The 144,179-nt window shown below is 43.5% G+C and overlaps 3 protein-coding genes across 3 annotated transcripts; 2 read left to right on the top strand and 1 right to left on the bottom strand.

The window, feature by feature from the left end:
* Positions 1 to 14,249: 14,249 nt before the first annotated feature.
* Positions 14,250 to 49,015, top strand: LOC310867496 (leucine-rich repeat-containing protein 34-like; the record flags this gene model as incomplete). The annotated part of the gene is made up of 10 exons (XM_083777611.1): positions 14,250 to 14,305; positions 19,037 to 19,152; positions 40,392 to 40,453; positions 41,842 to 41,928; positions 42,344 to 42,469; positions 42,648 to 42,743; positions 43,895 to 44,049; positions 46,588 to 46,743; positions 47,768 to 47,894; positions 48,821 to 49,015. 10 exons carry the CDS (start codon positions 14,250 to 14,252, stop codon positions 49,013 to 49,015), a joined length of 1,176 nt encoding a protein of 391 aa, XP_083633737.1.
* Positions 49,016 to 69,598: 20,583 nt separating this feature from the next.
* LOC310867497 (protein NLRC3-like) lies at positions 69,599 to 76,423 on the top strand (the record flags this gene model as incomplete). Its single annotated transcript, XM_083777612.1, has 7 exons — positions 69,599 to 69,700; positions 70,550 to 70,663; positions 71,842 to 71,895; positions 72,012 to 73,872; positions 74,869 to 75,042; positions 75,936 to 76,109; positions 76,261 to 76,423. The coding sequence occupies exons 2-7, from the start codon at positions 70,609 to 70,611 to the stop codon at positions 76,421 to 76,423; spliced, it is 2,481 nt and encodes an 826-aa protein (XP_083633738.1). The 5' UTR covers positions 69,599 to 69,700; positions 70,550 to 70,608.
* A 17,905-nt stretch (positions 76,424 to 94,328) lies between these two features.
* LOC310868272 (polypeptide N-acetylgalactosaminyltransferase 11-like) lies at positions 94,329 to 129,980 on the bottom strand. Its single transcript, XM_083778625.1, has 12 exons — positions 129,870 to 129,980; positions 116,446 to 116,723; positions 115,442 to 115,565; positions 114,502 to 114,668; positions 113,166 to 113,294; positions 108,165 to 108,408; positions 106,371 to 106,488; positions 102,637 to 102,789; positions 99,525 to 99,737; positions 98,492 to 98,596; positions 98,015 to 98,152; positions 94,329 to 95,754 (listed from the first exon to the last, which is right to left on the bottom strand). Exons 2-12 carry the CDS (start codon positions 116,687 to 116,689, stop codon positions 95,623 to 95,625), a joined length of 1,767 nt encoding a protein of 588 aa, XP_083634751.1. The 5' UTR covers positions 116,690 to 116,723; positions 129,870 to 129,980; the 3' UTR covers positions 94,329 to 95,622.
* Between the last annotated feature and the right edge of the window lie 14,199 nt (positions 129,981 to 144,179).

The following is a 144,179-nucleotide window of genomic DNA, read 5'->3' on the forward strand; positions in this document are numbered from 1 at the left end:
GAGTCTACACAATTAGAAAACGTAGAAAACATGTTATTTTGATCAACATGGCCTGTTGTCTCTCGTAATGGTACCATTGGCCAACATCAATACAGTTCTTTAGTTTGGGTCTGGAAGGCTAAATGTCATCAAATGGTGGTTCCGTGGCTCAAATGCAGAATAAATAATGGACCTTGATATGAAAAATCTTAAAAACCACTGATTTAAGGTATATTTAGAACGGATAAAAAATATGAGATTAATTTGCGATTAATCACAGTTAACTATGGAGTGGACAATCATGCGATTAATCAGATTAAATATTTTAATCGATTGACAGCCCTAATATATATATATATATTCAGGTCCAATTCCTCATGGGGGCCCTCGATCATGGCCCCCCGGGCCCCACAGACTCTACGTCACTGCAGGGCTGTGAGAGTGTCGAGCGGCCAAGGCAACAAATGAATAGAGACCAGTCCAGGGCACCTTCAATAAGGCTTTATTTCTCAATCACTTTGACAGTCATAGGCAATACAACCTGTCATATCTCGGGTTAAACACAACTGACTGCTTTTTATAGGGCAGTCCATTACCTGGTTAGCCCATACCATTCCCCATGGGTAACAATCACCATATTCCCCATTCTTAGAAGCACACAATGCCATTTTATATAAACTTACTCCCTGTATATGCACCCTCAATACCTATTCACAGTTAGTAGTTAGCATAGAATATATACACAACACATACAGGATTACATTCATTATAGTCCATCCCAATCCCCCCTGCTATCCATTTCCCACTTGGTCCCTCCCGGAACTATAAGAGGGGTGCCTATACCCAGAGGGAACTCATTTGCCCGAACACCACCCTGAGAGGAGGATGAGAGTAAACAGAGGTAAGTTTAGACATCAGAGATTTACATTCCTTCTTCACAAGTCTTCTCATTATACTGGTCAATTAGAAAGTATGCTGTCCTCTTTATTCCTAAACTAATGTGAATTATATCTGTTCATTTGTAGGTGTATGAGGAGATCCGCCACTTCAGAGAATCACCGACAACTCAGTGTCCCCCCTTAACTTCAATAAATGCATTTGTTACAATTTGTGTCCTTATTTACATTATACCATACATGTAGAATTGTGTTAGCATCTGCATTAGGTATAGTAACGGCGTCCGCCGTTACATTTCCTCCCCCCTCTCCCAAGAGTACAGTACCTCAGCCCTCATGTACCCGTGAGAGACAGTCGGCCACCAGGTTGGCCTTCCCTGGTCGATACTGAACTGTGAAGTCATAGGGTTGCAAGGCCAGGTACCACCCAGTGAGACGTGTGTTCGAGTCCCTCATCCTGTTCAGCCACTGTAGAGCCCTATGATCAGTCTCAAGGAGAAAGTGCCGGCCCAGCAAATAGTATTTCAGTGATTCAATGGCCCACTTCATGGCCAGGCACTCCTTCTCCACTGTCGAGTACCTTGTCTCTCGGTCCTCTAGCTTGCGGCTCAGGAACAGCAGTGGACGGCTCTCTCCCTCCACTTCTTGCAGAAGCACTGCCCCAAGGCCGACACCCGAGGCATCTGTCTGTAGTGTGAACGGTCGGGCAAAGTCAGGAGTGTGGAGAACAGTCTCACTTGTAATGGCATTCTTTAGATCTTTGAACGCTCGCTCACACTCATCCGTCCATCTCACCTTGTTTGGGGCTGAGTCTTTAGTGAGGTCAGAGAGAATAGCTGCCCTCTCTGAACAATGGGGTATGAATTTCCGATACCACCCTACCAGCCCAAGGAACCCCCGAACCTTCTTCTTAGTGGTGGGGGTGGGGTATGAATGGATGGCATCCACTTTCCCCACTCGAGGTTTGATTACCCCCTGTCCAACAATATGGCCCAGATACTCCACCTGTTTCTGTGCCAATGCACACTTGCGTGGATTGATGGTGAGCCCCGCCCTTTTAATCAGGTGGAGGACCTCTTGCAGATGAGCCACATGTTCCTTCCACGTCTGGGAAAAAATGACACAATCATCCAAGTATGCTGCTGCAAACTCCGGCACGCCCCTCAGTACTTGGTCCATGAGACGTTGAAATGTTGCTGGTGCCCCCTGTAGGCCAAACGGCATCACTTTGAATTGAAACATACCATATGGTGTCGTAAATGCTGTCAGCTCCTTGGTCTCAGGTGCCAGGGCAAGTTGCCAATACCCCTTGCTTAAGTCAAGTGTGGAGATAAATGCGGCGTCCCCCACCCTCTCCAGCAACTCATCAATCCTGGGCATGGGATAGGCTTCCATCTTAGACACTGAATTGAGGTACCTGAAATCAATACAAAATCTCAGTGAGCCATCCTTTTTTGGCACCAACACAATAGGGCTACACCACTCACTGTTCGATGTTTCAATTATGCCCATTTGCAGCATCAGTTCAATCTCCTCCTTAAGTTTGGGCACTATACGTTCCGGGATCCTGTAGCACTTCCGGCGGGGTGTAGCATCCATTTTTAGGTATACCTTGTGCTGTGCCAGTGTTGTAAAACCAGGCTTTTCTTGGAACAGCTGAGGGTCCAGCATTGCTCTCATCTCCTCCTGCTGGTCAGGCTGGAGATGAGAGAGGTCCACTGCACTGGGCTTCGTGACCTCGGTGGGGAACGACTGCTCTCTCTGCTCCTCATCCTCATGAGCACAGACCAACAACTGTTGCTGGGCTGGTTGCTGGCTTGGTATTAATTGCTCCTGAAAAACCTTCAGTAGGTTAACATGAAAATGCTGATATTTTTTCAATTTGTCAGGCATGTACAGTTCATAGGTTACCTGTCCCAGGCGCTTGGTGATTTGGTACGGCCCCTGCCATTTGGCCAACAGCTTACAGTCACTAGTTGGAAGGAGCAGCAACACCCGTTGACCTGGCAACAATGTCCTGTCCCTGGCCTTCTTGTCATACCAGGTCTTTTGGGCGGTTTGGGCTGTCCTCATGTGCTCTTGTGCTAGAGCAGTCATCTGTTCAAGTCTCTCTCTCATTTTGATCACATAGGCAACCACACTCTCCTGATCTGTAGTCGGCTTCTCCCAATGCTCTCTCAGGAGGTCCAGTGGCCCCCTCACCTGGCGACCATAGAGAAGCTCAAATGGTGAGAAGCCTGTTGACGCCTGTGGCACCTCACGATATGCAAACAGCAAATAGGGCAGCCATTGGTCCCAATCAGAGCCTGTATTGTCCACAAACTTCCGCAGCATGCCCTTTAGCGTCTGATTAAATCTCTCCACTAACCCGTCCGTCTCGGGGTGGTAAGGGGTGGTCTTGATGCCCTTCACTCCTAGCAACTGATAAACCTGCTGCAATAGTTTTGACAGGAAGTTTGTAGCACAATCTGTAAGGACCTCTCTAGGCACCCCTACTCTTGAAAAAAGTTGCAAAAGACAATTGGCAATCTGTCTGGCTTTGATAGATCTGAGGGGAAATGCTTCTGGATAACGGGTGGCGTAATCACAAATAACTAAGATATATCTGTGGCCTGAGGAACTTTTTTCAAGGGGCCCCACAATATCCATGCCTATTCTGTGAAAAGGGGTGTCAATAATAGGTAATGGTTGAAGCTGTGCACGGGCTACTCCTCTAGCTGATGATAGCTGACATGTTTCACATGAAGCACAAAAGCCTTTCAACTGGGTGTACATGCCTGGCCAAACAAACCTACTGGCAATTCTATCCATGGATTTCTGAAATGCTAAGTGTCCTGCCCAGGGTATAGAGTGACCTAGCTCCATCACTCTATGTGTAAGGCTCTGTGGCAAAGCTAAGGCCTCCACCTGATCCTGTAGCTGGTAGAGAATGCCATTCTTAATCACATAGCTAGCCTCTGCTAAACAGTCTGCCTTGCCCTGTTTCTCACCCTCAACCTCTGACACTTTATCAAACCACGCGGTTAGTGTAGGGTCAGCTTGCTGCAGTGCTGCTATGTCTGATGGAATGTCAAAATTCAGTGGCTGACTGGGCTTTGCCGTTTCCTCACACTGTATCCTGGCCGTAGCCAAAACCTTTTCCCTCCTTCTCTGAGCTCTGGACTTTGGTTGCTTGACCGGGCCTGCTTTCAACTCAGCATGATAATATGGTAACTCTTCTAGAGTATTTATTTTCTTCTGAGCTCTGGTTATGACCACGTTACATGCTGTACCTGTAGGGTGGGGTTCTAGCTGCTGCTGCTGCTCAGCCTCCTCTGTGCCCTCATTGATAACCTGGTTTCTCTCTTTTGACTGCTGTATCAAGTCTAGCAGTGTGGGGACATCGTTGCCAAGCACAACTGGATACGGTAATGTGGGCACTAATGTGACTGGCATGAGATAAGTCTGTCCACCTACAGTAAGATACACCTCAGCTGTGGGGTACACTTTCTGATCCCCATGAACACAACAAATGTTTGACGTGGTGTCACTCCACAGCTCTCTAGGGACTATGCTGGACAACACAACAGACTGACAGCTGCCTGTGTCTAGAAGGGCCTCCTCTCTCTGACCGTTGACTAGCACTGGTGCAGTGTGCATTTTGTCTTGAGCTGAGACTGAGTGGGTGGGTCTGGGTACTGAACATAACAAAGACGGTTTATTCTGTCTGTTAGCAGGGCATGAGTACTGTGTATGGCCCATCTCATTACAGTGATAACATCGTATGTCTGGTCTAGAACTGGGAAAAGACTTAGTGGTGTTAGGTTTACTGTAAGAGCTTTGCCTGGCACTGGATTGAACTCTAGCCTGAGCTTGACCACCCCCCTTTGACTTACTGCCTCCAGTGTAGTAGTTGTCACGGCCATATGTGGGTCCTCTGCTCCCAGATCTGGCCGACAGAAAAATCTCAGCCAGTCGGGAGGCCTCTCCCGCTGACTTCGGGTCACGTTCTCGGATCCAAACCTCCATTTCTGGATCCACCATCCTCAAGAACTGCTCTAGGATCAGTAATTCTGAAATATCCTTCACAGTGGAGGCATCTGGTTTGACCCATTTCGTAAACAAGTCCTTCAACCGCACATAAAGTTCCCGTGGGGTTTCTTCCTGATGAATGTCCAGTGACCGGAACCTTCTTCTGTAGGTGTCCACTGTGATCTCATATTTAGCTAGAATCCCTTCCTTGATTTTGTTGTAGTCTTCAGAATCTGCAAAGTCCATGAGAACATAAGCACTGCGTGCCTTACCCGTGAGCAAAGGGACTAATTGAATAGCCCACTCCTCTTTTGGCCAATGACAAACAGTGGCCATCCTTTCAAAGGTTGTCAGGTAGTGTTCAATATCATCATCCTGGGTGAGTGGTATTAACCTAGGGTCTCTGTGTCGTATATGTGGTGGTGCTGGATCGTTTCGTCGTCTGATGCTCACCCCCATATTCCTCCCACTCTCCTGGTGTTGGCTGGTTCCCGGGTTCTCCCCCTCCTCCTCCTCATCATCACCAGCATCACCACGGTAGTCCCCATCATCCTCACCATCCTCTTCTCTGTCCGCCATGTCTCTCATGTCATTCATCTGTGCTTGCATGTGTAACACCTGCTGGTGGATCTTTTTCCATCTCTCGTCTTGGCGTTCAGCCTCTCTTTCCATCCGCTTGTCTCTAGTAGTCTGGGTGACAGCCATTGACTTCACCAGGTCACTCAACTCGTCCAGTTTGTCAGGCTTACTGGCTGCTCCGTCCTCCTGCTGGTCATTTGCTGTACTTGGCTCCCCATCATCTGGTTCCTCTTGCTGTTCTTGTTTCTTGTCCTTCTCCTTTCCTCTGGTCTTGCTGGCCATAGTTATGTGCTATTAAAGCACCCGCCACTCGAGAGAGGCTGGGACCACCACTGCTACCACTTGTGAGAGTGTCGAGCGGCCAAGGCAACAAATGAATAGAGACCAGTCCAGGGCACCTTCAATAAGGCTTTATTTCTCAATCACTTTGACAGTCATAGGCAATACAACCTGTCATATCTCGGGTTAAACACAACTGACTGCTTTTTATAGGGCAGTCCATTACCTGGTTAGCCCATACCATTCCCCATGGGTAACAATCACCATATTCCCCATTCTTAGAAGCACACAATGCCATTTTATATAAACTTACTCCCTGTATATGCACCCTCAATACCTATTCACAGTTAGTAGTTAGCATAGAATATATACACAACACATACAGGATTACATTCATTATAGTCCATCCCAATCCCCCCTGCTATCCATTTCCCACTTGGTCCCTCCCGGAACTATAAGAGGGGTGCCTATACCCAGAGGGAACTCATTTGCCCGAACACCACCCTGAGAGGAGGATGAGAGTAAACAGAGGTAAGTTTAGACATCAGAGATTTACATTCCTTCTTCACAAGTCTTCTCATTATACTGGTCAATTAGAAAGTATGCTGTCCTCTTTATTCCTAAACTAATGTGAATTATATCTGTTCATTTGTAGGTGTATGAGGAGATCCGCCACTTCAGAGAATCACCGACAACTCAGTGTCCCCCCTTAACTTCAATAAATGCATTTGTTACAATTTGTGTCCTTATTTACATTATACCATACATGTAGAATTGTGTTAGCATCTGCATTAGGTATAGTAACGGCGTCCGCCGTTACAAGGGCCTACATTTGCGTTCACACGTTTGCTTCGTCAACCACAACCGCAGCAAAGGGAACTTGAGAGGAAAGCGCAGTGAGGAAGTGAAGCGAGACCCCCGGTATTTGCGTATAATATAGAATCAGAGTTTGTTTGATCCGCACCAGAATTCGAATGAAACTTCACACCTGCCAAACGAAGTGCACTTTCCGATGATGAGCAGCTGGATTCATTTTAATCGCAGTAAAACATCCTGGTGTGAATGTGACCTATACTGTATAAGTGCCATCAACAGAATCACTTCCCTCCACAATATCCATTCACATTTATCCCATTTTGGGGGCGAGAACTCCTTACCTTACCCTTTAGCTATTGAAAAATAGCAGAGCTACAAGCTCATAGCGCGCCACCGAGTGGCGCGCTACGAGCTTGTAGGTCTGCTATTTTTTGAAAAATCGAAGAACGACTGACATTTTTCAGAAAACTGTCGGGATGTACATAGAAGACATTTTGTTAGAATCTGATCTCAGGTCAAAATGGGTTATATATGGGGGGGGGGGGGGGGGGAGTAAAAGCTAATTCAATAAGTAACATCTCATCAAGTAACACCTCTCAGCTTTCAACGCCATCATCACGATTCACGACATAAAGAGACTCCTCCGTTGCATCACAACACACACACACACACACACACACACACACACACACACACACACACACACACACACACACACACACACACACACACACCATCAAAGACAGTAACCATGGCAACAATCAAAGGACTCATCCTCAGCCCACTTCAGCCGGGGGTTTGGAGGAACACAGACTTTTCATTATGTTCTCCAGGATAAATGAGGGCCTGTGTGTGTTACTAACAGCCAGCCCCCCGAAAAGTCACTGGAGTGTCGTGGCCGGCCGCACACTTTCCCCTGAACGCGGCACGTTTCAAATGACATGCCTGTTCTCCCTTGGGCTGGCTGGTGGTGGAAAGTAACCGAGTACATTCATCCGTTTCGTTGGAAAGTAACTGAGTACATTCATCTCATTTCATTCTGCGTTTCCTAATGGAAGTATAGGTCCATAAGATCGTCTTGATAACACCAGAGGGAGTACAACCATCCATGTACAACCCATATTCGGCCCAAACAAGGGACTGAATTATTTTCCGCTCCTATGCCACCAAAATGTGGAACGCCCTACCGACAGTCATTAAGACATGTGAATCCCTTGACTCCTTCAAAACCGCTCTCAAAGGGCACCTATACGGACGGCTGCAATTCGAAACTGGCCCCCGTAAAATCTGAACCACCCCCCCCCCCCTTTTTCCCCCTCACTGTATAATGTTTCTTTTCCCTTTTTGCCTCCTTTATGATGAAATCCTGTTCTGTTCTTTGACTATAATAGATCAAGTGTCTATTTGTACGTCTCTAAATGTTTTGATGAATTGAACAATGTGGACCCTGTTGTAAACAAGTGTAATGCTTGATCGGGTCGTCCACTCACAGTTAACAGTCTTTGTATTGAGTTTGTGCTTGAAATGTACTGTACATTCTGCTAATAAATATTTCAATCAATCAATCAAAAGCAGACCAGTAGGCTCCCAGGATACATGCAGTAGGTCCATAAGATGGTCTTGATAAAGTAACTTACTGGACGGTAACATTCAAAGTGGGTGATTCATCGAATTGCCTATTGCCTCTTGAGGTGTGTACTTTAATGCTTGACTATTCCTTTTATCTTTTTTTTTATTTTTTTATTTTCATTATTATTATATCACTATTATTAGTATTTTTGTTAGGTGTTTCAGTGCAGTTGCTTCTGGTCTTGATGTATAGTGTTTGAGTGGTAGAGAGAGCATCTATGTTTTGTTGATATTGAAAGTGTATTAATTGTTCTGTCAACATGTTTAATGTATTGTTTTGTCTATGTACTGTATTCATTGTGTTGTCCCCTCTAAAACGAGATGATGAATCTCAAGGGGCTACCCTCTAAAGGAAATAAAATGTCAATATAGTAATATCTTTGCCTCTTTCTTAATGTTTGACTTTTCCGCCAATGTTTGGCAATGTCCTTTGCAACAGGAGTATACAGTTCAACATTGCAGTATTGATATACTTTTTTTTACTTAAGTAACAAATGTGAGTATACTTTCTCTCCCCCACCACTGCTGCGCAGCGCGTTTCAAATGACTGCCTGTTCCCCTGGCCGGCCGGGTCTATGGGGCTCTTTGTAAAGAGTCAATGGGTGTAGGAGAGGAACAGGACAGAATGCAGGCACCGGGCCCAAAGTCCTGTCCTGACTCTACACCTGAATGTCCTCCTTCAATGCCACAGGGTAAAAGACAGCGTTTAATACGAGAAAACTCTGTTCACGTCATGGGGGCTTCCTTCAGTCCAAATGTTCAGATCTCCTACACATTCTGACCTGAGATCAGATTCTAAAAAAAATGTCTTCTACACATCCTGACCTACAAAAATAGCAGACCTGCTACAAGCTCGTAGATCTTGAGCTTGTGGATCTGCTATTTTTTCAATAGCTAAAGCATATTTGCGCCGCCCTCGTTGAAAACAATGTATTTCCAACTCCAGCTTTGTCTCAGTTCAGGCTGCATGATGAACAGCGCTCGGTTTCTGCCCCCTCAATGTCCTAACTCTTCTATTAGATGGCTCTGGGTTTCTGCCCCCTCAATGTCCTAACTCTTCTATTAGATGGCTCTGGGTTTCTGCCCCCTCAATGTCCTAACTCTTCTATTAGATGGCTCTGGGTTTCTGCCCCCTCAATGTCCTAACTCTTCTATTCGATGGCTCTGGGTTTCTGCCCCCTCAATGTCCTAACTCTTCTATTAGATGGCTCTGGGTTTCTGCCCCCTCAATGTCCTAACTCTTCTATTAGATGGCTCTGGGTTTCTGCCCCCTCAATGTCCTAACTCTTCTATTCGATGGCTCTGGGTTTCTGCCCCCTCAATGTCCTAACTCTTCTATTAGATGGCTCTGGGTTTCTGCCCCCTCAATGTCCTAACTCTTCTATTAGATGGCTCTGGGTTTCTGCCCCCTCAATGTCCTAACTCTTCTATTAGATGGCTCTGGGTTTCTGCCCCCTCAATGTCCTAACTCTTCTATTCGATGGCTCTGGGTTTCTGCCCCCTCAATGTCCTAACTCTTCTATTAGATGGCTCTGGGTCTCTGCCCCCTCAATGTCCTAACTCTTCTATTAGATGGCTCTGGGTTTCTGCCCCCTCAATGTCCTAACTCTTCTATTAGATGGCTCTGGGTTTCTGCCCCCTCAATGTCCTAACTCTTCTATTAGATGGCTCTGGGTTTCTGCCCCCTCAATGTCCTAACTCTTCTATTAGATGGCTCTGGGTTTCTGCCCCCTCAATGTCCTAACTCTTCTATTCGATGGCTCTGCAATGGTGGAAATAGTAGTACTCACATTTGTTACCAAGTACAAGAGTATCAATACTGCAATGTATAGAACTACTCCATTACAAAAGTCCGATAATCAAAATCGACTTGAGCAAAGGTTCGGTACTAAATGTACTTAACCCATTCTGACCTGAGATCAGATTCATACGAGGTTTCCGCAGGACACACACTGGTCTGATGAACCCATTCTGACCTGAGATCAGATTCTAAAAAAATGTCAGTCCTTCTTCGATTTTTCAAAAATAGCAGACCTACAAGCTCGTAGCGCGCCACTCGTAGCGCGCCACTCGGTGGCGCGCTATGAGCTTGTAGGTCTGCAATTTTTCAATAGCTAAAGCATGACATGATGCTAACACCAAAATGGGTTCCCGTTCAGAATTTACTTAAAAGTACCAAAAGTAAGTGGATTGGCTATTTTCAAATGGCCAAAACGTAGATCGTCAGGACTGAAGACCTGAAGTGTTTACTGTATGTTTAAGTAATAATAATCAAAATCTACAAAAGTAATATAGTAACTAAGGTTTTCAAATTATTGTAGTGGAGTAAAAGTACAACGTCTGCCTGTGTGTGGACTGTGGAGTATAGACGTAATGATAACGATAATTGGAAATACCCAAAGTAGGCCTATACAAACACCTGTAGTCCTGTACTTATATAACCTGTACTTATACGGTAAGTAAAATGTACTTAGTTACTTTCCACCACTGGGCAGAGTACAGCATCTTGCAATGGGTCTGGTCCACAAAGATTCGATACACCACCAAGATACCCATGTACCTGTCTAAATACTTCCTTAATGTAAACGAAGTCCACACCCACAACACCAGAGGGAGTGCAACGAACCATGTACAACCCAGATTCGGCACAAACAAGGGACTAAATTATTTTCGCTCCTATGCCACCAAAATGTGGAACGCCCTACCGACAGTCATTAAGACATGGGAATCCCTTGACTCCTTCAAAACCGCTCTCAAAGGGCACCTATACGGACGGCTGCAATTCGAAACTGGCCTCTGTAAAATCTGAATCCCCCCCCCCCTTTTCCCCTCACTGTATATGTTTCTTTTCCCTTTTTGCTTCCTATATGATGAATTCCTGTTCTGTACTTTAGCTACATAGAAATGTCTATTTGTATGTCTCTAAATGTTTGTATGTCTCTAATGTTTTGATGAATTGAACAATGTGGACCCTCTTGTAAACAAGTGAAATGCTTAATTGGGGTCGTCCACTCACAGTTAACAGTCTTTGTATTGAGTTTGTGCTTGAAATGTACTGTAAATTCTGCAAACTGTTAATAAATATTTCAATCAATCAATCAATCAATAGGCACCGGGCCAAGGTTCTGGACTATAGGCACCGGGCCAACCGGGGCCAAGGTTCTGGATGTTCTCCTTACAGAACCCCCAGAGAGAGAGAGAGTAGAGAGAGAGAGGAGCATGCGGGGGAAAAAATCACCTCAAGCATAACCGACCGGCTTAGCAGCATGCCGCGTCGACATATATAAATACACTCAGACAATTTATTATAGCTTTAAGAAGCGGCTCCGCGAGACTCAGGGAATTCTTCAGATTATGACAAAGCAACCTGAGCCGTGATTAATTGGTCTATTTATGGCACGAGGCAAAATGTGCAACCAATTTGGCCTGTTCTGTTCCCTCCGTCCGTTCGCACTCAGCACCACCTCCACTGAAACAAACCTGTTTCACCTCCGATGGGAAATACAAACACCTCCCTTCTGCTGTGCGGGGGACAGGACAGGGGGAAGGATTAATGTGACCACATGCAGAGATTTCTACCCACTCACATCATTTTTCAGGCCTCTGTCTCATGCGCACGGACACACACACACACACACACTTGAAGCCTCATCTCCAGTGGCGTGCACAGACATTTAGAGGGGCAGGTGCTCAAGTGAAAAAAAGGGCACCTTGTGCAGCGCATTTTGGGGAGGGAACCCATTTTGGTGCTTTAGCTATTGAAAAATAGCAGATCTACGCTACGAGCTTGTAGGTCTGCTATTTTTCTTTAATCGAAGAACCACTGACATAGAAACATAGCTTTAGATTGTGGCGGGCCTAAATAATATAGTAGAAGCGTTTTTTTTATCAAGTTTTGATCAATGTCACCGTGGTCCAACCACACTACAAATTAAGAAAAAATAAGAACACTTTTTTTTTAAGAGCAAAATTGCCAAAAGGGCAGGGGGTGCTCTAGCACCCCCTAGTGTCTATCTGTGCACGCCACTGCACACACACACTTGAAGCCTCATCTCATATGTACAGGTGTGCTAAATTCAAATAGAAGTCCACAGGTTTCCACAGTGATTAGGCTAAAGTGAGTGCTTGCTGTGCATTCATGGAGACACTTATTGGAGCCAGAAGGAGCATGTTATAGACATGGGCAACAGTTTAAACAACGTCTGGTCTGCCTGCGGTATCCTATACAGTGCAGCTGGCATGGGCATTCAGCGCATGGGGGCAGCGGTGCATGGCCTGAGGGTCAGATGAGCGCTTCTTGTTGCCGGTTCAATTCCCCGGACGGACGGACGGGCAGGAAGGAACGATCTGCGCCGGGAAGTGGTTGGTCAATCACTCACCCAACAACACCGGTGAAGTGCCCTTGGGCAAGGCACTGACTGAACCCCCAAATGCTCCAGTGGAGCTGCTTAGCGGCCAACAGTATAAGACTGTGGTTGTACTGGTCAGCTATACCAGGTTTTAATGTGTGTGTGTGTGTGTGTGTGTGTGTGTGTGTGTGTGTGTGTGTGTGTGTGTGTGTGTGTGTGTGTGTGCGTGTGTGTGTGTGTGTTTCTACGTGCAGGGCGTTGCTGAAAGTGAGCACTTGTGCTCAGCCACTACCCTGGGTAAATAAAGGGGGAAAACATGGAAAAAGGAGTGTCCTACATAATACTGTACACAGTCACACAAGACTAATATTTACCACTGCTAGGTTAACCCATTCTGACCTGAGATCAGATTCATACGAGGTTTCCACTGGACACACACTGGTCTGATGAACCCATTCTGACCTGAGATCAGATTCTAAAAATGTCAGTCGTTCTTAGATTTTTCAAAAATAGCAGACCTAAAAGCTCGTATCGCGCCACTCGGTGGCGCGCTATGAGCTTGTAGATCTGCTATTTTTCAATAGCTAAAGCATAACATGATGCCAACACCAAAATGGGTGCCCATTCAGAATGGGTTAACACGTCAAATAACCAACCTGGAGGCTCATGGGAATTCATATTTGCATGGATGTATTTCTGTGAAATTCTCACAAAACCTGACGACTGATAATCAACAGGAACGGATTTTAAAATAGAGACATATTATAGGAGACCTGCAGGCGAGCATTTTCGTGAATGTTGAAACAAAAAAACTGCAGCACTATCTTAAACTCCCAACCGCTCGACGATGGCTCCCCCTGGTGGTCGTCAGCCTGTCTGGCTTGGCCCAAAAAGAGCTGAAATAATGACATTCTTTACCTTTGCGATTATTAAATATAATAATACACATACTGTACACCTTTCCATGCTTGAAGGACTGATCTGGGATCTTGTGCTCTCGCCCTCTCTCTAGAGTCTAGCCCATTCTGGGCCGAGAACCCCTTTTGGTGTTTGGCATCATGTTATGCTTTAGCTATTGAAAAAAACAGCAGATCTACAAGCTCGTAGCGCGCCACCGAGTGGCGCGCTACGAGCTTGCAGGTCTGCTATTTTTGAAAAATCGAAGAACGACTGACATAGAAACATAGCTTTTTCAGAAAAAAGACATTTTTTAGAATCTGATCTCAGGTCAGAATGGCTTAGAGACAGAATGAACAGGAAGGTTCATGTGATGAGCTTATATAGTTCCAGTTATGAATGTATACTAAGCTACAATGTTTGCATTCACAGGCATGATGTCATCATCGGGGGCATCTGTGCCTGAAGAATGCAGAGCACCCTCTGGCTGCATAATGGCCTTGAGGTCTGGGTTGGCTCTTCTTAGCCCATTCTGAACGGGCACCCATTTTGGTGTTGGCATCATGTCGTGCTTTAGCTATTTAAAAATAGCAGATCTACAAGCTCATACCGCGCCACCGAGTGGCGCGATACGAGCTTGTAGGTCTGCTATTTTTTGAAAAATCGAAGAACGACTGACATTTTTTTAGAATTTGATCTCAGGTCAGAATTTGGTTAATCAGACCAGTGTGTGTCCAGTGGAAACCTCGTATGAATCTGATCTCAGGTCAGAATGTGTTATTGAGAAAAAGATTAGCAGAGTGGCATGGACAGAATGCTGACCCTGGGGGCACATCACCACCATGTGACTCTGAGTCCATATGATGTCCAGTGAGACTGACTAACGATATCAATAGACTGTGTGTGTGTGCGTGTGTGTGTGTGCGCGTGTGTGTGTGTGCGTGTGTGTGTGTGTGTGTGCGTGTGTGTGTGTGCGTGTGTGTGCGTGCGTGTGTGTGTGTGTGTGTGTGCGTGTGTGTGTGTGTGTGTGTGTGTGTGTGTGTGTGTGTGTGTGTGTGTGTGTGGCGGCTGTGGCCTATAGGACAACACTGAGCATGCAAACTAGAAACTATTCTATTCCATGATGTAATGACCATTTTAGTGTGAATGTAGGTCGATGCCATGCAGGTTAAAGGAGAATTCCATACTAAAAGGCTTTCTTACCTTTCTTTGTAGTTGTTACGTCCCCATCAAAGAGGTCCAGGTGTTATTTTGTGCAAAAGCTCCTTATTTGCTATTTCCCCTACCATAAGCCCTAAATGAATTGCATTGAATTGAATGGGATGTATGGGGTGTTGTGCTAATTTGCTTATTTCCATCGAAATAAGTAGTAAAGTGTGCCGCTTGGGTTATTATTTACATTATGAAGAGAGGATATATACAAAATAAATATAATTTTGAGCGATGGAAATAAGCAAATTAGCACAACACCCCAAACATCCCATTCAATTCAATGCAATTCATTTAGGGCTTATGGTAGGGGAAATAGCCAATAAGGAACTTTTGCACAAAATAACACCTGGACCTCTTTGGTGGGGACGTAACAACTACAAAGAAAGGTAAGAAAGCCATTTAGTATGGAATTCTCCTTTAACCCTTGGACTACCAGTCCAAATTTTTTTGTTTGGGTAACAAATTGGCATATTTTTAATTCATCGTTTTAACATACAAGAAAGATCTGGTGGATTGAAGAGATGTTTTTCTTTTTTCATTCATTGCAAATGTATTCTCTCGATTCGCCACCAGATGGCGGGAAAGCATCATTATGCTGATTTTGGCTAAAATAGACGGATCTTCCTAAGTCACTTCCGGTTCAACGATCAACAACAACCTGTAGTATTTTGACCCTAGTCAATAGCTTGGCTGGTCCGGATTGCTAAGCTAATGCTATATTTTTCATAACTAAGTCAAATTAACCTCAAATCAACCCCAAAACATCGCAAAATATCACATTTTTTACAGCGACGCACATAGAGACGGCGCGCGTGCACGATAGCGCACGATCACGCGGATTTCGGCCATTTTTTGGTAAATTACATCCAACAAAGAATTAGAAAGTAGAAAAAAACGGCAGGTTACTTACAACACATTTTTTGTTGTTTTTCTTCTTTGTAATTATTTGTTTGGTCCAAAATATTGTGTGTGTTGTCATGATTTGTCACGACAAGAGTTGGCTTCGTACGACGCTTAAAAGGTCTTTAAATAAATTAAATAAGAACTGCCTATGGGGAAATGCATTGCATTTTCATTTCCTGGACCGTTCGTTGTTCTGAAAGGGGGAGGGACTGCGACACTCTATTGAGGGCTTATATTTAGGGGAAATAGACAATAATGTACTTTTACACAAAATAACATCTGGACCTCTTTGGTGTGCCTAACCTCCCACGGGGGCAGCACACCTAAACCTAACCTTAACCCATGTCTAACCAATGACTAGTCTAACCCTAACCTCCCACGGGGCAGCACACCTAAACCTAACCTTAACCCATGTCTAACCAATGACTAGTCTAAACCTAACCTCCCACGGGGCAGTACACCTAAACCTAACCTTAACCCATGTCTAACCAATGACTAGTCTAAACCTAACCTCCCACGGGGCAGCACACCTAAACCTAACCTTAACCCATGTCTAACCAATGACTAGTCTAAACCTAACCTCCCACGGGGCAGCACCCCTAAACCTAACCTTAACCCATGTCTAACCAATGACTAGTCTAAACCTAACCTCCCACAGGGCAGCACACCTAAACCTAACCTTAACCCATGTCTAACAAATGACTAGTCTAAACCTAACCTCCCACGGGGCAGCACACCTAAACCTAACCTTAACCCATGTCTAACCAATGACTAGTCTAACCCTAACCTCCCACGGGGCAGCACACCTAAACCTAACCTTAACCCATGTCTAACCAATGACTAGTCTAAACCTAACCTCCCACGGGGCAGCACACCTAAACCTAACCTTAACCCATGTCTAACCAATGACTAGTCTAAACCTAACCTCCCACGGGGCAGCACACCTAAACCTAACCTTAACCCATGTCTAACCAATGACTAGTCTAAACCTAACCTCCCACGGGGCAGCACCCCTAAACCTAACCTTAACCCATGTCTAACCAATGACTAGTCTAAACCTAACCTCCCACAGGGCAGCACACCTAAACCTAACCTTAACCCATGTCTAACAAATGACTAGTCTAAACCTAACCTCCCACGGGGCAGCACACCTAAACCTAACCTTAACCCATGTCTAACCAATGACTAGTCTAAACCTAACCTCCCACGGGGCAGCACACCTAAACCTAACCTTAACCCATGTCTAACCAATGACTAGTCTAAACCTAACCTCCCACGGGACAGCACACGTAAACCTAACCTTAACCCATGTCTAACCAATGACTAGTCTAAACCTAACCTCCCACGGGGCAGCACACCTAAACCTAACCTTAACCCATGTCTAACCAATGACTAGTCTAACAATAACCTCCCACGGGGCAGCACACCTAAACCTAACCTTAACCCATGTCTAACCAATGACTAGTCTAAACCTAACCTCCCACGGGGCAGCACACCTAAACCTAACCTTAACCCATGTCTAACCAATGACTAGTCTAACAATAACCTCCCACGGGGCAGCACACCTAAACCTAACCTTAACCCATGTCTAACCAATGACTAGTCTAAACCTAACCTCCCACGGGGGCAGCACACCTAAACTTAACCTTAAACCATGTCTAACCAATGACTATAGTCTAAACCTAACCTCCTAAACTAAACTAAGTATGCACCCCCATAAACCTAACCTTAACCCATGTCTAACCAATGACTAGTCTAAACTAAGTATGCACCCCTCTAAACCTAACCTTAACCCATGTCTAACCAATGACTAGTCTAAACTAAGTATGCACCCCCCTAAACCAAACCCATGTCTAACCAATGACTAGTCTAAACTAAGTATGCACCCCCTATACAAATAAGGTAGGAAATCCTTCTAGCATGGAATTCTCCTTTAACAGTGACAACAGTGACACCTTTTGGCCGGAAATAAACTTGTTGACACTGGGACGTTTGTTTCTAGTTGCCATAACGACAGACACTCAGACAGTACAGTACACCATCTAATGTCGACTCTATATGCCAGTGAGTGAAAGAGCGTCTCACTTCATTCCGACGCCATGTGTAGTGAATCCATTTCAGCGCACTACTCCGCTGCGTGTGCACAGCTCAGGACACCCATAAATCCATATGTTCTAGAGGTTTTGCAAGAGACGACGAGGGACAATAACGGGTACGTTTTATTCAAATGACATTTTTTACCACTGGTGGAAAAAGTACTCACATGTTATTGTTAACCCATTCTGACCTGAGATCAGATTCTAAAAAATGTCTTCTACATCCTGAGAGTTTTCTGTAAAAGCTATGTCTCTGTCAGTCGTTCTTCGATTTAAAAAAAAATAGCAGACCTACAAGCTCGTAGCGCGCCACTCGGTGGCGCGCTATGAGCTTGTAGATCTGCTATTTTTCAATAGCTAAAGCACAACATAATGCTAACACCAAAAGGGGTTCCTGCCCAAAAAGGGTAAAAGTATCAATACTGCAATGTAGAAGTACTCTTGTTACAAGTAAATGTCCGGAATTGACTTGAGTAAATTGGTACAAAAGTATTGACATAAAAATGTAGGCCTACTTAAAGGAGAATTCCATACTAAAAGGCTTTCTTACCTTTCTTTGTAGTTGTTACGTCCCCACCAAAGAGGTCCAGGTGTTTTTTTTGTGCAAAAGCTCCTGATTGGCAATTTACCCTACCATAAGCCCTAAATTAATTGCATTGAATTGAATGGGAATTGAATGGGGCTATGGGGTGTTGTGCTAATTCGCTTATTTCCATCGCTCAAAATTATAATTTCTTTGTATACATCCTCTCTTCATAATGTAAATAATATCCCAAGCGGCACACTTTACTACTTCTTTCGATGGAAATAAGTGAACTAGCATAACACCCCATAGCCCCATTCAATTCCCATTCAATCCAATGCAATTCATTGAGGGCTTATGGTAGGGAAAATAGCCAATAAGGAGTTTTTGCACAAAAAAACACCTGGACCTCTTTGGTGTGGACGTAATGACTACAAAGAAAGGTAAGAAAGATAAGAAAGCATTCTAGCATGGAATTCTCCTTTAAAGTACGAAAAGTAGAAGTTCTAGAAGAATGTCCCGAATGTCCCGCAAAACATACCGCATTGTGAGCTTGTAGATCGGCTATTTTCAAATGACCGAAATGTGAAGTGGGTAATGTAGGCTATATATGTTATGTAATAATAATTTAATAATAATAAGAATCTACAAAGTAACTAGTAACTAACGTTTTCAAATAAATGTAGTAAAAGTACAATATTTGGATCCGAGATTGTATATAGTGGAGTAGAAGTAAAATAATTGGAAATTGGAAATACTCAAGTGAGGTAGAAATACCTCAAAATTGTACTTCAACGTAAAGTACTTAAGTAAATGTATACTGTACTTAATAATCAATGTTACGTATCTGTGGTTTTTGTATATTAGGTGTGGCGTCAACTTAAAGCTGACGGGAAACGACCGGCGGAGACGAGTTCAGACGCTGAACGACGGCGACATCCGTGCGTTGTCCAGATGTCTGGAAAGTGACACGCGTGTGACAGGTACCGTTAAGAGTTAAAATGACACGTATGTGACAGGTACCGTTAGAGTTAAAATGACACGTATGTGACAGGTACCGTTAGAGTTAAAATGACACGTATGTGACAGGTACCGTTAAGAGTTAAAATGACACGTATGTGACAGGTACCGTTAGAGTTAAAATGACACGTATGTGACAGGTACCGTTAGAGTTAAAATGACACGTATGTGACAGGTACCGTTAGAGTTAAAATGACACGTATGTGACAGGTACCGTTAGAGTTAAAATGACACGTATGTGACAGGTACCGTTAGAGTTTAAATGACACGTATGTGACAGGTACCGTTAGAGTTAAAATGACACGTATGTGACAGGTACCGTTAGAGTTAAAATGACACGTATGTGACAGGTACCGTTTAGAGTTAAAATGACATGTATGTGACAGGTACCGTTAAGAGTTAGGAGTTAAATGACACGTATGTGACAGGTACCGTTAGAGTTAAAATGACATGTATGTGACAGGTACCGTTAGAGTTAAAATGACACGTATGTGACAGGTACCGTTAGAGTTAAAATGACACGTATGTGACAGGTACCGTTAGAGTTAAAATGACACGTATGTGACAGGTACCGTTAGAGTTAAAATGACATGTATGTGACAGGTACCGTTAGAGTTAAAATGACATGTATGTGACAGGTACCGTTAAGAGTTAAAATGACACGTATGTGACAGGTACCGTTAGAGTTAAAATGACATGTATGTGACAGGTACCGTTAGAGTTAAAATGACATGTATGTGACAGGTACCGTTAAGAGTTAAAATGACATGTATGTGACAGGTACCGTTAGAGTTAAAATGACATGTATGTGACAGGTACCGTTAGAGTTAAAATGACATGTATGTGACAGGTACCGTTAGAGTTAAAATGACATGTATGTGACAGGTACCGTTAAGAGTTAAAATGACATGTATGTGACAGGTACCGTTAGAGTTAAAATGACATGTATGTGACAGGTACCGTTAGAGTTAAAATGACACGTATGTGACAGGTACCGTTAGAGTTAAAATTACACGTATGTGACAGGTACCGTTAGAGTTTAAATGACACGTATGTGACAGGTACCGTTAGAGTTAAAATGACACGTATGTGACAGGTACCGTTAGAGTTAAAATGACATGTATGTGACAGGTACCGTTAGAGTTAAAATGACACGTATGTGACAGGTACCGTTAAGAGTTAAAATGACACGTATGTGACAGGTACCGTTAGAGTTAAAATGACACGTATGTGACAGGTACCGTTAGAGTTAAAATGACATGTATGTGACAGGTACCGTTAGAGTTAAAATGACATGTATGTGACAGGTACCGTTAGAGTTAAAATGACACGTATGTGACAGGTACCGTTAAGAGTTAAAATGACACGTATGTGACAGGTACCGTTAAGAGTTAAAATGACACGTATGTGACAGGTACCGTTAAGAGTTAAAATGACACGTATGTGACAGGTACCGTTAAGAGTTAAAATGACACGTATGTGACAGGTACCGTTAAGAGTTAAATTACATGTATGTGACAGGTACCGTTAGAGTTAAAATGACACGTATGTGACAGGTACCGTTAGAGTTAAAATGACATGTATGTGACAGGTACCGTTAAGAGTTAAAATGACACGTATGTGACAGGTACCGTTAAGAGTTAAAATGACACGTATGTGACAGGTACCGTTAAGAGTTAAAATGACACGTATGTGACAGGTACCGTTAAGAGTTAAATTACATGTATGTGACAGGTACCGTTAGAGTTAAATGACACGTATGTGACAGGTACCGTTAGAGTTAAAATGACACGTATGTGACAGGTACCGTTAGAGTTAAAATGACATGTATGTGACAGGTACCGTTAGAGTTAAAATGACATGTATGTGACAGGTACCGTTAGAGTTAAAATGACACGTATGTGACAGGTACCGTTAAGAGTTAAAATGACACGTATGTGACAGGTACCGTTAGAGTTAAAATGACACGTATGTGACAGGTACCGTTAAGAGTTAAAATGACACGTATGTGACAGGTACCGTTAAGAGTTAAAATGACACGTATGTGACAGGTACCGTTAGAGTTAAATTACATGTATGTGACAGGTACCGTTAGAGTTAAAATGACACGTATGTGACAGGTACCGTTAAGAGTTAAAATGACACGTATGTGACAGGTACCGTTAGAGTTAAAATGACACGTATGTGACAGGTACCGTTAGAGTTAAAATGACACGTATGTGACAGGTACCGTTAGAGTTAAAATGACACGTATGTGACAGGTACCGTTAGAGTTAAAATGACACGTATGTGACAGGTACCGTTAGAGTTTAAATGACACGTATGTGACAGGTACCGTTAGAGTTAAAATGACACGTATGTGACAGGTACCGTTAGAGTTAAAATGACACGTATGTGACAGGTACCGTTTAGAGTTAAAATGACATGTATGTGACAGGTACCGTTAAGAGTTAGGAGTTAAATGACACGTATGTGACAGGTACCGTTAGAGTTAAAATGACATGTATGTGACAGGTACCGTTAGAGTTAAAATGACACGTATGTGACAGGTACCGTTAGAGTTAAAATGACACGTATGTGACAGGTACCGTTAGAGTTAAAATGACACGTATGTGACAGGTACCGTTAGAGTTAAAATGACATGTATGTGACAGGTACCGTTAGAGTTAAAATGACATGTATGTGACAGGTACCGTTAAGAGTTAAAATGACACGTATGTGACAGGTACCGTTAGAGTTAAAATGACATGTATGTGACAGGTACCGTTAGAGTTAAAATGACACGTATGTGACAGGTACCGTTAGAGTTAAAATGACATGTATGTGACAGGTACCGTTAGAGTTAAAATGACATGTATGTGACAGGTACCGTTAGAGTTAAAATGACATGTATGTGACAGGTACCGTTAGAGTTAAAATGACATGTATGTGACAGGTACCGTTAAGAGTTAAAATGACATGTATGTGACAGGTACCGTTAGAGTTAAAATGACATGTATGTGACAGGTACCGTTAGAGTTAAAATGACATGTATGTGACAGGTACCGTTAGAGTTAAAATGACATGTATGTGACAGGTACCGTTAAGAGTTAAAATGACATGTATGTGACAGGTACCGTTAGAGTTAAAATGACATGTATGTGACAGGTACCGTTAGAGTTAAAATGACACGTATGTGACAGGTACCGTTAGAGTTAAAATTACACGTATGTGACAGGTACCGTTAGAGTTTAAATGACACGTATGTGACAGGTACCGTTAGAGTTAAAATGACACGTATGTGACAGGTACCGTTAGAGTTAAAATGACATGTATGTGACAGGTACCGTTAGAGTTAAAATGACACGTATGTGACAGGTACCGTTAAGAGTTAAAATGACACGTATGTGACAGGTACCGTTAGAGTTAAAATGACACGTATGTGACAGGTACCGTTAGAGTTAAAATGACATGTATGTGACAGGTACCGTTAGAGTTAAAATGACATGTATGTGACAGGTACCGTTAGAGTTAAAATGACACGTATGTGACAGGTACCGTTAAGAGTTAAAATGACACGTATGTGACAGGTACCGTTAAGAGTTAAAATGACACGTATGTGACAGGTACCGTTAAGAGTTAAAATGACACGTATGTGACAGGTACCGTTAAGAGTTAAAATGACACGTATGTGACAGGTACCGTTAAGAGTTAAATTACATGTATGTGACAGGTACCGTTAGAGTTAAAATGACACGTATGTGACAGGTACCGTTAGAGTTAAAATGACATGTATGTGACAGGTACCGTTAAGAGTTAAAATGACACGTATGTGACAGGTACCGTTAAGAGTTAAAATGACACGTATGTGACAGGTACCGTTAAGAGTTAAAATGACACGTATGTGACAGGTACCGTTAAGAGTTAAATTACATGTATGTGACAGGTACCGTTAGAGTTAAATGACACGTATGTGACAGGTACCGTTAGAGTTAAAATGACACGTATGTGACAGGTACCGTTAGAGTTAAAATGACATGTATGTGACAGGTACCGTTAGAGTTAAAATGACATGTATGTGACAGGTACCGTTAGAGTTAAAATGACACGTATGTGACAGGTACCGTTAAGAGTTAAAATGACACGTATGTGACAGGTACCGTTAGAGTTAAAATGACACGTATGTGACAGGTACCGTTAAGAGTTAAAATGACACGTATGTGACAGGTACCGTTAAGAGTTAAAATGACACGTATGTGACAGGTACCGTTAGAGTTAAATTACATGTATGTGACAGGTACCGTTAGAGTTAAAATGACACGTATGTGACAGGTACCGTTAGAGTTAAAATGACACGTATGTGACAGGTACCGTTAGAGTTAAAATGACACGTATGTGACAGGTACCGTTAGAGTTAAATGACATGTATGTGACAGGTACCGTTAGAGTTAAAATGACACGTATGTGACAGGTACCGTTAGAGTTAAATGACATGTATGTGACAGGTACCGTTAAGAGTTAAATGACACGTATGTGACAGGTACCGTTAGAGTTAAATGACATGTATGTGACAGGTACCGTTAGAGTTAAAATGACATGTATGTGACAGGTACCGTTAGAGTTAAAATGACATGTATGTGACAGGTACCGTTAGAGTTAAAATGACACGTATGTGACGGGTACCGTTAAGAGTTAGGAGTTAAATGACACGTATGTGACAGGTACCGTTAGAGTTAAAATGACACGTATGTGACAGGTACCGTTAGAGTTAAAATGACATGTATGTGACAGGTACCGTTAAGAGTTAAAATGACACGTATGTGACAGGTACCGTTAAGAGTTAAAATGACACGTATGTGACAGGTACCGTTAGAGTTAAAATGACACGTATGTGACAGGTACCGTTAGAGTTAAAATGACATGTATGTGACAGGTACCGTTAGAGTTAAAATGACATGTATGTGACAGGTACCGTTAGAGTTAAAATGACACGTATGTGACAGGTACCGTTAAGAGTTAAAATGACACGTATGTGACAGGTACCGTTAAGAGTTAAAATGACACGTATGTGACAGGTACCGTTAAGAGTTAAAATGACACGTATGTGACAGGTACCGTTAAGAGTTAAAATGACACGTATGTGACAGGTACCGTTAAGAGTTAAATTACATGTATGTGACAGGTACCGTTAGAGTTAAAATGACACGTATGTGACAGGTACCGTTAGAGTTAAAATGACATGTATGTGACAGGTACCGTTAAGAGTTAAAATGACACGTATGTGACAGGTACCGTTAAGAGTTAAAATGACACGTATGTGACAGGTACCGTTAAGAGTTAAAATGACACGTATGTGACAGGTACCGTTAAGAGTTAAATTACATGTATGTGACAGGTAACGTTAGAGTTAAATGACACGTATGTGACAGGTACCGTTAGAGTTAAAATGACACGTATGTGACAGGTACCGTTAGAGTTAAAATGACATGTATGTGACAGGTACCGTTAGAGTTAAAATGACATGTATGTGACAGGTACCGTTAGAGTTAAAATGACACGTATGTGACAGGTACCGTTAAGAGTTAAAATGACACGTATGTGACAGGTACCGTTAGAGTTAAAATGACACGTATGTGACAGGTACCGTTAAGAGTTAAAATGACACGTATGTGACAGGTACCGTTAAGAGTTAAAATGACACGTATGTGACAGGTACCGTTAGAGTTAAATTACATGTATGTGACAGGTACCGTTAGAGTTAAAATGACACGTATGTGACAGGTACCGTTAGAGTTAAAATGACACGTATGTGACAGGTACCGTTAGAGTTAAAATGACACGTATGTGACAGGTACCGTTAGAGTTAAATGACATGTATGTGACAGGTACCGTTAGAGTTAAAATGACACGTATGTGACAGGTACCGTTAGAGTTAAATGACATGTATGTGACAGGTACCGTTAAGAGTTAAATGACACGTATGTGACAGGTACCGTTAGAGTTAAATGACATGTATGTGACAGGTACCGTTAGAGTTAAAATGACATGTATGTGACAGGTACCGTTAGAGTTAAAATGACATGTATGTGACAGGTACCGTTAGAGTTAAAATGACATGTATGTGACAGGTACCGTTAGAGTTAAAATGACATGTATGTGACAGGTACCGTTAGAGTTAAAATGACATGTATGTGACAGGTACCGTTAGAGTTAAAATGACATGTATGTGACAGGTACCGTTAGAGTTAAAATGACATGTATGTGACAGGTACCGTTAGAGTTAAATTACATGTATGTGACAGGTACCGTTAGAGTTAAAATGACATGTATGTGACAGGTACCGTTAGAGTTAAAATGACATGTATGTGACAGGTACCGTTAGAGTTAAAATGACATGTATGTGACAGGTACCGTTAGAGTTAAATTACATGTATGTGACAGGTACCGTTAAGAGTTAAAATGACATGTATGTGACAGGTACCGTTAAGAGTTAAAATGACATGTATGTGACAGGTACCGTTAGAGTTAAAATGACACGTATGTGACAGGTACCGTTAGAGTTAAAATGACATGTATGTGACAGGTACCGTTAAGAGTTAAAATGACATGTATGTGACAGGTACCGTTAGAGTTAAAATGACACGTATGTGACAGGTACCGTTAAGAGTTAAAATGACATGTATGTGACAGGTACCGTTAGAGTTAAAATGACATGTATGTGACAGGTACCGTTAGAGTTAAAATGACACGTATGTGACGGGTACCGTTAAGAGTTAGGAGTTAAATGACACGTATGTGACAGGTACCGTTAGAGTTAAAATGACACGTATGTGACAGGTACCGTTAGAGTTAAAATGACATGTATGTGACAGGTACCGTTAAGAGTTAAAATGACACGTATGTGACAGGTACCGTTAGAGTTAAAATGACACGTATGTGACAGGTACCGTTAGAGTTAAAATGACATGTATGTGACAGGTACCGTTAAGAGTTAAAATGACACGTATGTGACAGGTACCGTTAGAGTTAAAATGACACGTATGTGACAGGTACCGTTAGAGTTAAATGACACGTATGTGACAGGTACCGTTAGAGTTAAAATGACACGTATGTGACAGGTACCGTTAGAGTTAAAATTACATGTATGTGACAGGTACCGTTAGAGTTAAAAGACATGTATGTGACAGGTACCGTTAGAGTTAAATGACACGTATGTGACAGGTACCGTTAGAGTTAAAATGACATGTATGTGACAGGTACCGTTAGAGTTAAATGACACGTATGTGACAGGTACCGTTAGAGTTAAAATGACATGTATGTGACAGGTACCGTTAAGAGTTAAAATGACACGTATGTGACAGGTACCGTTAGAGTTAAAATGACATGTATGTGACAGGTACCGTTAGAGTTAAAATGACATGTATATGACAGGTACCGTTAGAGTTAAAATGACACGTATGTGACAGGTACCGTTAGAGTTAAAATGACATGTATATGACAGGTACCGTTAGAGTTAAAATGACACGTATGTGACAGGTACCGTTAGAGTTAAAATGACATGTATATGACAGGTACCGTTAGAGTTAAAATGACATGTATGTGACAGGTACCGTTAGAGTTAAAATGACATGTATGTGACAGGTACCGTTAGAGTTAAAATGACACGTATGTGACAGGTACCGTTAGAGTTAAAATGACACGTATGTGACAGGTACCGTTAAGAGTTAAAATGACATGTATGTGACAGGTACCGTTAGAGTTAAAATGACATGTATGTGACAGGTACCGTTAGAGTTAAAATGACATGTATGTGACAGGTACCGTTAGAGTTAAAATGACATGTATGTGACAGGTACCGTTAGAGTTAAAATGACACGTATGTGACAGGTACCGTTAAGAGTTAAAATGACATGTATGTGACAGGTACCGTTAGAGTTAAAATGACACGTATGTGACAGGTACCGTTAAGAGTTAAAATGACACGTATGTGACAGGTACCGTTAGAGTTAAAATGACACGTATGTGACAGGTACCGTTAGAGTTAAAATGACATGTATGTGACAGGTACCGTTAGAGTTAAAATGACACGTATGTGACAGGTACCGTTAGAGTTAAAATGACATGTATGTGACAGGTACCGTTAGAGTTAAAATGACATGTATGTGACAGGTACCGTTAGAGTTAAAATGACACGTATGTGACAGGTACCGTTAGAGTTAAAATGACACGTATGTGACAGGTACCGTTAGAGTTAAAATGACAAGTGTCTGACAGTGTTGTTTTCGTCGATTAAAACTAAGACGAAAAATGTTCGTCGACTACCTATTTTCACTGACAAAAACAAATGGAAACGAAATGAAAACTAAGCTACGATGACTATAACTAAGACTAAATATACTGACAATTTCGTAGACAAAACTATGACTAAAATGTTAGGAAGGGACTAGTGGACAAGAGATCCAGTATGAGTCATTTTACACTTGGTTGCATGCTGAAAATAGCTCATCTACAAGCTCACAATGCGACGCGTTGTGAGCTTGTAGATGAGCTATTTTCAGCAAGTGTAAAAACACTCATTACGACGGCATCAAGGCCCGCCAAAATACATTTTAGTCGACTAAATCAACTGTAGATTTAGTCGACTAAAATCTTATGACATTTAGTCGACTAAAACTAGACTGACACTAAGACATTCCAGGTGACTAAAATGTGACTAAAACTAAATGAAGTTTCAGTCCCAAAGACTATGACTAAAACTAAAATAGAAATCTGCTGCCAAAAACAACACTGCAGGTAACGTTGGAGTTAAAATGACACGTGTGTGACAGGTACCGTTAAGAGTTAGGAGTTAACCCATTCTGACCTGAGATCAGATTCATACGAGGTTTCCACTGGACACACACTGGTCTGATCAACCCATTCTGACCTGAGATCAGATTTAAAAAAAATGTCAGTCGTTCTTCGATTTTTCAAAAATAGCAGACCTACAAGCTCGTAGCGCGCCACTCGGTGGCGCACTACCACTTGTGTTTGATTGCCCCCCCCCCCCTCCCCCCCATCACCACAACTGTTTGGTCCAAAACCCATGTGACTTCCATTGGAAAAGCATTGAGGCGGCCATGAAACACGGACAGCACAGAGGCATGCTGGTCTGATATGTGTGTACGAGGCCTTAGAGTTATATATAGGACATTCATATGACTCATCCTCACAAACACACCAAGCTGGCCATAGGGGGCGCTATAGCTCCCCTCAAAGAGCCAGAATGCAAAATGCTCGTCATTCAGCCTCACTTTGAGTTGCTCAGTGGACTGTCTCTCTCACACAGCGATATGGAGAAAAATATCACACCCGCGTGACGTGAGCGGCACTGTTATCACCATACATCACATTCCGTGCTCAGCCAGTCAGCTTGAGCACATTCCGTGCGCACACACACACACGCACACACACACACACACACACACACACACACACACACACACACACACACACACACACACACACACACACACACACAAAATACAACACAGCCCAGTGTTAGGGAACGCTGTAGCGTGTGGAAGACCCAAAGATCCATAGATCCATAGACCCATAGACCCCAAGGTAGCCGCATTGAAGTAATAAATATAGCAATAGAGTTCAAAGGGTGCCGATGAAGAACAGCTGCACTAATTGGCGTCGTTAAGGCGTGCATGGCAACCGTTTGTGTCTCGTGTGATTTCACACCAGAAGATATAAGATGATGCACCGTGTTGAAAATGACTGTAGACGTCGAGAGAGAGAAGAGAGACAGACAGAGTGATGTTGTCTTGGACCGTTTCCAAAGCAGGAGGACCAAAGCGATTCGGGCATGCTGCTGTAGCAGTGAGGAATAAACTGTATTCCTTTGGAGGCTGCTGTGATGGAAAGGCCTTCAACAACATGGGACAGATGGATGTCCATGTCTTCAACACAGTGTCTTTATGCTGGAAGAAGTTACCTCCAGTGGAACCAGGAAGAGGAGACGGTCACCTTGAGGTTCCATCCAGGCGCCAGGGCCACACAGCTGTGTTGGTTGAAGATACAGTCTACATCTGGGGAGGTGTTCCTTACTGCAATGTGCTTTATGCATTTGATGTTGACTCCCACAGATGGTTCCAACCCAGGGTTTCTGGGACTGTTCCAGAGGAGAGGTGCTTCCACTCAGCCTGTGTGTTGGAGAAGGTCATGTTTATCCATGGAGGACACACCAAGCTGACTGGATACACTAATGACATGTGCATGTTGGACACCAGCACAATGGTCTAGACGTTAATTAACACCAGAGGAACTCCACCTCCTGATTCACAAGTTCACTCTGCCACAATCATCAGGAAAAAGATGTTTGTATTCGGGGGCTGGAGGGGGGGTCAGTACTACAACACCATCAGAGTGTTTGACACAGAGACAAACGCCTGGCTGGACACACCTTCTGCACAACTTCTACCAGAAGGACGCTGTGCTCATTCAGCATTTACCTACAATGGAGAGCTGTACATATTTGGAGGCTGCAAAGGTAACCAGAACTTCAATGATGTGTGGAAGTTCAGTCCAGAGACCTTCTCCTGGAAGAAGGTTGAGCCCAAGGGGAAAGGACCATGTCCAATGCATGGTATGTGCTGTTGCATTGTCGGAGATCGTATCATCCTCTTTGGAGGAAGGAAAGGAGATCAGACTATCTCTGATGAGCTGTTCATCTTAGACTTGAGTCCTTCTCTTAAGTCGTTATGTAAGCTAGAAGTTATTCAGTACGCTCTGGACCAATCAGAACTCCCACACGACATCAGTTGGGAACTGGCAGCCATGGCAACCAACGACAACAGACGACAACAACAACCAAGACCACATTCCAGATGAAGGAACAGCAGAAAGATCAAGAAATGATGGATCAACATCTCATCCCACCTGATGGTGAGCCACCTTTCAGCATCACTTAAAGACTATCTGGTACACAGCAAGCTAAAATGATTCAACACACCAGCACGCCATAGACCAGAATACTTCAAACCCAAACAAATAGTTAAAAATAGAACTACAAAATGCATGTTGGAGATTAAACAACAGCCAGCACCAGCAACTGTGTTTATCTAATCACATGTGAAAAATGTGGCTTACAATATGTCGGAGAAACAGGTAAAACAATAGCTGCAAGGCTGAGACAACACAGATACAATATTAACAATGCAAAAAAGACAACTACAAGGATTGTTCAACATTACATGACTCACGGCATTGAAGCTCTAAAAGTATCTGGACTTCAATACAATCCCAACTGGACAGTATAGGACAAAGACGTTTTAATGAAAAACAGTGGATCAAGAACCTCAACACGGATTTTCCTGGAGGTTTAAACATGCCAAAATATTAGACAAGTTGTTTTGATTTTGTACCAAAACTCCACAGCCATATACATGCTAAACACAGCCAACAATCAACGGAAATCAGACTTTGAATATAGGGGACAAATTAGCACATTCCACACCAAGCCAACCTGGGACACGAAGCAAGAGGTGTCACTGACACCGGGCCCAGGACACAAAAGAGAAACTCATTACAGGACACCTTGAAATATAAACGTTAATTGTTAAATGGAAACAGTAAAAACTCAAATAACAAAAAAATATCTAGTTTTAAAGAATAGACCAAATACGTAAACCTAAATCCCAACCAGGGGGGGGCAGTTGGGCCCAAAAAAACCCATAGCCCCATAGAAGTCCATGTATTTGGGCCCAACTTCACCTAGACTGTAGTCTAATTTCTAATGTCATAATATTCTTTTTGGAAAATTATGGTCCCATTTATTAAAAAAATGACCATAAAGTCGCGCATGTTCTGAGGGGCGTGGCTACCGTTACAGTCTATGAACGGGATCCCCCACCCACTCGAGTCAAAATAAAAACCAACGAAGAAGAAGGGGGGAAGTCCCGCCTCGTTGTCTGGGCCAGCCAATGGCTCAGCTGGGCCCAAACGGATCTAGAAAGATGGCGACTTACAATTCAAGGACTGACAGGCTTCATTTTACGTTCATGTTAGACCCGGGGAACGCTTTGTCCCAACGCTAAACCTAAACCTCACAGGAAGCCACGAGCTAGTCATAAAACCTGCCACTGGCTAATTGAGGAGCCATGGGGTGAATTAACCCTAAACAAAGCCCAATAAGGCTAAATAAACAAATCCTAAAACAATATGGTAAACTTAAACTCAGGGATGAACTGGAGAAAATCTAAGAGTGGTTAGATCAGGCTTCCTTCAGATACATGGCGAATGCACTCATTCCTTGCAAGTACAATGCACTGAAGTCCCCTCAGTCAACCCCGCCACTCTTGGCCCTCTCTCGCTCACTCACTGCCTTGCTCTCTCCCACAATGTTAATGTTAAGTTAGTAAAGTTACACCTATTTTATGTAAATAACATGGTAAAATGTGCGGCATTGGGAGGTAAAGGGGAGACACTTTAATTGTGAAGGGACGACAGGATGAGGAAAGGTGTTGTTGCTAATTGTCGAGAGTAATGGCTGCGTGTGATATTGAACAGTCAAACTATTCGTATCAATATACGGCTGTATCAACAAAATAATGATGTCATAGGTATATGAGGGCCTCATATTTGGTCTTGAAACGGGCCTCCAGATTCCTAAGGCCACCCCTGCCTCCTACAGTCATAGTGTCTAGATCACCGTTTCCCAAACAGTGGGTCGCGACTCGTGACCCATTTGTGGGTCAAGTAACAATTCTTAAAGGACCACTTCACCACTTTTCAACCTATCTTCATATAATAGGTCCTCACTAATAATCATGATAAAATGGCACGATTCTTTTCGACTCAGTCTGTGTCTCATAGGACGGCTGTGGGCAGTTTAGAAACCGTCTTCCAGTGACATCATCATTAGGCAGATCTTTTTTTAAACAAGATTTTTTTTACAAAAACGATTTTCATTATCGTGAGAACGATGGCTTCCATTTTCACATTGCAACTTTCCAGGACTAGAAAGCCTGCAGTTTCTATTAGCTTGTATTCCCCATCGATGATGTCACTGCATGGAAGACGGTTTCTGAACTGCCCACAGCCCTCCTATGAGACACAGACTGAGTAGAAAAACATCGCACCATTTTCTCATGATTATTAGTGAGGACCTATTATATGAAGATAGGTTGAAAAATGGTGAATTGGTCCTTTAATGGACCCATTAAAGGACCAATTCACCATTCGACTCGAGTACAAATCCCATTTTCTTTTCCTACAAACAGAAAGTATTTCCGCATCATTTAAAAAAATATATTGTATACATTTTAAAACAAGAAAACACATAATTTATAATAATAATTAAGAAGTAGGCCTGGGCCGTGGCTCAGCGGTCCAGGCACCTTGGCTTTCTACAATTGCTACAAATGGCTAAAAAAAACATGTGTATTTTTGCGGCATTTTTGCAGCATAAACAATACTTTTATGGATCAAATTAAGTCTGATAATGATGTAATGTGCATGTTCAATTCACATCATCTATACTTTACATTAGGCCTACTTAAGACCCCTTTTTCAAAAGTTTTATTTTTTATACATTTTGGACGAAATAGCCATTTTTACACTGGCACTGCCAAGGGCCAACTGTAGTCTCTCACACACTGGCACTGCCAAGGGCCAACTGTAGTCTCTCACACACTGGCACTGCCAAGGACCAACTGTAGTCTCTCACACACACTGGCACTGCCAAGGACCAACTGTAGTCTCTCTCACACACTGGCACTGCCAAGGACCAACTGTAGTCTCTCTCACACACTGGCACTGCCAAGGACCAACTGTAGTCTCTCTCACACACTGGCACTGCCAAGGACCAACTGTTGTCTCTCTCACACACACTGGCACTGCCAAGGACCAACTGTAGTCTCTCACACACACTGGCACTGCCAAGGACCAACTGTAGTCTCTCACACACTGGCACTGCCAAGGACCAACTGTAGTCTCTCACACACTGGCACTGCCAAGGACCAACTGTAGTCTCTCACACACACTGGCACTGCCAAGGACCAACTGTAGTCTCTCACACACACTGGCACTGCCAAGGACCAACTGTAGTCTCTCACAAACACTGGCACTGCCAAGGACCAAATGTAGTCTCTCACTCACTGGCACTGCCAAGGACCAACTGTAGTCTATCTCACACACTGGCACTGCCAAGGACCAACTGTAGTCTCTCAGACACAATGGCACTGCCAAGGACCAAATGCAGTCTCTCACACACTGGCACTGCCAAGGACCAACTGTAGTCTCTCTCACACACTGGCACTGCCAAGGACCAACTGTAGTCTCTCACACACACTGGCACTGCCAAGGACCAACTGTAGTCTCTCACACACACTGGCACTGCCAAGGACCAACTGTAGTCTCTCAGACACACTGGCACTGCCAAGGACCAACTGTAGTCTCTCACACACACTGGCACTGCCAAGGACCAACTGTAGTCTCTCACACACACTGGCACTGCCAAGGACCAAATGTAGTCTCTCTCACACTGGCACTGCCAAGGACCAGCTGTAGTCTCTCACACACTGGCACTGCCAAGGACCAACTGTAGTCTCTCTCACACACTGGCACTGCCAAGGACCAACTGTAGTCTCTCACACACTGGCACTGCCAAGGACCAACTGTAGTCTCTCACACACACTGGCACTGCCAAGGACCAAATGTAGTCTCTCACACACTGGCACTGCCAAGGACCAACTGTAGTCTCTCTCACACACTGGCACTGCCAAGGACCAACTGTAGTCTCTCACACACACTGGCACTGCCAAGGACCAACTGTAGTCTCTCACAAACACTGGCACTGCCCAGGACCAAATGTAGTCTCTCACTCACTGGCACTGCCAAGGACCAAATGTAGTCTCTCTCACACACTGGCACTGCCAAGGACCAACTGTAGTCTCTCACACACACTGGCACTGCCAAGGACCAAATGTAGTCTCTCACACACACTGGCACTGCCAAGGACCAACTGCAGTCTCTCACACACACTGGCACTGCCAAGGACCAACTGTAGTCTCTCACTCACTGGCACTGCCAAGGACCAACTGTAGTCTCGCACACACACTGGCACTGCCAAGGACCAAATGTAGTCTCTCTCACACACTGGCACTGCCAAGGACCAAATGTAGTCTCTCACACACACTGGCACTGCCAAGGACCAACTGCAGTCTCTCACACACACTGGCACTGCCAAGGACCAAATGTAGTCTCTCACTCACTGGCACTGCCAAGGACCAACTGTAGTCTCTCACACACACTGGCACTGCCAAGGACCAAATGTAGTCTCTCTCACACACTGGCACTGCCAAGGACCAACTGTTGTCTCTCACTCACTGGCACTGCCAAGGACCAAATGTAGTCTCTCACACACTGGCACTGCCAAGGGCCAACTGTAGTCTCTCTCACACACTGGCACTGCCAAGGACCAAATGTAGTCTCTCACACACTGGCACTGCCAAGGACCAAATGTAGTCTCTCACTCACTGGCACTGCCAAGGACCAACTGTAGTCTCTCAGACACACTGGCACTGCCAAGGACCAACTGTAGTCTCTCACACACACTGGCACTGCCAAGGACCAACTGTAGTCTCTCACACACACTGGCACTGCCAAGGACCAACTGTAGTCTCTCACACACTGGCACTGCCAAGGACCAAATGTAGTCTCTCACACACACTGGCACTGCCAAGGACCAACTGTAGTCTCTCAGACACACTGGCACTGCCAAGGACCAACTGTAGTCTCTCACACACACTGGCACTGCCAAGGACCAACTGTAGTCTCTCACACACACTGGCACTGCCAAGGACCAACTGTAGTCTCTCAGACACACTGGCACTGCCAAGGACCAACTGTTGTCTCTCACACACACTGGCACTGCCAAGGACCAACTGTAGTCTCTCTCACACACTGGCACTGCCAAGGACCAACTGTAGTCTCTCACACACACTGGCACTGCCAAGGACCAACTGTAGTCTCTCTCACACACTGGCACTGCCAAGGACCAAATGTAGTCTCACACACACTGGCACTGCCAAGGACCAAATGTAGTCTCTCACACACACTGGCACTGCCAAGGACCAACTGTAGTCTCTCTCACACACTGGCACTGCCAAGGACCAACTGTAGTCTCTCTCACACACTGGCACTGCCAAGGACCAACTGTAGTCTCTCACACACTGGCACTGCCAAGGACCAACTGTTGTCTCTCACTCACTGGCACTGCCAAGGACCAAATGTAGTCTCTCACACACTGGCACTGCCAAGGGCCAACTGTAGTCTCTCTCACACACTGGCACTGCCAAGGACCAAATGTAGTCTCACACACACTGGCACTGCCAAGGACCAACTGTAGTCTCTCACACACTGGCACTGCCAAGGACCAACTGTAGTCTCTCACACACTGGCACTGCCAAGGACCAACTGTAGTCTCTCACACACTGGCACTGCCAAGGACCAACTGTAGTCTCTCAGACACACTGGCACTGCCAAGGACCAACTGTAGTCTCTCACACACTGGCACTGCCAAGGACCAACTGTAGTCTCTCAGACACACTGGCACTGCCAAGGACCAACTGTAGTCTCTCAGACACACTGGCACTGCCAAGGACCAACTGTAGTCTCTCAAACACACTGGCACTGCCAAGGACCAACTGTAGTCTCTCACAAACTGGCACTGCCAAGGACCAACTGTAGTCTCTCAAACACTGGCACTGCCAAGGACCAACTGTAGTCTCTCTCACACACTGGCACTGCCAAGGACCAACTGTAGTCTCTCACACACTGGCACTGCCAAGGACCAACTGTAGTCTCTCTCACAAACACTGGCACTGCCAAGGACCAACTGTAGTCTCTCTCACACACTGGCACTGCCAAGGACCAACTGTAGTCTCTCACAAACACTGGCACTGCCAAGGACCAACTGTAGTCTCTCACAAACACTGGCACTGCCAGGGACCAACTGTAGTCTCTCTCACACACTGGCACTGCCAAGGACCAACTGTAGTCTCTCTCACACACTGGCACTGCCAAGGACCAAATGTAGTCTCTCACACACTGGCACTGCCAAGGACCAACTGTAGTCTCTCACACACACTGGCACTGCCAAGGACCAAATGTAGTCTCTCACACACTGGCACTGCCAAGGACCAACTGTAGTCTCTCTCACACACTGGCACTGCCAAGGACCAACTGTATAGTCTCTCACACACTGGCACTGCCAAGGACCAACTGTAGTCTCTCACACACACTGGCACTGCCAAGGACCAACTGTAGTCTCTCACAAACACTGGCACTGCCCAGGACCAAATGTAGTCTCTCACTCACTGGCACTGCCAAGGACCAAATGTAGTCTCTCTCACACACTGGCACTGCCAAGGACCAACTGTAGTCTCTCACACACACTGGCACTGCCAAGGACCAAATGTAGTCTCTCACTCACTGGCACTGCCAAGGACCAACTGTAGTCTCTCACACACACTGGCACTGCCAAGGACCAAATGTAGTCTCTCTCACACACTGGCACTGCCAAGGACCAACTGTTGTCTCTCACTCACTGGCACTGCCAAGGACCAAATGTAGTCTCTCACACACTGGCACTGCCAAGGGCCAACTGTAGTCTCTCTCACACACTGGCACTGCCAAGGACCAAATGTAGTCTCTCACACACTGGCACTGCCAAGGACCAAATGTAGTCTCTCACTCACTGGCACTGCCAAGGACCAACTGTAGTCTCTCAGACACACTGGCACTGCCAAGGACCAACTGTAGTCTCTCACACACACTGGCACTGCCAAGGACCAACTGTAGTCTCTCACACACACTGGCACTGCCAAGGACCAACTGTAGTCTCTCACACACTGGCACTGCCAAGGACCAACTGTAGTCTCTCACACACACTGGCACTGCCAAGGACCAACTGTAGTCTCTCAGACACACTGGCACTGCCAAGGACCAACTGTAGTCTCTCACACACACTGGCACTGCCAAGGACCAACTGTAGTCTCTCACACACTGGCACTGCCAAGGACCAACTGTAGTCTCTCACACACACTGGCACTGCCAAGGACCAACTGTAGTCTCTCAGACACACTGGCACTGCCAAGGACCAACTGTTGTCTCTCACACACACTGGCACTGCCAAGGACCAACTGTAGTCTCTCTCACACACTGGCACTGCCAAGGACCAACTGTAGTCTCTCACACACACTGGCACTGCCAAGGACCAACAGTAGTCTCTCTCACACACTGGCACTGCCAAGGACCAAATGTAGTCTCACACACACTGGCACTGCCAAGGACCAAATGTAGTCTCTCACACACACTGGCACTGCCAAGGACCAACTGTAGTCTCTCTCACACACTGGCACTGCCAAGGACCAACTGTAGTCTCTCTCACACACTGGCACTGCCAAGGACCAAATGTAGTCTCTCACACACTGGCACTGCCAAGGACCAACTGTAGTATCTCACACACACTGGCACTGCCAAGGACCAACTGTAGTCTCTCTCACACACTGGCACTGCCAAGGACCAACTGTAGTCTCTCACACACTGGCACTGCCAAGGACCAACTGTTGTCTCTCACTCACTGGCACTGCCAAGGACCAAATGTAGTCTCTCACACACTGGCACTGCCAAGGACCAACTGTAGTCTCTCACACACACTGGCACTGCCAAGGGCCAACTGTAGTCTCTCTCACACACTGGCACTGCCAAGGACCAAATGTAGTCTCACACACACTGGCACTGCCAAGGACCAACTGTAGTCTCTCACACACTGGCACTGCCAAGGACCAACTGTAGTCTCTCACACACTGGCACTGCCAAGGACCAACTGTAGTCTCTCAGACACACTGGCACTGCCAAGGACCAACTGTAGTCTCTCACACACTGGCACTGCCAAGGACCAACTGTAGTCTCTCAGACACACTGGCACTGCCAAGGACCAACTGTAGTCTCTCAGACACACTGGCACTGCCAAGGACCAACTGTAGTCTCTCAGACACACTGGCACTGCCAAGGACCAACTGTAGTCTCTCAGACACACTGGCACTGCCAAGGACCAACTGTAGTCTCTCACACACTGGCACTGCCAAGGACCAACTGTAGTCTCTCAGACACACTGGCACTGCCAAGGACCAACTGTAGTCTCTCAGACACACTGGCACTGCCAAGGACCAACTGTAGTCTCTCAGACACACTGGCACTGCCAAGGACCAACTGTAGTCTCTCAAACACACTGGCACTGCCAAGGACCAACTGTAGTCTCTCACAAACTGGCACTGCCAAGGACCAACTGTAGTCTCTCAAACACTGGCACTGCCAAGGACCAACTGTAGTCTCTCTCACACACTGGCACTGCCAAGGACCAACTGTAGTCTCTCACACACTGGCACTGCCAAGGACCAACTGTAGTCTCTCTCACAAACACTGGCACTGCCAAGGACCAACTGTAGTCTCTCTCACACACTGGCACTGCCAAGGACCAACTGTAGTCTCTCACAAACACTGGCACTGCCAAGGACCAACTGTAGTCTCTCACAAACACTGGCACTGCCAGGGACCAACTGTAGTCTCTCTCACACACTGGCACTGCCAAGGACCAACTGTAGTCTCTCTCACACACTGGCACTGCCAAGGACCAAATGTAGTCTCACTCACTGGCACTGCCAAGGACCAACTGTAGTCTCTCACAAACACACTGGCACTGCCAAGGACCAACTGTAGTCTCTCACAAACACACTGGCACTGCCAAGGACCAACTGTAGTCTCTCACAAACACTGGCACTGCCAAGGACCAAATGTAGTCTCTCACAAACACACTGGCACTGCCAAGGACCAACTGTAGTCTCTCACAAACACACTGGCACTGCCAAGGACCAACTGTAGTCTCTCACAAACACACTGGCACTGCCAAGGACCAAATGTAGTCTCTCTCACACACTGGCACTGCCAAGGACCAACTGTAGTCTCTCAGACACACTGGCACTGCCAAGGACCAACTGTAGTCTCTCTCACACACTGGCACTGCCAAGGACCAACTGTAGTCTCTCTCACACACTGGCACTGCCAAGGACCAACTGTAGTCTCTCACAAACACTGGCACTGCCAAGGACCAACTGTAATCTCTCTCACACACTGGCACTGCCAAGGACCAACTGTAGTCTCTCAGACACACTGGCACTGCCAAGGACCAACTGTAGTCTCTCACACACTGGCACTGCCAAGGACCAACTGTAGTCTCTCACACACTGGCACTGCCAAGGACCAACTGTAGTCTCTCACACACTGGCACTGCCAAGGACCAACTGTAGTCTCTCACACACACTGGCACTGCCAAGGACCAACTGTAGTCTCTCACACACTGGCACTGCCAAGGACCAACTATAGTCTCTCACACACACTGGCACTGCCAAGGACCAACTGTAGTCTCTCACACACACTGGCACTGCCAAGGACCAACTGTAGTCTCTCACACACACTGGCACTGCCAAGGACCAACTGTAGTCTCTCACAAACACTGGCACTGCCAAGGACCAAATGTAGTCTCTCACAAACACACTGGCACTGCCAAGGACCAACTGTAGTCTCTCACAAACACACTGGCACTGCCAAGGACCAACTGTAGTCTCTCACAAACACACTGGCACTGCCAAGGACCAAATGTAGTCTCTCTCACACACTGGCACTGCCAAGGACCAACTGTAGTCTCTCAGACACACTGGCACTGCCAAGGACCAACTGTAGTCTCTCTCACACACTGGCACTGCCAAGGACCAACTGTAGTCTCTCTCACACACTGGCACTGCCAAGGACCAACTGTAGTCTCTCACAAACACTGGCACTGCCAAGGACCAACTGTAATCTCTCTCACACACTGGCACTGCCAAGGACCAACTGTAGTCTCTCAGACACACTGGCACTGCCAAGGACCAACTGTAGTCTCTCACACACTGGCACTGCCAAGGACCAACTGTAGTCTCTCACACACTGGCACTGCCAAGGACCAACTGTAGTCTCTCACACACTGGCACTGCCAAGGACCAACTGTATAGTCTCTCACACACTGGCACTGCCAAGGACCAACTGTAGTCTCACAAACACTGGCACTGCCAAGGACCAACTGTAGTCTCACACACACACTGGCACTGTCAATGACCAACTGTAATCTCTCACACAGGGCTTGATGTCAGATACAACAACATCACCGATGACGGAGCCACACTTCTGGCTGATCTACTGCAGGTAAAGTTGATAAACAACAACGACATGATATTTAACATGGATTTGATTGATCTGTGTTGACGGAGTACACCTGTACTGTATATTATATTGAATATTAGTGTATCCAATAAGAAATTACAGGCAGCTCTGGCCTCGCCTACAGAATTATACAGTATGTATTATCTAAATGTGATCAAAGACCAAATAGGATATATATATACACATTACCAAAACATTAACCCATTCTGACCTGAGATCAGATTCATACGAGGTTTCCACTGGACACACACTGGTCTGATTAACCCATTCTGACCTGAGATCAGATTCTAAAAATGTCAGTCGTTCTTTGATTTTTCAAAAATAGCAAGACCTACAAGCTCGTAGCGCGCGCTATGAGCTTGTAGATCTGCTATTTTTCAATAACTAAAGCATAACATGATGCTAACAGCAAAATGGGTTCCCGTTCAGAATGAGATAATACGTTTTATTTTAAATACCGGTACTTAAAAGGCCTATGAAAGTTCCTAAACAATAATATATTATTTGAATGAGGGCTTATGTGGCTTATAATAAATACAATTCTAGTTATTTTCATTTGACCCTGTACCACCGACACGTTAAAACCTGGCCTACCTCAGTATCATAATTTATCTCACTTTAAATAGGGCAAGGTGTATAAGGACATGTATCGGTAAAGAGTAAAGACTGTATTATGAAATGCAACATTTAGTAGTCCAAACGACCAACTCAATACAAGAACGCTCGGCTCAAAACCTACTTGACCCGGGGTCAAGTCTGGCGACCTCGGAACAGTCGGAAAAACCCATTTCTGGCCACCGGAGTCAAGCCTCTCGTGGCTCAGGTCCGCATCAGATGGGCACGCCTCTGTTGTTATTATAAGTAGTTTATTTTCTTCCCCCAACTACTTCAATTTACAATTACAATTTTACAATTCAGGCATTTAGCAGACGCTCTTGATCCAGAGCGACTTACATTAAGCAAAAACAAAAGCATGGGAATACATCACATATATAAAAAGTATAAACTAAGAACGTTGTATCTATGTCAACTATACTATATTATTATACAACATACATGTGTACTATAAAGTGCTATGACTACATAAAATGCAATTCTAGTGCTGTCTACGTAACGAGCTATAAGTCCGTCTAAAATACTATCTAAGTCTACATAGAGTGCTATCTAAGGGGCTTAGGCTAGGGCAAGTGCTACGGGCCATGGTGGAGTCTGAAGAGGTGGGTTTTCAGACTACGGCGGAAGATTGGGAGTGAGGCTGCAGTTATGACTGTGATGGGAAGTGCATTCCATAGTTTTGGGGCCAGAAGGGAGAAGGCAACTAGGCAACTATAGCTGTGTGGTGAAACTGTTTCATGTCCTCTATACAGAAAGAGGATACAGCGCTGCGCTCTCTGGATCTGATGTGCAACAACATACAAACCCATGGAGCTGAAGTCCTTGCCAAGAGTCTGCAGGTACATGTGCACACGCACACAAAGTCAAAGTCGTAGGATTTGTCACACACACGTTACCGCAGTGAACTTTAGTTCTCCGCATTTGACCCATATCTCTTGGAGCGGTGAGCTGCAGCCAAGGAGCGGTGAGCTGCAGCCAAGGAGCGGTGAGCTGCAGCCGTGCCGCGCTCGGGAATCATTCAATTAATATATTTGACCCCCCAAACCAACCCTTTGATGCTGAGTGTCAAGCAGGGAGGCACTGGGTCCCATTTTTACAGTCTTTGGTATGACCCGGCCGGGGATCGAACCCCCGACCTCCCAGTCTCAGGGCGGACACTCTAACCACAAGGCCACTGAGCTGGTCTCCCACTGTGACACACACTCTCTCTTTCTCTCTCTCTCTCTCTCTCTCTCCCCCTCTCTCTCTGCTCAGCATAACCACGCCCTCGTCTCCCTGAGGATGACGGGAAACAAGATAGGCCGGGCGGCCATGCATTTTGCCAGCATGTTACAGACGAACAGCACTCTGCAGGAGCTGGACCTGTCCGACTGTGACCTGGTAAACATAATACATACACTGACTGGACTTGAGTGTTGAACATTCTGACTCCAATCAACATGGACTGTGTGTGTGTGTGTGTGTGTGTGTGTGTGTGTGTGTGTGTGTGTGTGTGTGTGTGTGTGTGTGTGTGTGTGTGTGTGTGTGTGTGTGTGTGTGTGTGTGTGTGTGTGTGTAGGACACTCAGAGTGTGATAGCGTTTGCCATCGTCTTGAACAATAACAAGAGTCTTCGCTCAGTCAATACCAGCAGACCTCTGCTCTTCAGCCAACAGGTACACGCGCACACACACGTATGCACGCGCGCGCACACACACACACACACGCACACACACGCACACACACACACACACACACACACGCACACACACGCACACGCACGCACGCGCAAGCACGTCGACTTTTTTTAAATAATGATCGGATCAGAGGATCGATCATCCAATCATCCTCACTACATTTCGTTCTGCCAAAACATTGCTATACGAATATAAATAACATGCATTGCACTCAGTGTGCAAGGTTAGTGTCGAAAAGTCCTTGAGCAAAGACTCTGAACCCCAGATTGCTCCCGATGTGCTGGTCGGTGCCTTGCATGGTTTCCGCCGTCATCAGTGTATGTGTGAATGGGTGTGTGAATGTGTGAATTTAACCCATTCTGAGATCAGATTCATACGAGGTTTCCGCCGGACACACACTGGTCTGATGAACCCATTCTGACCTGAGATCAGATTCTAAAAATGTCAGTCGCTCTTCGATTTTTCAAAAATAGCAGACCTACAAGCTCGTATCGCGCCACTCGGTGGCGCGATATGAGCTTGTAGATCTGCTGTTTTTAAATAGCTAAAGCATGACATGATGCCGACACCAAAATGGGTGCCCGGTCAGAATGGGTTAAATGCACAATCTATGTAAAGCGCCTTGGATAAAGGCGCTCTATAAATGCACCATTTACCATTTATTTTTTACCAACAATGTTTTGCGTGACATTTTTATTGCGGATTTCGCAAAAAAGCAGAAAGCAGAAGCAGTGCTAAAAAGCAGCGAAAAACACAACCTGTATGTGCAAATACCTTTAGGGCTGTATTTTGTGTCTCTTAAGTACCAGGTCTTATTCCCTAACTTGAGTAAACTAAAGACCTGGAGGCGTGATCAATGCCATTTGGCTATTCTGAGTGGCCAAAGAGCATTGATCATGCCTCCAGGTCTTTAGTTTACTCAAGTTAGGGAATAAGACCTGGTACTTAAGACACGCAAAATACAGCCCTTAGTCTTTTTTTTTCTTCAATCAACTTGGTATGAAATTAAACTTTACTCTGTGTGTGACTGTGTGTGTGTGTGTGTGTGTGTGTGTGTGTGTGTGTGTGTGTGTGTGTGTGTGTGTGTGTGTGTGTGTGTGTGTGTGTGTGTCTATGTGCGTGCGCGTCAGGAGGAGTGCACGGTGCACATGTCGCGCATGTTGGCGTTGAACCAGACTCTGACGGAGCTCCACCTGGGGAAGATGGGCATGACCGACAGCGGCGTGGAGCGGCTGAGCGACGGGCTGAGGGTCAACCACAGCCTGCGCTACCTGGACCTGCACTGGTCAGTCACCACTCTCTGACCTGAGATCAGATTCATACGAGGTTTCCGCTGGACACACACTGGTCTGATGAACCCATTCTGACCTGAGATCAGATTCTAAAAAATGTCAGTCGTTCTTCGATTTTTCAAAAAATAGCAGACCTACAAGCTCGTAGCGCGCCACTCGGTGGCGCGCTATGAGCTTGTAGATCTGCTAAAGCATGACATGATGCTGACACCAAAATGGGTGCCCGGTCAGAATGGGTTAAACCCTCTAGGCCTGCGCTGGTCAGTCACCACACTGTGAAAACCTCATTCAATAACCACTTTTAAACCCTATATATACAAAGCTGGAGGTCAAGTAGTGAAAATAGCCTCTAGTCTACATCTACAAGCTCACAACCATAGACTGTAAAAAATCACACCAGTGTGAACCAAGTGGTGCAACTCTGTATCGTTTGCTTCCAGCAGGTGGCAGCCATGTCACATACTTCTGTCGTTCCAATTTCACACATGCGCACACCACTCATGCGCATGGTTACAGGTACACACACAGGTACACAGGTACACACACAGGTACACACACAGGTACACAGCTACACGGACATTGCAAGCTGGATGTAGAAGTGGTTTGCACCACTTAAAGATATGGACAAAGCGTTCCCCGGGTCTAACATGGGCGTAAAATGAAGCCTGTAATTCACGAAATATCTGTCTGACTGCCCCCCCCCCCTGCTCACAACGTGATGTGACGTTCATGGGGTGTAAGGTTAACCCATTCAGGCCCGACGTCAAAAATAAAATAAAAATAAAAATACGTTTTCTAAATCATGACAATTTTCTGAAAGATTTTAGGCACATTTTTTACGATTTTTCAAAAGCTTTTAGATCTGCTATTTTTCAATCGCTAAATTATAACATAATGTATGTAACCACCAAAAGGGGTTCCCTCTCAAAATATGGGTTAATATACATTTCCATTTTACCGTACAAATGTGAATAGTTTGTCCATAAATACAAGCCATTAAGGGAACAGTAATAATGCAATCAGATATTGCAACTGTACAGTTACATATGTATCTATCTAATCAACCACAATGCTGAAACCACACAATATGATAACATAACAGTCACCATATAACATATCTCTTCATGGATATTAATAGAGAACACTTCCGAATTGTCAATGCCTAATGGAAGACCTGGAAATAAGGAAGATAATTAATTGGTATCTTTCGAGGGGCCAATAAGGCATTAACCCCATCTTCAGCCCTCACAAATATACAGTCAAATATACAAATACCTTAGTCTCTAAACAACATGACAACTAGAACACTATGCTATACAACACACCTTCAGAGATTAAAATAGTGTGCATTTTGCATCCCAAAACGCAGTTTATAGTTAAAGGGACACTTCACCCTTTTTGCAAAAGAATATATGTTAATGACGTTTAGAAGCTTTAGATCACTTTCCTGGGGGTATTTATGTGTGTAATATGTGGTTTTAGATATTTTAGATTGTAGCAGTGAGCACAGTGTCTCTGATGTCATGGACACTGCAGGTCTCACTACCTTCCTGGACTACAATTCCCATAATTCTTTGGTGCACTGCTCCTCCTTGTGGATAGGGGGAGAGCTGTCTTACTGAGACAACATGTAGTCCAGGAAGGAAGTGAGCCCAGTGTCCATGACATCAGAGACAACAGGCTCACTGCTACCATCTAACATATCTAAAACCACATATTACGCACATAAAGAACCCCAGGAAAGTGTTCTAAAGCTTCTAAACGTCATTAACATATATTTTTTTGCAAAAAGGGTGAAGTGTCCCTTTAAGGGACGCAATAAAACCACGACCTCTGCATCCACGGGATGCACTACTGTACTGTTTTTTATTCTAGTTTATTTTGCTAGCTTTAGTTATAATAATCATTTCTTCTTATGTTTTCTACATGAAGGAGTTAAATGCTGCAATTTGTAAAAAATGGCAAAATATGACTCATGCAGGGGCTGTATTTTGCGTGTCTTAAGTACCAGGTCTTATTCCCTAACTTGAGTAAACTAAAGACCTGGAGGCGTGATCAATGCTCTTTGGACCAAATAGCATTGATCACGCCTCCGGGTCTTTAGTTTACTCAAGTTAGGGAATAAGACCTAAGACATTCTGAACGGGCACCCATTTTGGTGTCAGCGTCACGTTATGCTTTAGCTATTGAAAAATAGCAGATCTACAAGCTCATATCGCGCCACCGAGTGGCGCGATATGAGCTTGTAGGTCTGCCATTTTTGAAAAATCGAAGAACGACTGACATTTTTTAGAATCTGATCTCAGGTCAGAATGGGTTCATCAGACCAGTGTGTGTCCAGCGGAAACCTCGTTATGAATCTGATCTCAGGTCAGAATGGGTTAAGACACGCAAAATAGAGCCCCTAATGTAATTGAAGTGGGACTCACTTAAAAGACCATCCCTGCATCCCGGGACTCATTACATTGAAAACCTGTTTATATCACTTGCACCTTGTCTTTTATATCTTCTCCTCATCGCTCTGCTTGCAGTAACCGCGTGACGCGCGATGGCGCGCGATGCCTCGCGGAGGTGCTGAAGCAAAACGCGGTCCTGGAAATCGTCGACCTGTCGTCCAATCGCATCGAGGACGACGGCGCCGTGTGGCTGAGCGAGGCGGTCTCTTGGCCGACGTGTGGCCTGAAAGCGTGAGTCGGTCGGTCAGTCGGTCAGTCAGTCAGTCAGTCAGTCAGTCAGTCAGTCAGTCAGTCAGTCAGTCAGTCAGTCAGTCAGTCAGTCAGTCAGCCAGCCAGTCAGTCAGTCAGTCAGTCAGTCAGTGCTCAGTCAGTCAGTCAGTCAGTCAGTCAGTCAGTCAGTCAGTCAGTCAGTCAGTCAGTCAGTCAGTCAGTCAGCCAGCCAGTCAGTCAGTCAGTCAGTCAGTCAGTGCTCAGTCAGTCAGTCAGTCAGTCAGTCAGTCAGTCAGTCAGTCAGTCAGTCAGTCAGTCAGTCAGTCAGTCAGTCAGCCAGTCAGTCAGTCAGTCAGTCAGTCAGTCAGTCAGTCAGTCAGTCAGTCAGTCAGTCAGCCAGCCAGCCAGCCAGTCAGTCAGTCAGTCACACAACAATGTCATTAAGGCTTTTCAGCAAATCATCTTAACCAGCGCAAAATTATAATGACATGCCATGGCTGTTGTTGGGTGGATACCTTGGGTTTTGTCAGTGATGTAAAAAGAACTCAATTGTTTTACTTAAGTAAGTAAAAGTATACATATACTGCCAATGCAGAAATAGTCTGGAATTCAGAATTTACTTGAGTAAAAGTATACAAAACTTAAACCCCCCCCCCCCCCCCCCCCACACACACACACACACAATCATTCTACAGTTGTGGCCCCCCGGCCCTAATCTAGCCCATTCTGACCGGGCACCCATTTTGGTGTCAGCATCATGTTATGCTTTATAGCTATTTAAAAATAGCAGACCTACAAGCTCATATCGCGCCACCGAGTGGCGCGATACGAGCTTGTAGGTCTGCTATTTTTGAAAAATCGAAGAGCGACTGACATTTTTATAGAATCTGATCTCAGGTCAGAATGGGTTCATCAGACCAGTAGTGTGTGTCCGGCGGAAACCTCGTATATGAATCTGATCTCAGGTCAGAATGGGCAGGTTGAAAACCCCTGCTGTAAACTCTAGGTCAAACGCTCTCTCTCTCTCTCTCTGTTGTCTTTCAAGGCTGTCCATCACCAGTAACAACATAGGCAGTGTAGGTCTGGTGGCCTTGGCTCAGGCCATGACGGTTAGCAGCACGCTCACTCACATCTACATCTGGGGAAACCGCCTAGAAGAGCCGGTCTGTCAGGTACGTACTGTACACGTACACGCACGCACACACACACACACACACACACACACACACACACACACACACACACACACACACACACACACACACACAAACCTTATAGTTACAGACGTACTGAATGTCCAGCTATTACGGCAGTATGTGGAAAAGGTGCATAACATGTACAAGTATAAAGCTCTGTTAATCTATCCTGGGTGCAGTACTTAGTTTAGACAGTTTTTGGTTTAGACTAGTCATTTGGTTAGACCAGTCATTAGTCCTACAACTACAACCTATCTCAAACCCTCACCCTACAAACCTATAACCTCCCACGGGGCAGCACACCTAAACCTAACCTTAACCCATGTCTAACCAATGACTAGTCTAAACCTAACCTCCCACGGGGGCAGCACACCTAAACCTAACCTTAACCCATGTCTAACCAATGACTAGTCTAAACCTAACCTCCCACGGGGGCAGCACACCTAAACCTAACCTTAACCCATGTCTAACCAATGACTAGTCTAAACCTAACCTCCCACGGGGCAGCACACCTAAACCTAACCTTAACCCATGTCTAACCAATGACTAGTCTAAACCTAACCTCCCACGGGGCAGCACACCTAAACCTAACCTTAACCCATGTCTAACCAATGACTATAGTCTAAACTAAGTATGCACCCCAATCTATCCTCCAGGTTCCCAGACAGTGGGCCCCCTGTGTGGGTCATGGATGGACACAGAATGTAATTGGCCATACATTAGAAAATAAATCTTCAAGAAGTCGTGAAAATAGCAGAACCTATAAGCTCAACCGCACGGCGACGCGTAGATCTGCTATATTCTCACTATAGTTTGGGTCCCTGCTGGTAAACATTTGATTTGTCTTTTGGGTCTTTGAGATAAAACGTTTGGGGGACAACGACTCTATACTCCCCTACTAGGCGTTCAGAGAGCTGATGGCGGGCGGGCGGCTGGCCGCAGAGCAGACGGACGTCAGCGTCTACGAGGTGGACGGACGGCTGCATCTGGCCGAGGTCTTTCACGGCCTGAGACGACATTACTACTGGACCCCGAGCTACGGCCGCGACGGCTGCCCCGCCACCAACGCTGCCCTGGCGCTCACAGCAGACACCTAACGCTGCCCTGGCGCTCACAGCAGACACCTAACGCTGCCCTGGCGCTCACAGCAGACACCTAACGCTGCCCTGGGGCTCACAGCATGACACCTAACGCTGCCCTGGAGCTCACAGCAGACACCAAGTCGCACACCTCCAATACAGTCCTGCGTAGCCAGACTATTGGCCAGACTACTAACTATTCCACAATCTCCGAATACTATATAGTCTGGAACTAAACATCAGAGTAATCCGTTTGTCATTTCCGTTCACAAATATATATATATTTTAAAATATCTTCAGGGCTTATTTCTTTTAATATCCATTTCGGCTAAGCAGCAAGCTATGCTTAGATGATTTTTATTTATTTATATATATTAGGGTGAATTTGCGCGACTGTAAAGACGAAACGGAAGTGGGGAGGAGGCTTCACTTCCGCTTTATATTTTACTCGTGATCAGAGCTTCCGTTGCTCCAGACTGTACGACGGAAGCATTTATATTTTACTCATGATCAGAGCTTCCGTTGCTCCAGACTGTACGACGGAAGCATTTATATTTTACTCATGATCAGAGCTTCCGTTGCTCCAGACTGTATGACGGAAGCGTTTATATTTTACTCGTGATCAGAGCTTCCGTTGCTCCAGACTGTACGACGGAAGCGTTTATATTTTACTCGTGATCAGAGCTTCCGTTGCTCCAGACTGTACGACGGAAGCGTTTATATTTTACTCGTGATCAGAGCTTCCGTTGCTCCAGACTGTACGACGGAAGCATTTATATTTTACTCGTGATCAGAGCTTCCGTTGCTCCAGACTGTACGACGGAAGCATTTATATTTTACTCGTGATCAGAGCTTCCGTTGCTCCAGACTGTACGACGGAAGAATTTATATTTTACTCATGATCAGAGCTTCCGTTGCTCCAGACTGTACGACGGAAGCATTTATATTTTACTCGTGATCAGAGCATCCGTTGCTCCAGACTGTATGAAGGAAGCATTTATATTTTACTCATGATCAGAGCTTCCGTTGCTCCAGACTGTACGACGGAAGCATTTATATTTTACTCGTGATCAGAGCTTCCGTTGCTCCAGACTGTATATGACTGAAGCATTTATATTTTACTCATGATCAGAGCTTCCGTTGCTCCAGACTGTACGACGGAAGCATTTATATTTTACTCGTGATCAGAGCTTCCGTTGCTCCAGACTGTACGACGGAAGAATTTATATTTTACTCATGATCAGAGCTTCCGTTGCTCCAGACTGTACGACGGAAGCATTTATATTTTACTCGTGATCAGAGCTTCCGTTGCTCCAGACTGTACGATGGAAGCATTTATATTTTACTCATGATCAGAGCTTCCGTTGCTCCAGACTGTACGACGGAAGCATTTATATTTTACTCATGATCAGAGCTTCCGTTGCTCCAGACTGTACGATGGAAGCATTTATATTTTACTCGTGATCAGAGCTTCCGTTGCTCCAGACTGTACGACGGAAGCATTTATATTTTACTCATGATCAGAGCTTCCGTTGCTCCAGACTGTATGACGGAAGCATTTGAAAAAATAAATTGGTTTCTATATTTTGGTATTTACTATTTAATTATTATTGTTTCTTGATGTTTAGATTATATGAGCCCATGTCCAATAGAGGGTTTATGCAATTATGCATGCATAACCATAAAGTGAGTGGGAAATCGAGTGGCGAAGTGAGTTTAACCCATTCTGAACGGGAACCCATTTTGGTGTCAGCTTCGTGTCGTGCTTTAGCCATTTAAAAATAGCAGATCTACAAGCTCATATCGCGCCACCGAGTGGCGCGATACGAGCTTGTAGGTCTGCTATTTTTTTAACGACTGACATTTTTAGAATCTGATCTCAGGTCAGAATGGGTTCATCAGACCAGTGTGTGTCCTAGTGGAAACCTCGTATGAATCTGATCTCAGGTCAGAATGGGTTAACATTGTTTAATGCCGTTTTATGCAATCAGATAGGACTATGTATTGTGTTTATGTATTATGTATTGTCCTCTGGGCTGTCACGTACTCACATTACAGCTTTAAGCTTAATAATTACATCTATATATTAAAGCATTAATTTAAGACGCCTACCTTGTCAAATCCAGCACGGCACTCTGGCCCCCTCTAGTGGCCGAACACTCACCAACAAAATATATAATATATAATATAATTCAAACATTATTTTCATTCAGATTCAAGATTCATTCATTGATTCATTTATTTCCTCGCCTTTAGTTAGAAGGTGCTGAACAAGACACAATATAAGCAATCAACAAGTTAAAAAAAACAGCACAATAGTGTAAAAATACAATACAGCAACTTAGCAAGCATTAAACGCAGCCTATAAACAAAACAAATCATAGGCCTGTAAACGTGAGTCAGGTAAGACCTTAGCCCTGGCCCAGTGCTTACAGCGAGTCCTACACTCAAATGTTCATGAAATAAATGTGTCTTTAACATTCTCTACTGACTCGGCATTTCTTTACGCCAGGGGCATCATGGCATTCCATAGGCAGTCTGCTCTAGAGTCCAGAAGTCCGCAATGAGAAATGCTTCTAAAGATAAAGGAACGCGTTGGAACTCGAACTTGTAGCCTATTTGTTCTTTTAAACAACTGTTTAAATGTTAATTTGGCTTCTTCTAGACTTTGACCACAATTAAACTGCCTTCCTCCACTAGAAATAAAGTAGCTTTCATAATATTGTTGTGGACTATAGCTTTCTGTGGTTTGGAGGCGAGGAATGAATGATGCCACAACAAGGGTTTTCACTTAGCAGGCTGTTTACTGGCAGAACGGCAGTTTTTTTCAACCAAGGTTCATGTTTTAGGTTGTTATTAGAGAAAGTAAAAGATGAGTGTTCTTTTTTTTTCATTTGCTGCTTTCTTTCGTTTTAGGGATTTTAGCTGTTTTTGACAGGGGGGCGGGGGCATTCGAGCATGGGGCTAAATATGTATTTTTTTACAACATTTTATAGCGATTTATTTTTTAATTATTTACTATAGTCCTAATAAACCCCTGGAAATTACATCTAGCCACAAATAAATCACAAAATCTACTGAATGTGGGGGGGAAGCCACTTTAGGCTCAATGTCAGTTTGACACATTCAGTAGATCTCGTGATGTTTTGTGGCCAGATGAAATTTCCAGGGGTTTAATAGGACTATAGTAAATAATAAAATCACCATAAAAATACATATTTAGCCCCATGCTCGAATGCCCCCGCCCCCCTGTCAAAAAGAGCTAAAATCCCTAAAACGAAAGAAAGCAGCAAATGAAAAAGAATTAACACTCATCTTTTACTTTCTCTCATAACAACCTAAAACATGAAGCTTGTTTGAAAAAAACTAAAGTTGTCCTTTAAGTTCCAACAGGTTGGCACAATAACAACAGGACTTCATAGGTCACTTCATAAGACACACATCATAGGCTGTGGGCAATAATGTTGTAGCAGGGCATAGAATGGCAGTTGTAACCCACGTTACAATATGTTTTATTTTACGTCATACCTCTGTTAAAATGGTTCTTTCTTGTTGTTGTTGTTGTTGTTGTTAATGGACGCGTATGAATACGTTATTAATACGTTATTAATACGTTATTTTGATGAATTGAACAATGTGGACCCTGTTGTAAACAAGTGTAATGCTTAATTGGGTCGTCCACTCACAGTTAACAGTCTTTGTATTGAATTTGTGCTTAAAATGTACTGTAAATTCTACAAACTGTTAATAAATATTTCAATCAATCAATCAAAAGTTTAAAGCTCGCTGACACAAAGCAGAAATTGTTTGTTTGTTTGAATTTTTATTTAACTTCATTATTAACAGTTTGCAGGGGGAAAAAGCACAGGAAAGTACAGCTAAATACAAGGTCTGCTTCTATAACTTACGACCAATCTGGTGACCCATCGAATTCCGTTACCTTACCATGACAAATCAAATTGTGGGAAGGATCCATTATTACTCTGAAGGAGGGGAGGAGAGCTATAACTCAATATAAACGTATAATATACGCGAACGATGAGATACGAATGTGTTGACGTAACATCAATTAGTATAATGTGATCACAGATCATTCTAAGTGCAATGAAACGCATTTTAAAGGTTTATTTCTTAGAATAGATGAGAGAGGAGGGAACCCCCCCCCCCCTCTCCCTCTGAATGGAAACGGCCATGGTAATGTGTTTATTTATAACGGCTCACATGCAGTGTTGCCATGTCCGTTTGTTTCTTTGTTACAAGCGACTTTGGGCTTGTTTTTAAATTATTTGTAGTTATAGTAGGGTTGCTACTTTTTTTTTAGAGGGGGGGGGGGGGGGGGGGGGTCTATGCCTGGCATATACCGGTATACAAACTTTCCCAAACTTTTTCATGTCAAGGACCCCCAAATTGACAGTAATTAGCTCGCGGACCCCCATTTGAAAAGATATGCCAGCTTGCATGTCAAAAAATCACTTTCACCTAGAAACTCCATTCACACTTTGTAAAATTCAGTTTACTGTAAACTAAGTCCACACCCACAACACCAGAGGGAGTACAACAAACCATGTGCAACCCAGATTCGGCACAAACAAGGGACTAAATTATTTTCCGCTCCTATGCCACCAAAATGTGGAACGCCCTACCAACAGTCATTAAGACATGTGAATCCCTTGACTCCTTCAAAACCGCTCTCAAAGGGCACCTACGGATGGCTGCAATTCGAAACTGGCCCCCGTAAAATCTGAATCCCCCCCACCCCCTTTTCCCCTCACTGTATAGGCCTATGTATCTTTTCCCTTTTTGCTTCCTATATAATGAATTCCTGTTCTGTTCTTTAACTACACAGAAGTGTCTATTTGTATGTCTCTAAATGTTTTGATGAATTGAACAATGTGGACCCTGTTGTAAACAAGTGTAATGCTTAATTGGGTCGTCCACTCACAGTTAACAGTCTTTGTATTGAGTTTGTGCTTAAAATGTACTGTAAATTATACAAACTGTTAATAAATATTTCAATCAATCAATCAATCAATCAATCAAACCTCCATAAGAGAAGCTTTTTACGGCTCCAGCAGTGATTCTCAACCCGTTTAATTTCAAGGACCCTTTGACATGCATTAGTCTACAGACCCCCCCATTTAATGGCATTTCTATCGGGACCCCCAATTTATATTGTAAAATCAATGTAAATTTAACTCTGAGAGTGTACAAAGGGAGCTCTCAGAGTTACAGATCCATAATGGTCCATTTGGTTCCAAACTATCATTTACCTGGGGACCCCTGGAACTCCCACTGTTGCTTGTGACAGTAATGTCATTTTGTTTTAAATTCTTAAAGGAAATAACTACGTGAATTGTTTTGTACCTGAAGTACGTTTTAAATGAGGGCTGCTTTCTGAGCTGTGTACTGTAGGACCTTTTTTTTTTTATACAGTTTTATACAGCCATAAAAGAAAGATATTGGCTTGAGGGACTGGAGAAATGTAATCGTTTCATCAAATGAAAGTGATAAGACCTTGTAATGGAGTACTGATACGGTGGTATGTTATGTTCGGTACAAGAGTTTTTATGTTCAAAACTTTGTCCAAAAACAAATCCCAAAAGGAAAAAAAGTGCCTCTTTTTAAATTGAAACACCTACAGTAGGTACAGTAGGGTGCCATGGTTTTATTTCTACTGGTAATTATCATGACAGAATTTTGAAAACCTTGTTTTTTTTGGTTCATTTTTGGATCCTGTCCTTTATCTATTTTTTTCTGTTAAATTCTGTCACAGAGAATTTCGAATGACATTTTGCAACAGATGTATTTCCAGTTATTCTTCTGCCCCTTTCTACCTTTCAAAGGCATTCAAATGCACGGTTACTTCTTCACACCTGGGAGAAAGTGGGAGGGAAACCCACTCTGGAACTGCATGAGACAATGTTTTTGTGAAAGCAGTGAACATCTTGCCTGTGTGCAGCATAATGTGGGTGTAATGCCCTTCCTCGACAAACACTGGAAGAAATAAATAATCTTTTATCAGATTACTGTTTACTTATTGTTTACCAATTGTGGGAAAAGGGAAGAAAATAAAACGACATGCTATGTCATGTAGTTTTAATGCTTTTTCTATCCTAGACTATAGGATACTGGTATAGCCCATGGACAGCATACTACATACATACAGCATACTAGCATGCCGTTTTTCATCATCATTTAAAAAAAAGACGAAAATAACTCCGAAACTACAAAACATTTCAAAGTAAAAAAGTTCCAGCATGTGTCTCCACAGTCAGCTGAATTATAAAAAGTATGAATGGCGATTCTAGGTGAAAGTGATTTTTTGTTCCACTATCTGCCATTGAGCCCCATTATACATTTGATTATAATAGTAGGCCTACTTATAATCTATTCAAGAGACTATGACTAAAACTAAAATAGAAATTTGCTGCCAAAAACAACACTGTCTCATTAGAAAGCCATCCAACCAGTTCTCTAGTATTGGTAACCTTTGAGGTGTGTGTGTGTGTGTGTGTGTGTGTGTGTGTGTGTGTGTGTGTGTGTGTGTGTGTGTGTGTGTGTGTGTGTGTGTGTGTGTGTGTGTGTGTGTGTGTGTGTGTGTGTGTGTGTGTGTGTGTGTGTGTGTGACGTGTGTGACGTGTGTGTGAGTGAGTGAACGCGCACGCAGTGTGCACTAGTGAAAATAGCAAACCTCTCCATTCTTCCTTTAGGCTGAATGGCAGGAATGTTGTTTGGACACGTCAAAGTTGTTTCTAAAGTGTAGTTGTTTATTTGGTCTTGTTTCTAAAGTGTAGTTGTTTATTTGGTCTCGTTTCTAAAGTGTAGTTGTTTATTTGGTCTCGTTTCTAAAGTGTAGTTGTTTATTTGGTCTCGTTTCTAAAGTGTAGTTGTTTATTTGGTCTCGTTTCTAAAGTGTAGTTGTTTATTTGGTCTTGTTTCTAAAGTGTAGTTGTTTATTTGGTCTCGTTTCTAAAGTGTAGTTGTTTATTTGGTCTCGTTTCTAAAGTGTAGTTGTTTATTTGGTCTCGTTTCTAAAGTGTAGTTGTTTATTTGGTCTTGTTGCTAAAGTGTAGTTGTTTATTTGGTCTTGTTTCTAAAGTGTAGTTGTTTATTTGGTCTTGTTTCTAAAGTGTAGTTGTTTATTGTCTCCACCAGGCCGAAGGCCTAGGGGGAGAGTATGTTTTGCACTCCGTCCGTCCGTCCGTGTGTCCGTGTGTGTGTGTGTCCGTCCGTCCGTCCGTCCGTGTGTCCGTGAGCAGCTAATCTCGGCCACCGTTAACCCGGTCGATGCCAAATTTTGCACACACACTCCCTGGATGCCAACGATGAACCTCTGCCCCAAACTTTCCAGAACAGCCTGTTATAGCGCCACCAAGAGGCCGCTTTGTGCAAAACAAGTTTTTGCACAGTACACCTACAGATTTTGTCCAAACATCACGCAAATTGGTAGACAGTCTCTCTAGAGCCATTCAATGAAACCGGTCTTTCAGATTTCCAGAACGGCCTGTTATAGCGCCACCAGGAGGCCGCTCCAGGAGGCCGCTTTGTGCAAAACAAGTTTTTGCACAGTACACCTACAGATTTTGTCCAAACATCATGCAAATTGGTACACAGTCTCTCTAGAGCCATTCAACGAAACCAGTCTTTCAGATTTCCAGAACAGCCTGTTATAGCGCCACCAGGAGGCCGCTTTGTGCAAAACAAGTTTTTGCACAGTACACCTACAGATTTTGTCCAAACATCACGCAAATTGGTACACAGTCTCTCTAGAGCCATTCAACGAAACCAGTCTATCAGATTTCCAGAACGGCCTGTTATAGCGCCACCAGGAGGCCGCTTTGTGCAAAACAAGTTTTTGCACAGTACACCTACAGATTTTGTCCAAACATCACGCAAATTGGTACACAGTCTCTCTAGAGCCATTCAACGAAACCGGTCTTTCAGATTTCTCACACTCCATCCTGATTGGTTAAGATTGGCTTCCAAAGTTCACAGGAGTGGTCAGTTTCAAACAAAATGCTGCAAATCATGAACACATCGCGTGATTTCCGTGAAATTGTGCACCCACATTCCCACTAGGCAGAGGACGAAATGCCACATGAACAATTTCAACTCAGCCTCAAGGTGGCGCTATAACTGGCCGAAAAGTGTTTTTACCTCTAACTGCACGGATCTGTGGATAACTTTGTATGCCAACTCCCTAGAGGCCAAGGAAAAACCTTTGCCTGGAATTCTTCACATCTGCTCATCCTGGTGGAGACCTGTGCCCAGTAGGGCACTTTTTCTAGTTTTGTCTCGTTTCTAAAGTGTAGTTGTTTATTTGGTCTTGTTTCTAAAGTGTAGTTGTTTATTTGGTATTGTTTCTAAAGTGTAGTTGTTTATTTGGTCTCGTTTCTAAAGTGTAGTTGTTTATTGTCTCCACCAGGCCGAAGACATGGGGGGAGAGTATGTTTTGCACTCCGTCCGTCCGTCCGTCCGTGTGTCCGTCCGTCCGTCCGTCCGTGTGTCCGTCCGTCCGTGTGTCCGTGAGCAGCTAATCTCGGCCGCCGTTAACCCGGTCGATGCCAAATTTTGCACACACACTCCCTGGATGCCAACGATGAACCTCTGCCCCAAACTTTCCAGAACGGCCTGTTATAGCGCCACCAGGAGGCCGCTTTGTGCAAAACAAGTTTTTGCACAGTACACCTACAGATTTTGTCCAAACATCACGCAAATTGGTACACAGTCTCTCTAGAGCCATTCAACGAAACCGGTCTTTCAGATTTCTCACACTCCATCCTGATTGGTTAAGATTGCCTTCCAAAGTTCACAGGAGTGCTCAGTTTCAAACAAAATGCTGCAAATCATGAACACATCGCGTGATTTCCGTGAAATTGTGCACCCACATTCCCACTAGGCAGAGGACGAAATGCCACATGAACAATTTCAACTCAGCCTCAAGGTGGCGCTATAACTGGCCGAAAAGTGTTTTTACCTCTAACTGCACGGATCTGTGGATAACTTTGTATGCCAACTCCCTAGAGGCCAAGGAAAAACCTTTGCCTGGAATTCTTCACATCTGCTCATCCTGGTGGAGACCTGTGCCCAGTAGGGCACTTTTTCTAGTTTGGTCTCGTTTCTAAAGTGTAGTTGTTTATTTGGTCTTGTTTCTAAAGTGTAGTTGTTTATTTGGTATTGTTTCTAAAGTGTAGTTGTTTATTTGGTCTCGTTTCTAAAGTGTAGTTGTTTATTGTCTCCACCAGGCCGAAGACATGGGGGGAGAGTATGTTTTGCACTCCGTCCGTCCGTCCGTCCGTCCGTCCGTGTGTCCGTCCGTCCGTCCGTCCGTGTGTCCGTCCGTCCGTCCGTGTGTCCGTGAGCAGCTAATCTCGGCCGCCGTTAACCCGGTCGATGCCAAATTTTGCACACACACTCCCTGGATGCCAACGATGAACGTCTGCCCCAAACTTTCCAGAACGGCCTGTTATAGCGCCACCAGGAGGCCGCTTTGTGCAAAACAAGTTTTTGCACAGTACACCTACAGATTTTGTCCAAACATCACGCAAATTGGTACACAGTCTCTCTAGAGCCATTCAACGAAACTGGTCTTTCAGATTTCTCACACTCCATCCTGATTGGTTAAGATTGCCTTCCAAAGTTCACAGGAGTGCTCAGTTTCAAACAAAATGCTGCAAATCATGAACACATCGCGTGACTTCCGTGGAATTGTGCACCCACATTCCCACTAGGCCGAGGACGAAATGCCACATGAACAATTTCAACTCAGCCTCAAGGTGGCGCTATAACTGGCCAAAAAGTGTTTTTACCTCTAACTGCACGGATCTGTGGATAACTTTGTATGCCAACTCCCTAGAGGCCAAGGAAAAACCTTTGCCTGGAATTTTTCACATCTGCTCTTTATAGCGCCACCAGGAGGCCGACATATGTAAAACACATTTTCTATTATTACTCCTTCAGATTTTATCCAAATTTCACGCAAATCGGTACACATGATCTCCATAGTCATGTGATCAAGACAGGTTTGTTTGATTTTTCATATTCCATCCTGATTGGCCACGATTGGCTCCTACAGTTTTCAGGAGTAGCCCGCTTTGTACAAATCGCCACAACTCCTCAACGCAGCGTCCGATTGCCATGAAACTGTGCACGCATATTCCCACTAGGCTGAGGAAGAATCCTGGTGGAGACCTGTGCCCAGAAGGGCACTTTTTCTAGTTTGGTCTTGTTTCTAAAGTGTAGTTGTTTATTTGGTCTCGTTTCTAAAGTGTAGTTGTTTCTTTGGTTTTTGACGTGTCTAAACTTGTGGGGGACACGCACGCACGCACGCACACACACACGCACACACAAAACAGCCTTTTTCAGCATGGCGGTGTAGAATGGCGGTGTGGAATCGGTGACCCGCCGAAATGTGTGACCGTCGCGTAGACAATCGCATAACGTCTGGGCGTCCCACGGCGTAGATCACTGCTGGTTGGTTCATCAGCAGATCGAGCTCAATGTTAATTAGTCCACGGAGTTAAAAACAAATCCTCCTCCCTGGTGGTGAGTTATAGTGTGATTGTGTGAATCAATAATAAGTCGCACCATTAAGATGGTCACATATCTCATCAGGTCACCAATGTCGCCGTGACACCGCCATGCTGCCTGGTATGGCGAGTGAATTAAACTATATGTATGACCAAAACGAGCATAGAAATGCCATACCTTTGTATACTATTGAAATTGTCTTGAGGAAAATAAAATGCTGCTATATTTGTCCCAAAAAGTGACGGCAAAAATATTTATATATAGGCCTAAACCCTGTATACTAACATGTAGGCCTTAAAGGGTAAGACCACTTTTTTGAGGTTTGGGTTGTGTAGTTACTTTGCCATGATGCAACTCCAAATGTGAACAAGAAATAAAAAATAACTGCTCCAGTGATTAGAAATTGATAATTCAAAATATGCTCCTCATTGACTTACATTGTAGCTAAAACAGCTCTCAAAGTCACTCTTTTAGTACGTAAACAAACACAAACAATGTTGATTCAGACAATATAGAGCATCACCAAAACTCATGTGGTTTTATTTTTTCATAAAAATGTTATCTTCCTGTTGATTTGTCCATTTTATTGGGAAGAAAACCCGGAACTGGATCCGTGGATCCGGATCCAGATCTTCAAATAGTAAAATCAACAGGAATCTAACATTTTTATGAAAAAATAAAACCACATGAGTTTTGGTGATGCTCTATATTGTCTGAATCAACTTTGTTTGTGTTTGTTTACGTACCAAAAGAGTGACTTTGAGAGCTGTTTCAGCTACAATGTAAGTCAATGAGGAGCATATTTTGAATTATCAATTTCTAATCACTGGAGCAGTTATTTTTTATTTCTTGTCCACATTTGGAGTTGCATCATGGCAAAGTAACTACACAACCCAAACCTCAAAAAAAGTGGTCTTACCCTTTAAAGGATGTGACATAGCTCTGTCTATACCTCCTCCAACTATAATTATGCCTTCCACATTTTCAACCGTTTTTGATTGTGACACAATTGCTTCTGCAATGTTTAGTAAACGTATGTTTTCTCTTCTCACGCCAATAAAGCTCCTTTCAATTGAATCCGAGTCTTAAAGACGTTCAGTCCAATATGGAGGCTCTTCTCCTACATAGACTTCTATTGAGATTTGAATTTGAAATATTTATTAACAGTTTGCAGAATTACAGTACATTTCAAGCACAAACTCAATACAAAGACTGTTAACTGTGAGTGGACGACCCAATTAAGCATTACACTTGTTTACAACAGGGTCCACATTGTTCAATTCATCAAAACATTTAGAGACATACAAATAGACATTTCTGTGTAGCTAAAGAACAGAACAGGAATTCATCATATAGGAAGCAAAAAGGGAAAAGATACATATACATATACAGTGAGGGGAAATGGGGGGGTGGGAGGGATTCAGATTTTTACAGAGGCCAGTTTCAGTCCAATAGTAGGCAGAATGCATTCATGGCAACAGCCCAGCTAGCTGTAATGATCTTAAATCCCTTTATTTTAGATCGTTTCGTAGTGTAGTAATAGTACAACATAAAGCATTACAGAGACTTCATAGTTGTCACTGTGCAATACCTAAAAACAGTCATGGGATGTTGCACACATTGCCTAAAAATAGCGCCGCCCTCGATAACAATGTATTTCCAACTCCAGCATGCTCGGCTTTCTGCCCACTCAATGTCGCAACTCTTCTATTAGATGGCTCTGCATCGCATCGAATGGGAGCTAGGGGGAGTGTCCTCACTGCTCAGGGTTCGAGAGGCTAGTAGGGGTGAAGGAGGAAGGTAACGTTCACGTTCACATTGCACAATCACAGAGAGGAACCTGAAACCAGAAGAGCACAACAATGGAGGCACTCCTGTCGTCCTTGTTCTTCGCGGTAATCAACAGAGTTTTAACGGCTTTGAGGCCGAAGACCATCATGCGGATTAATTTCTACATGCTCCTGGTGCTGGTTCTTTGGAGCAGCTGTAACACACCTGGGACAGGTAACTTCAGGCTATTATGTACACTTACATTCACTTGTTTTACACTGTTACTGAAACCTTTTACTTTTTAACACTAGTAGCCTACCCGGAAGGAAAACAGGGTGTGGTTTTCAAAAAAGGTCCTTCCAAATGGATTCAATGTGGTTTTATATTGATTTATACAGCTGTGTATTATTAGTGTGACTGTCTGGATATTTACTTTATTGAAGAGGCTTAAACTTTAAGCCCAGCTGGTGTGCCGTTTGATTTGAACAAAAGTAGCCTCGGAAACAGGAAGAAAAGTAACCCCGACGGCCGACCCTCCCCATAGCATTGATTGATTGTATAAGTAAGTAATAACACAAGAGAGAGAAGCAGAGTAGCCAGGCGCCACTGACCCAGGACCAGCTCAGTCCACTGCATGTCCATAAGTAACGACACAAGAGAGAGAAGCAGAGTAGCCAGGTGCCACTGACCCAGGACCAGCCAGGTCCTTCATGTTTCAGAATAATTAACGTTCGCTGTTGTCAATGTGTCATACCGTAAATGTTACGGTTATGTTAAACATGTGTGATTCAGCGTGTCCAGATTGCGACCGCCTGCACGGGCTGCACACACACAAGTTGACACAACACACACACACACACACACACACACACACACACACACACACACACACACACACACACACACACACACACACACACACACACACATCAGAAAGTGACTTTCTGTGTGTGTGCAATGTGCACTGCATGTACTCAAACTGTGTTGATCGTGCGTGGCGCGATGAAAGCAATTTAAAGCAATTGTATTCGCATTGGTATAGGCCAGGAAATAAAATATATAAATATTTAAAAATATTTGTTGTTAAATATATAAAACTTGCCATATTGTGTATATGAGAACAAATATGTTGTAGCCCTGTAGGGTTTCAAATACATTGTAGCAGCTGTGTGTGTGGAAAAAGTATATTACCAAATAACAGCCCATGCTCAAATAAACGCCCAGCACCAACGGCCCAGGTTCCGACACCATTTTGCGTAATAACCGCCTCCATCAAATAACCGCCCTCCTCTATATAACGTTATTTGCCAACTTAATCAGCCTCAGCCCTCATTTATATTATTATATGCGTGTTCACCGTGTTGAGTTTGCAAATCTCCGCCCGCCACTCGATCATTTCACAACAGCGCAACACCAGTCCTGCACATCCATAAAATAAATCATAGTTTCACAAGTGCCTCCTATATGCACAACCAATTGTTTTAATGCAAAGTGGTGTATATTCTGTGTAATGCTTATTGTCATCCGTGTATCACTATCTACATTCTACAAGCTCCAAGTGTTGCATGACAGCGCTTTGTGAGCTTGCAGAGAAGGAAAAAAAAAGAACCCTTTTCGGTGCGCGGCGTGCGCCAGCCAGGTCCTCACAAGTATAGTAGGCCTACTATAAAACACCTCGGCGCAACAAGTCCTCAGCGCAACGAAAAAGTTGATATTTAAATCGTGCTGTACTCGGGCATTCTTCAACCGATTGTTCTAATTCCAAATGTCCCATAATCCGTGAAGTGTAAATTTCCATTGGGTGAAAATCTACCGGTACGTAGGCCTACAGTTTATAATGAAATCATGTGTTTGTCCGCTGCTTCCCCATGCTCAATCAGAACATGTAGTGGTTACACCTGTGTGTTGATACGCTCCCTCTTACAATTAAATCAAAATGCATTGCCTGCAATGTTTATTACCATACTAAAAAAAGATGACTGCATGGAACTGTATGTAACTATGGGCGCGTTCGGAAATGGCGCACTGAGCGCACTGTGCAATGCAAACTAATAGGCGAGTGTGCTCCGGTGTGGTATTTCCGAACGCGCCCCAAATGATGGCCCGGTGCAGACCGGTGCAAAAAGCCGTGGCCGGTGTGCAAAGAAATAGCAATATTACAATAATAGTACAATATTGTTGCACTAAATTATAGCATTGAGATTGCTACAGTCCCACAAGTTTATTTCCCACAATATGTTTTTTTAACAATTCATATTCTACAACATTTCCAGGCCTATGCATTAATGAGGATATTGTATCCCCCAAGCAAGACAACATGGAAAAAAGAACAGATGTAAAAAAGTAACTAACACTATGTTGTTAGGGTTGTTATTTATTAAATGATATCCAAACATTTTAATTCCAAATTAGCTTTTCTAGGCCTGTATTTTGAGAAAACATAAAGGCAAGCTCCACACACTCAGATCTGCTGCACAATCAATGTATTTATTTAGCAAGCTTTCGGTCTACTGACCTTCTTCAGGCCTGTATTTTAAAATTAAAAATAATTCACTGAATGTCATGGCGGTAGGAATTAACCATGTATTATTATATGTTTTGTACAGTATATTTGCATAAACACTTTACTGTATGTACTGTAGCTTTGTTTTAATTTTTTATTATTACGGTAATACCAGTTCCAGACAATATTTGCACTACATGTTACTGTATGTTACTGTATGTTTATACTGAAACCAAATAATGGCCTTGTGCAGGCAGGTGCAAAAATAAATAACAGCCTATATGGCAAATAACGGCCCGGCTCCTTATAACAGCCCGGGGTCCGAATCGATTTTGCATTTTAACGGCCCGGGCTACTATTTGGTAATATACGGTATATATATGTATGGTTGGGGAAACACTGGCTTAAAGGACCACTTCACCACTTTTCAACCTATCTTCATATAATAGGTCCTCACTAATAATCATGATAAAATGGCACGATCTTTTTCTACTCGGTCTGTGTCTCATAGGAGGGCTGTGGGCAGTTTAGAAAACTGTCCTACAGTGACATCATCATTAGGCAGACTTTTTTTAACAAGATTGTTTTACAAAAATGTTTAGATTTTCATTATCGTGAGAACGATGGCTTCCATTTTCACATTGCAACTTTTCAGGACTAGAAAGCCTGCAGTTTCTATTAGCTTGTATTCCCCATCGATGATGTCACTGGAAGACGGTTTCTGAACTGCCCACAGCCCCTCCTATGAGACACAGTAGAGGAAAAAAAGTTTCGCCATTGTTTTCATGATTATTAGTGAGGACCTATTATATGAAGATAGGTTGAAAAGTGGTGAAGTGGTCCTTTTGACTAGAGCCCGACCGATGACGATTTTGGAGAGACCTACACCACCGATGCCCATGTTTTGGACCGATGTTTAGTAATCAATTAAAAAATACATTTTAAAAACTTCTAAATACGTTTTTTTAGACTACAATAATAATAGAATACATTGAAATAAAATGTTTTGGCACATAAGGCATTTTTTTCTAAATGAAATGCACCCCTATATATGCCCTCCTATTATTCAGCTATTAGTGTAGATGTCCCTCCTACAAAAAGATTAAATTCTCATTGACAATTTTATGTCCTAGTGTCTGAGCAATAGACATCATAATCACCATTACATCACCTAATCAACATGAGTTAGACTTTAATATATTAGCACCCCTCACTTCACACAGGTGTGGTTTTTGTTGTGTGTGTGTGTGTGTGTGTATATATATATATATATATATATATATATATATATATATATATATATGTGTAAAGTGTTGGGAAAGTTATTTTTTTTAGGAACTAGTTCAGTTCACAGTTCAAAATTTAAAAAATGAACTAGTTCCGTTCATAGTTCATCATTCAAAGTTCATCGTTTGAAACTATTATAGTTATTTTTTTCGTTCTTTTTTTGCTTTTTTAAATTATTATTGGCACAGCCCATAGCCATATAAAACCGCAGACTTTATTCCAAATGAAGTCCTTTGGGATTAACCCATTCTGGGCGGGAACCCCTATTGGTATCTTACCCCCTCAGGCCGGGAACCCATATTTGGGTTCTGTACAGTATGTACAGTATTAATTTTTTTTTTTGATGCTGCTATATAAATATTAAAGTTTTTCAGAAACCTTAGGTCAGGATTTAGAGGCGTTTTTAGAATCGGCCTTAGGCCTAAATAGGTTAATAAAGTGACAACGTTTACAATATCTCCATTACCATTATCCAAATTAATTCCTTATATTTTTTACATGATTTTACAAAAAATGCTCTTTTGCAATGTGAAATGCCACCAAATTCTTACTTATTTTCCTTCTCTATATGGGCACACTTTTATTGTGAAGGCAAAAGTTTCTGAATGTTCTCAGAGCCTGCATCTCCGCATGCTGAGGGTGGCTGATCTACAAGCTCACAACGTGTCCGGACGCGACGTGTTGTGAGCTTGTATATCAGCTATTTTCAGCACGGAACACATTGTACGACGAAGAATAAATCAGGCATCACTGTGCTTCATTCACTGTGGAAGAGAGATGTCTTTTGTTGGCCGTTCGTGGCGATATTATGGACACGTACCTCCTCGATGCGATAATAACCAACTAAGCAATATTTCGTGGCACATTATGTTTAATCAAACAACAACAGGTTTCCTCAGTGTTTGTGTTAGGAGTTGGGACCGTGTCTGCTGTCTGTCTGTCAGCGTGCATGATCATCATGCAGTAGCTAGATGCGCGCTCCAGTGACTGCTGAGAAAGATTAGTTAATTTGATTCGGATAGGGATTTATTGGTGGGTTTTCTAGATATTAAGGCGACACAACTCTATAGAGAGGTGTTTGGGTGAGAGGTGAGTCTCTTACCACCGCGGCTCAGTGACGTCATGTTGTAGTTTTAGTAAAAACAGAGAGATGTGTTTGGGGGTGAGCGGTGAGTCTCTTACCACCGCGGCTCAGTGACGTCATGTTGTAGTTTTAGTAAAAACAGAGACATGTGTTTGGGTGAGCGGTGAGTCTCTTACCACCGCGGCTCAGTGACGTCATGTTGTAGTTTTAGTAAAAACAGAGGTGTGTTTGGGGGTGAGCGGTGAGTCTCTTACCACCGCGGCTCAGTGACGTCATGTTGTAGTTTTAGTAAAAACAGAGGTGTGTTTGGGGTTGAGCGGTGAGTCTCTTACCACCGCGGCTCAGTGACGTCATGTTGTAGTTTTAGTAAAAACAGAGACATGTGTTTGGGTGAGCGGTGAGTCTCTTACCACCGCGGCTCAGTGACGTCATGTTGTAGTTTTAGTAAAAACAGAGATGTGTTTGGGTGAGCGGTAGGGATGTGTAAATGTGTCCAAAATGAAAATCGATTTGTATAATTCAATATTAACGATTAATCGATTAATCGGTTTTTTTTTTGGGGGGGGGGGGGTTTTCATTTTTTTTATGAACCCTACAAATAAAAAGAATCTTCCCCCCAAGGGGTACCTAAGTCAAAAAAGTTTGGGAACCCCTGATGTAGTTGATTAACAATAATTGTAACTCTTGAGAGTTAATAAGGGTTCATTTGGTTACTAACTCCATCTTTTAAATGAGGACCACTGGTGGTCCCTGGACCACTGTTGATCCAATTGATCACCATAGCAACCGCAGCCTAGGCCTGATTAGGTAAATTCCCAACACCTGCTAAATCCTCCAAACCTGTATCTTGATTGGAATCAATTTCCACTCAGTCATGCAGCTACACAGACACATCCCAGGCACACTTTGGTAGGCCTGTCCTGTTTGGATGACAATATTGCCTTTCCAACAGATTTTCATTTTAAAAAGAAACAGAAAAAAAAAAAAAAACGATTATCGATTATTAATTTTCATAATCGATTTCGGGTCCTATCAACGATAATCGATTAATCGATTAATCGGACCCATCCCTAGTGAGCGGTGAGTCTCTTACCACCGCGGCTCAGTGACGTCATGTTGTAGTTTCCGGTGGTCAGCTCTTCACAGAAAACGAGTATGAATAAGGCCTTTACATTCCACTACCCTTTAACTGTTCAACTTGACTGCCATGCGTTTCTCTCCACAGCCCATGAGGTGACGTACCTTCCACCACGAGACAGAGGCATCCGCGTGGAACTGTTCCCAGACTACCGCTCCGTTCCTGAAGCCATCCACCAGATCCTGTGGCGGCACACACCCGGTGAATCGGCACCCTGGCACGGTATGTGGACTGGTGATGACACCGTATCGAGTTTCAAACCGACGCTCTTTATAGTTGGTGAAGCAGCGTGAAAAGTACAAAATAGCAGATCTACAAGCTCACAACGCGTTGCAGATCGGCTATTTTCAGCGAGTGTATAAAATCAGCCATTACGACGGCATCAAGACACATCTTAGTCGACTAAATCAACTGTATATTTAGTCGACTAAAACTATAGACTAACACTAAAACATTCCAGGTGACTAAAATGTGACTGAATCTAAATAAACTATTCAAGAGACTATTATGACTAAAACTAAAATCCCAGATTTGCTGTCAAAAACAACACTGCTGGAGGCGAGTATCAGTAACCTTCTTTTGGTCTGTGGCAGTGTTGTTTTTGGCAGCAAATTTTAGTCGACTAAATATCATAAGATTTTGGTCGACTAACTCTACAGTTGATTTAGTCGAACAAAATGTATTTTGGTGGGCCGCGATGCCGTCGTAATTTCATTTGCTGAAAATAGCTGATCTACAAGATCACAACGCGCTTGTAGATCAGCTATTTTCAGCATGCAACTAATTGTAAAATGACTTATACTAGATCTCTTGTCCACTAGTCCCTTCCTAACATTTTAGTCTAGTTTTTATTTGTTGACAAAATTGTCAATATGTTCAGCATGCAACTAATTGTAAAATTACTTATACTAGATCTCTTGTCCACTAGTCCCTTCCTAACATTTTAGTCTAGTTTTTATTTGTTGACAAAATTGTCAATATATTTAGTCTTAGTTTTAGTCGTCATAGCTTAGTTTTCATTTAGTTTTTAATTCAGTTTTCACCAGTGGAAAAAGGTAGTCGACGGACATTAATCTTTTGTCATAGTATCAATCGATGAAAACAACACTGCTCTGTGGTCTTTTACAGCTGGCAACCTGGCAGCAGAATGGTTTGGTAAACAACACTGCTCTGTGGTCTTTTACAGCTGGCAACCTGGCAGCAGAATGGTTCGGAACGGAAGAACTGGATTACTACGGGACGTTCAGAGACCGCTCCACACTGGACACACACACCGGACGGCTGGTCATCGACAACATGACCGTAGAAGACATCGGGCTGTATTCTGTGGAGTTCAACGGCAGACTGCACAACAAGACTTACCTGCTTAAAGAGATGAGTGAGTATGACTCGTCATTTTATTGGCTGTCCTTCAATGATGTTTTATTTTATTTTATATTATATTATCGATACATTTATTTAACCCATTTAGACCTGAGGACGATTCTACAAAATGTCTTCTTAAATCCTGACAGTTTTTGAAGAAGAAGTCTTTCTTCTTATAAACTAGTCAAGCATGATCAACTAGTGGATTTACTAGTCGACTAGTTGAATAGTCGACTAGTTAAAGCCCTGTAAAAGTGTGTTCATGATAGATGTTTTTTGATTGGTTGATTCTTTATTTAAGTGTCATGCTTCCGAAGAAGCCCCGCCCAAATGGACTTACAGGACACTTTTTACACTTTACATAAACAATGACAATAAACCCACATGACGGTTTGCAAACAATGATCAAGTGAATACTAAACTGACGAGACGTAGTCGAGTTCCGCAAGCATCACCGAAGTGGCAATAATCACGTTAAACCACACCCTCTTGTGTAATATTGCAATTATATAACCGTTACCCTTAAAACTAAGAAAATCACTGAAAAAACATATTTTTTAATGACAGATGTAGTCACTCCGACCACAAATTTCCCAAGAAACTAGCTAGCCTAGCCACCGACTTTGCTGCGCTCTGGGACCTCTGGGACTACGACCTGTGGTATAATATATACACCATTAGGCCTGTGACAGAAGACACCTACTTGAAGATAGATGCTAGATGTGTGTGGTGCAGTAATTCATTCTGTGTCCTCCACAGAGAAAGTCCCGAGGCCAATCCTGAACATCAAACAGTGTGACTCCAACTCCAGCCACTGTACGCTGCACTGTACGGTTGACGACGTCACAGAGTCTGGTCCGGTCGGCTATCGCTGGAAGTTCGATGCAGGCGAATGGCGTGGACCCAACTCCTGGGAGTCGACCATCTACAACGATGAGAAAGGGCGAAGGGTTAAAACGATATCCTGTCAAATAAAGAACCTGTTCAGTGAGGCGCAGAATTCTTATCGCAACCCTCTTTACAAAGGTATGTAGTTTAGTGCGTGTGCGTGTGTGTGCGTGTGCGCGGTTCAGATTTCTGGACTAGGAAATACTTGCCATTATTATGGCGGTTGTTGTAAAGGTATTAATTGATTGCCCGAGTCCCGTGGTGGGAGTTCTGCTCTGGTTTTGGTGAATATAAGTAGTTCCGGTCATTTGGTGGTGCGGGGGCACTGGGGGCCACTCATTCAAAATAAATTAATCCACAATACTAGCGTCATTTGTATTGTCGACCTATTTCTATATCATATAGTGCAACTTTCATTTTGCAACAGGTCGTTTCGAGGAAGCAATTTGATTGGTTGAAACAGCCTTCTAGCCGTGGTTCAAACGAGCACCACTCCACACCTAATCAAAACTAATAATTCAGCTGCTCTGTTTTCCCAGAGCGCAGCAAACTCGGTGGCTATAGGCTAGCTAGTTTCTTTGGACATTTGTGGTCGTAGTGACTACATCTGTCATTAAAAAAAAACATTTTTCAGTGATTTTCTTAGTTTTGAGGGTAATTGCCACTTCAGTGATGCTTGCGGAACTCGGCTACGTCTCGTTCCTGGCCGCATCACTGTCGTGGCAATAATCACGTTAAACCACACCCTCTCGTGTAACATTGCTTAATTCAACTTTGACCCCTCTGTCACATGGACCATAGTGAATAGTGATACAGGACACAAAAATAGCATTACTCTGGCATAACTGGCATACTGTTACATAGAAACATACTGTTACATAACTGGCATACTGTTACATAGAAACACGATTTAAGTGTGAAACGGCAACCAAGAACAGAGCCTTTCTAATGGTTCAAACGGTTCTGTTTTATATTTCTGTCTTTCAGCTACTAAAGAACCACCAGCACCACCAGGCAGAGGATTAAGACGTGGGATCATTACTGTCATGGTGATCGTAGCAATAGTAGCACTTGGAGTTTTACTCCGGAAGAAGAAACCTCGTAAGTATTTATAGTGGAACAAGAGACCTAGTATTTAAGTGATTTATAATGGAACAAGACACCTAGGGCTGTATTTTGCGTGTCCAGTACCAGGTCTAATTCCCTAACTTGAGTAAACTAAAGACCTGGAGGCGTGATCGATGCTCTTTGGCCACTCAGAATAGCCAAATGGCATTGATCACGCCTCCAGGTCTTTAGTTTACTCAAGTTAGGGAATAAGACGTGGTACTTAACACAAACTAAAAGTACTATTTGGTACTTGGTATCGGCGAGTAAAATAATTATAATTAAGTACTGGTACTCTGCCTTACTGTGTAGGGGGGTTCTATAGGGGGCTGTCATACTGTGTAGGGGGGTTCTATAGGGGGCTACCATACTGTGTAGGGGGGTTCTATAGGGGGCTGCCATACTGTGTAGGGGGGGTTCTATAGGGGGCTGTCATACTGTGTAGTATAACATTTTGTTAAAAAATAATAATACATATTTGGCCCCATGTTCGAATGTCCCCGCCCCCCTGTCAAAAACAGCTAAAATAGCTAAAATGAAAGTAATATAAATAATATAAATAGTAAATATAAATAAAATAACTCATCTCATCTTTTACTTTCTCTAATAACAACCTAAAACATGAACCTGAAAAAAACTAAAGTTGTCCTTTAACCCATTCTGGGCGGGAACCCTTTTTGGTGTTTTAAGCATTACGTTACGCTTTAGCTATTGAAAAATAGCAGATCTACAACTTGTAGGTCTGCTGTGAACTTGTAGGTCTGCTATGAACTTGTAGGTCTGCTATTTTTGAAAGATCTTGAAAATGTGCCTCAAATCTTTGAACATATATTCCCTGGAACAACATATTTTCAGATGGGGGTCGGCGGCCAATTACATATAATCTTTGGGGTCCTTGACATGAAATATTGAGAACCACTGATATGGAAAGTTTTTCAGAAGTAAATAAATGTGTTAAGTGATGTATTTGTAATAGTTTATAATAAGATCAAATCAATGAATTTATGTAACTATTATGATAAATCTATATTGATACAAATCATACATTTATGTATCTGTGATAACTATGGTGGGGAAAAAATCTAAAATCTCACTGACCAATCACTGGCTCACATCTCACTGACCAATCATTGTCTCACATCTCACTGACCAATCACTGTCTCACATCTCAGCTTTGACAGAAGGAGTAGAGATGGGAAGACTAGACAGAGCTGCCAAACTGAGAGGTAAGGGGTGGGTGTGTGTGTGTGTGTGTGTGTGTGTGTGTGTGTGTGTACATGTGTGTACATGTGTGTGCTTGCGAGCGACATATGACAAAGTGGAAATGCTTTGTTCGCTACAGGTCTGTTGGAGAGAACACCAGGATATCGTCACATCACTGACTATGAAGAGGAGCTTCAACGCAACATGAACAGCACATATCTGAGTGTAGATTTGGGCACACAGTCTGAGGTCGTGTTTGAAAACGTCTTCGCTCCGCTCTACAATGTAGACATCGAAAGAACAGACATCCACAGCCATCATGAGGTCAGACAGATGGAGATGAAGAAGGCAAGAGAGGAAATCCAACTGGTTCAGATGTTCAAAGACCTTTCTGGACGAATCATAAGAACAGTGCTGACCGTTGGCTGTGCAGGGATTGGCAAAACGTTCCTCGTACACAAATTTGTGTCTGACTGGGCCAAGAGATTTCTCCCCCAAGACCCACACCTTGTGTTCCCACTCAAGTTCCGCCAGTTAAATATGCTCAAGGGAAAAAGGTTTACTTTGGCACAGCTAATTCACTGCTGCATCGCCGAAACCAGATTTATTGAGGAAGACGTTCTTAATCATATCTTCACTGAATTGCAGACGGCAAGAGACTACAATGACCTCCCCTTCAAAGTCATGTTTGTTCTGGATGGTTATGATGAAAATAATTTCCAGTTTGATTTCAGCACAGAAATTGGCCTCATGAATGTCAATGACTCTTACCCAGTGGAAGATCTCCTTGTAAACCTCATCAAGGGGAAGCTCCTCCCCTCTGCTCGCGTCTGGATAACCTCACGACCTGTAGCAGCCAATCAGATCCCTAAGAAGTTTGTAAACAGGATGACAGAAGTACGAGGGTTCATCAGAGATGACCAGAAGAAGGAGTTCTTCCAGAAGACGTTCAGTGATGAGACCCAGGCCAGATCAATCTTCTCACAGATCAAAGAATCAAAGATCCTCCTCACCATGTGTGAAATCCCAGTCTTCTGTTGGATCCTTGCTACCGTTGTGAAGAACATGGTGAAGAACATGGGGACGACAGTCAAGCTGCCCAAAACCCTGGTTGAGCTGTTCTGCCACTTCCTGATGGGTGAGATACTGCGGGAGAATCCTGAACGAGGCGAGGCAGACAAAAATAAACTCATAAAGGATGCAGGGAAAGTTCTTCTGAAGCTGGGCAAGCTGGCGTTTCACCAACTGGTCAAAGGCAACATCGTTTTCTATGAGGAGGACCTGAAGGTGTGTGGTCTTGATGTGAACAAGGACTTGAAGAACTTGGGCTTTTGCACAAAGTTCTTCAAAGAAGACGATGTGTTCTTCCTCCAAACGGTTTACTGCTTCGTTCATCTGAGCTTCCAGGAGTTTCTGGCTGCAGTCTACCTGTCCCACTGTTTCACGCAGAGGAACAAGAGGCAAATGTTAACAAAGAGAAACAAGAACATTGAGGTCCTGAAAGCATTCCTCGGAGACAGCCGTTTCAACAGTGAGAGTTCCCTGTCTGACTTCCTGGAGGCTGCTATGAAGAAAAGCCTGCAGAGTAAGAGTGGACAACTGGACCTCTTTGTCCGCTTCCTTCATGGTCTCTCACTGCAGTCCAACCAGAGTCTGTTAGGAGGCCTGCTGGGTCACACAGAGAACCGTCCAGAGGAGATCCAGAGAGCCATCAACAACCTGAAGGAGATGAATGATGATGATGCCTCTCCTGACAGATGTATCAACATCTTCCACTGTCTGATGGAGATGAACGACTCGTCAGTCAGTCGGGGGATCCAACAGTACCTGGAGTCAGAGAACAGCTCAGGGAAGGAACTCTCTGAGACCCAGTGTTCAGCTCTGGCTTCCATGCTGCAGATGTCAGAGGTTCTGGAGGAGTTGGACCTGGACAAATACAAAACAGTCTGGACGGGGCAACTGAGACTGGTCCCAGCTGTGAGGAACTGCAAAACGGCCAGGTTAGTAGTCACAAGAATATCATCATGTTAGAGCAGCTTTCATTCATTCATTAAAAATAAAAATAAACACATGTACACATTGTCATTGTGACAAATGAGAACATTATTTCAGTTCAGTGAGACTCACTTCATATTTATGAATGAATGGTTCAAAGAGAGAGAGAGAGTGTGTGTGTGTGTGTGTGTGTGTGTGTGTGTGTGTGTGTGTGTGTGTGTGTGTGCTATTTACCAGTGTCCTCATTAGTTATTCTACAATGAAAACAGACTATACCAAATGAGAAATGGACCGTACCATTAGTGAAGGGGTGTACAGAGGATGCTCTTTTAAACAATGAACTTGGTCATTACGTTCACACGTTACTTAATACATTTAAATGTAAGTTCCACGATTTCCATCTATCTTCCACTTCTCTGTTCTTACTGACATCCTGCTAATGTCTGAAGAACTAGATTGAAGATCTTTTAGGTGCCTTTCACACCTAACGTTTGCTTACAAGGTCTGGATCAAGGACCAAATGTTTTCATTTTGCATTAGGTCTGCTTAGCGTTCACAGAGGACTTTGTTAAGCAAACCTGGGATCAGATTCTAACGCACAGATGAATGGTGGTTCTTTAATGCATTTTGACCTGAGATCAGATTCTAAAAATGTCTTACATCCTGACAGTTTAAAAAAATAGACCTACAAGCTTGTAGCGCGCCACTCGGTGGCGCGCCATGAGCTTGTAGATCTGCTATTTTCAATAGCTAAAGCATAACATAGTGCTAACACCAAAATGGGTTCCCGCCCAGAATGGGGTAATGTTTGTATTCCAATCAAATGAAAACAGTGGAAAGGTATGAGCACATATAATTCAATATGTCTCTTATTTGCTTAGCCAGAAAAGTATCCAAACACACACACATTTCAGACAGCTCCACAGGGAACCTCCTTCACAGTGAACGTGGTCTGTTCTGTTTTGATCATATCTGATTGTACATTTAATCTGTAATTACAGACTTGTTGACTGTAACCTCGAGATGGAACACATTGAAGTTGTGGCTTCAGCTCTCAGCTCCAATCCGTCCCATTTGAGAGAACTGGACTTGAGTGGAAACGTCTTGAAGGATTCCGGAGTGGATCTCATCTGTGCTGCACTGAAGAGCCCAAACTGTCGTCTGGAGATTCTCAGGTCAGATTAGTTTACCATTTTTATTTTTATTTGGTTACGTTCTGTTATAGTAAGTGATTATAATGCAGTTATTATGGAGGTGGTACTTTATTTGAAGTGTGGATAAGGTTTGATATCATGGTAACTCACACTGACCTTAACCCATTTTGGCCTGACGTCGAAATTAAATCAAAGTTTTCTAAATCATGACAATTTTTCTGGAAAACCTTATGTTTCTGTATCAGTGGTGCTCAAGGACTCCCCCCCCCCCCCATCTGAAAATATGTTGTTCCAGGGACCTCCCCATAAGCTTAAGTTAAATTAAAATCACTCTGTAACAATATATATTCAAAGATTTGAGGCACATTTTCACGATTTTTCAAAAATAGCAGACCTACAAGCTCGGCACCGAGTCCCGCGCTATGAGCTTGTAGATCTGCTATTTTTCAATAGTTAAAGTATAATATAATTCTTAAAACACCAAAAGGGGTTCCCGCCCAAAATGGGTTAATATTGATAAGATACAGTGACTAATGTATGTAGTCTTTATGCTGAGATACTATACATTTAAAACACTAAACACCTCTGATGATACTATGAGTGGTTGAATGTGTTCTGTCAGAGTGTCATCCCCTAGTTTTGAATGATATTTATATTAATGTTAATTCTTAATTGGATCAATATCTAAAAACCCAGTGGGAGAGAAGGTTTTATGTGGAAAACTTATGCTGCATGAGCCAACGGAAATTGTATGGCAGGAATATGTATTCTCTATCTCTATCTCTATCTCTATCTCTATCTCTATCTCTCTGTCTCTGTCTCTGTCTCTGTCTCTGTCTCTGTCTCTCTCTATCTCTATCTATCTCTCTCTCTATCTCCCCCCCCCCTCTCATCTGGTTGTATTCTTCATTTAGTCTGAAGAACTGCTGGTTGTCGGAGAGAAGCTGTGAAGTTCTGGCCTCGGCTCTCGCCTCCAATCCTTCCCATTTGAGAGAATTAGACCTGACTTTGAACAACCTGCAGGACTCTGGAATTGAGCTTCTATGTGCCGGAGTGAAGAGTCCACATTGTCACCTGAAGACTCTCAGGTAAATTATTCTGTGTGGATATGTACTGCAGACTCTGAGGTAAATAGAGTTTTATTCTGTGTGGATCTGTACTGCAGACACTGAGGTAAATAAAGTTTTCTCTGTACTGGAGCATCAATAGCAGTTTGTTAAAGTGTGGATATCTCTGCAGGTTGTCAGGCTGTGCGATCACAGAGAAAGGCTGTTCTTCTCTGGCTTCAGCTGTAGCCCTCAACCCCTCCTCCCATCTGAAGCATGTGGACCTCAGCTGTAACCACCCAGGAGGAGATGCTGAGCAGACGCTGCTCTCTGCTGGACTCGAGACTGTCAAGTGAGTCGACTTGGACTGTGTCCATCCATCTTGGTTAAAAAAAAAAAAAGGCTGTCAAAGTTAACATTGTTAACATTGACACACATTAACGTTAATCGTGCTTCAACACAAATTCCTTTTAACTGTGTTAATTTCATTAACGTGAGATTTACGCATTGCACAGTGAAGTTTGAAAGAGAGGTTGAGAGAGTGTTGCTGTTTTCTACTGGCCAAGTAGCCCCGCTTCTGAATCCACTCTGCTCCAATCAGTCAGCAGCATCACTACAGCTAAAGCAGTCGGTGCAACCAGCACTAAAGCAAGCAACAAGCAGGCAGGCAGCCGAGGCAGGCTGCTCAGAGCTGCGTAGTTGAGCTGCTAGAGAGGTATAGCAGCTCATTATTAAGGGGGCCCATGACGGATATCTCCGTCCTGGTACTTGGTACGGTCTGGTGCTTGAGACAGAGATTGATAAAAACGACGGAGATTAATGATATGAAAACCGGTCGCATCGCTCTACAGCCTAGGAGCGCTTGTTGCGCAATCCTCTATGTTGCGCAACAGTGAGAGGTCATCAACCCCCCCCCCCCCCCCCCCCTGTTTAGCCGACAACGACAATCTTAAAACGTTAACTCGCAATCTAAATCATTCCGTCTAATTCTAAGAAAAGATTATGTGTTAGACGGGCCCCCGCTGTCCAGTCCGTAGTCGCGATATCATCGTGTTTAGAGTGTTTTGGCTACATTTAGCTGCTACAGCAATATCCGGTCCGTCGGTAAAAGTGCTCCGTGTTTATAAATCGCTGGGCACGTTTATAAATGGATTAAATAACCCGCTTAGAGTCGCTGCGAATGGGCAGAGAAGTCGTCAGCCATCGGGGAATGGACTAACTGTGTGTGTGTGTGTGTGCGTGCGCCAAACGGACTGTTCTTTTGGCGCAAAATGATCCTTAATTAGTTTACAATCTGTACTCTTATAGATTAGGCTATCCGATCATCATATTAAATTAGTATGCTACAATGCATGCCATGTGAGCTATACAGTTTATAGATCATGCTTAAGCATGTGTTTAATTTTGCGGTATTTATATTTAAACAAGATGAAGAAAGTCTCCAGCACTTGGATCCCCGCACACAGTGACAGCCCTCCATGTTGACAGACAGACAGACAGACAGACTACTCTGTACACTGCGGTATTTTTATGTGTTTCCTTAATGTGCTCATCTGATCATATTTTCGGTCTCCTCATTCGATCACGTCTATTCACGGTAACGGGACATCTCGCTGCGTAAAATATCCCTTCTCCGTCTCCAACTTTACTCCTCATTCATCCGCCACATTGTCTGCTTCATTTCCTTTATTTGATGTGATTGCATTCCCACCTGCACCAAATCGAAATCAAGTGTGATTGGAAGCAAAGAGAAACCCCCGAGTAGAATGGGGTTCTTTGATTAGGATTCGAATGAGGCTTCACACCTACCAAACGAAGCGCACTTTCCGACAATGTGCATCAGGATTGGTTTTAATCGCAGTAAAGCTTTCTGGTGTGAAGGCGACCTTAGATTGACTCAGCAGTTTTGGGTGTACATATTTTAGTATGTCGGATGCAAACCTATCTCTGTTTTTCTTTTTTCTGCAATAAATCAGTGCTATTGAACACTGTACGTCTGTGTGTGGGCTTTACAAATATGAAACCAATTAAAAGTATTAGCCCATTCTGGACGGGAACCCCTGTTGGTGTTTTAAGCATTATGTTATACTTTAGCTATTGAAAAATAGCAGATCTACTAGCTCATAGCGCGGCACTTATTTACTATTTTAAAAATCATTAGAATGTGGTGCAAATCTTTGAATTTATATTCTTTCAGAGCGAACATTGTTACTCAAATCTTTGCTTCTGTGCATGGTATCCCTAAAACAACCTATTTTCAGACGGGGGTCCGCAGCCAAATACAGATAATTATGTGGGTTCTTGACATACTAAATACTAAAGGCAATACTAAATACTAAATGCAATAGCTTCATGCCATATCAAGGCCCATTATTTATTTGGCATTTGAGCCACTGATAGTTGAGACGAATAACAGTCTAAGTCCACACTAATTATCCATAATGTATAACTGATGGATAAGTGGTCAGGACAACGAGGCCTTTTCGTGGAGGAATCAGAAAACATTTGGACTCAATAACATTTAGCCTCTCAGACCCATTTGAGCCACAGACCACCATTTGATGACATTTAGCCTCTCAGACCCATTTGAGCCACAGAACCACCGTTTGATGACATTTAGCCTCTCAGACCCATTTGAGCCACGGACCACCATTTGATGACATTTAACTTCTCAGACCAATTTGAGCCACGGACCACCATTTGATGACATTTAGCCTCTCAGACCCATTTGAGCCACGGACCACCATTTGATGACATTTACCCTCTCAGACCCATTTGTGTCACGGACCACCATTTGATGACATTTAGCCTCTCAGACCCATTTGAGCCACAGACCACCATTTGATGACATTTAACTTCTCAGACCAATTTGAGCCACGGACCACCATTTGATGACATTTAGCCTCTCAGACCCATTTGAGCCACGGACCACCATTTGATGACATTTACCCTCTCAGACCCATTTGTGTCACGGACCACCATTTGATGACATTTAGCCTCTCAGACCCATTTGAGCCACGGACCACATTTTGATGACATTTAGCCTCTCAGACCCATTTGAGCCACGGACCACCGTTTGATGACATTTAGCCTCTCAGACCCATTTGAGCCACGGACCACCGTTTGATGACATTTAGCCTCTCAGACCCATTTGAGCCACGGACCACCATTTCATTATATTTAGCCTCTCAGACCTCAAACATAAAATATTGTGCAAACGTTGATCAAAATAACAATTATTCTACATTCTACAATGGAGACTTCTTTTAAATGAATAGAGTTAAACAGTAATTTAACTCTTGAGAGCGTAAAATGAAACCAAATGCACCCGGGAGGGTCTCAAGAGTTAAAGATCTGTAAGGGTCCACTTTGTTACCAACTCTCCATCATTTAGTTGGCACCAGAACTTGTAGCTCCCAAAGTATGGACAAGGCCCTGAGGTCGACTGACCAGTCACTTCTCAAGATCCCTAAATCAAAGCTGAAATCCCGCCCGGGGGGGAATAGGTCATTTCCCGTTGTAGCGTCTACACTGTGGAATGAACTTCCACCTCATAGCAGAGCTTCACAGTTCCTTGTCTGTGTTTAAATCGCGTCTGAAAACTCACTTGTACTCCTTGGCATTTGAACATACTGATTAAGAGTTGCTGCTTCCACTGTATTGTTGTTGTTGTTGTTGCTTTTTTTCTTTGATATTTTAGGATTTCTTTGTGTACAGCACTTTGTTTCAACCTTGTTGTATACAAATGTGCTTTATAAATAAAGTGGATTGGATTGGACCACCTGGAGCCCCCTTAACCCATTTAGGCCTGACGTCGAAATTAAGAAAGTTTCTTGTAAATCATGACAGTTTTCTGAAAAACCTATATTTCTACAGTATATCAGTGGTGCTCAAACTATTTCATATCAAGTACCCCAAAAACTATATGAAATTGGCCACTGAAGCAAAGATTTTAGTTAAAAACATTCGCTCTGAAAGACTATATATTCAAAGATTTGCACCACATTTTCACGATTTTTCAAAGATAGAAGATCTACAAGCTCGTAGATCTGCTATTTTTCAATAGCTAAAGTATAACACAAACTCAGTTGCATGAGCACCTGGCAAATGTTTTTAAACATGTTAAATGGGTTGAGAATAACAAATTAGTACTGAAGTTACTGAACACTGATGAAACTAAGAATATGGTCATATGCACCAACAGAAAAAGGAATAGGTTAGGGCCATGGAACTTATCTTATGGAGGGGTACAGATAAATGAGGTCACAGAAGTCAAACTACTAGGAATTAAAATACAAAACAATTTATCATGGACAGCTCATACCACAGATATCTCTTAAAAGGTAATGCAAATGGCAGGAATGGTTGGGCGAATTACAGGGCTTTTGTCTGAAGAGACGTTGAGGCTAATATCCCATAGTCTGATTTATAGTCACGTTAACTATTGCTGTGCAGTATGGGGCAATGCAGCTCAGACAGATATGAGAAAACTACAGATCATACTAAACAAGGCAGCTAGAATGGTCTTAAGATGTGGGTATGAAATAGACACGGGTGAACTGCATAACAGAATGGGATGGCCCACAGCACTTGAATGCATAAGAAAACAGTCCCTTGCATTGATTTCTAAAATAAAAACATCTAATAAACCAGTAAACATAAAGAATAAATTAACATTAGTTCGAGAGAAACATCAGGTCAACACAAGATCAAGACACAAAGATATTTATGTTCTACCAAAAATAAAAACTAGTCTGGGAAGCCGATCTTTTATTTCTAGGGCAGTTAAATTATGGAACTCATCATTATAGCTGGGATTGCTTTTATTGATGCACTATTATGTAGTGATTTCTGTTAAGCTTTGTTTTTTAGTTCTAGTTTCTGTGTTGGTATGCGGTCAGGTTTTCAGCTGGCTCAGGGAAGAGGACCACCCTGCCATGCATATTGTGTGTGTGTGTGTGTGTGTGTGTGTGTGTGTGTGTGTGTGTGTGTGTGTGTGTGTGTGTGTGTGTGTGTGTGTGTGTGTGTGTGTGTGTGTGTGTGTGTGTGTGTGTGTGTGTGTGTGTGTGTGTGTGTGTGTGTGTGTGTGTGTGAGAGTTGAGGATTAGAGGTATAGGTATTTTTATTACGCTGTAACATTTGACTCACTGCTGTCGTTTAGCATCAGTGCAATTTGAAATGTACTTTTGAAATGAACTGTACTATTTTGTAATGTAATATAATGTATTTTGTTATGTTTTAATTTATTTCTGGACTCTTGGAAGATTAGCCGAAAGGCTAAAAGAGATCCAAATCAAAACATAATGCTTAAAACACCAAAAGGGGTTCCCACCCAGAATGGGTTAATGAAGTGATGCATGTTCATACTCTGTATATCATTCAATGGTAATAGAAATGTTTTATCATTTCTTCCTACAGTGTGAATCATGGAGGAGAACACTGGATAGATCACTGGATTAATCCTCGACTCCTTTCAAGATGTGAGTGTCTGTCTGTCTGTCTGTCTGTCTGTCTGTCTGTCTGTCTGTCTGTCGCGCTACGAGTCTCTGAACTGGGGACCCCCCACAATAATCATAACTGAACTGGGGACCCCCACAATAATCATATCTGAACTGGGGACCCCCACAATGGTGTGTGTACGTGCGTGTGCCTGTGCACATCGTGTGTGTACATGCATATGTGTGTGTGTGTGTGTGTGTGTGTGCCTGTGCACATCTTCGTGTGAGTGCGTGTGTGTGTACGTGCGTGTGCCCAATGCCATGCACATCTTTGTGTGTGTGTGTACGGGCATGTACGTGCATGTGTCCGTGCACATCTTCGCGTGTGTACGTGCGTGCGCCCGTGCACATCTTCGCGTGTGTACGTGCATGTATGTACGTGTGTGTGTGTTTGTGTGTGTGTGTGTGTGTGTGTGTGTGTGTGTGTGCGCGCACGCGTGCGCCTGTGCCTGTGCACATCTTCGTGTGTGTACGTGCGTGTGCCTGTGCACATCTTCGTGAGTGTGTGTGCCCGTGCACATCTTCATGGGCCTGTTCACATCTTCATGTGTGTGTGTACTGTGTAGGTGCATATGTGTGTGTGTACGTGTGTGTGCCTGTGGACATATTCGTGTGAGTGCGTGTGCGTGTGCCCGTGCACATCTTCATGTGTGTGTGTGTACGTGCATGTACGTGCGTGTGCTCGTGCACATCTTTGTGAGTGCGTGTGCCAGTGCACATATTCATGTGTGTGTGTATGTGCATGTACGTGAGTGTGCCCGTGCACATCTTTGTATGTGTGTGTGTGTATGGGCATGTACGTGCGTGCGCCTGTGCACATCTTCGTGTGTGTACGTGCGTGTGCCCGTGCACATCTTTGTGTGTGTGTGTGTGTGTGTGTGTGTGTGTGTACGTGCATGTGTCCGTGCACATCTTCGTGTGTGTGTGTGCATGTACGTGTGTGTGCCCGTGCACATCTTCGTGTGTGTGTACGTGCGTGTGCGTGTGTGTGTGTTTTAGTCGGTGAATAATGTATTTAATGTTTACTGTGTTGTTTTCTCATCAGATTCCCAGCGTCTCACACTGGACACAAACACAGCACACTGTGACCTCACTCTGTCTGAGGACAACAGGAAGGTCACATGGGTGGAGGGACAGAGTCATCAGTATCCTGATCATCCAGAGAGGTTTGATGGATATGGTCAGGTTCTGAGTGCAGAGAGTGTGAGCGAACGCTGCTACTCTGAGGTAGAGTGCAGTGGAGACGTTCGGATAGCAGGGACTGACAGAAGAATCAGCAGGAAAGGAGATGGTGATTCCTGTCGGCTTGGAGGCAGTGTCGTGTCCTGGGCTCTGCAGTGTCATGATAACAGGTACTATGTCCACCACAATGCCAAGATGACTGACCTCTCTGTCAGGGCCTCTGGACGCTCCAACGGGGTCTACAGAGTAGCAGTGTATGTGGACCGTCCCGCTGGGACTCTGTCCTTCTATGACGTGTCCTCAGAGGACACTCTGACCCACCTGCACACCTTCCAGACCACGTCCACTGAACCGCTGTGTGTTGGGTTCGGGTTGAGGGATGATGGCTCCTCAGTGTTTCTGTGTGAGCAGAGATAGAGTCTCTATGCGACGGTCACATCAGGTCGCCATGGTTACTCCACATGTGACATCATCATCATGACGAGAGACAGACAGATAAGACCAGATACGTTTTTGATACAATGTTCATTATTATTCAAAGAATCACACCTGTGTGAAGTGAGCGGCGCTCTTGACTGTCATCATGCATCCTAATGATGACGACGTCAGCCAATCAAATCATTACATTCCGTGTTCAGCCAATCAAATCATTGCATTCCGTGGTGTACACACACAGCTGTGCCACTCACAGGCAGGTCCCCCTCAAGGACCCCTAGAACTCCCTCAAGACCCCTGGAACCCCCCCAAGGACCCCTGGAACCCCCCCAAGGACCCCTGGAACCCCCTCAAAGACCCCTGGAACCCCCCCAAGGACCCCTGGAACCCCCTCAAGGACCCCTGAACATGTGGGACCGCCGTCTGAACATGTGTTGTACCAGGGACCCCCATCTGAACATGTGTTGTACCAGGGACCCCCATCTGAACATGTGTTGTACCAGGGACCCCCATCTGAACATGTGTTGTACCAGGGACCCCCATCTGAACATGTGGTGTACCAGGGACCCCCATCTGAACATGTGGTGTACCAGGGACCCTCATCTGAACATGTGTTGTACCAGGGACCCCCATCTGAACATGTGTTGTACCAGGGACCCCCATCTGAACATGTGTTGTACCAGGGACCCTCATCTGAACATGTGTTGTACCAGGGACCCCCATCTGAACATGTGTTGTACCAGGGACCCCCATCTGAACATGTGTTGTACCAGGGACCCCCATCTGAACATGTGTTGTACCAGGGACCCCCATCTGAACATGTGTTGTACCAGGGACCCCCATCTGAACATGTGTTGTACCAGGGACCCCCATCTGAACATGTGTTGTACCAGGGACCCCCATCTGAACATGTGTTGTACCAGGGACCCCCATCTGAACATGTGTTGTACCAGGGACCCTCATCTGAACATGTGTTGTACCAGGGACCCCCATCTGAACATGTGGTATACCAGGGACCCTCATCTGAACATGTGTTGTACCAGGGACCCCCATCTGAACATGTGGTATACCAGGGACCCCCTGGCTCACAATGCGTCGCAACGCGACACATTGTGAGCTTGTAGATCTGCTATATTTTCAATAGACTTGGAATTGTGGGACATTCTGCAATATGAATACTTTTACTTTAAGTACATTTTGATGCCGATACTTTTGTACTTTTACTCAAGGATATTTTCAATTCCCATTTCGACCTGAGATCAGATTCTAAAAATGTCTTCTACATTCTGACAGTTTTCTGAAAAAGCTATGTTTCTATGTCGGTTGTTCTTCGATTTTTCAAAAATAGCAGACCTACAAGCTCATAGCGCGCCACTCGGTGGCGCGCTATGAGCTTGTAGGTCTGCTATTTTTAACATTTTAACATAATGCAAACACCAAAAGGGGTTCCCGCCCAAAATGGGTTAATTATAGAATGATGATGTATGTAACTGATTTATGAACGGCTAAAACAGCCTGATGTCCGCAGTGACCTACATTAGATGTGTTTAAACAAGCCCCTATAATTGTTTTGCTTTGTATGTATATTTTGAGATGTAATTGCTATAGTCACATTGTTGATTGCTATACAGAGACTCTATTACACAGTCCCGATCTGTGATCACCCACTAGGTGCAATTCCAAACTGCCCCCACCCTGCACCCTCCCCCTTTCCCCCTCACTGTATATGTTTCTTCTCCCTTTTTACCTCCTTTATGATGAATTCCTGTTCTGTTCTTTAGCTACATAGAAGTGTATATTGTCTCTGAATGTTTTTGATGAATTGAACAAGGTGGACCCTCTTGTAAACAAAAACAAAAACATTAAACGCCGTTAACAATGAACATAGTTTAATGTTTGTTTTGTCACTAACACAACGGTGAGGTATGTCCACCATAGTTTAAATAGAGTTTAAATCTATTCTGAGTCATGTGGGCTATAGTTTAAATCTATTCTGAGTCATGTGGGCTATAGTTTAAATCTATTCTGAGTCATGTGGGCTAGAGTTTAAATCTATTCTGAGTCATGTGGGCTAGAGTTTAAATCTATTCTGAGTCATGTGGGCTAGAGTTTAAATATATTCTGAGTCATGTGTGCTAGAGTTTAAATCTATTCTGAGTCATGTGGGCTAGAGTTTAAATCTATTCTGAGTCATGTGGGCTAGAGTTTAAATCTATTCTGAGTCATGTGGGCTAGAGTTTGAATCTATTCTGAGTCATGTGGGCCAGAGTTTAAATATATTCTGAGTCATGTGGGCTAGACAGACTGTACTGTTATCTAATACACAGACTGTTGACATCAGTTCCTACCAGCGGTGAAATGTTCCTTTAAGTAAATGTTGTTAGTTACTTTCCTCCACTGTAAATTACACCCACCTGTTTTCAGTTGTCACTGCACACGCACACGCAACACACACACACACACACACACACACACACACTTGGAGGGGAAGAGGGGGCTAAAATAATGTTCATGTTACTTCCTTAAAACTTTGGACAATATAATTTCTTGGTTAATATTTTTAAAAGATGTGCTGCAGGAACTGAATACGGTATTCTAAAATTCTAATCTACAAAATATGTTTAGCATGTGTTTGTTACTGTTTAGTCTGTAAACTGTGTAAATGATTTGGTCATGTTTAGTTAATGTAGGACTATTATGGTGGTAAATCACAGAGTCCTTAACCCATTCTGACCTGAGATCAGATTCTAAAAATGTCTTCTACATCCTGACAGTTTTCTGAAAAAGCTACGTTTCTATGTCAGTCTCTCTTTGATTTTTCAAAAATAGCAGACCTACAAGCTCATAGCGCGCCACCGAGTGGCGCGCTATGAGCTTGTAGATCTGAACAGGGGGTCTCACAGCGCTGTTTTAAACAACCTAAAATAAGTTCTAGGCTGAATATGAACCGCTAGATTGTTCCAGTTGTCACAGTATATGTGGCTCTGTGTTGCCATACTGTGGCTGTGTGTGGGCGTCGGCTCTCCTCCCAGCTTCCAGCCTGCAGGGCACACCTGTCTGTGGTCACCTCATCATCGCACTCAATAGAGCGTCGCAGTCCCTCCCCCTTTCAGAACGACGAGTGGCCCAGGAAATGAAATGCAATGCATTTCTCCCATAGGATTTCCTTTAAGTATTTATTTAAAGACGGTTACGCCGCGGACAAAGCCAACTCGGATCGTGACAAATCATGACAATGAACACAATGTTTTGGGGCCGATCAAATCATTAGAAAGAAGAAAATAAAGGCAGGAGACAACACTATTTGTTTTGTTTTTCCTTCTTATAAATGATTTGATCGGCCCCAAAACATTGTGTTCATTGTCACGGTTTGTCACGATCCGAGTTGGCTTTGTTTGCGTAACCGTCTTTAAATAAATACTTAAAGGAAATCCTATGGGAGAAATGCATTGCATTTCATTTCCTGGACCACTCGTCGTTCTGAAAGTGGGAGGGACTGCGACGCTCTATTGACACACCCCTGCCCGTCCTGCCGGCCACCAACGCTTCAGCCCTGACAGTGTTTAAACCCTGGTCTTCACTCCACTCATCACCAGATCACTGTACAACCTTTCATGGTAGAGTAGCTTGTCTCTAAACCAGTGTTTACGTCCTAGTTATAGTGAAGTTATAGTTTAGTAGTATTCCAAGTCTTAGTTCCTATAGTATTCCTAGTGTTTTGCTCCTGTGTGTTTTTTCCTGCAACTCAAGCTCTTCTCCTCTCCTCCAGTTATAGCCCATCGTTTTTTTCATTTTTTTTTAATCCTCGTTTTTCATCATTTTATATAGCCCATATCGTACGGCATACTATAGCACGCCGTTTTTCATCATTTTTGATGATTTGAAAAAAATGAAAAAAAACGATGTGTTATAGCCCATCGTTTTTCTTTTTTTTTTAATCCTCGTTTTTCATCATTTTTGAGGATTTGAAAAAAATGAAAAAATGTTTAATGTAGCAGAAGAGGCAATTCATTGAACATTGTTTTGCACAATTTTAACGTCCCAGATCGATTGAAATATGAATCTACTGTGCTGACTATACACCTCCATGATATATTAGGAGTACAATAACATTCCATTGTGAATAAAAACGTATTATTAACCACAGTGTGGTTGCAGTGTAATGCTAAAGGTTTAATCACAGGGCTGTCTGCTTCATGTAATATAATTAAAAGTGTTTTGTGAATCAATTCATTGAGTGCTATCCTTACTTTCATGCAAAGCACCAACTTCAGTGTTTACGGACTGACCTATAATAACAATAGGCCTATAGCCTACAATAGCACAGTGAGTACAATTTACAATTTAGGCATTTAGCAGACGCTCTTAATCCAGAGCGACTTACATTTAAGCAAGAACAAAAGCATGGGAATACATCACATAAAAGCATTTATCATGAAACATGCGTAAGCTAAGAAAGTAACAGTGGAATATCTATATAATGAAACTATACATACACTATACATATTTACTACTATGCTATACATATGTACTATGGCGTGCTATGACTATATACAATACAATTATAGTGCTGTCTACATAACATGCTATAAGTCTGTGTCAAATGCTATCTAAGCCAACAGAAATGCTATCTAAGGGGTTAGGGTAAGTGCTATGGGCCATGATGGAGTCTGAAAAGGTGGGTTTTCAGGCTACGGCGGAAGATTGGGGGTGATGCTGCAGTTCTGACTGCAATGGGAAGTGCATCTAAATTACACAAGTTGAACCTTTGCATATGCCTGTAAGGTCGTCCGGGCTATAGGCAAGTGCTACGGCCGGGCCTCTGTTATATGTTATAGTCTCAAAATTACATTTGTATTACAAAAAAATAAAAGTTGTAAATGTTGTAAAATTATACAGACATGTTTTGCTTGCAGTCCTTGGACTTTTGTAATAGTGTCCCCTGAGCTATCATAAGTTGAGTAGCCTTGAGCTACTCTGTATCCATCCATCCATCCATAGTTTATCATAATTTAAAGGACAACTTTAGTTTTTTTCAACCAAGGTTCATGTTTTAGGTTGTTATTAGAGAAACTAAAAGATGAGTGTAAGTTTTTTTTAATTTGCTGCTATCTTTTGTTTTAGGGATTTTAGCTGTTTTTGACAGGGGGGCGGGACCATTCGAGCATAGGGCTAAATATGTATTTCTTTACAAAATGTTATAGCGATTTTTTTTTATTTAGTATTTACTATAGTCCTACTAGACCCCAAGAAATTACATCTGGCCACAAAAGATCACGGAATCTACTAAATGTGTCAAACTGACATATTGAGCCTATTACAGTGTGGCTTCCCCCCAGTATAGGCTACCTTCATATTCAGTAGATCCTGTGAACTTTTGTGGCCAGATGTAATTTCTTGGGGTCTAGTAGGACTATAGTAAATAATAAAATAATAAATCGCTATAAAATGTAAAATAATACATATTTAGCCCCATGCTCGAATGCCCCCGCCCCCCTGTCAAAAACAGCTAAAATCCCTAAAACGAAAGAAAGCAGCAAATGAAAAAAATGTAACACGCATCTTTTAGTTTTTCTAATAAAAACCTAAAACATGAACCTTGGTTGAAAAAAACTAAAGTTGTCCTTTAAGTTATACAAGTTTAAAATGCAGGCATTTAGAAGACACTCCTATCCAGAGAGGCATACGGAGGTGAAAGGTCAGACTGAGAGCCAAACACAGAGAACAAAGACAACAGGCCTGATTCACTACCAAGCCGTTTACAGCAATATTTCGGGTGTAAAGGAATTGCCCAAGTTAGTGGTTCTGATTCAGTAATCTTTTCTTGTCTGTGCTTTTGCGTAGGGCCGCCCTTTCTCAAGTCTCCTCGGACGCCGACTTAACATGGGACCAAAGCTCGAGGTGTGCCATTAGTGTGTGCCTTATCGACTCCACCATGCCGAAGGCATGGGGAGAGAGTATTTTTTGCACTCCGTCTGTGAGTCTGTCCGTTACCAGCTAATCTCCGGCACCGTTAACCCGGTCGGTGCCAAATTTTGCACACACACACACTCCCTGGATCCCAGAACGGCCTGTTATAGCGCCACCAAGAGGCCGACTTTTGAAAAACACATTTTAAATCACTCCTCCAGATTCTGTCCAAAAATCCTGCTAATTGTTACACATCATCGCTATAGTCACGTGTTCAAGCTGGATCTGTCATTTTGAATGAACAAAAAGCCTCAAATCATGAACGCAGCGTGCAATTAACGTGAAACGGACTCTCCTACTAAGCTGGCGAATATATCCCACCCTTTTCACATTGGCCTGTTATAGCGCCACCAACAGGTGGACTTTTGCAAAACACATTTCTGGAACAAAATGCCTCAAATCATCCAATTGCCATCCAAGGCGTAATAAGAAATGGCACCCTTTTCACATTGGCCTATTATAGCACCGCCAGGAGGCCACAAGCTGACCTGCCCTGGTGGAGACCTGTGCCCAGAGGGGCACTTTATCTAGTTCTAGACTACAAATGTGGGAAGTTTGGAAAATTCCGTAACACTCAAAAATCTGGGTGTAATGTAAACAGGTTAGTGAATCGCACAACAAAAGAAGGGACAATATCTATTGGTTTCTGGCATAATACTGCACACCAGCTGCACACCCAACGTTTCTTGGATCAGAGCAAGGACTATTAAAAGAGGACAGGGAGCGAAGACCGTAGGGTGGACTCCATGTTGCTCCCTGGAAGGAAAGAAACATGCGCAATGGGCTATACGCAGCCAGCACTTCCGCGTTCAGCTTCCTTGGTCTCAATTGCGCATGTTTCTTTCCTTCCAGGGAGCAACATGGAGTCCAGCGTACGGTCTTCGCTTCCCGTCCTCTTTTAATAGTCCTTGGATCAGAGCACGATTGACAAATACTGGAAGCGTTGTAGGCGAAAAAGTGTGTCATTTGCTCAAGGAAAACCAAGAAAGGGAGATCAGGAAAACGTAAACTTAGAACACCTAAACCAGTTTTTGCGCCCATCCTTTTCGTCTGTCCATCCATATCGTGTGCACACATACCAAGCAGGCTAAGCCAATCCTTGCATATTTTGTGTGTGAATATTTGAAAAGCATGCCTTGCTCAGCGTTCCGATGACAGACTCATGACATGTTTCAGCAAAAAAAAAAAAAAAGAAGAAGCCGATTCCGATTGTTGTTCTGCTGTGCATCGCTGATGTAAAAATAATGAAAGACAATAAAGTTGAACTTTAACTGCTGTATACACAGAAATGCAGATACGTGCAAAGCAGCAACACTGTACAATACTGTCTCATGTCCCGCCCCGGGATTTGAACCCTTGTGCCAGAAATTCGGCTATATAATTATAGGTTTCGTAAGCGGATTAATTTCTTAAGTCTCTGAGCTTCATGCAATATGTTTTTTTCAACCGAAACACTACTAAAATGAATGCTGCACAACATGGCTTTAACGTCAGGTTTCATCACGTTTATTCAAACATTCAGTCATTTTTGATTAAAAGCAACACACAGTGTCATTAACGTTACTTGCTGAGAAACGATCAGAAAAACAAAACCAAAAACACAAAACAAATAGGTTTTAGCCGTTTCATGGAGTGGGGAAAAGGGGGAATCTATAACTTATTAGACCCACCGTCAAAGTATGGGATCAGACCAGGACCCACTGTCCCTACAGAGTATGGGATCAGACCTTAGAGTATATATGAATAGAGACGGCACCCGGAGGAAACCCTGAGGCGAAATGGACATAGTGGCCGGATTTGGTATTGCAGCGTGGGCCCAAACACATGGCCCGTTGACCATCATTGTGCACGTGGACGATGGCACGTGAACGCCGTTTCGTACGTGAACGCACGTGAACGCGTGCAAAGACGGTCAACGGCATGTGTTTGGGGCAAATCCATCCCAGAATGCACTCTGTTCCTACCCGGAAAGAGGAGTGAAATCGCCCCCATGCGCTTTAGATCAACTTAAAGGGACACTTCACCCTTTTTGCAAAAAAAATATATGTTAATGACGTTTAGAAGCTTTAGAACACTTTCATGGAGATCTTTATGTGTGTAATATGTGGTTTTAGATATTTTAGATTGTAGCAGTGAGCCTGTTGTCTCTGATGTCATGGACACTGGGCTCACTTCCTTCCTGGACTACATGTTGTCTCAGTAAGACAGCTCTCCCCCTATCCACAAGGAGGAGCAGTGCACCAAAGAATTATGGGAATTGTAGTCCAGGAAGGTAGTGAGACCAGTGTCCATGACATCAGAGACAACAGGCTCACTGCTACAATCTAAAATAACTTAAACCACATATTACACACATAAATACCCCCAGGAAAGTGATCTAAAGCTTCTAAACGTCATTAACATATATTTTTTTACAAAAAGGGTGAAGTGTCCCTTTAATGCAGGGATGTCAAACTCAAATACACAGTGGGCCAAAATAAAGAAATTGGTACAAGTCGAGGGCCGGACTGTGTTTCAACACACGGGCCATTTTTGGAGGAGAGGGGTAGCTGAAAGTTGACCACAAGTGATATACTTTCACTGCTGATCAATAGTGGAGAGAAGACGCATGCTTGCGCTTGCGGGCCCTCGATACGTGACAATGCGCTCGCAGTGCATTGTGGGACTTGTAGTATTATGGTGGTCCGTGCAGTATACCAGAGGGCCAGTTCTAATACTAATTAAATATCACCCCGCGGGCCAAAGATAATTCATTCACGGGCCTGATTTGGCCCCCGGGCCTTGAGTTTGACATATATGCTTTAATGCAAGTAGAGAACTCGGGTGCCGTCTCTATTCATATATACTCTAATACAGGACCCACTGTCCCTACAAAGTATGGGATCGGACCAGGATCCACCGTCCTTACAAAGTATGGGACCAGACAGGGGTACGCGAAGTCTTGCCCAAATTAAATATGGACTTGCACGTCGACGTCATCGGTCATGCCCAAATTGTGTCATGCAGCCTGACGGAGCCAGGGCCTTTCTGGTCAAATCTGTTGATACTTCACATTACATTTTTAAATTAATTATTACATCTCATCAGGAAACGTAAATATCACAAAACGACACATTTTCCCGCTGAGAAATGTTTAACCACTTCAGTGTACATTGTACGACAGCCCAAATAACCCATTCTGACCGGGCACCCATTTTGGTGTCAGCATCATGTTACGCTTTAGCGATTTAAAAACAGCAGATCTACAAGCTCATATCGCGCCACCGAGTGGCGCGATACGAGCTTGTAGGTCTGCTATTTTTGAAAAATCGAAGAGCGACTGACATTTTTAGAATCTGATCTCAGGTCAGAATGGGTTCATCAGACCAGTGTGTGTCTGGCGGAAACCTCGTATGAATCTGATCTCAGGTCAGAATGGGATAAATGGCCAATCCATGTGCTCGCACCTCGGTGCGTCGTCCGCGCGTATAGATGTGCTATACCGGTGTTTTGACTATTTCGGAAACAATTTCACCTCGCGGCGCCGGGTTGACAAACTGACAAAACTGTCAAAACGTTTAGAGTTTAGAATAAAAGACTAAAATGAGCCGAGTTCAAAAGCTCACGACGACTAGACGTGTCTGAAGACACTTCACCGTTTCAGACAGTCGGAACACATTAAAAAAAAAAGGGGAAAAAAAAGGTGCTATAAACAACATTCAGCTCACTAGACGTCACTGACTCTCAACAGCTCTGTAGCATAAGGTTCCTTATTTCCCCCAACTCACAGCAGTCGGGCGTTTGCAGGGTTGTCATGCTGGAGCAGTGTCTCTTTGGAGGAGGGGGGGGGGGGGGGGGGGGAGGGGGGAGACACATCTTCCCCAACGAAAACACAGGCCATTGAAAAACGTCTTCAGTTTAAATAAGCTGAACGAAAACAAATTTGGACTAATTATTTCACAATTTGACATTTTGGAGGAGGATTCTCTACTTTTGTACCGTACCTTTAAAAAAGCTCTGTGGGTGTATTATTGGGACTACTACTACATGCATAAAAGTCAATAACGCCTTTAAATTATTTATTTTTTTAAATCAAACAAAACATGATTGTACAAACAGGGAAGTGATGTCGTCATCATCCCTACTACTTCCTTCTTCTGGTTCTTCTGATAAAAACATGATTGTCTCTCAAAGAAGAAGGACAAACAAACAAGGGAACGTGTAATTCCCTAAAGTTCAACGGTCAAAGTCAAAGGTAAACAAAAATAAAAGGTTAAAAAAGGTCAAAGTTCACATGATCGGGGATACGGGACCAGGCTCTGTGACATCATCAACGTCGGCCATCTTTTAAGGGACAAGGTCCCTGTGTGACATCATCGACGGCAGCCCCATATAGACCGATTCACAGAGGGTTTCCTGGGTGCGGCCGTTACTGAGGTGTAGCCTACCATTAAGCGCAACAGCACTGATTAGCTACACCTGGCCTACGGAGCACCTTGCTCCATGGATTATACACCTCAGTAATGGCCGCGCCCAGAGCACCCCTCTGTGAATCGGTCTATACTAGACATAAAACAGGTAGACAGACTGCGGGTGCGTTATTGTAGAGTATGGTTAATGTATGGTTACTGTGGGCGCCATCTTGTGGAGGGGAGCTCATTAAAGGGCCATGCGCAGCAGCTCGGAACTACATTGTTTTGTGCACGCTGGCCAAGACCTAAAGCCCGGTTGAGTCTCTAAACGGAAGCACTGAATTTATCCCCCCCCCCCCCCCCCCAGAATATTTTGATTTACTCTTAATCTTAGTTTAGTCTTATTTAGTCTTCGGAGTCTTTTAGTCTTAGGGGCCCTATTTTCATCAGTGCTAAACCCCTTTTTCCTAAACTTCTTTGCCTTTCTTTTTTTTTTTTTTTTTTTTACTATTTTGAAAAACATTTTTGAATAGTTCAAATAGCCAAGCTCACGTGTCAATGTAGATTGGCTATTTGAACTATTAAAAAAATATTTTCAAAATAGTAAAAAAAAAAAAGAAAAAAAAGGCAAAGTAGTTTAGGTATAAGGGGTTTAGCATGGACGGAAATAGAGCCCTTAGTCTTGGTCATAATGCAATGTTAATTCTGCCGGAAAATATTTTGTCTTAGTCTTATGAATAACACACCGTTTAGCCTCAGTCCCATTTAGTCTTCTGAAAAGCCTTAAAGGTTTTATGACATTCATTTTCATTTCTTTTTCTTTTTTCTTTTAGGTTTTATGACCTCAATTACATCCAAAAAACCTGAACTTTGAACATTCAGTGGATTTTCTGTGGTCTGAAGTTTTCTTTGGGGTTTGGAAGCCTTTTGAGCTACAATGAAAACAGGCAACACAGTGAAAACAGTGACATCTGCTGGCAAATCCCATTGACATATATGGGGATTTGCAGGGTCTTACATCACTTACTGCCGGCAAATCAGAGCACCTGTTTGAGCCAGAAAACCCCCAGATCACAGAAAATCTACTGAATGTTAAAAGTTCATGTTTTTTGGGTGCAATTGAGATTAGAAAACCTAAAAAAAAAAGAACAATTCCAAAACCTTTTTTTTTAATGTCACAATCCCTTTAAGTCTTAAAGAACGCAGGCGTTAACTAGTTGCTTGGATCAACGACAGGTCTCCTCCAGGTCTGCTCAAGAGGGGGCGCAACAACGCAAAAGCATACAAAAAATAAGCTAAACAGTATCCAGGTCTGGTGGTGGGTCGCGGACGCACGAAACGAGCACGCGCGCAACAAATTCACAGGACCGCGCTCACATAAATATGCATTGTCGTACAGAGACTCCTCCCCAGAGAGGCCTAACTTATAGGCGCGTTATATTACTTTACACGTTTGAAAGGCCCTTTAGTCAACTAAATGAACACTGCGCCCAACAAGGTAAGTCTTTACAGATCCGTTTACATTCTCCGTGAATGAAATAAGTGTCGCGATTGGTCGATAAGGATCATTATATTAGATAATAAATACAATACAACAGTCATTTCTCAACACGTTCTCTGCGTTGGGTCGTGTGACCAGGCTGTTCTCCTCGAAAATGAGGCTAATTTCTTTGTGACTCCGTTCAGCAAAGACCCTGGGCGAGAGGACACGATGCGATTCACAGAGCGGGCGCACGAAGACCCGTCGCTCTATAACGAACTTCAGTGGGCCGTCGAGAAGGTCTACGGGCAGCCCTCTCGCGCTGGCCAAGACCCACGCTTGTAGAGTGCATCGTCGGAGGTGGCGGGATTTCGGCCGGAAATACGGAAATTACGTTGACGCTTTTACACTGTGAATGACACAAGCGTTGCGATTGGTCGAAGACTATGGTATGGGGGGGGGGAAATACATCGGACGGATGTCGCGGTCCGACAGTTTCTGCCGATACACTCTCTCTGCCTTAGGTTTTGGGCCGTAGCTTTTCTCTTCGCAGACGAGTAGGGCTACAAGGCCCTCCAGGAACAAGGACCCCATCCACGTCAGCCCTCCATCTGCCACTGCTGTGCCTCGGAGCCGTCGCAGATCGCCATGGCGACGTAGCCCTTGGCTCCCATTGGCTGAAGCATGGACAGGCACTGACCAACCGAGACCTGGTACAGTCGATTAGACTTCTACAGGGGAGCGAGAGAGAGAGAGAGAGAGAGAGAGAGAGAGAGAGAGAGAGGCAAAAAAGTTAAACATTTTCAACTCAAATACTCAGTGAAACTTGTGTGTCGTTTTAGTCTTTTACGTTTAACCCATTCTGACCTGAGATCAGATTCATACGAGGTTTCCACTGGACACACACTGGTCTGATGAACCCATTCTGACCTGAGATCAGATTCTAAAAATGTCAGTCGTTCTTCGATTTTTCAAAAAATAGCAGACCTACAAGCTCATAGCGCGCCACTCGGTGGCGCGCTATGAGCTTGTAGATCTGCTATTTTTCAATAGCTAAAGCATAACATGATGCTAACACCAAAATGGGTTCCCGTTCAGAATGGGTTAAAACAGGACCATGTGTAATGCACCGTCCTGCCATCATCTTGAATTAGATTCATGCGGACGTGCTGATTGTGTTTTTGTGTGACGGGACATAATTAAGATTGGACTTTTTAAGGTTATTTTGACATAAAAAATAAACACTTCATTTTTTTTCCTGCGCAGCTATTGTTCATTAATTATATCTCCTGCATGACCACCCATATGCTCCAATAGTGTGAAAAATATATTATTTTTCATTGCATGAGGTCATTAAATAAACACAAGATTGTTCAGTGTACATCTGTTATTTTTTAAATGTTTTTAGGAAGTTTTAGGGAATTTTCAGATGGTTGGTCAGCCATTAATCAGACCAGTGTGTGTCCAGCGGAAGCCTCGTATGAATCTGATCTCAGGTCAGAATGGGTTAAACGCGTATCAACTCGGGGGTCCTTGACACACAAAGAGCAGTTTGAGAAGGAAGCACTGCGTCGTCATCTTACCCCCAGATCCCACTGCTGGGGAGCCTCCAGATCCATGACACTTACCCCCAGATCCCACTGCTGGGGAGGCTCCAGATCCATGACACTTACCCCCAGATCCCACTGCTGAGAGCCCCCAGATCCGTGACACTTACCCCCAGATCCATGACACTTACCCCCAGATCCGTGACACTTACCCCCAGATCCATGACACTTACCCCCAGATCCATGACACTTCCATGACACTTTCCCACTGCTGAGAGCCCCCAGATCCATGACACTTACCCCCAGATCCATGACACTTACCCCCAGAGCCATGACACTTACCCCCAGAGCCATGACACTTACCCCCAGATCCATGACACTTACCCCCAGAGCCATGACACTTACCCCCAGATCCCACTGCTGAGAGCCCCCAGATCCATGACACTTACCCCCAGATCCATGACACTTACCCCCAGAGCCATGACACTTACCCCCAGAGCCATGACACTTACCCCCAGATCCATGACACTTACCCCCAGAGCCATGACACTTACCCCCAGATCCCACTGCTGAGAGCCCCCAGATCCATGACACTTACCCCCAGAGCCATGACACTTACCCCCAGAGCCATGACACTTACCCCCAGATCCATGACACTTACCCCCAGATCCATGACACTTACCCCCAGATCCCACTGCTGAGAGCCCCCAGATCCATGACACTTACCCCCAGATCCATGACACTTCCATGACACTTACCCCCAGATCCATGACACTTACCCCCAGATCCATGACACTTACCCCCAGATCCCACTGCTGAGAGCCCCCAGATCCATGACACTTACCCCCAGATCCCACTGCTGAGAGCCCCCAGAGCCATGACACTTACCCCCAGATCCATGACACTTACCCCCAGATCCATGACACTTACCCCCAGATCCCACTGCTGAGAGCCCCCAGAGCCATGACACTTACCCCCAGATCCCACTGCTGAGAGCCCCCAGAGCCGTGACACTTACCCCCAGAGCCATGACACTTACCCCCAGAGCCATGACACTTACCCCCAGAGCCATGACACTTACCCCCAGAGCCATGACACTTACCCCCAGATCCCACTGCTGAGAGCCCCCAGATCCATGACACTTACCCCCAGATCCATGACACTTACCCCCAGATCCGTGACACTTACCCCCAGATCCGTGACACTTACCCCCAGAGCCGTGACACTTACCCCCAGAGCCGTGACACTTACCCCCAGAGCCATGACACTTACCCCCAGATCCGTGACACTTACCCCCAGAGCCGTGACACTTACCCCCAGAGCCGTGACACTTACCCCCAGATCCATGACACTTACCCCCAGATCCCACTGCTGAGAGCCCCCAGATCCATGACACTTACCCCCAGATCCCACTGCTGAGAGCCCCCAGATCCATGACACTTACCCCCAGATCCCACTGCTGAGAGCCCCCAGAGCCGTGACACTTCATCAGACGAGGGGTGTCAGCGGAGCGCACCTCCGACACGTCCAGACACAGCAGCCCGGCGAGAACCAACTCACTGTCCTCGTTGTAGGACCACACCTGCACACACGCACGGGCACACGCACACAGGCACACACACACACACGCACACAGGCACACACACAATGTGTCAGTGAATATTTCGCATCAGATCATTGGTGTACAGTGGTGTCCCCTTCGTCTGTACCAGGCTAAAACCTAGAGGTACCTATCAAAGCCTTTCATGTGAAAGGTACCTCTGGAAGCCACACCTCTGATGGATGTGGTTTAGTCTTAGACTGCATGGATTATTCGATAAGGTCTCAATACCTTATTGTGAATCTCAAACTATATTGAGATTCTGCGATTCAACGGTCGTTGCGATTCGTGTGCGATGTGTGTGTGTGTGTGTGTCCCCACCTGTTCAGGGTCTTGCGGGTCACATGATCTCAGCACCACAGCCCCTCCCTTCTGACTGGCTCTGCCCTGAGCCGCCAAACAATGACCTGAGAAAACATTCACTATCTGTACGCACGCACGCACGCACGCGCGCACGCACGCACGCACGCACACACACACACACGCACACACACACACACACACACACACACACACACACACACACACACACACACACACACACACACACACACACACACACACACACACACACACACACACACACACACACACACACACACACACACACACACACACACACACACACACACACACACACACACACACACACACACACACACACACACACACACACACACACACACACACACACACACACACACACACACACACACACACACACACACACACACACACACACACACACACACACACACACACACACACACACACACACACACACACACACACACACACACACACACACACACACACACACACACACACACACACACCATGAAAAATGCTTGCAACCCTTATTTTGAAGAGCCGAAATGATCCGTAACCGGGTGTTACGATGACATAATGCCGCGTGTGGCGTCTTGACCGGTTGTCGTTCTCTCGCTCGGTTCAGAAAAACACCCGACCGCGAGTATCACAGCGCCCCCTGCTGTCGGCCGCTGAAAGAAACCTCGTTTTCGCCGATTTGGAGATACATACAGGCCATTGAAAAGCAGCACATAAGAGGGCAAGTGGACGCACTGACAAAGGATCTACAAGCTCATAGCGAGCTTGTAGGTCAGCTATTTTAGAAAAATCTTAATTTTTGGGGTCGGGCCTAAATGGGATAACTATACCCGGCCACACACACAAAAGATCTGAGACAGACAGACAGACAGACAGACAGACAGACACCCACCCGTCCAGACAGACAGACACCCAGACAGACAGACAGACAGACACCCGTCCAGACAGACAGACAGACAGACAGACAGACAGACACCCAGACAGACAGACAGACAGACAGACCCACCCGACCAGACTGCAGCACGGCGGCCCGCCTCAGGCCCTTGTTGAACTGCTGCCTCTGCTGGACCTTGTCGCTGCCGTGAGTCATCTCCGGGTAGACGCTCTCCAGGTACCAGCGGAACGAGTGGCACTTCAGCCTATCGCGGAGCGCCACCCGCTCGCTGATGTCACCGTAGTCCCGCCCACGCAGCTCCGGACGCAGGGACAGATACTGCTCCTGATTGGACGAACGAGTCACACGGTCATTTTAAAACCCATTCTGACCCGAGATCAGATTCTAAAAATTAATGTCTTCTACATCCTGACAAGTTTTCCATTCTGACCTGAGATCAAGATTCTAAAAATGTCTTCTACATCCTGACAAGTTTTCCATTCTGACCCGAGATCAGATTCTAAAAATGTCTTCTACATCCCGACAAGTTTTCCATTCTGACCTGAGATCAGATTAAAAAAATGTGTCTAAATATATATTTTGTTTTATCCCACGATTTTGTAACCCATTTTTCACCATTTGTGACCCCACACGATGTACAGACTGCCATCGCGCAAGTTGCAACTGTTCAGGACAGCTGAAAAACTTTTTTATTTTTCCTTTTTAATTTTTCTGTCTAAAATGATCTGAAGCTATATTATTATTCATTTAATGTTTGAGCAGGTCTGAAATAAATGTCAGAGCTTGACTATGCATGTAAACATGACATAATTGTATTAATGTTTAAGTGTAATGATGTTATTGACCGGATTATCCGTAGTCCTCCAGCCGTTAGCTTAAAAAGCTAATAGTATAAGCATTACTAAAGCCAATGTATTGCGGTAAATGCGTCATGTCCGCGGTAAATTACTTATACAAGTGAGTCGCGTTATATTTACCTTAAATACCAGCCAGAGTACATTCCAAATAAACAATTATTAGCCACGTTATGTTGCTATATCAGTTTAATTAATAAGAAACATTATTTTTCTTCTTCGTTTGTATAAGGGGAAATCCGCATTTTCTTCTTTGTTTTTGTGAAATGTTGAGTGACGGCCTGAGATTGGCTAATGCCGTAAGACGCAGGCGCCTGTGATTGGCTTTGGCTGTGTTTTACTCCCTTATTGATCCTTATTTCAGCGACAGAAACAGCTGCTTGGGTGTGTGGCGTTTAATGAACATGGAAGCCGAAAAGAACACGATGGACCCTGCTGCTAGACGTGATTTTATCGCTAAAATAATTTGTACGCTACTTAACATGTTGAGGGCAGAAGGTTTGAGACCAAGCCATCAATTAGAATTGGATAAGGAGCTCGAGGAGTTTTTGGATATGGATGACGGTGATGTTGGAAGTCTGACAGAGGAAGATGATTCGGACGAAGAATCCAGTTTGCCAGGAGATATTGACGATGTTCGTGTATTTGAAAATGATGACACGGACTGTAACATTGTCACAGTGGAGGAAAATATCCACGAGGAGACATTAGCGAACGAGGTCGTCCATCCTATTAGAGAAAATGAACTCGATACAATCCTAAACTTCAAGTGTAGATGCACAAAGCGCCAGGCAAATAAAGAGAACATTTCCGCATTTAGCTGAAAACGGGCTTAGTAGCCTACTATTCGGCTAGCGGCAGGAGCTAACGGCTAACAGTCCAGTAGCCCTGGATGTCCCTTCCAAAGCCCGCAGATATTCTCACTCCCGTGAGAGGATTTTCAAATCCCAGCAAAAAAACAAAACGATTTGTAGCTGTTGCAAAAGACACAAATCTACAGAGCTACAAATAAGATGAACTGGTTTCAACAACTACAAAGATTCAAAGCTACAAATACGCTGTGTATCTTTGTTTTTGTTCCCCTCTATTGAGAACAAAGGGACATTTAATTAAAACTATGTGGTAACTGCATTATGTATTCATCTTTGTCTACTATTTGAATCTACCCCAATAACATAATGGGTGCTAAAAACATTGTCATTTTCCAGTTACTATAGTTACTTTATAGATTTTGATAATTATTATAAAACATGCATTAACCACTTCAACCTTATATTCATTAGTATGAATAGGGTAGTAGTACTTAACTTAAGTAAATCAATTGGGTAATTTATAGTAGGTTATAGGCCTACTACTTTTTTTAATTTGACACTTTTATAAAGGCTAATTTCCTTACTATACCCTGACCCAGAATTAAATATAATAGCTTCACTCTTGTTTTCGACTCAATACTGCCCCACCTGGGGGGGTAGAGTACCGCAGTTTAGCAATGAAGAGGAAACAGCGCCCCCAAATGCCACTGACCACGGAACTGCATCTTTGAAGACCAAATTCTCAGATTGCTGTAGCTCTGCAAGACATTACACTATAAGCCATATCTCCAAAACTAGTGGGTCAAACTGCACAACCAATATGTCAATTTGAAGCTATGATTCCCTGCTTTCATATGACATGATAAAAACAAAAATTAAAAAAGTCCAATGGCAGTCTCTCGATCAAGACTGGTCACATTTGTCAATCATCTAATGTGATCCTGGGCTCTACACACCCTCCACCAACCTAGTCCCCATATATGGGGGACAAGGGGAGCGCAACGGACTTGAACTCACGCTTCCTTCATGCCTGAGTGTCCAAGTTGCTCCTTTACACCTGACAGGGGGGAGTTTCCCTGGTTGGACGTAGCGCGTGGAAGGAACACGTTATTCCAACCAGTTCCTTTCCCCTCCATCAGGCGCCCCGGCTGGCCAGGGGGAGGCAGTTTAGTGACCAGGATTACTGCATGTTTTTTGTGAAGGTACCTACCCTAGGGGACACGGGGAGAACATGTGAGGGTACCTACCCTAGGGGACACGGGGAGAACATGCAAACTCCACACAGAAAGGCCCTTTCGCCAACCCCGCCTTCGGGTATATGGGCACTGATGACGCGGAGAAGGAAACACGCCGCCAGCACCCACAGCGTCCCGAGCGGGAATCGAACCCAGGACCTTCTAGCTGTGAGGCGACAGCACTACCAACTGTGCCACCGTGCCCCACTTTGCGTGTCTGTGTGTGTGTACCCCATGTTGATGATTTGATTGGCTGAGCAACGTGTGTGTGTACCCCCATAGCGATGACTCGATTGGCCGAGCAATGTGCGTGTGTACCTACCTTATACTCGTCCATCCAAACGTGCGCCAGCCGCAGTGAATTGTGGGCCATGGTGTCCTGGCCGCCCGGCGACCCGTACGGACGTCTCTTCCTGAAGATGTGACCCACTCTGGAGCACGGAACTATCAGCAGCTGCCCTCCGCACATCCAGAGCTGACAGAGAGAGAGAGAGAGAGAGAGAGAGAGAGAGAGACAGAGAGAGAGGAGGAACTATTAGCAGCTGCCCTCCGCACATCCAGAGCTGACAGAGAGAGAGAGAGAGAGAGAGAGAGAGAGAGAGAGAGAGAGAGAGAGAGAGAGAGAGAGACAGAGAGAGAGGAGGAACTATTAGCAGCTGCCCTCCGCACATCCAGAGCTGACAGAGAGAGAGAGAGACAGAGAGAGAGGAGGAACTATTAGCAGCTGCCCTCCGCACATCCAGAGCTGACAGAGAGAGAGAGAGAGAGAGAGAGAGAGAGAGAGAGAGAGAGAGAGAGAGAGAGAGAGAGAGACAGAGAGAGAGGAGGAACTATTAGCAGCTGCCCTCCGCACATCCAGAGCTGACAGAGAGAGAGAGAGAGAGAGAGAGAGAGAGAGAGAGAGACAGAGAGACAGAGAGAGACAGAGAGACAGAGAGACAGAGAGGAGGAACTATTAGCAGCTGCCCTCCACACATCCAGAGCTGACACACAGAGAGAGAGAGAGAGAGAGAGAGAGAGAGAGAGAGAGAGAGAGAGAGAGAGAGAGAGAGAGGAGGAACTATTAGCAGCTGCCCTCCACACATCCAGAGCTGACACAGAGAGAGAGAGAGAGGAGGAACTATTAGCAGCTGCCCTCTGCACACCCAGATCCGACACTATGGCCCCTTTTCCACCAGTTGGGAACCGATTCAGTTCTTTTTGGTTCTTAGTCCATGAGCCAGATTTCCAACATTGGAACGGAATTATGAATTGAGTGGGAAAAACTATACCTATATTAAATATCACCATGAAACTCCCCCAGTTGATTACTTGCACAAAGACAATGATTGTAATGCATTACAAATATTACAATTTTCAATATGCAAGTTAGGCATTATATAGGGAGAATATGCAAACTAATTAAAATATGAAAAAGCTACTACTGTGGAAGGGTAATTAGCAGCTGCCCTTCCGCACATCCAGACAAGAGGAACTATTGGCCCATTAAAACCACAATTACATAACAAGGACTCTAGTTCACATGAAGGTAGCTAAAATTGCCGATCTACAGGCGCAATTTGACCCCAATGGGAACAGGTTCAGTTCTCTTTGGTTTTTAGTCCATGAGCCAGAGCTCCAAAATTGGTGGGAAAACTATACCCTATATTAGATTGTTTATAGGATCAATACAAGTAAATCAATACATGATAACCCTTCAACAGTAGTAGCTTTACCCTATTTTCGATTATTTTGCATATTCTCCTACATAATGCCTCATTTGTATATTAAAAAATGTAAAATTTGTAATACAATAAATCATTGTCTTTGTGTAAAGTACTCAATTGGGGAAATTTCATGGTGATAACAATCTAATATAGGTATGGTTTTGCACAATCAAATCATAGTTAACGTTTCAACGCTCCACACGTCCCAAACTCTTCTCCCTTCTGGCTCCAAAACTGTGGAATGCACTTCCCATTGCAGTCAGAACTGCAGCATCACTCCCAATCTTCCGCCGTAGTCTGAAAACCCACCTTTTCAGACTCCATCATGGCCCATAGCTCTTACCCTAGCCTACCCCCTTAGATAGCATTTCTGTAGACTTACCGTAGATAGCATTTGATACAGACTTATAGCATGTTATGTAGACAGCACTATAATTGCATTGTATGTAGTCATAGCACGTCATAGTACACATGTATAGCATAGTAGTATATATGTATAGCTTCATTATATAGATATTCCACTGTTACTTTCTTAGCTTACGCATGTTTCATGATAAATGTTTTTATGTGATGTATTCCCATGCTTTTTTGTTCTTGCTTAATGTAAGTCGCTCTGGATTAAGAGCGTCTGCTAAATGCCTACATTGTAAATTGTAATTTGTAATTGTGGAGCTCTGGCTCATGGACTAAAAAACAAAAAAGAACTGAACTGGTTCCCATTGGGAACCAACCGGTGGAAAAGAACTGAACCGGTTCCCATTGGGAACCAACAGGTGGAAAAGAACTGAACCAGTTCCCATTGGGAACCAACCGGTGGTGTAAGTGCTGTTATTAAAATGTTTACTTTAAAATGGCTAAAATACAACAATTCATGGTCATAAGTTCATAAAGGATAATTCATAGCAAGTTCATGATGTACAATAAATATGTGGTTCATAATTGATTTCACATAAGGTTAAAATGTAAAAACATGTGATGATAACTTTGAGGCAGAACCAAGTTCTCTGTCTGTCAGTAGTAACACTGGACCATGATTGACTGATTGAGGCATGATTGCCTGGCATTGCACACAGGTGCTACGAACCTTTGTCTCACTCATTCAGACTCTGGTCTACACAAGGAAGCAGCACACTGAGCACACAGTTCAGTGTGTTACATACTTTAAAGGAGAATTCCATGCTAGAATGCTTTCTTATCTTTCTTACCTTTATTTGTAGTTGTTACTTCGCCACCAAAGAGGTCCAGGTGTTTTTTTGTGCAATAACTCCTTATTGGCTATTTCCCTTACCATAAGCCCTAAACGAATTGCATTGCATTGCATGGGAATTGAATGGGGCTATGGGGTGTTATGCTAATTCGCTTATTTCCATCGAAAGAAGTAGTAAAATGTGCCGCTTGGGATATTATTTACATTATGAAGAGAGGATATATACAAAGAAATTATAATTTTAAGCGATGGAAATAAGCGAATTAGCACAACACCCCATAGCCCCATTCAATTCCCATTCCATTCAATGCAATTCATTGGGGGCTTATGGTAGGGGAAATAGCCAATAAGGAGCTTTTGCACAAAATAACACCTGGACCTCTTTGGTGGTGACGTAACAACTACAAATATAGGTAAGAAAGCCTTTTAGTATGGAATTCTCCCGGACACCGGGCACCCATTTTGGTGTCGGCATCATGTTATGCTTTAGCTATTTAAAAATAGCAGATCTACAAGCTCATATCGCGCCACCGAGTGGCGCGATACGAGCTTGTAGGTCTGCTATTTTTTTGAAAAATCGAAGAACGACTGACATTTTTTTAGAATCTGATCTCAGGTCAGAATGGGTTAATCAGACCAGTGTGTGTCCTAGTGGAAACCTCGTATGAATCTGATCTCAGGTCAGAATGGGTTAATGTCTCAAAGACAGACGGTCAAAAGGACATTCAAAGGACTCTAAGCAACTCAAAATGCAAGAACCTTTTCCACGACAAGCGGCCAACGAGGTATTATACGTTTAGATTAGTATTTGTTGCGTTGCTTTTTTTGATGGACACGTTTCACCTGCGCATCGCGCATTTCCTCGTATGTTTCTGTTTGGTCAATATGTACTGCGATGCACTTTGTTTGACTGATTTATGTGTTTATTATTTTCGTGTGAACTTACAGTTCTCACGGCATGGGACAGAGGGATGAGAAGAATGCCTGACAATAAATGCCCGTTTACAAAGAACCCCACCTGTGTCGTAAATGTTGTGAGAAGAGCTACAGGTGGGAAAGGGGGCCTTTGTGAGCTTGTGGATGTGCCCGTCTTTGTGTGTGTTCGTGTGTGCGTGTGTACGTGTGTGTGTGTGCCGTCTTCACCCTGAAGGAAATCTCCAAGTTCTCTCCGCCCCAGATGTCCATCCCGGCATCGTATTGGCCCAGCTCGTTGAAATACTTCCTGTTTATAGCAAACAGACCGCCTGCCATGGTGGGAGACCTTGAGAGGAAGACAGGTATATATACAGGCAGACCATTAGAACATTATTATGAGTCATATATACAATATTTGACCTAGTCTGTCTGTCTGTCTGTCATCTGATGCATAGTCTAGGGCAGGGGTCCTCAAAGTGAGGTCCAGGGACTCACAGGGGCTGAGGGGGGGTCCTTGGAGGCCCCAGCGAAATTTGACCTGAGATCAGATTAAAAAAAATGTCTTCTAAATCACAGTTTTCTGCTACGTTTCCATGTCAGTCGTTTTTCGAAAATAGCAAACCTCAGAAATAGCAGACCTACAAGCTCGTAGCGCGCCACTCGGTGGCGCGCTATGAGCTTGTAGGTCTGCTATTTTTCAATAGCTAAAGCATAACACGATGCTAACACCAAAAGGGGTTCCGGCCCCAAAATGGGTTAATACGGCGTCGCAACACTTTAACGACATTGCATAATTTGGCTATTCAAAAATAGCAGATGTACAAGTTCATAGTGCGCTTCCATGGGCTTGTACATCAGCTAATATTGCATTTTTTAGCTAACATTGTTTGATTGATTGAAACATTTATTATTGAAAAGAGCATCGAGGTTCACCCTCATTTGCAATGCTGCCGAGATTACACACACACACACACACACACACACACACACACACACACACACACACACACACAAAATCAACAATTAATTAAAATAAAACACAAAACAAAAACAAACAAGTGAGGCATATAGAAATAGTGAAATTAATCAGCGGAAATAGTCAATAGTCTCAATACGTTAAAAACACACACACATACAAATACATATTGAGGTATAGGGAGGTTCAAGAGCAGGTTATTACATTGTCCATAGAATATTGGGGTATTCATTTAAATAGCGTTTGTTGTAGAGTGTTCCATGAAATGGGGGCATCGAAGCAGAAAGCAGATTTTCATATGCACTCTGCCCCCCCCACACCCCCCCCCCCCCGCACACACACACACACACACACACACGTGTAGCCTGCCCTGTAGTTGCACGCAGACTAACATAAAACACAAAATGCCCAGAGCAAAAGCAAACTCAAACTCTTCTGCTTATGAAGAGAGAAAAGACGTCCAGCTTCTCTCTCTCAGAGGACTCAAAAAGAATGACTGAGGCAGCCTGCAAGCACAGGCAGAGTTAAAGGACCACTTCACCACTTTTCAACCTATCTTCATATAATAGGTCCTCACTAATAATCATGATAAAATGGCACGATTTTTTTTCTACTCAGTCCGTGTCTCATAGGAGGGCTGTGGGCAGTTTAGAAACCGTCTTCCAGTGACATCATCATTAGGCAGATCATTTTTTTTTAGACGTGTTTTTAAATGTTTAGATTTTCATTATCGTGAGAACGATGGCTTCCATTTCCGCACTGCAACTTTTCAGGACTAGAAAGCCTGCAGTTTCTATTAGCTTGTATTCCCCATCGATGATGTCACTGGAAGACTGGTTTCTGAACTGCCCACGGCCCTCCTATATGAGACACAGACCAAGTAGAGAAAAAAAATACGCCATTTTTTTTCATGATTATTAGCGAGGACCTAGTATTATGAAGATGTGGTCCTTTAATTGACCACACCTGGCTTGTGTGTCAGAGTGACATGAGATCAAAGCAGTCGTTAACGACCACACCTATAGCCTATGCGCGCCAAAAGTCACCTGATGGGCAGCGTGGGGTCTCGGTCCAGCTGGTTCTGGGGCACGGGCTCCCACTTGAAGTGCAGCCCCCAGTTGAAGCCCCCCCTCACCAGGGGGGAGGGGCTGTAGGCCAGCGTGTCGGCCGAGATGATGTCGATGACGGGACAGACGGCCGTCCGCCCGTCCCTCTGCAGCGCGGTCAGCAGGGGCTCCAGCCACGCCTGGTTCACCTCGCAGTGGCTGTCCAGGAACACCAGCACCTCACCTGTACACGTCACACGCACACACCATTTATTTATGTGCACTTAATTGTCTCCACCAGGCCGAAGGCATGGGGGGAGAGTATGTTTTGCACTCCGTCCGTCCGTCCGTGTGTGTGTCCGTCCGTCCGTGTGTCCGTGAGCAGCTAATCTCCGGCACCGTTAACCCGGTCGATGCCAAATTTTGCACACACACTCCCTGGATGCCAACGATGAACCTCTGCCCCAAACTTTCCAGAACGGCCTGTTATAGCGCCACCAGGAGGCCGCTTTGTGCAAAACAAGTTTTTGCACAGTACACCTACAGATTTTGTCCAAACATCGCGCAAATTGGTACACAGTCTCTCTAGAGCCATTCAACGAAACGGGTCTTTCAGATTTCTCACACTCCGTCCTGATTGGTTAAGATTGGCTTCCAAAGTTCACAGGAGTGCTCAGTTTCAAACAAAATGCTGCAAATCATGAACACATCGCGTGATTTCCGTGAAATTGTGCACGCACATTCCCACTAGGCCGAGGAAGAAATGCCACATGAACAATTTCAACTCAGCCTCAAGGTGGCGCTACAACTGGCCGAAAAGTGTTTTACCTCTAACTGCACGGATCTGTGGATAACTTTGTATGCCAACTCCCTAGTTTACTTTTGTTGCCCTTTTATCCAACCACCAGATGAAGGCAAGCTGCAATGTCCTACATTCCTATCCTGGTGGAGACCTGTGCCCAGAAGGGCACTTTTTCTAGTTAACCCTGTAACACCCAGCGTTGCAAAAAAAAAAAAACCCAACATATTTTAATTATTCTTTTTTTTCAATTCTTTTTTCACCTAAACATCATCATTGATGTTCGTTGCAATGCCATTGGTCATGATATTTCCTTCCCTCACAAAGGCTGAAATTCACACAAATTAAAAGTCTCTGGACAATTCTTTAGAATGTTTAACCTATGACCTTTGACCTTTAACTCTGATAAAAGCAAGTAAAATAACTGCAATATATGTTTTTTTTTGTGATCATTAGAATGTCTAGAACATGTTTTATTCATTATTGTGAAAGATATCCCCCAAATGTAAATTATTAATTTATTATTATTTTAATAATTATTATAAATGTGCATAAAATGTGCAAAATATATATATATTTTTTACATAATTTCATCTGATTGAAGTCCTATAGACAGTTAAAGGACCACTTCACCACTTTTCAACCTATCTTCATATAATAGGTCCTCACTAATAATCACTAAAAGCACAGCCCAGCTGAATGGGAATACAAAACAAATGCTGGAAAGCCTCGGGATTATCCGCAAAAGAAGCCGGGCAAGAGGATCCAAAGGATCCAAAGCCGGTAAAAACAGACAGCAAAAAATAACAATTTTAGAAGGACACAGACCGAATCCTAAACATAGGAGGAAACGGGTGAGTGTCCTGTCTGAAATACGCTTTGAAAAACCGGAGCGAGAGCAGCCCCGAATGCCAAAGCTAACCCTCTGTAATGCAAGATCTTTGATAAATAAGACTGACGAATATGAACTATTGCTGCAAACGCTAGATGCAGACATCGGATGCGTGAAACGTGGGCTCACGATAACATACCGGATGATTCGCTGTCGATCAAGGATTACCAGCTCTTTAGGAGAGACAGAAATGGAAAAAGTGGAGGGGGCGTGGCTGTGTACTGTCATGATAGACTGCAGGCAAAAAGGAGAAGGGACCTGGAGAGCGATGACATTGAGTGTGCATGGGTCCAAATACAACCGCGTCGGGTCCCAGCAGTGTCTCAACTATGTTTGTGGGGAATCTGTATCACCCGCCCTGGGCAAACAAAAAACTGTGCCAGGATAGAACTCTGGAGTATTTAATAAACACTATAGACGCAATTAAAGTGTCTTTCCCTAATATGGGATTATATTTATGTGGAGATTTCAACAAATTGCCCACAAAAATGTTAACCTCCTCCCACCCTGATATTCGGCAGGTACTTAAACGCCAGACCCGAGGGCAGGCCATCTTGGACTTGATTTTTACAAATATGGCCAAACTGTACAGTCCCCCATCCACCCTTGCCCCCCTGGGTGCCAGCGACCATAAATGTCTGGTGTTGAGCCCATTAAACACAACAGGGCAGAAACAACAGGTGAAGCGGAGGAGGGGCCGGTTAGTGACTACAGAAAGAAAAGAAGCTCTGTCAACATGCATCGCCATGACCAACTGGTCTGCTGTATATGAGGCCGAGGACATCACCGCCAAGGCAGCAAGTTTTAATAACTATATACAGACAGCAATGGACATATGCATGCCTGTGAGACAGAAAAAAATAACAACTGCGGACAAACCATGGGTGACGGAGAAAATAAAGCAGGCTATAAAGAAAAGACAAAAAGCCCATAATAAATGGGGAAAAGTGGGAAAATGGAGAGAAATCAGAAACTCCGTCCAAAGACTCATACACAAGGCAAAAACCAAATATTATAAAAATGAAATGCAAAATCTAAAGAAAAAGAGTGGTGGGACTTTATAAACAAAGGCCTAGGACGAACTAAATCACCGGAAGTAAAAATCAGAATACAGGGAGTAGAGGAAAATGAAGTTGCAGAAGCTCTGAACAATTTATTTTCCAAATCATGGATTGAGACAACGCCCTATTGTGTCTACCCCTTACCTAGACCTCCCACACAGAGTGACATCTGCAGCATAGGTGAGATGAAGCTAGCCCTTACTCGGCTGGACCCCCGGAAAGCAAGTGGGCCGGACGGCATCCCAACCTGGCTGCTTAAAGAACAGGCAGAGGACCTGGCCCCGGTCATTACACATCTGGCCAACTGCTCTTACCAACAGGGGTGTGTTCCCGATATATGGAAAGAGTCAAATGTCTGTCCCATACCCAAAGGCCAAGACCCTGGCTCAATCTCAGACTGGCGTCCCATCTCTCTAACCTCCTGTGTTGGCAAAATAATAGAACGTTTTGTCTTGAAAAAACGTATGCCCACAGTGCTCAACGTGTGTAAAAACCAATATGCATATCTGCCCAAGCACAGTACCACAACAGCCTTAGTCAGAGCAATGCACACCTGGCTCACTGAGACCGACTCTAAACCAACAATGGTCAGAGTACTGTTGGCAGATATGTCAAAAGCATTTGACCGAATTGACCACGGGACCCTGATGCAAAACATACTGGACTTAGCACTATGCCCATCTCTGACAGCCTGGCTACACAGTTACATCACAGGGAGGAGACAAAGAGTGGCGGCAAATGGGGCCCACAGCCCCTGGATTGAAGTCACATCTGGGGTGCCACAAGGGGGGGGGTCGTCTCCCCATATGTCTTCCTCCTCTATATGGCTACCCAGGACGCTGTGTTTGAGGACACTCTTGATGTTGGATACGCAGATGACATCGGGCTGTCGAGAGCGATTCCCATATCTAGCATCATGTCAGACACATCAATGCGCCTGGAGGCACAAAGGCTGGACGAATGGGCAGAAAAGAACAAAATGATGCTCAACGGGAAAAAGTCGGTTGAACTCAGAATATGTTTCTCACGGAACCCACCACAACCTCCCCCGCTTATGCTGGGGGGACAGGAGGTACCTGTTGTGGAAACATCAAAGTATCTATAGGATACCACCTTGACCAAAACCTGACTGGAGATGTGCACATTGAAAATGCAATAAAAACTGCCTCTAAGCGGCTGCACTATCTCACGGTTATGGCGAGACACGGACTACCTGCAGATGACCTCGTCACCATCTACACCACTCTCATCAGGCCGTGTCTGGAATACAGCTCAGTGCTCCTAGTGGGCTGCTCTAAGAAACAACAGGCAGAGCTAGAGCGAGTCCAGACACGTGCCTGCAAAATCATCAAAAGGAGAGCTGGTAACATCTCACAACCCCTACCATCACTCCAGAGCAGGAGGGAGGAGGCTGCAGTGAAGATGGTCAAGGACATGCACGATGAACAACACCCTCTGCATGACCTGCTACCTCCAACACGAGGCAGCTGCACTGCCAGGACTTTGAGGAACCAACACAAGCTGGCTGAACCCGAACCCAAGGCCAAGACCAACAGGCTGAAAAAATTCAACAGTGCACACTGCAGTCAGGCTATATAATGACACTATTTAGCTGCACAAAAACACAGTATGGCCACCTGAACTGCATACATGACCATGCTCTGCTGCCCTGAAAATGTTTAACCTTATAATTGTGTGTTTTTAGTCTATTTTATTATTATTATTATTATTATTATCATGTATCAATTTGTAAAGTTCTGCAGTTTTTTCAGTGGGGCCTCGGCTCCACTGCAAGCATGAATTAATAAAGTCAAAGTCAAAGTCAAATCATGAAAAAATGGCACGATTTTTTTCTACTCAGTCTGTGTCTCATAGGACGGCTGTGGGCAGTTTAGAAACCGTCTTCCAGTGACATCATCATTAGGCAGATTTTTTTTTAAACAAGATTTTTTTACAAAAATATTTAGATTTTCATTATCGTGAGATGAGCTTCCATTTTCGCATTGCAACTTTTCAGGACTAGAAAGCCTGCCGTTTCTATTAGCTTGTATTCCCTTGAAGTGGTCCTTTAAGAACATTTTGATGCCATATACTTTTGCTCAAGTACATTTTTAATCCCAGACAAGGTATCTCTACATTGCAGTATTGACACTTTTACTTAAGCAAAACAATTAAAGCGAGTACGTTTTCCACCACTGCTAATTTAATGTGGGTCCATGTGGTTAGGAGGTTAGGAGGCGAGGTCTCACCGGTAGCGTGCGAGGCTCCTATCATGCGTCCTCGGATGAGGCCTTCCCTCTTCTGGTTCCTCACCACTTTGACCATGTGCTCCTGAAGAGACTGCTCCACATACCTGTCCAGGGTCTCCTTCAGGTCCTCTGACACACACACACACACACACACACAGCACACAGCACAGTACACCACAGTCAACAACAGTGTGTGTGTGTGTGTGCGTGTGTGTGTGTGTTTGAGAGTTCTCAACTTCTGCCCGAACCTGACCCGACTGTGTCTTTTATGTGCCGAACCGGCGTTTTACAGTTTTACTCTGTGAAAGAGTTCTCAAGTTCTGCCCAAACCTGACACTAACCCGACCCGACCCAATGTTTCTAGGTTTTTACTGAAGTCGAGAGGCTGTGCTACGGGTGGCCGTATACGGGAATTGACCGAAAAGTCACACAGTGTTAACGTATATCGCGATATATCGATATTATATCCTGACGAAATGTATCGATTTATAAAAAAAAAATATATATAAAAAAAAAAAAATATATATATATATATATTTTAGGGGGGGCTAGTGTGTGATAAGAAATGTCAGCTGTAATCACATTCCATCATATTCACATGATTTAGGAGAGAAATGAGACAGTAGAGGTCTGGAGAGAGGAGCTGTATACCTGTCTGTGACTGTGCCCAGGTGATGGTCGTTATTGATGCTCATTAATACATCAAGGAAGGCAATTATCTTTGCAATGTAGTTAAATAAAAATTGTGAAAAAAGCTTTTTGGGGGGTGGGGGGGAGATAAATCATAAAAAAATAAATAAATATCATTGTGTTGAAGATATCGTGAAAAATCGTATTGTGAACCTCACATCGTGATACGTATCGTATCGTGAGTCGAGCGTATCGTTACATGCCCAGCCGCTACTCTCCTGCCCTCCGCTCACCCAGCTCACTGTGGTCGTCCACCAGTCTCCACTCACCCAGCTCACTATGGTCGTCAAACCAGTCTCCACTCACCCAGCTCACTGTGGTCGGTCCTCCACCAGTCTCCACTCACCCAGCTCACTGTGGTCGGTCCTCCACCAGTCTCCACTCACCCAGCTCACTGTGGTCGGTCGTCCACCAGTCTCCACTCACCCAGCTCACTGTGGTCGTCCACCAGTCTCCACTCACCCAGCTCACTGTGGTCCTCCACCAGTCTCCACTCACCCAGCTCACTGTGGTCGGTCCTCCACCAGTCTCCACTCACCCAGCTCACTGTGGTCGTCCACCAGTCTCCACTCACCCAGCTCACTGTGGTCCTCCACCAGTCTCCACTCACCCAGCTCACTGTGGTCGTCCACCAGTCTCCACTCACCCAGCTCACTGTGGTCGTCCACCAGGATGATCTCGTGCAGCAGGAAGCGAGGCGTGCGGTCCAGGACGCTGTGCACGGTGCGGAGCAGGGCGGACAGCGCCTCGTTGAAGAAACAGATCACGACGCTGACCGAAGGTAGTCCCTCCGGATACACCCTGCCCCTACATCTACACACACGCACACGCACACGCACACACATATCAATTTACCGAAGATAATCAGAAATATATTATGATCACAGTATAGTACTGTATAGGCTATACACTATGCGTGTAGTCTTTATGCTTGAAACCCGCCAGGCACGCGAGCATAAGCACACAGACTCTGATGCTCCACTCTACTGTGTGTGTGAGTGTGAGTGTGTGAGCGTGTGAGTGAGTGTGTGAGCGTGTGTGTGAGTGAGTGAGTGAGTGAGTGAGTGAGTGAGTGAGTGAGTGAGTGTGCATGCTTGCATGCGTGCGTTAGGGCATTCACTTCTAGTCATTTTTACTAGTTGCCTAGTTTACTAGTCGACCTTTTCGTTGTTTTGTTTTTTTAACCCATTCTGACCCGAGATCAGATTCACACGAGGTTTCCACTGGACACGCACTGGTCTGATGAACCCATTCTGACCTGAGATCAGATTCTAAAAAATGTCAGTCGTTCTTCGTCGATTTTTCAAAAATAGCAGACCTACAAGCTCGTAGCGCGCCACTCGGTGGCGCGCTACGAGCTTGTAGATCTGCTATTTATTTAAATAGCTAAAGCATAACATGATGCCAACACCAAAATGGGTGCCCGGTCAGAATGGGTTAAACTGTGTACATTGGTGACTATAACTATAATCTACCTGATCTTGAGGCCTACAAAAAAAAAAATAATAATAATAAATCCTTGTCGACTAGTCGACTAAACTAGTCGACTAGTTGCTCAATGCCCTATAGCGTGCGTGCACTCTTACTGTGAGTCTCTGGTGTCCGGCAGCTGTCTGTGTGACCCCAGTCTGTTGGAGATGAGAACGTTGAAGGCGTGTTTGTGATAACCCTGATCTCGGATCTGCTGGTCTGACGCCGTGTAGATCATACCTGGAGGGGAGGGAGGGACAGAGAGAGCTTTGTGAGCACTTAGCCCCATCTGCTGGACATCTGTGTGTACAGGAATTAGCACCCTCAATAAACCCCAACCCAAAAAAAAGCGAAAACAATGCCAATCCAAATAGTTTAGTTAGCTATGCCGGGCATTCTTTCTTCGTAGCCGTCAGTGTTAAGTTGATTGTTGGATGCCGTTTCTTCCTCTGTCATTTCCTCATATTTCTAGTTTATTTAAATAATGCCATGCGCATTTTGTCCAGTGCAGGCCTGGTTGACTAGATTTTAGAGGACATTTTGATGCTCTTGCTGCTGAAATGATGGATTATTTATATGGAGAAATCCTGTCATTTAACCCATTCTGACCGGGCACCCATTTTGGTGTCAGCATCATGTTATGCTTTAGCCATTGAAAAATAGCAGACCTACAAGCTCATATCGCGCCACCGAGTGGCGCGATACGAGCTTGTAGGTCTGCTAGTTTTGAAAAATCGAAGAGCGATTGACATTTATTGACATTACACATATGTATATCACATGAATATATATATATATATATATATATATATATATATATGTGTGTACACTGTACAGTTCATGTCAAACGAGGGCTGCCATTTGTTTCAAGCGTTATACCCTGTATAACATGTATACAACTACACAATGCGACCTACAGCTCTGTTTACAACATGCTGTACCCCCTCCAACTGTATACTCCACCATTTTCAACTTGCTTTGGCAATATAAAGTTATAAACATACGTTTTCTCATGCCAATAAAGCTCAATTGAATTGAATTGAATTCACACAGAAATGTTTTTGGGGAGGAAATAAAAAAACAACAACGACGAGAGAAAAAAAAAAAAGAGGCCACTAACCCATTTCAGGGAGCTCTGCTCCCTTATTGGCCACGGGCGCCCCTCCTCGGCCCGCCTTCTGAGCGAAGGGGCCCTTAGTGATTGGCTGCGGCCGGTGGTAGGGTCCATTCTTGCGGGGGAGCAGGGGGGCGCGGAGGTGGGCGGGGTCGCTCGCCAGGTTGAAGTAGAGGAAGAGGAGGACGGACCAGGTGACCGAGGTGAAGAGGCAACCATAGAAGAAATACCTCCATGTTGCACCGGTCATGGTGGGCGAGAGAGCATCGTCTTACATTACACAGCTGGAGGGGGAGAGAGAGAGAGAGAGAGAGAGAGAGAGAGAGAGAGAGAGAGAGAGAGAGAGAGAGAGAGAGAGAGAGAGAGAGATTATTTCATGTCCGACAACATTCAAGTAGTATAGCAACTATGATAGCTTTATATTCCACTAGTACAGTGGTTTTCAACCAGTGGTCCGGCCCGGGGACCACCAGTGCGTCCTACCCTCAGAAACCTTGGCGTCTGCTTTGATCAGTCGATGCACCAGTCGACACTCACGACAAATCAGTTCCCCCGGACATGCTTTTTCCACCTCAGAAACAATCGCCGGGCTCAGATCCATATATAGTCTCATACAAACAGAACTGGAACTCATCATTCATGCCATTCGCATTCTTCACGCCTGGACTAATTGCAATTCTCTTTTTACCCGTTTTAACTCTTGAGAGCGTAACATTAAACTAAATCATGGACCCGTACATCTGCATTCATTCATTCGCAAGAACTTAAGAAGTCTACACAATTAGAGAATGTAGAAGGAAAATTGTCATTTTGATCAACGTTTTGCCTGTTATCTCTCCTAATAGTATACCAACGTCAATACAGCATGGCATCGTGGACAAAACCTTATCCGACGTAGGGATGGGTCCGATTAATCGATTATCGTTGATAGGACCCGAAATCGATTATGAAAATTAATAATCGATAATCGTTTTTTTTTCCGTTTTTTTCTGTTTAAAAAAAAAATGAAAATCGGTTGGAAAGGCAATATTGTCATCCAAACAGGACAGGGCTACAGGCCTACAAAAGTGTGCCTGGGATGTGTCTGTGTAGCTGCATGACTGAGAGGAGTGTGAGTGGAGATTGATTCCAATCAAGATACAGGTTTGGAGGATTTAGCAGGTGTTGGGAATTTACCTAATCAGGCCTAGGCTGGGGTTGCTATGGTGATCAATTGGATCAACAGTGTTCCAGGGACCACCAGTGGTCCTCATTTAAAAGATGGAGTTAGTAACCAAATGGACCCTTATTAACTCTCAAGAGTTACAATTATTGTTAATCAACTACATCAGGGGTTCCAAGGGGGACTTAGGTACCCCTTGGGGGGAAGATTTTTTTTATTTGTAGGGTTCATTAAAAAAATAAAAATAAATGATTTTTTTTTTTTTTTTTAATATAAAAAAAAAATCCCCCCCCCCCCAAAACGATTAATCGATTAATCGTTAATATTGAATTATACAAATCGATTTTCATTTTGGACACATTTACACATCCCTAATCCGACGGCAACAGAATCCTCTAGGTTTTGGGGTCCGAGAGGCTAAATCTCATCAGGTGGTCCGAAGCAACAACGTACGAGAGAAATGGGCCACTAACCCATTTCAGGGAGCTCTGCTCCCTTATTGGCCACGGGCGCCCCCTCGGCCCGCCTTCTGAGCGAAGGGGCCCTTAGCGATTGGCTGCTGCCGGTGGAAGGGTCCATTCTTGCGGGGGGAGCAGAAGCCGAATTAATAATGGGCCTCGATATGAACGGTCCACGTCCATCTGACAAGATATTAATTAATTACAACAGATGAAACTTCTTTAATAGAAAATTCATATTTATGGGTTCATTCCAGAGACGAGATCTTACAAGCGTCAGAATTGCTTAGCGGAGGGGTTCCCAAACTGTGGCGTGTGACATGGAAAGGCTAATATTGGCGGTTTTACGGCGATAATATTTTCTTATTACCCATTTAGACCCGAGTTAAAAACATTCACTTTGAAAGAATATATATACAAAAGATTTGCGCCACATTCTTTACGATTTTTCAAAAATAGCAGACCTGCAAGCTCGAAGCTTGTAGATCTGCTATTCTAAATTCTAAAATCCTGTAAAACACTGTTGTGAGGAGATGTATAGGGCAGCTGCGGGAGTATGCAGCAGCTCCATGTCTCTCAGTGCAGTGACTTTCTGTGGTTATTTGCCTTAGTCATCAACCAAAAATATATAATTTCCGGCCAAATACAAACGAGACTGAGCATTGTGGGGGGTGCGTCAGCTATAGGACAGGAGGCCAAAAAAAACGTGTGGGGACTGCTATAGCTTAGAGCGAGGTTCCCCCGATATATTCTTCTTTAGTCTTTAAACGGAGATAACAGAGTTTTATACACCTAGCATAGGTTTACGCCTTTCCATCATCACGCCAGCTGCGGCTCCAATATCGCTTTGTTTTCCTGGGAAACCCAAGGTTGTCGGTGACATTTATACAACAACAAAAACCGTGAGGCAGACAAAACTCGAGGAGAAGAGATATGTTAAACAGTCTAACACAGATTGGCAGTTCGGGAGTTTCTAGCAGCCCGGAGTTCAGACCAGGGGGGCAGTCAGACAGATATTTTGTGAAACCACAAAGAAAATCAGGATTTCCTGAAAGTTCATATAATGGCCTGTTGTGGCGCTGTCATTGGGCCCAAAAAAAAAACCATAGCCATATAGAAGTCCATGTATTTGGGCCCAACTTCACCTAGACTGTATTACCTTAATAAACATGTTCATGAATACTTTCTGCTTCCAGTCACTAGTTTAAAGTCTCATTTATAATGTCATAATATTCTTTTTGGAAAATGATGGTCCCATTTATTAAAAGAAATGACCATAAAGTCGCGTATATATGTTCTGAGGGGCGTGGCTACCGTTACAGTCTATGATCGGGATTCCCCTCCCACTCGAGTCAAAATAAAAACCAACTAAGAAGAAGGGGGGGGAAGTCCCGCCTCGTTGTCTGGGCCAGCCAATGGCTCAGCTGGGCCCAAACGGATCTAGAAAGATGGCGACTTACAATTCAAGGACTGACGGGCTTCATTTTACGTTCATGTTAGACCCGGGGAACGCTTTGTCCATAGTTTTTACAGACTATGGTTCAGACTAGAGATGCTCCGATCAGGTTTTTTGGGGCCGATCACCGATCACCGATCACTGGAAACAGTATAGGCCGATACCGATATTGCCGATACCGATCACAGCGTCGTGAAATCCATATTTTTTTCCATTGTGTAGCATATATACTTACTGTATTTTCTACTGTACTCTTCTTACACATCATTGACATTGTAAGTATAAAAATTAGGAGATGAGAAAGTTTTTTTGCAAGCTGAGGCAACGTGCAATATTTCACTCTAGACTCTCTTAGAGACAACTTGGAGGTTACAGAGTAAACTGTAGAGACTCAAAATGCAGTGGTTCCCAAAGTGGGGTCCGTGGACCCCCAGGGGTCCTTGAGGGAGTTCCAGGGGGTCCCCAGCTAAAAGGATAGTTTGGAACCAAATGGACCCGTTTGGGTTAACACTTAACATTGATTTTACAATATGAATTGGGGTCTCAGAGATAGAAGTGGCATGAAATGGGGGTTCTTAGTCAAACTGGGGGTCCTTGAAATTAAACTGGTGGAGAAATTTGAGAATCACTGCTACAATCTTCTTATGGGGGTCCCTGGCATATCTTTTCAAATGGGGGTCCGTGGGCTGATCAGTGTCAATTTGGGGGTCCTTGACGTGAAAAGGTTTGGGAACCACTGTCTTAGAGACAACTTGGAGAGTAAACTGTAGCTTTCTTCTTTCATCAAATACAAAAATATAATAATAATAAATACCGTACATGTTCAGTGCACGGACACAGACAACTGAACATTTCACTGTACAGACTAAAATAAAAAGCAGGCTGCTAGTGTTAGCACTTGTATACTGTATAGGCTCGCTGATCGTTAGTTTAGTGCTTAGATTAGCGTGTAATCTAAGCACTGATTGAACTTCATCTCTGCCTTTAATCTAATTATTTTTTTTATTGACAACGTGAACGAACCCCGACACCAGCGCTGCAAAAATAGACAGATCTACAAGCTCTCAACGCGTAGCGAACTGCGCTGCAGAAACAGGCAGGACGCGCGATGCCTTGAGAGCCTTGAGATCAGCAGCAGCATGGAGCCGCCGGCACTCCCAGCCTCCAACGGCGCGGGGAGGCAAGACTTCTGCGGGGAGGAGGAGACTTGGCCACTGGGCAGGCTAGGCTACATGTTGCTGTGGTAGCCACAGCAACATGTAGCCTGCCCAGTGGTTGTGATGTTAGCTTCAAGCTAACAAGCATCTGCTTGTCCGTTCCAACTTCACTTCATCTCCACCTGTAACTTATGAGTGCAGTACTTTCATCCGACGGAGCATTGGTCCGAACGACAACCTACCTCCTCCCTCACCCTAACCCTAACCTCCCCCGGGGCAGACACCTAAACCTAACCGCAACCCAATCCCGACCCGCAGCGCACCTCGGAGCATTGCTCCGTCGGATGATAGTATGCCTCCCGTAACTTATTTCTTATTTTTTCCCTGGCTGCGCAGCTGCGCTACAAACAGACGGATCTACAAGCTCTCAACAGCGACCGGAGCTGCAAAAACAGGCGCCCCCTTAAAGGAGACTTGCCACTGTCCCACTGTCTGTTTTGATCGGGCATTTTGATCGGCAATTTTGATTTATTTTGAGAATCCGATCCGATCCGATACAGGCATGATCGGCCGATCATGATCGGTGGCCGATCGATCGGCGCATCTCTAGTTCAGACCCAGGGCCGCTATACGGGGGACAAGCAAAGTCATAACAAATTGTCAAAAACTAAAACAATAGTTGGCTCCTAGAGGCACAGCTGGAAACCTTTAACCCATTCTGAACGGGGAACCCATTTTGGTGTCAGCATCATGTCGTGCTTTACCTATTGAAAAAATAGCAGATCTACAAGCTCATATCGCGCCACCGAGTGGCGCGATACGAGCTTGTAGGTCTGCTATTTTTGAAAAAAATCGAAGAACGACTGACATTTTTAGAATCGGATCTCAGGTCAGAATGGGTTAATCAGACCAGTGTGTGGTCCAGTGGAAACCTCGTATAAATCTGATCTCAGGTCAGCATGGGTTTTCTGTCCGTGGTTCTCAAAACATTTCCATGTCAAGGACCCCCCCCCAAAAAATATATGTAATTGGCCGCCGACCCACATCTGAAAATATGTTGTTCCAGGGGTCCCCCCCCCCCCCCCCCTCCGTCCAGAAGCAAAGATGCTCTGTAAGAATATATATTCAAAGATCTGAGGCACTTTTTCCAAGATTTTTCAAAATCTTGAAAAATGACTATTTTTTCAATAGCTAACGTATAACATAATGCTTAGAACACCGAAAAAGGTACAGCTTGTAGATCTGCTATTTTTCAATAGCTAAAGTATAACATAATGCTTAGAACACCAAAAAAGGTACAGCTTGTAGATCTGCTATTTTTCAATAGCTAAAGTATAACATAATGCTTAGAACACCGAAAAGGTACAGCTTGTAGATCTGCTATTTTTCAATAGCTAAAGTATAACACAATGCTTGGAACACCAAAAGGGGTTCCCGCCCAGAATGGGTTAACCATATTGACATTATCATACATACATATCATACTGTACAAATGAAAAATGGTATAAAATAGTTGCAGCCCTATTCACACTCACTCTCATCGGCGAGTTGAGTTGTAAAAAATGACATACTGTCATTACACACACACACACACACGCACGCACGCACGCACGCACGCACGCACGCACGCACGCACGCACGTCTCCAAAGCTGCTGACTTTGTTACAACAAACAGCAAACACAGCAGAAACACCATCACTGTTAACAAGTTTACAGTCAATAATTCACCAGGGTACACACGCTGACCTTGCACTTCTTACCGTTGGTTGGTTGTAATGTCACATGTGTTTTATACTTTTACTGTATATTTTACTACCTTTTAGCTGCACTTGAACAATAATGTTTTTTTTTTATTGTTATTCCTAGATCAGTGGTTCACTTTCAAGGACCATCATGACTAATTAGAGTGTCGAAATGTAACACTCTCAGAGTTACAGACCTGTAAGGGTCCATTTGATTCCCTGTAAGGGTCCATTTGGTTCCATGTGTACAACACTCTCAGAGTTACAGACCTGTAAAGGGTCCATTTGGTTCCATGTGTACACTCTCAGAGTTACAGACATGTAAGGGTCCACTTGGTTCCATGTGTACAACACTCTCAGAGTTACAGACCTCTAAGGGTCCATTTGGTTCCATGTGTACACTCTCAGAGTTACAGACCTGTAAGGGTCCATTTGATTCCCTGTAAGGGTCCACTTGGTTCCATGTGTACACTCTCAGAGTTACAGACCTGTAAGGGTCCATTTGATTCCCTGTAAGGGTCCATTTGGTTCCATGTGTACACTCTCAGAGTTACAGACCTGTAAGGGTCCATTTGATTCCCTGTAAGGGTCCATTTGGTTCCATTTGTACACTCTCAGAGTTACAGACCCATAAGGGTCCATTTGGTTCCATGTGTACACTCTCAGAGTTACAGACATGCAAGGGTCTGTTTGGAACCCCCTCGAGGTACCCTAAAGGCTCATACATAGTCTGGATTTTCGGGGGTGAGGTGACCACCGAACTGCAACATGACGTCACTGAGCCGCGGTGAAGAGCAAACCACCGCCACCGCTCCAGCCCTTCCCTCTGTTTTTACTCACCACCGCTCAACGTTATTTCAGCTCCGGTGGTCACCTCACCACCGGAGCGGTGGTCACCTCACTACCGAAAATCCAGACTATGAATAGGCCTTAAGGGTCCCTGGACTTCACTTTGAGAACCAATGTCCTGACCTAGATTTTCGATTTGTCTAGATGTGTCTGGTTTGTTTCATATTGGGAAGGAAAATGATTTATTGGTATAAATGGTAAATGGGTAAATGGTGCATTTATATAGCGCCTTTATCCAAGGCGCTTTACAGAGATTGTGCATTACATTCAACCATTCACACACACATTCATACACCGATGGCAGCGGAAACCATGCAAGGCACCAACTAGCACATCGGGAGCAATTAGGGGTTCAGTGTCTTTGCTCAAGGACACTTCGACAGTAACTCTGGGCGAGCCCACAGGGTTCGAACTGGCAACCTTACGGTTACCATCCAGGCACTCTACCCCTGAGCCACCGCGGTATACATCTCTATGATGATGTGTTTCCCTTTGCTTGGTGTTCTGTCAGTGTAAAGCACATTGAATTGCCTTGCTGTTGCTTGGTGTTCTGTCAGTGTAAAGCACATTGAATTGCCTTGCTGTTGCTTGGTGTTCTGTCAGTGTAAAGCACATTGAATTGCCTTGCTGTTGCTTGATGTTGTGTCAGTGTAAAGCACATTGAATTGCCTTGCTGTTGCTTGGTGTTCTGTCAGTGTAAAGCACATTGAATTGCCTTGCTGTTGTAATGTTCTATACAAATAAACTTGCCGTACTATCAGTTGGTTGTTATTAGCACTGCTTTAGGATCTGATCCTTGTACTTACTTACTATTGGTTGATTGCAGTGGTGGAAAAAGTAAGTAACTAAAACACATTTACTCAATTACTTAACCCATTCTGACCTGAGATCAGATTCATACGAGGTTTTCCACTGGACACACACTGGTCTGATTAAACCCATTCTGACCTGAGATCAGATTCTAAAAATGTCAGTCGTTCTTCGATAAAAAAAAAAATAGCAGACCTACAAGCTCGTATCGCGCCACTCGGTGGCGCGATATGAGCTTGTAGATCTGCTATTTTTCAATAGGTAAAGCACGACATGATGCTAACACCAAAACGGGTTCCCGTTCAGAATGGGTTAAAGTACAACAATTCTGAGGTATTAATTACTTTGAGATAATAAACTATAGTAGCTAAAATGTGCATTAACCAGCCGAATATATGCTTAGGCTATTTTCTGCTAGCACGCAGTGCACTGAACTGCATGCACTGCACTGCACGCGCGCACGGTGCAGTGCACTTACACACATGACCGGTGTTGTTTTCGTCGACTAAAACTAAGACGACAAAATGTTCGTCGACTACCATTTTCCACTGAAGAAAACTAAATGGAAACTACATGAGAACTAAGCTATGACTAAAACTAAGACTAAATATACTGACAATTCCGTCAACAAATAAAAACTAGACTAAAATGTTAGGAAGGGACTAGTGGACAATTAGTTTTACAATTAGTTAAAAAAAAGTAGATCGGCTATTTTCAGCAAGTGGAAGGAAAAAAAACAGTTATTACGACGGCATCAAGGCCTGCCAAAATACATTTTGTTTGACTAAATAAACTGTAGATTTAGTCGACTAAAATGTTATGATATTTAGTCGACTAAAACTAGACGCTAAAACATTCCAGGTGACTAAAATGTAACTAAAACTAAAAACGGAAACTATTCAAGAGACTGACTAAAAACTAAAAATCCAAATATTTGCTGCCAAAAACAACACTGCACACGACTAATCCTCAGTCAACCCATTCTGACCTGAGATCAGATTCATACGAGGTTTCCACTGGACAACACACCGGTCTGATTAACCCATTCTGACCTGAGATCAGATTCTTAAAAAATCGTCAGTCGTTCTTCGATTTTTCAAAAAATAGCAGACCTACAAGCTCGTAGCGCGCCACTCGGTGGCGCGCTATGAGCTTGTAGATCTGCTATTTTTCAATAGCTAAAGCATAACATGATGCCGACACCAAAAGGGGTGCCCGTTCAGAATGGGTTAAAGCAATGGTTGGTGAACGTACTTGCTCCGTGATAGAATACAGAGGACATTATTAAAGCCATTAACCCAGTTTGGACCCTAGTAGCACGCACCCCTATATGTTCTGGGGCAAAACACAGCTGACCTACAAACTCACATCGGGTCGCCATGCGACCCATCATGTGCCCGAGCTTATAGATTGGCTACTTTTGGTGGAATTGATTTGGTGTAGAAAGAGATAAAAAGGTAGGGAGCCTATACACCACAGACCGCTGCACACTAGTCAACAAAGTATATCGATTTTATTAACCCATTCTGACCTGAGATCAGATTCATACGAGGTTTCCACTGGACACACACTGGCCTGATTAACCCATTCTGACCTGAGATCAGATTCTAAAAATGTCAGTCGCTCTTCGATTTTTCAAAAATAGCAGATCTACAAGCTTGTAGCGCGCCACTCGGTGGCGCGCTATGAGCTTGTAGATCTGCTATTTTTCAATAGCTAAAGCATAACATGATGCCGACACCAAAATGGGTTCCCGTTCAGAATGGGTTAAAGCCCCATTTACGCTCACAGACAAATCCAGCCGGAATCAGATCTAGAGCCACATCCAGATGACTGGAAACTAATAAGTCTAAACGAAAACAAGTCACGTGGAATCTGATTTCAGGAGATCCGTCTCAGTCTGAACGCATTAACCTGATCTAAATCAGATTCCATGGTGTGACGGCGTTTGTGTCCTTGTGTTTAGACTTTATTTAAACACATTGCATTCCAATCTGGATGTGGCACAGATCTGATTCAGGCTGGGATTTGTCTGCCAGTCTGAACAACACACAGACCTGTGACAAATCCAATCTGGTCACTTGCATGTGCTGTGTGAAGTCGGTCCGACTCGGTCGTGGCCAAAAGATTAGATTTTGAGGAGAAGAAAATAAGAAAGATTTGAATCGGATATGACTTGATGTGACTGCAGTCTAAAAGGGGCCTGAGTGGATAACATAGGATTTCCAACTGGCCAACAGTCTGCTCCGTGCACATCAACGGCTCAGTGAGTCTTGTGGTTAGAATCTGGGAGGTCAGCGTTCAATCTCATGCATTGGCATGCAGCATCAAGGGTTGGCTTGGGAGTAAGGCGCGATTCATACTCCTATTTTAGAGCCGAATAAAAGTGGGTTCGGCTCTGTAGAGCCTACAATGTGACGTCATTTGAGGTCCGGGGGGGGGGGGGGGGGGGGGGAGGGGGTACCGTCCTAAAGTCGGATCTTCGGTGCTACTGAAAATTTCTGACGAGCCGAAATCATTTCGGCACTAAATTCTTACGTCATACGGTCTGGAGCAACGGAAGCTCTATCATGAGTATAATATTAACGCGAAAGTGAAGCCTCCTCCCCACTTCAGTTTCGTCGTTACAGTCGTGCAAATGTATCCAAATAGAAATAGAAATAATCTATGCGTGTATAGCTTACTGCTTACTGTGCTTAGCAGAAATGGAAATAAACACATAAATCACTAAAGATATATTTTTTATATTTTTTCCTGAACGGAAATGACAGACAGATTTACTTGGATTTCAGGCGGTGTAGTTCTATATCCCATTCTGACCGGGCACCCATTTTGGTGTCAGCATCATGTTATGCTTTAGCTATTTAAAAATAGCAGATCTACAAGCTCATATCGCGCCACCGAGTGGCGCGATACGAGCTTGTAGGTCTGCTATTTTTGAAAAATCGAAGAGCGACTGACATTTTTAGAATCTGATCTCAGGTCAGAATGGGTTCATCAGACCAGTGTGTGTCCGGCGGAAACCTCGTATGAATCTGATCTCAGGTCAGAATGGGATATACTAGCATTCGGAGATTGTGGAATAGTTGTCTGGCTACGTGAGACCACTGCGACACTATATAGAGCGTCGCAGTCCCGCCCCCTACCAGGGCCCAGGGAATGATTCTCCGTTCATTTTCCCCTCATAGACATTTCAAAAAGTATTCATTTAAAGACGTCTACGCCGCCGACAAAGCCAACTCTTGTCGTGACAAATCATGACAACACACACAATTCTTTCGGCCGAACAAATAACTAGAAAGAAGAAGAAAAACGGCAGGTTGTTGTTGTTGTTTTTCTTCTTTGTAATTATTCGTTTGGTCCAAAATATTGCGTTTGTTGTCATGAGTTGTCACGACTCGAGTTGGCTTTGTCTGCGGCGTAACCGTCTTTAAATAAATACCTTTTGAAATGTCTATGAGGGGAAAAAATGCATTGGGAATCATTTCCTGGGCCTGGCGTCGTCATGAAAGGGGGCGGGACTGCGACGCTCTACAGTGTCACATCCTTCAAGGCAAGCTGCCTCTCGCTAAGGAAACAGGAGATGGCCTCCTGATATTTAGGCCACAGTGCTCGGGTTCCCCAAGGGCCACCGAGAACCGTCTGCTCTCCACACATCAGATTAACACATTCTGACCTGAGATCAGATTCATACGAGGTTTCCACTGGACACACACTGGTCTGATGAACCCATTCTGACCTGAGGTCAGTCGCTCTTCGATTTTTCAAAAATAGCAGACCTACAAGCTCGTAGCGCGCCACTCGGTGGCGCGCTATGAGCTTGTAGATCTGCTATTTTTGTGTGTGTGTGTGTGCTCATAGCGCGTCACAACACAGTGACAGTTAATAGACAGGGAAGAGAGAACCACTTTCACTGTAACAGGAACCCAACTACCATTCCCTAACGCTGGTGGGCGACACATGTGCACGCACGCACGCACGCACGCATTAAACAACATCAAATGTTACTTTTCAGGAGTCCAATTCAAAAATAGCAACAAACAAATTAATACATCTGGATTTCAATTCAAATATAGGAAGCAGAAATAGCAGACCTGCTATTTCTGCTTGCTATGTGCAATGTGTCTCTCTGGAGTGAGTGTGGAACTATAGTGGCCCTCTCCTCTCCAGATACAAAGTTGCCCACCCCCTGAGCTGGGGGACCCATGGGGGGGGGGGGGGGGGGGGGGGTTGGATATTGACCTCACATAGAAAGCCTAGTTAGTACTAGCCACAATTTGCAACTATAGATTTTATAATGGGATGAATCTAGAGTTGCAACAAGCTCCATTTTTGGTTTGTGATCTGCTTGTCTTAAACGACGTTAAACTCACCAACATTGCAGCTGCAGTCCAAGCTTGAATTATCCTCTTTCAATCTGCCGAGCTTGTTTTTCATAAAAATCCACCGTAGAGATGTTATGAGCTACTTTCTGTCAAGACATCCTCTGCAAGTGATTATTTTTCTAAGTGCTGGAGTTTGGAAGCACTCGTCGTACGTCACTGAACGGCCCTGCATTCCACCTGTTTCGAATTTGCACATAATGCAGGAGGCAGCAGCGCGACCCGTTAACAAAACGAGTGCTTCCAAACTGCAACACTTTCACTTGCAGAGGATGTCTTGACAGAAAGTATCTCATAACATCTCTACGGTGGATTTTTATGAAAAACAAGCTCGGCAGATTGAAAGAGGATAATTCAAGCTTGGACTGCAGCTGCAATGTTGGTGAGTTGCAAATTGCGGCTAAGTTAGTACATCAGTGGGTTCTCCAGCTTTTTCATGTCACTGACTCCCAAATAAAACCTACAGTATGTATCTGGCCGCGGTCCCCCATCTGAAACAGAGTCTGTGCCAAGGACTCCCCCCCGCCCATAGTCCCATACATGATCAGTGTTAAAGTAAATATTTCTTACATTTCATGAAATTTCCGTCAAGCCTTTTTTTCTTTGAGTAGCTGATCTATAAGCTCACAATGAGTCACTCACAACACATTGTAACACACAAGTAAAGTGGTTAAAATAGATGCATTGATCAACGACTATAATAGGCAACATCACTAATAAACTACTACAAATTAACTGGTGGAACTTCAACTACCTATACAAATGAACTGATAACAGTCACAGAACTGACAGAAGACCTATAGATACATATAGCGTCACCAGATTTGACTAAATACAGTACATCACCTGAACTACAAATAAGACAGCAAGACAGGACTACAAATGCATGACTTGGAGGAAGAGCTATAACGCCAACTCTAACGGTACATTAAAAAAAGATGCCCGTTTTCAGTTCTTCGTGACAGGGAGTCACGTGCCTCAATAATCAATAAATAATCGTTCGTTTGAATGGTAGCAGCACGTCAATCACTTGTTGTATAGATGGCTACATTAGCTCAGTCAGCTAACGTTAGCTACAAATAATAGGGGTTGGGTTTTCACCGATACTGGTTACCTAAATAATTCCGTGACGGCGAAAAGATCCACGTTTGGTTGAACTGTTGTATATAAATGTATTTATTGTTGATGTCCATGCACTGCTAAATCAACGCCCAATGTTGTACACAGCGGAAAACAAATGCATAAAATACAAATATAATAGCCGGTAACACAATTGGATTGGTCACCGATGTGAACGTAACAAAGAAACGTACAAATACAAATCTACCAACCCCAAAGCCGCTTAATTCCCCCCGCACATCCAATCAATAGCTGATCGGACTGGTTCTGGATCGATAACACCCCGCTGACTTACCTTTAGACCTCCATTTCCCCCAAATAAGACCAAATAAATCCTGTTACGTTTGTCACGAGACATAAACGCTGTGCAGGAGCGACGCACCAACTCATATTTACAACATGGGACCTGCGACTGCGATGCGTTCGGGAAACCTGGGAAATCTAGTCGTTAAAGGGCCACTTCACCACTTTTCAACCTTATAATTGGTCCTCACTAATAATCATGATAAAATAGCACAATTTTTTGAGGGGCGCTAGCCTCTCCTATTATGTCCAGCTTTTGAGGGTGTATGTAAACCATGGGGGGCAGTCAGACAGATATTTTGTGAAGCCACAAGGAAATCGGGATTTCCTGAAAGTTCATATAATGGCCTGTTGTGGCGCTGTCATTGGACCCAGAAAAACCCATAGCCCCATAGAAGTCCATGTATTTGGGCCCAACTTCATCTAGACTGTATTACCTTAATAAACATGGCCATGAATACTTTTTGCTTCCAGTCACTAGTTTAAAGTCTCATTTCTAATGTCATAATATTCTTTTTGGAAAATTATGGTCCCATTTATAAAATAAATGACCATAAAGTCGCACATGTTCTGAGGGGCGTGGCTACCGTTACAGTCTATGATCGGGATCCCCCACCCACTCGAGTCAACCAACTAAGAAGAAGGGGGGAAGTCCCGCCTAGTTGTCTGGGCCAGCCGATGGGCCAGCTGGGCCCAAAAGGATCTAGAAAGATGGCGACTTACAATTCAAGGACTGACAGGCTTCATTTTACGTTCATGTTAGACCCGCGGAACGCTTTGTCCATATTTTTACAGTCTATGATGTAAACACAAACATTGTAATAACACAAACATTAAATGCCATTGACAATCATTGAATGTCCAGTTGTGAGAGTTTGTCCCAACACAAACATTAAATGCCATTCAATTGCCAATGCATGGCCAGCTTTGAGTGTTTGAGTACTGTAAATACAAACATTGCATAAACACAAACATTGATAACATGGTGAGGACGCAAATTCTGATTGGCCGGAATAAGATGATTTGTGATGACGTACGATGATAAGAGCGCCCCTCACGTCACACGGGTGTGATTTCTTTCCCTACTCAGTCTGAGTAGAAAAGAACAAGGCAGTCAGACAGAGTGTTATTAATACAGACTCGTTGGGGGTCTCTCTCTCAGAAACTCCCTAATCCCTAATTGCGAACGCAGTGAGCCACTTACTATGACAGCAAGGGCTGAATGTCTGTGTGTGTGTGTGTGTGTGTGTGTGTGTGTGTGTGTGTGTGTGTGTGTGTGTGTGTGTGTGTGTGTCACGCTGTTACACCACCCGCCCGCCACCAGAGGGCGCAGCTGTAGCACACACACACACACACACACACACACACACACACACACACACACACACACACAGGGCGCAGCTGTAGCACACACACACACACACACACACACACACATACACACACACACACACACACACACACACACACACACACACACACACACACACACACACACACACACACACAACCCCACACACACACGAGCTGCGTTCGCTTCACGCGTTTGCGCGTCTTACTTGTTACTATACTGACGTTCAGGTCACACAGGCGTTTTAGGAGAAGACGGGGTTGGACTGTATTCAAAGCAGAGGAGAAGTCCATAAAAAGGACACGGACACGGACAGTGACTATATGTATTTTATCCAATAAAGTTGGAGTGGCAACCACTCAAAAAGAAGATAGCCACTAGGTGGCGCCACCGCACTTCATTCGGTTGCCTTTTGACTCGCAATGTTTTCTCATGCTGCCAATAAAGCCCTGAATTGATTTGTATTGAGAACAGAACGGACAGAACAGAACAGGACACTGAAATGGTAACTAACTGCACATTGTAAATTGTTAATAGGTAATACAGTACCAGTAAGACACCTGAGGGCATACAGGTGTGTTAAGACCCAAGATTAATTCATAAAATGTAGGCCTATGATAAAGGTTCCAAGTACTTACAGGTCTTTGTTGTTCTCGTGGAAGTGAATGGCTTGGTTGTCGGGGTTCAGGGAGATGTCAATGTGAGACGTGTAAATATTTCCGCTACAACAGCACCCATGCAGTGGCCGTAGACCTGAGGGGGTATTTATTTAACAGACAGATATGATACAGGAGACATCAGAAGACAATAGACTGTATAGACATCAGACAGTGACCCTGAGAAGACGGTAGACATTAGACAGTGGACAGTGAACGTATATTAAAAAAACACTTAGGCCTACTATGTCCAACTCAGCAGCGGGCAGAGTATGAGTCATGGGTTCACATTCTTCTGATGTGAGCGCCGCTCTGCAGCTCAGAGCCAGTGCAACCAGTGCCATCAGTTTGTACAGAGCACACATCTTGGAATTGTCACTTGCTGATTGTATTCTGGATCAGTGGAAATGAGACTTGAGGTTTGATGTGTGCACCTGCTGGTCTTTATAAAGACCTCCTGCCTTCCCTACATGGCCTGATCTTTAGACCTCAAAGTCCAAATGGTGCATGTAATCAGACAATCTGCTACCCCTGAAGGGCGTGTGCTCCATGGGTATTTGTCCAAGAGTGCATTTTGTAAACACCTTACGTGCGTGTGTGTGTGTGTGTGTGTGTGTGTGTGTGTGTGTGTGTGTGTGTGTGTGTGTGTGTGTGTGTGTGTGTGTGTGTGTGTGCGTGCGTGTGTGCGTGATCATGTCTGAATTCCAAAGAAGCATCCTTGATCCTTCTGTGTTTCACCTAACCCCTTAATAAGGTCTCTGATACATTGTATACACAAATCCAAAAGAACCACTTGAAGATTTAAAAAACACAGTTCATGTACACTCCCTTGACTTACGGTCATAAACAGGAATGTAGTGACAAATGCAACACAAACACATATTATACACTGATCTATGTAACTTACACCACTCTGAATATATCAACTTCGAACAACTTCATGCCACATATAGGAGGCTCTGGCGGTAACAAGAAGACTTGCCACTTTTACCCTTTTTGGCGAGTTGTCTTGACAACTCGCCAAAAAGTGAAGGACTCGCCAGAATGTGAAGGAGACTCGCCCCGGAAAGTGAAGTAGACTCGCCAAAAGGGGAGGTAATCTCGCCAAAGTTGAAGATATCTCGCCGGGTCGAGTCTTCCGGTATTCGTTTGAAGTAATACAACAAAGTACTTGGACAGCCCCTTTTTTATACTATTCTAAGCCCCGCCCTGAAGGGACAGCCGGGGGACAACCCCCCCCCCCCCCCCCCCCCAGGAGCAGAGATTGGAGTATAACATTTTCCCTTTAATATAGTCAAAGAAAAAAAACAATAGCAGATCTACAAGCTCATAGCACGTGACTTTAGGCCATGATATGTAATGTTTGAAATTTGAATAGCCAAAGCATAAAGTAATGCTTTTTAGATGTCAAATTAAATGACAACGGGTTGAGACCTGAGGCCGACTCTGAACATTCTACATTCTACATGTTTTTTGGTTAATGTTTTCTAATCGAGTAAAAGTAAAAGTAACAATTTTGGCTCCGAGATGTAGTGGAGTAGAAGTACAAGTACTGGAAATTGGAAATACTCAAGCAAAGTACAAATGCCTCAAAATTGTACTTAAGTACAGTACTTAAGTAAAAGTACTTAGTTACTTTCCACCACTGAACAATAATGCAGTATGACAGTAGATCTATGACGTCCTGGTATAGATTATGGAAACCATGAGAAGAACACAATGAGCAGGAACACGCTTGCATCTCATCTCATACTGTACGTACAGTCAGGCCCTCTGATACAGTAGTAGACAATCATCATGTCATGGTTATCAATATGTTTTATGTGAAAAGTCATGATGAAATGTGACCAGATTTGTTTTTCCCCAAAATGAGTTAATAGCACAGGCAGACTCTTCACATACTAGAGCATGTCTGAAATAAGTGCCAGAGCTGAAATCGAAATGTAAATACAAAATAAATGCTTAAACATGTAGCTAGGTGTAATGTTAGAGACCACAGAAGACATGTAAATATGAAATAAATGCTTAAACATGTAGCTAGGTGTAATGTTAGAGACCACAGAAGACATGTAAATATGAAATAAATGCTTAAACATGTAGCTAGGTGTAATGTTAGAGACCACAGAAGACATGTAAATATGAAATAAATGCTTAAACATGTAGCTAGGTGTAATGTTAGAGACCACAGAAGACATGTAAATATGAAATAAATGCTTAAACATGTAGCTAGGTGTAATGTTAGAGACCACAGAAGACATGTTAATATGAAATAAATGCTTAAACATCTAGCTAGGTGTAATGTTAGAGACCACAGAAGACATGTTAATATGAAATAAATGCTTAAACATCTAGCTAGGTGTAATGTTAGAGACCACAGAAGACATGTAAATATGAAATAAATGCATAAACATGTAGCTAGGTGTAATGTTAGAGACCACAGAAGACATGTAAATATGAAATAAATGCTTAAACATGTAGCTAGGTGTAATGTTAGAGTCCACAGAAGACATGTAAATATGAAATAAATGCTTAAACATGTAGCTAGGTGTAATGTTAGAGACCACAGAAGACATGTAAATATGAAATAAATGCTTAAGCATGTAGCTAGGTGTAATGTTAGAGACCACAGAAGTGGACCTTTCAGCTAGGCCTGTTTTCTCAACTCGCTGTTTCTCTGCAAGACATTACTCTATAAGCCATATCTCCAAAACTGGTGGGTCAAACTGAACAACCAATATGTCGATTTGAAGCTATGATTCCCTGCTTTGACACTCAGTCAACATTTGTCACCAATATTAAACAAGAGTAAGTCAAGTTGCCATGTATTACTGTACTTCAATACATCTTGATGAGGAATATTTCTTTATGGAATATTTAATATTGGGTAAAATATACCCGTGTTTAGTGATGGTGTAACAAAAAATATATTTAGTGTTCTTTTTCACTGAGGAAAACTATAAACGAATTTCATCAACAAATAAAAACTAGACTAAAATGTTTGGAAGGGACTAGTGGAAAAGAGATCCAGTGTAAGTTAAAGACACACGTCATTTTACACTTGATTGTATGCTGAAAATAGCAGATCTGCAAGCTCGCAACGTGTTGTGAGCTTGCAGATCTGCTATTTTCAGCAAGTGTAAAATCAGCCATTACGACGGCATCAAGGCCCGCCAAAACACATTTGACTGTAGATTTAGTAGACTAAAATCTTATGATATGTATACGGTAGTCAACTAAAACAGTGATAATTATATAAACATGAACAATATTGGATAGATATCCGAGTTTCCACATGCAGGCACAATTAAGCTGCATTTCTCAACTAATTATACACCCCAAAGGGCTTAATGATGAACTACTATTGAATGTTATGCTATAGAAAATGTTGATCTGAACTTCTTGTCCAGCCGGTACTATAGGCACTTTAGGTGCATTTTTTATTAATCTTTTCTTATTCTTTTCCACTCTTTTGGACAGAGTAGGATCTTACATTTGACATTTATTTGCTTATTTTACTGTATGTCTTCCTTGTATGTTGTATGGCATGACATTTATGTATAATTATTTTTCCCCTGTATTATTGCAAACTGTTATTTTCAATGATATATATGAGGAATGTTCACAGAAACACTGCACCTTCAAGTCACGTGACAAGGTTCTTCACAGCTGTTATCCTATCTGTTTGGATAAATTACATGCATTTTGATTGGTTGTTTACACTTCCTGAAATGTATTTAGTGACAATGTCAGCCCATTCTTGAATTAAGCCTGAGGAAGGTCGCGAGACCGAAACGTTGCTCAATTAATAAAATTGCTCTGAACCAGCAAGTGGCAGTGTGCGGATGTCCCTTCTTCCACATTGTATACTCTTTGTCATCATCGCACCTGCTCCAAATTGCCTGCCGGGTGTGCGGAAGTCTTCTCTCTATCAACTAATTATAGTTTATTATTATTATTATTATTCAGCGTGTGGCTGAAAGGCCCACACGCACAAAGAAATGTGCGTTTAGCGAAAGCTCCTTTTGCTGTCAAAATTAACACTGCCTACAGCTTGATTGAGTGATTGATTGGCACCACCTGTGGAGTGTGTGTGTGACTCTGGCGAGTGAAGCAAACAGAGAAGGAAGCTAGAGGAATTCTCCCCTAAATAAAGTCTTGCTATATTGGTATTTGGGTATTATTGGATATTTGAAGCGAGGATGAAGCCCGTCTCAATGTCTCTCTCTGTGCATTCTTACCGGGTGCGTGCGCGACGGGCCTTCTTAGGTATTTCTCTGTTTTGTTACTATTGGATATGGGTCTGAGCACGAAAACAGCATGGTTGTTTTTCACCACCAGTGCCGCAACCTAACACACACACAAACACACACGCACATGTTAACTGTATGATTTTGGGTGTGCCAGTACAGTACAGTACAGTGACAGTACAGTAGAGTAGAGGGTACAGTAGAGGGACCCCCACACGGTAACTCTGTCATTTCTCTACCGTTTCGGACGTGGGGCGGCTCACCGGAACCGTGCCGGCACCCTGGCCATGATCCTGTGGGTCTGGAACTTCCGGGGACCCCCACACTCACTTCACACAGGTGTGATTTTCTTTTGGAAAAGAAAACTCCTCCAGGAGGAGGCCGGAGGAGACTTAAACATCAAAAATAATTATTAAAAATAAATAAACCGTAAATGAAAAACCACGGCCCCTCACGTATTAGAAGGACAATTTAGGTTAACAGAAAAAAAGGACGGGTGTTTTTGACGAATCTATCGTGGTTAAAAGGGAGTTTCTTCTAAATCCTCCTCTGAAAAACCCTATGTTTCTATATCAGTGGTGCTCAACCTTTTTCATGTCAAGGACGCCCCGGAATTATCTGTATTTGGCCGCGGACCATCTGAAATGATGTTGTTCCACCAGGGACCCCCTCGGAAGCAATTGTTTGAGTTAAAAAACGTTTGCTATGTGAAAGAATAACTATATTCAAAAGAGTGTGTGTGTGTGTGTGTGTGTGTGTGTGTGTGTGTGTGTGTGTGTGTGTGTGTGTGTGTGTGTGTGTGTGTGTGTGTGTGTGTGTGTGTGTGTGTGTGTGTGTGTGTGTGTGTTTTATTCAGACTAATGCCTCGACTATCAATTGTGTGCGTTGATATATAATTGTTTACACGTCATGTCAAGGTCATATACACGTAGGTCATTCATATTGTCACCTTACTCTTCAGTCTTCATATCATCATTTTACTCTTAGCCTACTGCCTGTTTACTCTGGGTTCTTCTCCTTATCATCATTAATGTCATGTCACCATCCACGTGCCTATAATCATCTCAGCCCTGTATTATCCTTTATATTATTTTATCATATTTATATTATGGATTTTTTGACGCTATAGGTTCAGATTTAATATCTTATATCTTATTCAGTCTCCATGTTGTTGTCTGCCTCCAGCCACACACTGGCCATAATGAAAGGTCTATTTTGGTTTGAGATTACATGTATTTGGCCTTGGCCTATAGTGGATGTGCAGGGAAAGAATGTTATCAGCAGGTCGTCTGGCAACCAGTGTTGTTTTTGGCAGCAAATTTAGATTTTAGTTTTAGTCACAGTCTCTTGAATAGTTAAACTTTAGTTTTAGTCACATTTTAGTCACCTGGAATGTTTTACTGTTAGTCTAGTTTTAGTCGACTAAATGTCATACGATTTTAGTCGACTAAATCTACAGTTGATTTAGTCGACTAAAATGTGTTTTGGCGGGCCTCGATGCCGTCCTAATGACTTATTTTACACTCGCGCTGCGACGCGTTGTGAGCTTGTAGATCGGCTATTTTCAGCATGCAACCAATTGTAAAATGACGTATACTGTATCTCTTGTCCACTATAGTCCCTTCCTAGCATTTTAGTCTAGTTTTTATTTGTTGACGAAATTGTCAGTGTATTTAGTCTTAGTTTTAGTCCTCGTAGCTTAGTTTTCATTCAGTTTCCGCTCAGTTTTCGTCAGTGAAAAAAGGTAGTTGACGAGAACATTTTTCGTCTTAGTTGTAGTCGACGAAAACAACACTGCTGGCAGGCAAACGCCAGCTTGTGCGCGCTCTCCAGGCTTCAAAGGGCGTCCATGTGCTGAACGGAGGAGACGAGTTCTACGTCTCATCATCCATGTGCTGCTCCAATGAGCGCTGGACAACCAGCGCCACCGTGGGATATTACGGATCTCAATTAAGCCAATTAACGTCATATCAGATGCAGAATAAATGCCTGGAACATATACTGTGAAGAGTGTGGTTCAGTTCAGGATCCATCTTGGAACAATTGATTATTCTAAATTATATTGATGTATTGTACTATTATTAATAATCTGAACCATGTAGCATGTAGCTCTATGTAAATTGACTTTATACCTATACTTAAAAAACCTTAAAACCTTAATCCTTCCACTCAGAACTTTATTTCGACTGTCTCCAAAACATTTTTAAGGTCTTGCTATTTTTGTTATGGTATACATGCAGTGACTGTCATTCAAGATTTAAAGGGCTACTCACCTCATTTGTAAGGTAAAGACAGCACGGTATTTGGTCTCCCTTATTGAAGGTATATTTATTTGCAGTCCCTTCTAATTAGCATTACAAAATAGATTTACAATTTATTTTTTATCTATTAGTGTGTAATGATCACCAAGGTTTTAAAATGACTCGTGGCTACCAAAGTGGTCAATTTTAATGCCGTTTGCAGGTCATCCCTTAGGGCCACAGAAGCTAAAAGCAGATCTTATACCAAGTTCAGAGTTAACTTTTGGTACCTTTTTGGGAAAGTGACATGACCGGGTGTGGTATAGGGTTCAGAGACCCATTTCAGAAATGATGACAAATCTCCAAGCATGGCTTTATACAAGAACAGGTGCCAATGCAGTTCTGGTCCCTCTGTCAGGGAGGACCATCCAACCTTGTTACCATAGCTATCACCCGTAATAAATCTAATCGATGAGTGATAGCCAAAATCTAGGGATTTAATAGCGGATATAGTTTGCCTGGTCTACTATACTTCTCTTCAACTTCTTTTTCCCTTTGCTCTTGTTCCGTAAGCCTTTGTGGTATAGTGCATAAACCCTATTCATATTCAATAATGTTCAACCATACAATGTCTAATTCAACTGACTGCTAGTAGTAATAGTAAGATTGGATAATCCGTTTGCATATGTATTGTAATGTCCTGTATATGGAGACAGTATAAGAAGACCACCGATGCTTTGATCTGCAAGTAACTCCACCCAATGTATTCACCTCTGCTCTGTAACAGCTATTGTCAGTGGCGTGCACAGACATTTGGAGGGGCAGGTGCTCAAGTGAAAAAAGGGCACCTTGTGCAGTGTGTGGAACTGGCCGGTAGCCTTAATAGTGTGAGCTTTTTTTAATCAAGAATTGATAAATGTCACCATGGTCCACATACTGTACTATGTACAAAAAAAGGGTTGTTTTGTTTTGATTTCCAAAAGGGCACATTGCTGTCCAGAGGGAAAAGGGCAGGTGGTGCTCTATAGCACCCCCTATAGTGTCTATCTGTGCACGCCACTGGACTATTGTCATTGTATCTGTGAAGACAGTTCAGTCAAAGGCTCAAAGCTGGCACAGTGCTGCGGTCAGTGACTGGTCAGTATACAGGGCAGTGCTGCGGTCAGTACAGGGCAGTGCTGCGGTCAGTACAGGGCAGTGCTGCGGTCAGTACAGGGCAGTGCTGCGGTCAGTGACTGGTCAGTACAGGGCTTGAGGCCCATGAGCTCCTGAGCTCCTGGGCCACCATAGGGCCGGCTCCGTCTCTGGAGATTAAAGGTCAAAACTTCCGAGAGCTTCATCTGCCTGCATTTCTACATTTTCTGATGACCATTTGTATTTTAAGAACTCCACTTCTATGCATGTTTGTTTTTTTACCAGCTGCTTCGAAGAAGCAGCGGTCAATATTCACCTGGGAAACTTGCGACACTGGTAGTTGACACTGGTAGTTGACACTGGTAGTTGACCCTGGTAGTTGACACTAGATCTTTCTGCTGAGTGTTGCCAAGTCTGGCTGATGTATGTGCTCACCGCAAATATGTTCGGGCGGAAACGAACGACTCGGAACACAATAGTTCCGCTTTAGAGAATTGATTGATTGATTGATTGATTGAAATATTTATTAGCAGTTTGCAGAATTACAGTACATTTCAAGCACAACTCAATACAAAGACTGTTAACTATGAGTGGACGACCCAATTAAGCATTACACTTGTTTACAACAGGGTCCACCTTGTTCAATTCATCAAAACATTTAGAGACGTACAAATAGACACTTCCATATAGTTAAAGAACAGAACAGGAATTAATCATAAAGGAAGCAAAAAGGGAAATTAAACATATACAGTGAGGAGAAAAGGGGTGGGGGGGGGATTCAGATTTTACAGAGGTCAGTTTCGAATTGCAGCCGTCCGTAGGTGCCCTTTGAGAGCGGTTTTGAAGGAGTCAAGGGATTCACATGTCTTAATGACTGTTGGTAGGGCGTTCCACATTTTGGTGGCATAGGAGCGAAAATAATTTAGTCCCTTGTTTGTGCCGAATCTGGGTTGTACATGGTTTGTTGCACTCCCTCTGGTGTTGTGGGTGTGGACTTTGTTTACATTAAGGAAGTATCTAGACAAGACAGAATATTGGTTCCTACCTAAACTACTGCACTGGAACTGACACAGAGGCAGTTACAGTATAGCGGACCCCCGCAGATGACAATAATGCAGCTGGTAATTGATTGATTTAATCAATTTGGGCTTGTTTTTTACTTATTAGGTAGAACTCTTGTTGTGTTTTAAATCTCTTCACTTCTCACATCCCCCGCTGTCAAAAGTGGTTGCCAGGCCCCTGTTGATTCCAAATCCGTCGATCCGCTGCTCTCAACTTTCTCTCCGCTTCTATTATATCCATGCAACTTTCACACATATAGCGAGAGGTACCAACTAATTTGTAGAATACACCATCTTTAAACTTATACACGTCATGGCCATGACATTGTGTGTAATAAAAATCATTCCACGAGGAGCATCGAGGAAGAGATCTATTACACCTGTGGCAGCTCAGGTCATCTCTGTTTTCTGATGGGTACCCCATGTTTGCAGAATTCTTCAGCAGCTACGGTGAGAGTGATTCTCAAGTGCGACCTAAAAGATGGATTCAACCAACATGGCAGGAACTCTTGCTGCTGTTTAATTGTTGGTTCAAATAAATAAACAAACAAATAATTTCAATCAACAAGATTACATGATAATATATTATATTTTACCATCATTAGTTAAATAATCGCATTAATTTCAGTTGTATGAACTGTGAGATTATCAGTGACACCACTTCAACCTTTGTCAACATTTGTGTCTTCTATGAACAGACTGTATGAATTAGCATTTTGAAAACAAAAATGGTGGCGAGTGTATAGTGTATAGAGCGTCGCGTGCACCAAAGCATTTTGGTATTTGTAGCCCCCCAAAAAAACTTAAAATATAAACCAACATGTATCTGTAAATTTCCAACTCACAAAATATAATCCAATAGAGCGCCGAAGTCCTGACGTCACTCGCGCAGCCCCTGGTTCTGCCTGGTTCGCGGAAGCACTTTCTCTATGGAGAATAACATCGTTTCATATAAGCATTGTGGTCCAAAAATAAACAAGCTGTCTCTGCGTCAGGGAGGTGTTTAACTCATACTTGATACAGTCTGTTTCTAGTGAAAATGCAACTAATTCAGTAGCAGTAACAATAGCGTTTTCTCTCAGTTATTATGATTTAAAATCCCCCTATGGGGATTACAATGCAAATAAAAAGTACATGAACCCGTGGAGTTGTGCCCTCTACCGATATTGACGGCAGACTTCGGTGCTCTATATGGCTTTTCAAAAGAAACCAAATTAACTATTTCAGTTTCTAGCAAATTGACCTGGCTGTCACTGACCATAACAGGGGGGTGTAGATATAGACAGTGCAGCTGGGGGTGGGGTTGGGTGAGCTACCCTTCTAGGAGTGTTGGACAGAGGACGGGTCTGCTGCTTCAGATCAGCCAGCTGGGAAAGTACGTGTTCACAGAAAATCACACATTGAAAACACATTGAAAAGCAGTACAGAAAGTACTAGCTAGTATTTCAAATGTAAAGATCTCAATAATGCATGTCTACACACAGTAAGGTAAGGTGTTTTTTTTTTATTGTTAATTGAGTTTCTAAGTATGGAGGAATAGCACTTATTTTAAACAAAGAAAATCACTACCCTATACATTTAATGTGACTTTAATGTGACACCTATCGTCAAAACACGAATTGGCCTTTACTTGTTACATAACTGTCAGACAATGATATTAATATTTGTCAATAGTCATACATTTATGGTGAAATGATTAAGACATATCATACCGTATATAGTCAGTATTTGCTTCAGTTTGCTGAAAAAATATATAAAATATATAAAATAATATATAAAATAAAAGACAATATTTTAGCAAAGTGAATGAAAAACTATGCTATAAGTGGGCACACGGGGACCAGCGGAGGGCCTGGTTCCCCTTGGCACGTTGTTAAAATGTTAGAGTATGGAAGAGTCCCAGGGGCGGGCGGTTCTTTGGGCCGCGGGACCCCACGCCTATATGTTCAATCTGTCATAAAAGTTATGTCTGAAAATATTTATTTTCTGTAAAATAAATCTTTAGAAAATCTTCTGAAATAATAAAATAATATAGTGAACATTAAAAAAATATATATATATATTCACAATCCATTCAAATTTTAAATCCATAGATCTATATAGGCAATCTATGGATTCTAAGTATTCCTTGACTTACCGTGTGTGTGTGTGTGTGTGTGTGTGTGTGTGTGTGTGTGTGTGTGTGTGTGTGTGTGTGTGTGTGTGTGTGTGTGCGCGCGCGTGCGTGCGTGCGTGCGTGCGTGCCTTCAGTTCTAGTTGATAGTTGTCAAATTCCAAACTGGGAGATACTGCCTTCAGGGATACATGCTCCACGTCTAAGGAATATCTGTCAACACAAGTTGAAGCTTAACTGACCTCACACTAGAAGAAGGCGTACACTAGTATGCACCTGCTTTTTGTAATAATATGAGTTTTTGAGATTCTGATTCTGTTTTCTGTTGTGTGTTTTTGTATCATAATCCTTTTGTGTGTTAGTGTTTGCCATGTATGTAAAATCATTGCTGTAATTGTTCTTTGTATACAGGGTTAGGGGTTAACCCCTAACCCTTTTGAAAAAGAGACCTTGGTCTCAATTGGATTCCCCTGAAATAAAGGTTTCAATCAAATGCCCTTTGAATAGCCATGCCACAATTACATGAATAAACACACTGTTGCGATGTATTCCTGTCTCATCGGCAACTAAAAAAAGCTTAAATATTATATTAAGCATATGCTGAATAATGTCTACCTACAGTATACAGCCATGATAGAGTGGTACGACACGTGGCTAGTACTGTTATGTTACTGATTACAGTCACAGTCTGCTTAACCTGACTGGTACTGTGATGTATTATATCCAGTGGTGGAAAGTAACTAAGTAATTTTACTTAAGTACTGTACTTAAGTACAATTTTGATTAATATAAATAGGATATCATTAATGCGGTTGGACAGCGGGCGGATAATGAATTTGCGGTTGCGGGTGACAAAAAACTCCATCCTACGATCTACGCATTGCGAGCTTGTCGATCGGCTATTTTCAATAGGTTTTCTACACATTTTGAACTTGTGAAATGGGACATTCTGCAATATATGAGTATACCTTTACTTTTAGTAGGGCTACTTTAAATACATTTTGATGCCGATTCTTTTGTACTTTTACTAAAGTGCATTTTCAATTCCGTACTAAATTGCAGTATTGGTACTTTTACTTAAGTAAAACAACTCTTTCCACTGATTAATTCATTATCTCCTGACTCATCATGCTCTGTCCTACTAACGGTGCTGATAACTGCTTTTTGAATGACCTTTATCTTCTTTTCTGAGTGAATGTCCTTTGTGCCACTGTGGGTAGGCCTATTCAGATTGACAAGAAGGCACGTTGGTCTACTGGCTGGTACTGGCTTCATTATCTCCTGATCCATAATGCTCTGTCCTACTAACTGAGCGTGCAGATAACTATTAACTAACTACTGATGAGATTAGCTATCAAAGAACAGTGGACGAGTTTGCCGGTTGGTGCAGGAGTAACTTCCTCCAGCTGAATATCAAAAAAACTAAGGAGGTCATATTTGACCTTATAGGTGCCCATGCACACCAGGAAATAGTCATTGGTGGGGATGGGGTAGTGATTG

The sequence above is a fragment of the Protomyctophum parallelum genome (assembly GCF_964188405.1).
Source record: "Protomyctophum parallelum genome assembly, chromosome: 12".
NCBI classification, from domain to species: Eukaryota; Metazoa; Chordata; class Actinopteri; order Myctophiformes; family Myctophidae; genus Protomyctophum; species Protomyctophum parallelum.

Coding starts and splice junctions, on each gene's coding strand:
- LOC310868272 (XM_083778625.1), bottom strand. CDS start 116,689: ATGACCGGTGCAACATGGAGGTATTTCTTCTATGGTTGCCTCTTCACC. Junction 99,738..102,636: donor TTTGGATGGACGAGTATAAG/GTAGGTACACAC, acceptor TCGTCCAATCAG/GAGCAGTATCTGTCCCTGCG. Junction 98,153..98,491: donor ACCCGCAAGACCCTGAACAG/GTGGGGACACAC, acceptor GCGTGTGTGCAG/GTGTGGTCCTACAACGAGGA.